The following is a 144,179-nucleotide window of genomic DNA, read 5'->3' on the forward strand; positions in this document are numbered from 1 at the left end:
CTCATGGAAAAACAGTTTATCATAAGGTTAATGGTGAATGTGTGGTGAAAAATCCAGCAAACGTGGTATATAAAGATTTTTTTCGGACATGCCATCCATTAGGGAGGGGGAGTCTTTAGTGAAAGGTATTGACAGCGAGCAGGTAATTCCAGAAAAGGAACCTGAGTTGGGATCTGTTGAGATTCCTGCTTCAGCTTACAATATTAGTGAAGAAGCCGCAACGGCAATGATCCTGCCTGATTACGACTATGCCGTCGACGAAACGGAATCAGATGTGTCGGTCCTCCTTAAGGTTTGGGAAAGGACTTTCCAAGAAAAAGAAGAATTAAAGAAGAAGGAAGAAATAAAACAAGAATTAAAGGAGATCAAAAGAAAAAAAGAAAAGAAAATGAAAATAAAAGAGAATTGGTACAAAATGTTAGATTGAAGGCTGAGGATAAAGAAAACAGGACATTCGCAGAAAAATATTTATGGATTGGCATGGGTGAAACAGGTAGATTCAGATTTCCAAAGAAATTTGGTATTTTGGTCAAAACAAGGGATGATGTGATCGAAAAGGTCTACGAAGAACTTGAAGCTAACGCCAACAGCTATCTATATTTCCAAAAAAAAGAGCCATAAAATATCCTAGAAACGAAGACGTGGATTACATAAATGAGGTGATCTATGAAAGAGTCAAAGGTGGTGAACATATATACAGGGGTGAGGATAAGACGGCCGGAAACGATGAAATTGAAATTCAAACTTCGGTATATAACAGAATGAATTCTCCCTCTATTCCATTACATGAGTTGATGCCAATGAGTACTGTTGGGTGGTAGTGGACCTTTTAATTTTGTTTCTACGATTCCCATTATGTCCGGTTCTTTTTCCTTCAGATAATCATTCAGTTCGTTCAAGCCTGTTATTAATCCATCTATATTTGTGTAAGACACTCTTAATCTTCTGCTACTTCCATTGTATTTACTGTTTCCCTTTTGTTTTTCTCTGTTATGGTCCATTTCCTCACTTACATATTCACTACTTTCCAATAGAATTCCTCTTTTTGTGACTGTTCTTCTCTCATTTTTTCCCTTAGCTTCTTGTCTTTTCTTTTTTTCCTCCTCTCTTTCCTCTTTATTCATTTCTCTTTTTATCCATACCTTTTTATTGTTCACTGTCTGCTAGTTCCCCTGTTTTTGCCAGGATATTCTCTGCTGTCGTTTGTGACCTGAATTTAATCTTAACTGGTCTGGTCTTATCTGTACTATATTTCCAAAGCCTATACATTTCTTCAATTTGTTTTCCTATTTCAGGTTCATCTTCCTGAACTAGTTCTAATATATTGTTTACTTTTTCTTTTTCCTCTTTAGTTCTCATTGTCCTGTTTAAGTTATACTTCTCTTCCATCCCTAATATAATCATACATTTCTTTTTATCTGCTGAGTCTCTTACTATATTCTCCTTCTCCCTCATTACTTTAATAACTGTATTTTCAGTTTGTTCTTTCATCTGCTGTGTCACTATGTCTTTAAATGCAACTTTATTGTTCTCTTGGACTGTCTTCCAACCCTGTGCTTCTTTTGCTATGGACTCTTCTCTTTATTATTCCTCTTTAATTCCTCATTCTCATCTTTTACTTCCTTTAACTGTTTTTTTCTTCTTCAATTCTTCTACTTCTTTAGTTAGTCTTTGGTTTCCATTCTTTAATTGTTCCAATTTATCAACTCGCTGTCTCTGTGAGTTGACCTAGCCTACTATCCCAGTGTTGATACATATTTTCTAGTCTTTCCTCTAGCCTTGCTAATCGGGGGAGGTTGGCATCCCCCTTTCATTAAATTCATTGAAATGATTATCTTCACTTTCTATTTTGTTGTTCTTATTAATATTTCTAAACTTAGTGATTTTATTGGAATTATTTACTTCTCCAGCGTCAGCTGATCTTTTGTTTACTTTTTTTTCGTACGTGGCGCCCTTGTGCCTCCTTCCTCATTTCCTTCAGTAATCCCTCCCCTTCTTCCATTTCATCACCTTCCCACTACACCACGAGCTTTACCCTTCCCTATAAATACAAAAATGTACTTCCTCGTTGTTGAGATCTACGAAAATTTCCCTTCTTCTTCGGAGCTCCAATCTTCACTGTGAATCGGTCTACGTGTGTGTATTTACCTAGTTGTATTATACAGGAAGAGAGCTATGTTCATGGTGACCCGTCTTTGTATCATTCAGCATCAAGTTTTTTCTTAAAATCTTGAACAGTGTTTGCACACACTGTTTCGTTGTATAATTTGTTCCAAGTTCTATCACTCTGTGTGGGAAGCTGTTCCTTTTCAGATCTGTTCTGTAACTATTCATTTTTAGTTTCTTTTCATGTCCTCTTGTTTTACCATTATCCCATATCAACAAGTCCCTTCTTTATTCCAAAGTTGGTAATTCTAGTTTGGATAGTCTTTGCTCATATGTCAGTTCAGAAAGAGTTGGTGCTCGTTTTGTAGTTGCTCTTTGTACTCTTTCTAATCTTTTTATATTCTTTTTGGTACTGGGTGTCCATATTGTTGCAGCTTACTCAAGTTTTGGCCTTATTAGTGCACTCAGATTTTTTTTTTTTTTCATTTCCTCGTCCAAATAAGCAAATGCCACTTTAATTTACCTCAATAAATTGTAAGTTTCTCCGAATTTCTTATCAATATGCTTATCCGGTGTCATGTCCTTGCTGATCATCACTCTGAGATCTTTCTCAGAGTTTACTTTTTCACCTCTTCTTCACCAATTTTGTAATCTTTACTCTTTCCAAATTCCCTTACACTACATTTCTTTATATTGTATTTTACTTCCCACTTTTTAGTCCAATTCCAGATCTTGTCCAAATCTTGTTGCAATGAATTGCAGTCTTCCTCCAATTTTACCTTCATTAGTATGCACGTGTGTATGTGTGTGTCTGTGTGTGTATTTACCTAGTTGTATTTTCCGAGAAGAGAGCTATGCTTGTAGTGACCCATTTCCATATCTCTCTGCATCCAGTTTGTTCTTAAAATCTTGTATAGTTTTGGCACTCACTGTTTCTCCATTAAGTTTGTTTCAGATGTCAATCTCTCTATGTGGGAAGCTATTCTTTTTCAAATCTCTTCTGTAACTGTCCTTTTTCAGCTTCTCATTTCCTTTTGTTTCTCTTCGGTCCCATTTTAATGAGTCATCTTTATCAAGAACTTCCCTTTCATAATTCTGTAAAGGGTCAACAAATCATCTCTTTCTCTTTTCTGTTCCAGTGTTGATATATGTAATTTATCCAATCATTGTTCGTATATCAAATTTTATAGTGTATGTGTGTATTTACTTAGCTGTATTTTACAGAACGAGAGCTATGCTTAAAGTGACCCATTTTCATATCTCACCGCATCCAGTTTATTCTTAAAATAGTGTATAGTTTTGGCACTCACTGTTTGTCCATTTACTTTGTTCCAGACATCAATCACTTTATGCGGAAAGCTATTCTTTGTCAGGTCTCTTCTTTAACTGTCCTTCTTTAGCTTCTTTTTGCGTCCTCTTCTTTCTCTTCTGTCCCATTTTGATAAGTCGATTCTATCGAGTATTTCCATCCCTTTCAGAATTCTGTAAATGGTCAACAAATCACCTCTTTCTCTTCTCTGTTCCAGTGTTGATAGATGTAATTTTTTGATAGTATATGTGCCATTTTTATCAATGCTCTTTGGATTCTAATTTTCTTCTGTTCTTTTTTGTGCTAGGTGCCCATAGTGTTGCAGCATACTCTAGTTTAGGTCTTATTAGTGTGACCACTATTTTCTTTACCATTTCTTTATCGATGTAGTTGAAAGCCAAAGTCTCTCCAAATAATTTATTGACATGTTTATCAGGTGTCAAGTCACTTGAGATGATCACTCCCAGGTCCCTTTCTGAATCAACTTTTTTGACTTCCTTGTTTCCAATTTTATATTAACCCAATACTCTATTTTTCCTTTTTCCAAATTCCATTATGCTACATTTATTAATGTTGAAGTTCATCTCACATTTCTGACTCCGTTCACATATTTTGTCTAGGTTTTCCTGTCGATCTGCAATTTGCTTCCATTTTTATTCTCTTGAGTAATTTGGCATCGTCAGCAAAGAAGTTCATGTAAGAATCTACATGGTCCTTGGATCATGTTTTGGACTAGTATTTACCTACTTGTATTATGTGGGAAGGGAGCTATGCTCATGGTGTCCCGTCATTTTATCTTTCAGCATCAAGTTTTTTCTTAAAATCTTGAATCGTGTTTGTACACACTGTTTCTGTCTAGTTTGTTTCAAGTATCTATCACTCTGTGTAGGAAGCTATTCTTTTTTTTCAGATCTCTTCTGCAATTATCTTTTTTTTTTGTGTCCTCTTGTTTTTTCCATTGTCCCATTTCAGTAAATCATTCTTATCTAAGACTTCCATTCCTTTCATAATTCTATAGATAGTTAGTAGGTCTCCCCTTTCTCTTCTTTGTTCCAGAGCTGGTAATTCTAATTTGGACAGTCTTTGTTCATCTGTCATTTTGGAAAGAGTTGGTGCCAGTTTTGTTGTTGCTCTTTGTATTCTTTGTCATTTTTTTATATTCTTTTTGGTACTGGGTGTCCAAAGTGTTGCTGCGTACTCGAGTTTTGGCTTTAATAGTTTATTTATTTATTTATTTTTTTTCCTCATCCAAATAGACAAATGCCACTTTCATTCCCCTCAATAAATTGTAGGTTTCTCCGACTATTTTATTAATAAGATTGTCCCTCCAGTGTCACGTCTTTGCTGATCATCACTCCAAGGCCTATTTTATTAATATGTTTGTCCAGTGTCACGTCTTTGCTGATCATCACTATAAGGGCTTTTTCTGAGTTTACTTTTTTGACCTCTTTTTCATCAATTTTATGATCTCTCAATATTCTGTTTTACTTTTTCCAAATTCCATTATACTATCATTTCTTGATATTGAATTTAACTTCCCACTTTTGAGTCTATTTCCAGATCTTGTCCAAGTCTTGTTGTAATGAGTTGCAATCCTCCTCCATTCTTTCTTTAGTATTTTTGCGTCGTCCGCAAAGAAATTCATATAACACCCTACTCCTTCATCCATGTGGTTGTGTGTTTAGGATTGTAATGATTTGAGGCATATTCTTGTCTCTAAATAAACTGTACGTGATTAATATATACCATTGCCTAGGTTTGGTAAACTTTTAGAAATGCACACCTACATGATATAGCATTAGAAAATTATTAATTTTGTAAATTATAATAGATCAACATAATACGTTTTTCTTGGCAGAAATTAATAACAAAAAGTTGCTAAAACTGATTTACTAACAAAGAAAGTTGCAGCGGGTGAATGATACATCATGTTTGTTTTGATGGATGCCAAGGTTGAAGAAATTAAAGGATAATGAATATATCTATTCTAACCTAACCTACCTTAACCTACGCTACCTAACATATGTCATCTAAGCTGTATTTAGTAATGTGGTATCTATAACTCTAAAGATCCATCGGGTCGTCGTCATGAATGCTGACGGCCTGATTGAGTATTTGTTTGGACTGCGTGGAGTAGAGTTGTTGCATAGCTTGAAGGAAGCCCTTTGTAAAAGCATTTATTAATGTCAACTGGCTTTGGAGAACACCCGGTTCACAACGTGAAAGTCATCGCCTAACTTACATAGCATCTTGCAGCTTCATTTAGTAGTATATTTGCTTTTATCAAGGTTTCTTGTTATTGATTTCCGCCAAGGAAAACTGATATGTTGAAGTTTTAAAATTCACAAATTATTAATTTTCTATTGCTATATCACATAGGTGCGCACTTGTAAACATTTACTGAATAACAGCACATACCATTGCCTAGGTTTTGAATAACCTATGCATTGACAATTCTTTCCCCAATTTTTTTTGTAAAATACCTCTGCGTCATTGCAGGGGTCGCTGCCTCATCATCTCATCCCTTGGAATATTTCTTTAGTATTTGCTCTAAGTCGAAAGACATAATGAAGTTGAAAATGTTGGCAGCACCATATAAAATTGAATGAATCCATTAAGGAACCTTTCACCTCTTTCCCCAATACGGGAGAAAGGGAGAAATGCGAATGTAATATTTTGTAACAGTGACAAAGTATTGAAGATCAAACTCGGAAACATGCGAGGTTCCACATCGATGAACGTACACCAATTTGAGCCCAAGTACGATAAATTGGTGAGTAGGAGACGGGACCCAATGAGCATTACTCCTTTCCTGTATACTGCAATTAATCAAATACATACGAATGCAAACATTACCTTCTTTCTTTGGAAGAGAGAGGACTATATGACACTGGGCTGCGGCATGTAAACAAAGATGGCGGAGAGTCTAGGAAAACGAGACCCGCATATTATTTGTTTATATACAGTGTGTAAAATTACGAGGAAGTTACAACAAACATTTAACCACAACAAAACATAAGTGTCAAATGCTTTTTGAACCATCTTCGCAATTTTACAATTGACAAAGAAACTGAAAAAAGTATTGTTAAATTAGACAGGCTTATAAGAAACACAAGTGCTCGGGTGCATCTAATGACTATCACAGTTATATATTAATACAGAAAAAAAAAAAAAAAAACAATAAAGAACAAAAACGACAATACGAAATCAATATGGCTGATAAATCCAAAGAGGATCCCAAAGAATTCTATAGTTACAATAGAGATAAAAAGGTTAATAGGAATCACATTGGTCCACTATTATCTGCTGACAACTTGAATATTCAAATGAAGGAATATGTGATATTTCAAACAATTATTTTAGCTCAGTATTCGTAATTGAAACACCTCAAAGTGAACTCCTAACTGAACTCGTGAAAAGTCTGGGGAAAAATTAATAAAACACCAGGGCCTGGCGGTTGGCATCCAAGAATCTTAAAGGAAATGAAAAATGAGATTCTGGTTTCATTAGAAATTATTTTCAAGAAATCCATCATATCCGGAGATGTCAGAAGAAAATGGAAGCTAGCTAACGTTACTCCCATATTAAAAAAAGGTGACAAAAAGGAACCAAATAACTACAGACCTATAATTTTGACTTGAATCATAGGAAAAATGATGGAAACTATCATCAGAGATACTATCGAACATCATTTAGAAAGTAACTGTTTGATAAATGATAGCCAGCATGGGTTCAGACGGAAACGTTCTTGCGTGACTAACTCTAATTCTACACCACAATCATCTCGAATTATGACAAAAGAAACAATATAGATTTAATATATCTAGACTTTGCAAAAGTTTTTGATACCGTCCCCCACAAAAGACAACTTACTAAATTAGCTTCGCACGGAATAAGTGGTAGCCTATTAAGTTAGACTAGCAATTGGTTGATTGATCGAAAACAGAGAGTTGTTTTAAATGGAAAAAAAAAACTTTTGGATGGAAAAATGTTACGAGTGGAGTTCTTCGGGGTTCCGTTCTTGGGCCACTTGTATTCATAGTATATATAAATGATACAGACCACGGACTAAAATCTACTGTTTCCAAATTTGCTGATGATACAAAACTGTGGGGAATGGCAAATGATCACTTAAACCAATTAGATATTCAAGAAGATTTAGATAAATTACAGCAATGGTCTGAAAAGTAGCTAATGAAATTTAACACAAGTAAATGCAAGGTAATACACATAGATAAAAATAACAGTAAGTACGATTACAAGTTATTTGGATCTCGTCGTAATTATCAGTAACGATCTCAAATCATCAAAGCTGTGTATTTCAGCCTCTGAGGAAGCAAATAAGATTCTAGGACTGATTGCGCAATCTTTTGACTTCAAATGTCCACCAGTCATTAACAAGCTATATGAATTGTTAGTTTGTCCACATTTGAAAAACATTGATAGATTGGAAAAAGTACAACGGCGAAAATAAATCATACGAAAATCGACTAAAACATATGAATCTGGTTTCCTAAAAATAAGAATAAAAAACGTAGACTCAGAGGTGACTTGATACATGTATTTAAGATTCTAAAGGGATTTGACATCAAAAGTGATACATTTTTCACACTAAATGAGAATCAGATAAGAAACAATGGTCTCAAACTGTCTGGAATTAGATCTAATTTGGAAGTAGGTAGAAACAACTTCGCCGATCGTGTAGTTAATGAATGGAATAAACTTCCTGCAGAGGCAGTACAATGTAGTTCAGTTCTAAGCTTTAAGAATCATTTGGATAAACACCAAAGATGCTCTAATGATTATAATTAATTTTATATTATTAATTTTTGTTATCATTTGTCTGTTTATCATTATTTGTTTTATTTCTCATTTATCATTAGTTATATGTCAATTTATCATTATTTACTATTTGCCGGTTTATTATCTAACTATACCTATGCATTTATTTGTGTATTCAATTTATTATTGACATTATTATATCTGTTTTACTCATTCATTTATTTATTCACTTTGATTTTTTTCGTATCTGACCTAGATATGGACCAAAAGGTCTCCTGTTGGCATGCTCCGCCTTTGTGAATATATATATATATATATATATATATATATATATATATATATACGTGCGTTAATAAAGTCGACAGCATTTAGGAGGCTGTTCATCTTCTTATGGGTACTCTCAAGCTTTCTAACAAGTACTCTGCCATTTGGAGGGTGGGCATAAACCCTTATAAACATAGCTTCTAAAAGCTTAAGTTTATGTGCAGCCCTATTGCTTGCTATAATCCTGGTGTTCTTAACTAGGCATTCACGGGTGGCTGTTTGGTTATGATATTTCTTCAGATGATGTTTAATAGCCCCGTTTTGCAAGTGCATTGATATTCTCCTACTGAGACTACATCTAGTATAACCAATATAAGATGAATCGCGGGTTACACAGTCCCCGGTAGGACATCTAAATTCGTACACTGTGTTGGTTTTAGACATGGTCTCAGTATTACTATTCAGGTTGTTTTTTATTACCAATGAGCTAGTTTTTGGGTTGAAGTAGAATACAACCACGCGTATTTCCTTCTTCGAGTACATATCCGTCTTCTTTCACGTCACAGGAAAGTCATTCCACCTCCCGAGCGGGAGACTCTGGTGGCGCAACCTCCGCCTAGTGTCCCCTTGCCCTCCTGACGCCGTCGGCCCGTCGCGCCCCATCCCTCAGTGGAGGAGCCGCGGTTTTTGTGCGTGGATTCCCTGATTCCCCGTCAGTCGTCTCGGCTCGCGAATAGATGTACCCCTCGCGATGGTTCTACGAGCGTGATCACAGTGCCGCATAGACACGAATGACTGACTACTTATGCAGGCACCTAATAGGAGTAAGAAGGAACGTAGGCGTGTAGACATTCGGAAGCATGCCGATGCCACATGCACGTAACCGCGCCTAGAGCTGCCAGGCAAAGTTCTGAACATATCTAGATGGATCGTCGGCAGTCTTAGGCCTGTGGAAGGACGCGCCCCTTCGGGGCCCAGGCCGACAGATACCCGTTTGTCTTCCTGCGTGCACCACGCGCCCTCCTGTACACATAACCCAATGATTAATAAACGCGTAAATCGCCTTGGGTGCGTTTCTCCCTCGCCCCCTTTGCAACTACACTTGAGAGAACAAGCACGTCCAATAATACTACTAGACACCACGAACAAGCTCCTCTTGGCATAATTTATTACAAACCGTTCGGCAATTTCATTGTTCATCAACAATGAACAATTCATCATCCGATATTACTCTTGCAAAGACTTCATTGAAATACGAGTTGTCTCAAAGGATACAATAAACACGGCTAAATATTTTACCGTAGATATATTTACAGTAACACAGATTTCAAGTAACAATGTCGTATACACCAAAGAAGTTTACACAACACTAAGATAAACAGAACTTTATCCGTCATGACGTACATATATATCCACCAGTTGCACCATTTCCTAATATTCTTGATTTTTCGTAATTACAAAACGATCCGTGCACTTCATGGAACACTTAGAGGTCAGAATGCAAAACGGAAGACAATTTTCAAAACCCCAAGGAGAGTAAATAAAGAAACATTGCCGACCATTCCCACGATATAGTTTTGTCAATTAGAATTTAGGCACACAAACGCTATTTTTCAAACCTCAATCGTTTGCAATTCGAAAATAGAGCCACTTTCGGCTATCGTCAAGAATCTCTGGAAGAATGATGTATTAGTAGCCAAACATCGCTATTCACACGTCACTGTTCAACATTGAATGTGAGAAAATCTAATAAATTATAATCTATTGTGTACCTGCCAAATGTAACAACGGGCAAAGTAGTGGTCGGAGCTTCTTTCAATTCCCGAGTGATACAGATCGAAGGGCTATATGGATGCGGAAGGTGGACAGAACAAGGAGAAAGGGATCGTTGTGGGTACCAAGTGAACATTCTAAATTTTGCTTGGATCACTTTGAGCCCGTCTTGTGAAGGATCTGGCTTATTCTACTGAATATTCAGGAGTTGTGCGGCCTGGTATAAAGGCAGATATGATCCCAACGACCTTCGCATCCAATCCAGCCCTAGGATCGACCCCTAAATTGACCAAGGGTCGAAGAAGTCAGACCTTCAACAAATGCCGCAGGCTAGAGGCGAGGAATGGCTAATTGCAATGCAGCGTTTGGCACTAAGCCAACAAACACAGGTCATAGCCTAGACTATAGGCCTAGGTAGCATATGTTACATTGTGAATCTCCACAGATTAATATTCATGAAATGTGCAACACCAATAATGAGTTCATAATTGGACACACGGATAATAAATCCATTTAGCATGAACACATTATGAAGATTCATGAAAGGGTTAGGTAAGATTCATATATGCATGTCTAATGTATTGATCTGTGCGCCCATCAGCGTAGGTCATCACCCAATATATGATATCAATCTTTCGTGAGGACGTGTGAATCACTACGTGAAATTTGAAACGAATCCTTGGTGAGAAGGCTGAAAGGTTTTCTTTCCTGTATGGGCCACCACGTGAGGTCTTTTTTTTCTGAGAAAGCTGCATCAAACAGTTCACACGTAAAAGGCTTCTCTACAGCGTGCGTCATCACGCGATATTTGAGAGCACTCTTTCTTCAGAAAGCTGCATCTCACAGGTCACACTGGAAAGGTTCCTCTCCAGTGTGGGTCATCATGTGATGTTTGAGGACAGTCTTTTCTGAGAGAGCTCCATCGCACAGGTCAAAACCGAAAGACTTCTCTCCAGTGTGGGTCATCACGTGATATTTCAGAGCAGTCGTTCCCGAGATAGCTTTCCTAAGAAAGCTGCATCACACATGTCGCATTGAAAAGGCTGCTATCCAGTGTGGGTCACCAAGTGTCGTTTGAGATTACCCTTTCGTGAGAAAGCTGCATCACACAGGTCACACTTGAAAGGCTTCTCTCCAGTGTGGGTCATCATGTGTTGTTTGAGATGACTCTTTCCTGAGAAAGCTGCATCACACAGGTCACACTTGAAAGGCTTCTCTCCAGTGTGGGTCATCATGTGTAGTTTGAGATTACTCTTTCCTGAGAAAGCTGCATCACACAGGTCACACTTGAAAGGCTTCTCTCCAGTGTGGGTCACCAAGTGTCGTTTAAAACTACCCTTTTGTGAGAAAGCTGCATCACACAGGTCACACTTGAAAGGCTTCTCTCCAGTGTGGTTCATCATGTGATTTTTGAGAGAACTCTTCAGTGAGAAAGCTGCATCACACAGGTCACACTTGAAAGGCTTCTCTCCAGTGTGGGTCATCACATGGTATCTGAGACCACGATTCCTTGAGAAAGCTGCATCACACATGTCACACTTGAAAGTCTTTTCTCCAGTGTGGATCACCATATGTAGTTTGAGATAGCTCTTCAATGAGAATGTTGCATCACACAGGTCACATTTGAAAGGCTTCTCTCCAATGTGGGTCACTGCATGTTGTTTGAGACGACTTTTTTTGTGAGAAAGCTGCATCACACATGTCACATTTGAAATGCTTCTCTCCAGTGTGGCTCTTCACATGTTGCTTGAGAGAGATCTTCCATGAGAAAGCTGCATCACACAGGTCACATTGGAAAGGCTTCTCTCCAGTGTGGGTCACTGCATGTTGTTTGAGATCGCTCTTTTGTGAGAAATCTGCATTACACTGGTCACATTTGAAAGGCTTCTCTCCAATGTGGGTCATCACATGACGTTTGAGTTTACTCTTTGCTGAGAAAGCTGCATCACACAGGTCACATTTGAAAGGCTTGTCTCCAGTGTGGATCATCATGTGTTTTTTTAGATTATCCTTTTGTGGGAAAGCTGCATCACACAGGTCACATTGGAAAGGTTTATCTCCAGTGTGGCTCACCATGTGTCGATTGAGAGAACCCTTCCGTGAGAAAGCTGCATCACACAGGTCACATTTGAAAGGCTTCTCTCCAGTGTGGATAATCACATGATATTTGAGTGCATTATTCTCTGGGAAAGCTGCATCACACAGGTCACACTTGAAAGGCTTCTCTCCAGTGTGGGTCACCATATGTAGTTTGAGAGAACTTTTCCATGAGAAAGCTGCATCGCACAGGTCACACTTGAAAGGCTTCTCTCCAGTGTGGGTCATCACATGATATTTGAGACCATTATTCCCTGAGAAAGCTGCATCACACAGGTCACACTGGAAAGGTTTCTCTCCAATGTGGGCCATCATGTGATATTTAAAATGACTTATGAGATAGGTATTCCACATGAGTTTCTCTTTGTTCCATGATGAATATACAGAATTTTTAGATACCTTTTCCAAGATGTTGATATTTACCCTCAACCTGTAAGAAAAAAATACGTTCGACATTAACTTTTTGAGAGCTTGTAAAAGGTGTAACACGAGCATAAACAAATACAGTGGAGCATTTAATGAAAATGCAGTAGGGAAAGGGAACAAAAAAAAAGCCTAATATAAATCTTATATAAACACTCGGAAGGATTTTTTTAAGAATAACACTAAGAATCGTGTATTCTTAAAAAATTCTTTACTAATATAAATCTTTCACTTCCAAGGATTTATATAAGATTTATTTAATGAAAGAATTATTTTTATAGAATACCACCATTTACCTCTTTGTTATGATGATGCTTACCAGGCGTCATGGAGTGCGAGTGGGTATACGTGGATGAGGGTGTTGGCATCTAAATTATATTTATTTTGTGGTTGTAGCTGAGTGACTCCTGAATTCTGTGAACTAGTTTGATATTTTCTGTGTTTATCATTACTCAGTGAAAGAAAACAAGTAATAGATCAGATTTCATATTTAATAAGGCAAGTAGCGTGATGTCGTCCATTAGGCATTTGATGTTGCACACAAGAATTTGGCTCGTATTTAAGAGGTTAAAGGAAGAAGATATGGAAGGATGAACAAATACTAAAAATGATGGGGTTGCACAGAACAAACATAGATTGGGACAGTATATAATCAGGAAATAATAAGGCAAAAGACTGGCTGAATAAATGTTATAGAGGTAGAGGACATACGAAAAAAGAGAAGTCTACAGTAGCATCATTGGATACAAAATATCTTTGTCAAATTTTCAGAGAGGAGTAGACACACACACCAATCAAGGATGTCATAAATCAACTTTGGAGAGATTCACTAGAATCTGATATTGATTTCTACAGCAAATCTCTTGTTTTCCATTTTTTGGGGAAAAACAAGAGAAATTCCATACATATATCACTACAAGACTATAACAAAATAAAAATCTTATTTGTGACATCCTTGAGTGAGAAGTCAATTACTTCTAGTCTAGGTGCAAAGTGGGAAAGGTTTATTGAATTATAGTTATTCAGTGGAAACGGCCACTTCAAATGAGTTACAAGTAATTTGTGCCCTGTAGCAATCTTACTCATAAATCAACATGTGATTGAATTTTTTAGGTGACTGGTAATATGAAAATTAATAGGAAAATAATAAGATGCAGCAATGGATGAATAAATATTACAAAGAGAAAGAAATCAGAAAAAAAAGTGTGATGAAGGATATACAAGCACAGTCAACTGGAAATAAGAAATATTGGTAAAAACTTCACAGAGGCTTACATCCACCCACCAAGGATATCAGAAATGAGTCATTTTTGTGAATTGTTTATTGGTTTCTACAGCACATCACTTGGTTTCCATTTATCAGGGAACACCCCCCCCCCAGGATGAGTAAACATGAGAATTTTGGCAGAAATAGTACCACAAGCCCATAAATAAATCTACAATAGGTTTATGTCTGCTATCTTAGAGTGAGAAAAACTAATCTAGTCAACCGAGCTTTACCTATTTAAAAATATGGCTAAAGTCTATTCCAATAAGAAGTTACACTTGATTTCTGCCATGCAGCTTAGTACAGTTGGTAATCCATTAGACTCCTGCTCCACACAGGCACCAGCAAGATGCAGATTCCTCACCCCCTTCAGAAAATATTATATTTCTCCATTTTGTTCATAAGATAGGAAATTTTGGCTTCAATCATTGGAAACAGCAAACACTCTACCACTAAAACAAAAATTTCAAAACTCTATAGGATAAAAACCTGAGTAATTATGTGGAATTGAAGTCAAGGAAAAGATAGTATAGTTTCATATACATCATTATTTACAATTGATGTTTACAGCAATTATGATATCATATTTAGAATATGTGTCCAAACCATCCCAATACTGTTTCATCAACCCTATCTCCCAACTCCCTTTCCACCCATTCTCCTCCTCACCTCCTCATTTCTCACTCTATCCAGCCTAGTAACCCCTATCATACTTCTCAGGCACCTCAACTCAAACACATTCAAACTCCTCCTCTCTTATGTTCCATGTTTCTGCTCCATACAATGAACAAAATGTAGAAATATATTTTCTCAAGGTGAGGAATTTGCATCTTGCTGGTGCCTGTCTGGGGCAGGAGTCTGAAGGACTACCAGCTGTACCAAGTTGCATGGCAGAAATCAAATATAATTTCTTACTGGAATGGAGTGGTTAGGTTACACTCAACCCCCACCCCCTATTCTATCACTACTAAAACAGTATAATGATTGTAGCCTGTTGAGTTAAGATTGTCTAGAAACAACCACTTCAAATGAATTGCAAATACTTTTGTGTGTAAATCTATCTATGACCATGGCAATCTTAATCACGAAGACAACATTATTGGAGCCAGCACTGATCTTTGTGCAACTCCAAGTCACCTCTTTCTCTCCTCTGTTCCAGAGTTGGTAACTCCAATTTTAACAGTCCTTCTTCATATCAAAGTTTTGATAGTTCTGGGCCATCCTTTTAGCTGCTCTTTGGATTCTCTCAATCTTCTTTATATTCTTTTTTGTATTGGGTGACCCCAGTGTTACTGCATACTTCAATTTAGGTCTTATCATTGTGACTAGTATTTTCTTTATCATATCTTCATACAAGTAGGTAAAAGCCACTTTTATTGCTCTTAGTAAATTGTAGGTTTCAACAACAATCTTGTTTATATGTTTGTCAGGGGACATATCTTTTGTGGTAATCACTCCCAGGTCTTTTTCAGATCCTTCTTTCTTAACTTCTTTTTCATCAATTTTGTGTGTGTATTTACCTAGTTGTATTTTATGGGAAGAGAGCTATGCTCGTAGTGTCCTGCTTTTGTATCTCTCCGCATCCAGTTTATTCTTAAAATCTTGTATAGTTTTGGCACTCACTGTTTCCTCCTTCAGTTTGTTTCAGATATCTATCACTCTATGTGGGAAGCTATTCCTTTTCAAATCCCTTGTGTAACTGTCCTTCTTTTGTTTCTTCTCATGTCCTCTTGTTTTTCTTCTGCCCATTTTAATAAGTCGTCTCTATCAAGACTTTCCATCCCTTTCATAATTCTGTATATATTCAGCAAGTCACCTCTTTCTCTTCTCTGTTCCAGTGTTGGTAGATTTAATTTTTCCAATCTTTGTATGTTAAGTTGCAGAGTGTTGGTGCCATTTTTGTTGTTGCTCTTTGAATCCTTTCTGATTTCTTTGTTTTTTTGTACAATGTGCCCATAGTGTCGTAGCATACTCCAATTTTGGTCTTATCAGTGTAATTAATATTTTCTTTCTTCATTCATGTAGTTGAAGGTCACTTTCATTGATCTTAGGTTAAAAGTTTCTCCAACTAGTTTGCTGACATGTTTATCAGGTGTCAAGTAACTTCAGATGATTACTCCAAGGTCCCTTTCTAAATTGATTTTTTTTACTTCTTTAGTACCAATTTTATATTGACCCGATATTCTATTTTTGATTTTTCCAAATTCCATTATACTACATTTCTTAATGTTGAAGTTCACTTCACACTTCTGACTCCATTTCCATATTTTGTCCAGGTCTTCTTGTAGTGATTTGCAGTCTTCCTCTGTGCTTACTCGCTTTAGTAGTTTCATATCATTTATATATATGGCAAACATTACTGGAGCCAATACAGAGCCTTGTGGGACGCCACTTTTCATATCTTCCCAATTCGAGTTTTTGCCTTTAAGTACCACTCTCATTTTTCTCCCACTCAAGAAATCTTTCATCCATTCCAGTAACTTAACTTGTATTCCACCTATTATTTCAATGTTTCTTATCAGCTATTTATGTGGTACTTTGTCAAAAGCCTTCTGCAAGTCTAGGAAGGCGCAATCTGCCCAGCCTTCTCTTTCTTTTATTATTTCTATTAATCTTCAGTAAAAGCATATTAAGTTTGGGGTACATGATCTTCCACTTCTAAAACCAAATTGTTTAGGGTTTAGTATTTTATTCTCTTCCAAGTGTTTGATCCATTTGTTTCTGATAACTTTTTCACATTTTTTGCTACTGTGCTTGTAAGGGATACCGGTCTGTTGTTTGTAGGATTTTCTTTGTCTCTTCCTTTATATATTGGTATGATATTTGCATTTTCCCAATCTTGTGGTACTTTTCCTACTTTGAGTGAGAAGTCAATTATCTTGTGTAATTTGTCTGTTAGTTCATCTATACACTCTTTCAATATCCAATTTGCAATTCCATCTGGTCCATGTGATTTCCTAACATCCAGGTTTTTTATTTGATCTATTATTTCTTTCAGTGTTACCTTTATTTCTTTCATTTCAAGGGATCTTTCTCATAGTCCATCCTCCCAAATTTGTGAGCTTTCAATTGTAAAAACAGACCTGAAGTGTCTGATCATAACTTTAGCCATTTCTATATCCATATATTCTTTATTTCCTTCATGCAGTTTCTCTATTTCATGTTTATCTTTTAGTTTATCATTTACTTACCTGTAAAAGAGTTTGGGTTGATCTTTGCATTTGTCTATTATATCTTTTTCATAGTTTCTTTTTATTTTCCTGCGTATAATCACATATTCATTCCTAAGTTTTGTATATGTTTGCCATTTGGATGGTTTTTTGCATTTTTTCTATCTTTTCCAGGCTTTGATTCATCTATCTTTAGCCTCACTCTCATTTTGTTATACCAACACTTTATATACACCTCTTTTTGTTTCTTCTTTGGTACATATTTTTTTTGTCCCTTCTTATACTTTTCTTTTAGTATTTTCCATTTCTCTTCCCTGTTTGTTTCTTCTTTTGAAAATTTTTCCCAGTTATCATTTTGAAAAGACTTTCTAAGTTTTACTAAGTCCGTTTTGTTGTACATTAATCATCCTTCTCTAAGTTTTTCATTTCTTCTCATGTCATTTTGTTCTTTTAGTTCAAACTCTATTAGTATGTGGTCACTCTTCCCAATTGGTGTCTTATAATCCATTTTATTCACGATATCAGATTCAGATGTGAATATTAAGTCTAGTTTCGATGGTTCTTCATTGTTTCTATATCTAGTATTTTCCTTTACCCATTGAGTTCCTCTCCACCTTTTACTGTCATATCTTCCCAGATCATTTTCTTTGCATTAAAGTCACCCATAATTACTATGTTTCCACCCTCTTTCAGTAACTCAATGCACTCTTTGTGTCTTCCAGTAATTTGGAATGATCACTGTCAGACCAGCCCTGTGTTTTTGGGGGCACATATACTACTATAAATTTTCTACTTTTCATATTACTATTTACAACTTTAATCATAGTCATTTCCACATTATATTTACCTTCTTTTATCTTTGTCACATTTAAGCCTTTTTAAGTCAATACCATGACTCCTCCCCTCTGTCTATCCATTCTATTTTTCGCCCAATGGTTGTATAGACCTCGTCCCACCATACTTGTTGATAGAGGATCTTTCAGCTTTGTTTCCACAACTCCCATTATGTGTGTGTGTGTGTATTTACCTAGTTGGCGAACTCTTTAAATGAAAAGGAAAAGGAGAAGGAGTACAAGAAGAAGCTGAGAGAGGAGTGGGAGGAAGTGAAGGATAGAGTAGAGCTAGGAGTGGAGGAGAGAAGGAATGGGGGATGTTTCAAGGAGGGAGTCACAAAGTGTGCAAAGATGGTGTGTGGAACAAGAAGAACAGGAGGAAATTGAAGGAAGGGTAGTGAGTGGTGGGATGAGGAAACAAAGAGGGTTGTAGAAGAGATGAAGCAAGCTTTCACAGATTGGTTACAAAATAGGACGAGGGAGTCATATGAGAGGTACAAAGAAAAGAAAAGTAAAGCACAAGGTAAAGGAGGCAAAGAGGAGAGCAGATGTGAAATGGGGAAAGGGTATGACAAAAATTTTTGAAAGTAATAAAAAGATGTTTTGGAAAGAAATTAAGAGAGGAAGAGGAGACGAATCAAGTAGAGGAGAAAAGGTAAAAGGTGCAGATGGTCAGATGATAATGGAAGAGAAGGCAGTTAGGGGAAGATGGGCAGAATATTTTAGGGAGTTGCTAAATGTGAAGGAGGATAGGGAGGAAAAGATAGTTGCAGTGGGAAGTGCTAAGAAAATGAGAGTGATGAGTGAGGAAAATAAGGAAGGATGAAGTGAAGGCAGCTGTAGATGATGAAAGCAGGTAAGGCACCTGGTCTGGATGGATGCCATGTAGAATGTCTCAAAAAAGGAGGTACAGTGATAGTGGACTGGCTGGTGAAGTTATTTAATGTTTGTGGGAGAGAGGGTAGAGTGCCGGAGGACTGGAGGAGTGCCTGTATAGTTCCACTTCACAAGGGAAAAGGGGACAAGTGTGAGTGTAGTAGTTTCAGAGGGATTAGCTTAAGTGTAGTTGGGAAGACTTATGGGAGGATCTTGATTGAGAGGATTAGGAGAGGAACAGAGGGCATAATTGGTGAGGAACAGTGTGGATTTAGCACAGGTAGAGGTTGTGAAGATCAGATTTTTGTGGTAAGACAGATATGTGAGATAGCTATAGAAAAGGGAAAGGATGTTTTTGGGCTTTTATGGATCTGGAAAGGGCTTATGACAGGGTATACAAGAAAGCACTGTGGGAGGTTTTGCAGATATACGGGACAGGAGGAAAGCTTCTAGGATGACCCATCATCCAGGAGGTGCTAAGATAACAGGGAGGGTGGAGGGGTGTAGAGTGTATTCAGGGATGGAATGGGTGGGAAGGTTTTTATGCCTTTTCCTTTTTGGCTACCTCCCTTGTAAGGGGGAAAAAGCCTTGGTATGTGTATAAATGTATTACACAAGAAGGGAGCTATACTCATGGTGACCCATCTTTGTACCTTTCAGCATCAATTTTTTTCTTAAAATCTTGAATAGTGTTTGCACACACTGTTTCTTTGTCTAATTTGTTCCAGGTATCACTCTGTGTGGGAAGCTATTTTTTTCAGATCTCTTCTGTAATTATCTTTTTTGAGTTTCTTCTCATGTCCTCTTATTTTTCCATTGTCCCATTACAATAATTCATTCTTATGTAAGATTTCCATTCCTTTCATAATTCTATAGATAGTAAGTCTCCTCTTTCTCTTCTTTGTTCCAGAGTTGGTCATTCTAATTTGAACAGTCTTTGTTCATATGTCATTTTGGAAAGAGTTGGTGCCAGTTTTGTTGTTGCTCTCTTGTATTCTTTCTAATTTTTTTTATATTCTTTTTTGGTACTGGGTGTCCAAAGTGTTGCAGCATACTCGAGTTTTGGTCTTATTAGTGTAGTTAAAATTTATTTTTATCATTTCCTCGTCCAAATAGACAAATGCCACTTTTATTGACCTCAATGGATTGTAGGTTTCTCCAACTACTTTATCAATAAGTTTATCCAGTGTCACGTCTTTCCTGATCATCAATCCAAGGCCTTTTTCTGAGTTTACTTTTTTGACCTTTTTTTCACCAATTTTATGATCTCTCAATATTCTGTTTTTACTTTTTCCAAATTCCATTATACTATCATTTCTTGATATTGAATTTCACTTCCCACTTTTTAGTCTATTTCCAGATCTTGTCCAAGTCTTGTTGTAATGAGTTGCAATCCTCCTCCATTCTTTCTTTAGTATTTTTGAGTCATCCACAAAGAAATTCATATAACACACTACTCCTTTATCCAAGTCATTGTGTGTTTAGGATTGTAATGATTTGAGGCATAATCTTGTCTCTAAATAAACTGTACTTGATTAGCATATACCATTGCCTAGGTTTGGTCAATTTTTAGAAGTGCACACCTACATGATATAGCATTAGAAAATTATTTATTTTGTTAATTATAATACATCAACATAATATACATTTTTCTTGGCAGAAATTAATAACAAAAAGTTGCTAAAACTGATTTACTAACAAAGAAAGTTGCAGCGGGTCAATGATACATCATGTTTGTTTTGATGGATGCCAAGGTTGAAGAAATTAAAGGATAGTAAATTCATTTATTCTAACCTAACCTAACTTCACCTATGCTACCTAACATATGTCACCTAAGCTGTATTTAGTAATGTGGTACCTATAACTCTATAGATCCATCGGGTCGTCGTCATGGATGCTGATGGCCTGATTAAGCACTTGTTTGGACTGCGTGGAGTAGAGCTGTTGCATAGCTTGAAGGAAGCCCTACTATCTTTGTAACAGCATTTATTAATGTCAACTGGATTTGGAGACCACCCGGTTCACAACATGAAAGTCATTGTCTAACTTACATGGCATCTATATGCTATGCTCGCAGCTTCATTTGATAGTATATTTGCTTTTAGTAAGGTTTTGTTGTTGTTTTTCGCCAAGAAAAACTGATACCATGGTATAGGTACCCCGGAATCCGCGCGCGGCGCCACTGTCGACCATGTAATGTTTACGTCGCCATTTCTTGCGGACCACCAGCTTCTGTTTAGTTAATTTGAATGCTTCCCGCGTTCAGCGGATGCGCAATATAATTAAAATTACCTTGTTGTTTTGCAAGTATATGCCCAATTCTTTAAATAGAAAATGTCTTCAGCGATTCGAACGGAAATTTGGTTATCAAACTCGGTAACATAGTTTTCCGAGTAAAAATATTAAGGTAAGGTATCACTAAATATTATTTAAATGTACATAAACGTGTTTATCAACCTATTTTCTCCCGGATATGAGAAGCTTAAGAGCGTTGATCACTTAATGTTTGAGCTTAGGGTCAGCACATATAGGCATATCACCCATGAATCTTAAGCGTCCAGTTCGTATTTGATTTTGTTTACACCACCATTGACGACCAAAACCACACAATGACGGTTTTTGCTTAAATGCATTATTTATATAGAAAAAATAGCACATGGTCGCATTATTTGACATATTTTCTTCAAAATGTGTGATTTCCATGTAAAATGATTGAAGAGAAGTTACGTTTTTATCCTCTGCAAAATTACTAACCGGCAACCAAGGCCGACCAAACCAAAACGCTGGCTTTTGCTCAAATGTATAATTTTAAATAAAAATTAGCATATGGTTGTATTGTCTGACCTATTTTCTTTAAAATGTGTGACTTCCATGTAAAATCATCAAAGAGAAGTTACGTTTTTATCCTCTACAAAATTACCAACCGCCAACTGCCGACCAACGTCGACCAAAGCCAAAACCACGCAATGACGGTTTTTGCCCAAATGCATAATTTATATATAGAAAATAGCATATGATTGCATTATTTGACATATTTGCTTTAAAATGTGTGAATCCCATGTAAAATCATCAAAGAGAAGTTACGTTTTTGTCATGCAAAAGCCGTCATTGGTTGGGTTTGGTCGGCGTTGGTTGCCGGTTGGTAATTTTACAGAGGATAAAAGCGTAACTTCTCTTCGATCATTTTACATGGAAATCACACATTTTAAAGAAAATAGGTCAAATAATGCAACCATATGCTATTTTTTATATATATATTATGCATTTGAGCAAAAACCGTTATTGTGTCGTTTTGGTCAGCGTTGGTTGACTTCGGTCGGCGCTTAGCGAGACCCACCATTGACAGCTTCATGATTGCCATGAAAAGGCAAATATGGTATGATGGAGATGTCTCACATTGTTTTTGACATGCTCATGTGATTTGTTAACCCTTAAAACCCAAGTATACCGAATTTTAATGAAATTGGACCAGTGGTTTAGAGTTAATGTGTATTTCTTTACCGAAATCTTTACAGAATACCACCCTTAATTCTAACACTTTGTTATGGTAAAGTCTAGCCAAAAATGCGGGCTAAAAAAATGATTTAAAAAATTGTATCTCCCTTATTTTTCAAGCTATTTCAAAAATTTAAAAAGCGTTTTGTTTCTAATAAAGTTGTCTTTCATACGCAACAATAATTCAAGGGTTATTTGTTTTTTGAAAATTTTGTGGGGGTACCTACATGGTAATGTAAATGTTTTAGAATTCACAAAATTATTAATTTTCTATTGCTATATCACAGGTGCGCACTTCTAAACATTTACTGATTAACCATTGCCTAGGTTTTGAATAACCTACGCATTGACAATTCTTTCCCCAATATTTTTTGTAAAATACCCCTGCGTCATTCCAGTCGTTGCCTCATCATCTCATCCCTTGGAATATTTCTCTAGTATTTGCTCCAAGTCGAAAGACATAATGAAGTTGAAGATGTTGGCAGCACCAAATAAAATTGAGTGAATCCATTAAGGAACCTTTCACCCCTTTCCCCAATACGGGAGAAAGGGAGAAATGCGAATGTAATATTTTGTAACAGTAACAAAGTATTGAAGATCAAACTCGGAAACATGCGCGGTTCTACATCGATGAACGTATACCAATTTGAGCCTAAGTACGATCAATTGGTGAGTAGGAGACGGGACCCCATGAGCATTACTCCTTTCCTGTATACTGCAATTAATTAAATACATACGAATGCAAACATTACCTTCTTTGTTTGGAAGAGTGAGGACTATATGACGCTGGGCTCCGGTATGTAAACAAAGATGGCGGAGAGTCTAGGAAAACGAGACCCGCATATTATTTAAATACAGTGTGTAAAATTACAAGGAAGGTACAACAAGCATTTAACCACAATGGAACATAAGTGTTAAATGCTTTTTGAACCATCTTCGCAATTTTACAACTGACAAAGAAAATGAAAAAAGTATTGTTAAAAAGAGACAGGCTTATAAGAAATACAAGTGCTCCGGTGCATCTAATGACTATCAAAGTTATGTATTAATACAGAAAGATTTAAAAAAGACAGAAAAAACGACAATACGAAATGAATATAGCTGATAAATCCAAAGGGTATCCCAAAGAATTCTATAGTTACATTAGAGATAAAAAGGTTATTAGGAATCACATTGGTCCACTATTATATGCTGACAGTCAACTTGAATATTCAAATGAAGGAATATGTGATATTTTAAAAAATAATGTTAGTTCAGTATTCGTAATTGAAACACCTCAAAGTGAGCTCCAAACTGAAACCTGTGAATATTTTGGTGTAAAGTTTCTCACTATGGTAAATATAACAAAAGAAAAAAATAAAAGGTGTATAGTGAAACTCAAAGTTAATAAAACACCAGGGCCTGGCGGTTGGCATCCAAGAATCTTAAAGGAAATGAAAAATGAGATTGTTGTTCCATTAGAAATTATTTTCAAGAAATCCATCATATCCGGAGATGTCCCAAGAAAATGGAAGCTAGCTAACGTTACTCCCATATTCAAAAAAAGGCGACAAAAAGAAACCAAATAACTACAGGCCTTTAAGTTTGACTTCAATCGTAGGAAAAAAAAGATGGAAACTACCATCAGAGATACTATCGAACATCATTTAGAAAGTAACTGTTTGATAAATGATAGGCAGCATGGGTTCAGACGGAAACGTTCTTGCGTGACTAACTTACTCGAATTCTACAACACGGTCATCTCGAATTATGACAAAAGAAACAATATAAATATAATATATCTAGACTTTGCAAAAGCTTTTGATACCGCACCCCATGAAAGACTACTTACTAAATTAGGTTCACACGGAGTAAGTGGTAGCCTATTAAATTATACTAGTAATTGGTTGAATGATCGAAAACAGAGAGTTGTTTTAAATGGAAAAACTTCTGGACGGAAAAATGTTACGAGTGGAGTTTCTCAGGGTTCCATTCTTGGTCCACTTGTATTCATAGTATATATGAATTATATAGACCACGGACTAAAATCTACTGTTTCTAAATTTTCTGATGATACAAAACTGTATGGAATGGCAAATGATCACTTAATTAGATTTTCAAGAAGATTTACACAAATTACAGCAATGGTCTAAAAAGTACGTACATACATATACCAAGGGTTTTTCCCCCTTACAAGGGGGGTAGCCAAAAAGAAAAAGGCATAAAATCATTCCCACCCATTCCATCCCTGAATATACTCCACACCCCTCCACCCTCCCTCTTATCTTAGCACCTCCTGAATGACGGGTCATCCCTGCACCTTGTCCACTGCCCTGGGTCAGAAGCAGTGTCGCAAGACACAGCACATCCACAGCAAGGCCGCTTCATTAAATCGGTGACCTCCTCCTCTCCGTCCTACCATTGCATAAAATGAGAAGACGGGGAGAAATCCCTTCGGCCTGCATCAAATTTTGCTCACACATACTACCTCACTCCCCATCCCCCCGCCCATTCCACCTCATGCAATCACAACATCATCCATATACAATCATTCTCCATTCACCCCTGTCTTCTGTCCTCTCCCGTCCTTCCTCAACAGACATTCCCCTGTTCCCCAAAGCCCCGTTCACCCCATCCATCCACCTCATCCGAGGACGTCCCCTCATGTTCACTCCCTCCACATCTGCCTTCCACACCTCATTTACTAGTCTTTCTTCACTCATTCTTTCCATGTGTCCAAACCATCCTAATATTCTTTCATCAACCCTATCTCCCAGCTCCTTTTCCACCCCTGTTCTCCTCCTCACCTCCTCATTTCTCACTCTATCTAGCCTAGTAACCCCCATCATACTTCTCAGACACCTCATCTCAAACACATTCAAACTCCTCTCTTCTTCTCTTATGTTTCATGTTTCTGCCCCATACAATGCTGTTGGCACAATCACTCCTTCATACAGTCTCCTCTTAGCATCCATTCCCAAATGTCTATTCCTCATTACACTCTTTAATCCACCAAGGCATTTACTCGCTTCTCTCAATCTACATTCTACCTCCACCTTCACTCCACCTTTTCCTGCCACATTTGCACCCAAGTATCTAAAACTATCCACTTCCTCTAGTCGCTCTCCCTTAATGCTCACTTCCAGTCTACTGCCACTTTCACCCCTTGTACATCTCATCACCTTACTTGTACCTACATTTATCTTTAACTTTCTTCTATCACACGCTCTCCCAAACTCTGTCACCAACTTCCTCAATCCCTCCTCCGATCCTGCCACAAGCGCAGTGTCGTCAGCAAACAACAGCTGGCTCACCTCCCACTTTTCTCCATTTTCTTTAACCATATCCAATCCCTGACCCACTACCCTTGCAATTACCTCTCGCACTACCCCATCCATGTATAAGTTGAACAGCCAGGGCGACATAACGCATCCTTGATGAAGTCCCACCTTTACCTCGAACCACTCACTCTCTCCATTTCCAATCCTGACACAACCTCTACTACTCTCATAAAAACTCTTGACAGCTCCCAGAAGCTTTCCTCCTATCCCGTATATCTGCATAACCTCCCACAGTGCCTTCCTGTCTACCCTGTCTGAAGGTGACCTTTTTAATGGTGGAGTCAAGTTTGCAGATAATTCAAGTGGAGCCGATGGTGAAGGGATTGAAGCTGTTGATACAGATCCTGAAATGGAAACAGAAAATTTTATCATATTGCATAATTTATAAATGAATAAATGAATGAATACAGTGTGATTTACGCTACTTTTGAGTACAGTAGTTATTATTTAGATAATGATTATATTCACACAAGCCACTAGATTATTTGGAAATAATTAACAGGATATGAAATAGGTGGGCTTGGAATTCAGTCCACACAGGATTCAGTCCACTTTTAAATTCACTAAAAATAATGGGTTAGTTGGGTTAAGTTAAGCTAAATCCCTTTGGGCTGAATCCCATGTGGGCTGAATTCCAATGAAACCTTTGAAATATATTACACAATGTTGAATCAAATGAATAACAATCATCTAGGCCCCAAAAATGAGTGGATACAGTATATTATAGTGATATAGTCATTATCCAAATTTAGAAGTAATGAAGTTGAAGTATCATCTCTTAAGGCCTTCACATTTTTATTACACTTGCTCTCCATTGTCCACCAAATTTATATAGTTGGGTATGAAAAGGGAGAAACTCACACAATATAAGTAAATTGATTTACCTGGGTCATCAATTTCTTCTTCTGTATGCTGTGGATGACCTTGGCATTTATCTATGTGAGATTTTAATCTTGACACAATGCCCTGTAGTTCCTGGCTGCAGTCTTTGCATTTAGCTGGGTACCCTCTGCCTGAAGTTGTTGGTAGTTTTTCAAAATAATTCCTGACAGGATCATTTTTTTTTTCTGCCTGAAGGAACCACTCTGCCAGGTCCAGAAGATATCCTTCCTGGTTGATTCCAAAGCAGCAACTGACTCAGTGAGAAGCTGCTTACCTAGAACAAGTTTCAACTAGAATCTTGTTGAAACTTGTTGTGGGCTGCTTATACCGTTCCTTGTATACTGCTCCTTATATTGATATGCTAAAAATGTCCTTTAGCAATGATATCGCATATCAGATAGCAACCCCACAATATTTGAAATCTATAAAGAAAATCTATTTAAATCAAATAAATGTGATTTAAATAAAAAAAAAGATTTTTTAATTTTCAAAAATAAAAAAATAAATATATGTATATATATATATACAAAAAATCGCCAACCCTGGTGCCCACTAACCTCATACAATAATACCTGTTAAGTCCGGCTAAAATTGACATTTCAAAGCATAACAGTGCCTTAAAAATAGTTTCTTATTTCACTATAAAAGTTTATATTAGCTTATACTGCATTCAGTAAGTCAATAGTTGATATATTTGTCCTATACACAATGTTAGGTTTCTAGTTTTGATATATTTGTCCAATATAAAATGTTAGGTTACAAAGAAAGCAATGGCCTCCGCTAGCGGACCAAGGGATCTAGGTGCGCACGTCCTGTGTAATAGTAGTCCTTGATATATATATATATATATATATATATATATATATATATATATATATATATATATATATATATATATATATATTATATACATTATATGTGTTTATGTGTCTGTGTGTGTGTATGTGTGTGTGTGTGTGTGTGTGTGTCTGTGTGTGTGTCTGTCTGTCTGTGTGTGTGTGTATGTGTACGTTTGTGTGTGTGTGTACGTTTGTGTGTGTGTGTGTGTGTGTGTGTGTGTGTGTGTGTGTGTGTGTGTGTGTGTGTGTGTGTGCATGTGTGTGTGTGTGTGCTCGCGCGCGTGTATGTATAAACTGCTACCATCCAAAACAAAATTATCTTGAAAAATTCACGAAAACAACAAATTCAACAGAACAAGAGAAGATATCACAACTCGACCTAGCAAGTGTAGCATAGTGTATTGTAACATGGTATGCTGTACAGCACAGAGCAAAGCTCGGTTTAGCGCGACACAGTTATGCCCTTACCAACCTCAACGCCTCTCGAACTAAAGCCATTTCATACGACCAACAAGGGCCCTTTTCATACTACTGCTACGCGTGATAGTCACGCAGGGCCACGCATACCAAGCGACAGATATTCGTTAGCCTTCCTACACGCACCACGCGCTTTCCTGTAAGCATAACCCATCAATTAATGAATGCATAAATAGCGTTACGTGCGTTTCACTGTCACCCCTCATGCAACAGATTTTGCAACATGGCGCAGTGAGTAAGATACCCTTGCAACAGTGACACAAAACCGACGATAAGCTAATAAATGGCGCGTGCATGAACGAAGAGTGACAGTAACATGATACGCAATTCGGCGGAGCGTACATGAACGAAGTGTTGACGGAAGTGTCGAAGGGACTAGGCGGCAGTATGCATGTTGGACCGTAGGTACAGTTTGACGCTAGACAATGGACGCCACTTTACGTGGAGTTTGGCTTTCGTAGGCATGTAGTGATGCTGACATAAGGGCCTTTCCTCCCACTCACCATGATAATGAACCTCTCGGCAGAGCTTTTTCCCGCCGCGACCGTGACCTATATACAGTACAGAGCGAACATGGCATCACACGACGCACCAGCCTACCCATGCAGACCACACCTACCCAGCCAGGCAACATGAAACAAAGGCGCGATTCACCTGCTTCACATTCTGTATATACTACCGAACCCTGTAAGAGGCCGGTAGATAGAGGGAGACATGAAAGTAGAGGGGTAGGTGAAAATATATGAACATTTTATTGGATGCTTTGAAACAATGGCCGATAGGAAGTGCAGAGTTGCATATTCTCGCTTACCGTCTTGCGTTTTGTAAACATAGGTTAGGATATCGAGAGAGTGCTGATGTGACGAAATGTATACATCAAGTCATGTTCCGCTTGCGACATAAGTGCTTACGTAAACAGTATTGCTTGAGACAGTATAACAATCTTTCTGATTGGAGAAAAGGGTGGAGGAGAGAAATTATTGGTGCATGGAGGTAAAGTCACGCCCTTAAATGGCAGCACTTATTTGTAACGTTCAAAGTTATTGGATGAATTAAATTGTGACGTCGGAGCAGACTTGAGTGGTGGGGTGTACAAGGATCACAAGAGTCCCTTGGTGCAGATTGAACCAAGTGTATTTACTAAGAAGAATATACGAAATAATGTCTCATTTTAATTTACCCCATCAAGAAATTTTAATAACTCGTGACCGAAGCTTTGATAGAAACATACTTAAGAGAAGGAAGAGGCATGGGGCCTACAGATGAATAACACAAGTGACTAATTGTTAGTGGCAGTGGAGCTAACACAGACAAGCTCTCAGGTTGACCCGTCATCGCACCCTGCGACCAGGACATGACGTCTACCAGTCATCCGGAAATTCTGCTGCTACTTAAGGTAGGCGCCCCCCTCTCCTTTCTCACCGAAGGTGGCCTCCCTTTTACTAGCACTGAATTCAACCGTTTCACGGAATACTGTGGTGTCCACCATATGGTCACCTCACCGAACTATCCCCAGTCCAATGGGCACGCCGAAGCCGCAGTTAAGGCCGCTAAGCACCTCATCCTAAAGACAGCGCCCACCGGATGTATCGACCACGAGTTCGACCGAGGCCTACTAGAATTACGCAACACCCCGTCTCCTACCGGCCGCTCCCCCGCCCAGAGCATGTACGGCCACCCTCTCCGCACTTGCGTCCCGACCCACCCGGACTCCTTTTCGGAGGAGGATTGTGTTTGCCGCGCCGCCTCTCAAGCTGACCAGGTGCAATCCCAGTGCAACGAGCAAGCTCGGCCCCTCCTCCAATTGAGTGTCGGCCAACCCACCCAGATTCAGGACCGGTTGTCCCTCCGTTGGGACAAGGTCGGGGTGCTTATGGGCCGCGATAGGTCCAAAGACAAGGAAATCTACCTCCCGAGCGGGAAACTCTGGTGGCGCAGCCTCCGCCTAGTGTTCCCTTGCCCTTCCGACGCTGTCGGCCCCGTCGCGTCCCATCCTTCGGTGGAGGGCACGCGGTCCTCGTGCGTGGATTTCCTATGATTCCCCGTCGGTCGTCTCGGCTCGAGAATAGATGTACCCCTCGCGATGGTTCTACGAGCGTGACCACAGTGCCACATAGACACGAATGACTACTTATACAGGCACCTAATAAGAGTAAGAAGGAACGTAGGCGTGTAGACATTCGGAAGCATGATGTCACATGCACGTAACCGCGCCTAGAGCTGCTAGGCAGAGTTCCGAACATATCTAGATGGATCGTCGGCAGAGTCTTCGGCCTGAGGTGGGACGCGCCCCTTCGGGGCCCAGGCCGACAGATACCCGTTTGTCTTCCTGCGTGCACCACGCGCCCTCCTGTACACATAACCCAATGATTAATAAACGCGTAAGTCGCCTTAGGTGCATTTCACTCTCGCCCCTTTGCAACTACACTTGCAACAACATGGTTCTGCCTCAGGAGTTACGAGAGAACAAGCACATGCAATAATACTACTAGACACCACGAACAAGCTCTTCTTGGCATAATTAATTACAAACCGTTCGGCAATTTCATTATTCGTCAACAATGAACAATTCATCATATGACATCTGATATTACTCTTGGAAAGACTTCATTGAAATACGAGAGTTGTCGCAAAGGATACAATAAACACTGCTAAATATATTACCGTAGATATATTTACAGTAACAGATTTAAAGTAACAATGTCGTATACACCAAATAAATTTCCACAACACTAAGATAAACAGAACTTTATCCGTCATGACGTACATAAATCTATATCCACCAGTTGCACTATTTCCTAATATTCTTGAATTTTCGTAATTACAAAACGATCCGTGCACTTCCTGGAACACTTGGAGGTCAGAATGGAAAACGGAAGACAATCTTTAAAACCCCAAGGAGAGTAAATAAAGAAACATTGCCGACCATCCCCATGATATAGGTTTGCCAATTAGAATTTAGGCACACAATCGCTATTTTTCATACCTCAATCGTTTGCAATTCGAAAATAGAGCCACTTTCGGCTGTCGTCAAGAATCTTCGGAGGAGTGATGTATTAGTAGTCAAACATCGCTATTCACACGTCACTGTTCAACACTAAATGTAGGAAAATTTAATAAATTATGGTCTATTGTGTACCTACCAAATGTAACAACGGACAAAGTAGTGGTCGGAGCTTCTTTCAATTCCCAAGTGATACAGATCGAAGGGCTATATGGATGCGGAAGGTGGATAGAACAAGGAGAAAGGGATCGTTGTGGGTACCAAGTGAACATATTAAATTTTGCTTGGATCACTTTGAGCCCGTCTTGTGAAGGATCTGGCTTATTCTACTTGAAAGGTGTGGGTCATCATGTGTCGTTCGAGGGCCCTTTTGTTGGAAAACTGCATCGCACGGGTTAGATTGGAAATGCTTCACTCTAGTGTGGTTAACTATGTGTAGTTTGAGATGACTCTTTCCTGAGAAAGCTGCATCTCACATGTCGCATTTAAAAGGCTTCTATCTAGTGTGGGTCACCAAGTGTCGTTTGAGATTAGTCTTTCGTGAGAAAGCTGCATCACACAAGTCACACTTGAAAGGCTTCTCTCCAGTGTGGGTCATCATGTGATTTTTTAGAACATTATTTGCTGAGAAAGCTGCATCACACAGGTCACACTTGAAAGACTTCTCTCCAGTGTGAGTCATCACATGATATCTGAGACCACTATTCCCTGAGAAAGCTGCATTACACAAGTCACACTTGAAAGGCTTCTCTCCAGTGTGGGTTACCATATGTTGTTTGAGAGAACTCTTCAATGAGAAAGCCGCATCACACAGGTCACATTTGAAAGGCTTCTCTCCAGTGTGGGTCATCATATGTTTTTTTAAAGTACCCTTTTGTGAGAAAGCTGCATTACACAAGTCACATTGGAAAGGCTTCTCTCTAGTGTGGGTCATCACGTGACGTTTGAGTTTACCCTTTGCTGAGAAAGCTGCATCGCACAGGTCACACTTGAAAGGCTTCTCTTCAGTGTGGGTCACCAAGTGTAGTTTGAGACTACTCTTTACTCTGAAAGATACATCACATAGGTCACACTTGAAAGGTTTCTCTCCAGTGTGAGCCATCACATGATATTTGAGAGCACTCTTTTGTGAGAAAGCTGCATCACACAGGTCACACTTGAAAGGCTTCTCTCCAGTGTGGGTCATCACATGACATTTGAGAACACCCTTTCTAGAGAAAGTTGCATCACACAGGTCACACTTGAAAGGCTTCTCTCCAGTGTGGGTCATCATGTGATTTTTGAGACTAGTCTTTCCTGAGAAAGCTGCATCACACAGGTCACACTGGAAAGGTTTCTCTCCAATGTGGGCCATCATGTGATATTTAAGATGACTTATGAGATAGGTGTGCCACATGAGTTTCTCTTTGTTCCATGATGAATATGTAGAATTTATAGATACCTTTTCCAAGATGTTGATATTTACCCTCAACCTGTAAGAAAAAAATAAGTTCGACATTAACTTTTTGAGAGCTTGTAAAAGGTGTAACACGAGCATAAACAAATACAGTGGGGCATTAAATGAAAATGTAGTAGGGAAAGGAAACAAATGACTCATAATACTGATATTACGGTGGTATTCTTAAAGGAAAAGAAAAAAAATATATACATATATACATATATATATATATATATATATATATATATACAGTATTTACTCATATATGTATATATATATATACAGTATATATATATATATATATATATATAAAAAAATATATATATATATGTATATATATATATATATAAATATATTGAAGGATTTTTTTTTAGGAATAACACTGAGAATCTTGTATTCTTAGAAAAATTTCTTTAACTATATAAATCTTTTACTTCCAAGGATTTATATAAGATTTATACAAGGAAAGACATTTTTCTTTAAAGAATACCACCATTAACCTTTTTGTTATGATGATGCCAACCAGGCATCATGAAGTGCAAGTGGGTATACATGGATGAGGGTGTTGGCATCCAAATTATATTCATTTTGCGGTTGTAGCTGAGTGACTCCTGAATTCTGTGAACTGGTTTTGGTAATATTTTATGTTTTTCATCACTAAAAGTGAAAGAAAACAAGTAATACAGCAGTGACTTCATATTTCATAATGCAAGTAGTGTGATGCATCGTACATTAGGCATTTGATGCTGCACACAAGAATTGGGCTCGCATCTAAGAGGTTAAAGGAAGATATGGAAGGTTGAACAAATACTAAAAATGATGGGGTTGCACAGAACATAGATTGGGACAGTATATAATCAGGAAATAATAAGGAAAAAGAGTGGCTGAATGAATATTATAGACGTAGAGGACATAAGAATAGACAGAAGTATACAGTAGCATCATTGGATATAAAATATCTTTGTAAAATTTTCAGAGAGAACCACTACACACACACCAATCAAGGTTGTCATATATCAACACTGTAGAGATTCACAAGACTCTGATATTGATTTCTACAGCAAATCTCTTGGTTTTTTTTTTGGAAAAACAAGTGAAATTCCACACATATACCACCACAAGCCCACAACAAAACCAAATGTTGATTTCTGACATCCTTGACTGAGAAGTAAATTACTTATAGTCAATCTATCCTGCTTTGTCCCAACCTACAACTAAGTTAGGTTAGATTCACTCCTGACTTCCATCAATCACTAAAACAAGGTGCACAGTGGGAAAACTTTATTAAGCTATAGTTATTCAGTGGAACGGCCACTTCAAATGAGTTATAAATAATTTGCATGGATATTTGTTCCCTGTAGCAATCTTACTCATAAATAAATTTTTAGGTGACTGGTAATATGAACATTAATAGGAAAATAATAAGATGCAGGAATGGATGAATAAATATTACAAAGAGAAAGAAGTCATAAAAAAAGTGTGATGAAGGATATACAAGCACAGTCAACTGGAAATAAGAAATATTGGTAAAAATTTCACAGAGGTTTACATCCACCCACCAAGGATGTCAGAAATAAATGAGTAATTTTTGTGAATTGTTTATTGGTTTCGACAGCAAATCACTTGGCTTCCATTTATCAGGGAACCCCCCCGGATGAGTAAGCTTGAGAATTTTGGCAGAAATAGTACCACAAGCCCATAAATAAATCTATAATAGGTTTATATCTATTATCTTTGAATGAAAAAAAAAAACTAATCTAGTCAACCAAGCCTTATCCATCTCTACATATGGCTAAAGTCTATTCCAATAGAAGTTACACTTGATTTCTGCCATGCAGCTTTGTTGTTGTTGTTGTCGTTCCCTAGACTGTCTGTCCGAGCAGTCCCGTCTCCCCAAGGAAGGCCACAGCCGAAACTGGGTTTTCCCACAAATCCTTTATAGAGTGTATGTTGTGTTGTTTGCGTGCATGATTGTGTATAATGCAGTCTTCCATTATGTGTTGTATGGTATGGGGTGAAGTGTTACATCCTGGGCAGCTGCTCACAACACGGTCGTCCAGCCTCTTCTGGTAGCTTAGAAGTGCTGGGTGGTGACCGCATCGCAGTCTGGCCAAGTGGACTCTGTCTTTACGTGGGAGAGAGGATTCAGAAGGGTGGATATCAGGGGGTCTGGCATGCAGCAGTGTGTTGTCTTTCAGTGTGTTAATGGAGCGGTGAGTGATATGATTATGAATATGTTTCCGGAGGCTGGTATTTGGTGGTTGTGGAGGAAGAGAAGAGAGTATCTGTGTGTAATAAAGGTCTTTGGGTGTAGTTTTAATGTTTCTTGGTGTGTGTGGGTGTTCTGCTATGTAGTGTAGCGGGTGTGATGTGTTTGTGGTGGCTGCAGCAAGTGTTTGTGTGCCTCTCATGTCGAGGTGGTCTTTGACTTTGAGGACTTTTGTTTCATGGTGTAAATGGTCTGTAGGTGATGTATTTGTGCAGCCTGTAATTGTTTTTAGGGCTTTGTTTTGTATGATTTGAAGGGTGTTGTGGTGTGTCTCACTGAGATTAGGAGCCCATGCAGGACTCGCATAATTCATCACTGAGCGTATGCATTGTTTGTATATTGTTATATTAGTTTCTTTGTTTTGTCCAAATGGTGTTCCAGTGATTGACTTAAGTGCGTTAAGTCTAGGTGTGCATTTGTTTTTTATGTTTGTGAGGTGTTGTTTGAAAGACATGGATGTATCGTATGTTACACCAAGAATTTTCGGTGTGTTTGTGTGTGGTATTAGAGTGTTGTTGATGTAGAGATGAGGTATGTATTTGTGTTCTTTTGTCCAGTTGGTGAGAAGTGTTGCTGTAGATTTGGTTGGAGCTATTTTGAGTCTGTTTGTGATGAACCATGTGTTGAGTGTGTCAAGGTAAGGCTGGATTATTTCTGCAGCTTTGTCTGTGTTACGATGTGTGCATGTGATTGTTATGTCGTCTGCGTAGGAAGAGATTTGTATTTCTGAGGTGTCTGGCGTGGGTAAGTCATGCATGTATAGATTAAATAATGTGGGGGATAGAACTGAGCCCTGTGGTACTCCGTTCTTAATGTTTCTGATGTGCGATGATTGGCCATTATATGACACATGAGCATTCCTGCCTGCCAGATAATTGGCCAGCCATCTTTTGGTGATATTGTGCATGTCTGTGTTATATATTTTATTTGTTAGGTTGTGGCGGGGGATAGCATCAAAAGCTTTACTAATGTCCAATGTTATAAGAAGTGTTCTGTGGTGGGGCCTATCTGAATTGATGCCATCTAAAATTCTTTGTGAGAGGTTTGTCAGAAGAGTGTTTGTGGAGTGTAGTGGCCTAAAACCGTGTTGTGAGTCAGCAAGGGGAATATATGGTGTGACAAGTTTAAGTATTAGGCGTTCAATGACTTTAGAGGGGGTGCAGAGAAGTGTGATTGGGCGGTGCGATGTTGGGATTGTTGGGTCTTTGTTCGGTTTTGGAATGGTGATTATTTTACCATGCTTCCAGATGTCGGGTATAGTGTTGTGTGAATAGCTGTAGTTTGCAATGTTTGTGAGTGCGTGTATACCTTGTGGTCCAATGTGTTTTAGGTGGATGTTGCTTATGTTATCAGGGCCACAGGCAGATGAGTGCTTGAGACTATGCAACGTCTACGTCGTGGGACCACCCCCCAACCCCAAGAGTTGGGGGCCAAACAGCAGCAACTACCCCTGGCCATCAGCTCTACGCAGATGCCATGTAGCTTGGTGCAGTTGGTAGTCCTTCCGAACCTGGCTCCACACAAGCACCAGCAACATGCAAATTTCTCACCTCCGTCAGAAAACATTATATCTCTCCACTTTGTTCACAAGATAGGAAATTTTCGTTTCAATTATTAGAAAAGCAGTCACTACAACTAAAATAACATTTTCAAAACTCTATAGGATAAAAAAACTGAGTAATTGTGTGGAATTGAAGTCAAGGAAAAGATAGTATAGGTTTATATACATCTTTATTTACAATTGATGTTTAGAGCAATTATGATATCAAATGTAGAATAAAATATATGCTCTACATACAATATACAGCTCCGGAACACAGTGGCGGATCCAGATTTCAAATATTAAGCCATAAACAATGAAAATTAAGGATTATTATCAATATTTTGCGTCATGATGCTCGCAGTGCAAGGGAGGTTGGGAGGGATGGTAGTTGCTGGCTCCTTTTGTCCTCCTCCTATTCCACTCACCCCTATCTTCTGTCCTCTCCTGTCCTTCCTCAGCAGACATTCCCCTCTTTCCCAATGCCCCGTTAACCCCATTCATCCATCTCATCCTTGGTTGACCCCTCATGTTCACTCCTTCCACCTCTGCCTTCCACATCTCTTTTACTAGTCTTTCTTCACTCATTCCTTCCATGTCCAAACCATCCCAATACTGTTTCATCAACCCTATCTCCCAACTCCCTTTCCACCCCTGTTCTCCTCCTCACCCCCACATTTCTCACTCTATCCAGCCTAGTAACCCCTATCATACATCTCAGGCACCTCAACTCAAACACATTCAAACTTCTCCTCTCTTATGTTCCATGTTTCTGCTCTGTACAGTGAACAAAATGTAGAAATATAATATTTTCTCAAGGTGAGGAATTTGCATCTTGCTGGTGCCTGTGTGGAGCAGGAGTCTGAAGGACTACAAGCTGTGCCAAGTTGCATGGCAGAAATCAAATATAATTTCTTACTGGAATGGAGTGGTTAGGTTACACTCAACCCCCCACCCCCTATTCTATCAACTACTACAACAGAATAATGATACTAGCTTGTTGAGTTAAGATTGTCCAGAAACAACCACTTCAAATGAAATACAAATAATTTTTTGTGTAAATCAATTTATGACCATGACAATCTGAATTGCGAAGATAACATTATTGGAGTAAGTCACCTCTTTCCCTCCTCTGTTCCAGAGTCGGCAACTCCAATTTTAACAGTCCTTCTTCATATCAAGTTTTGATAGTTTGATTACCTTTAGTAATCTTTGTCACATTTGAACCTTTTTTGGTCAATATCCTGAAACCTCCTCCTTACTTTTCAGTTCTGTTTTTCGCCCAGTGGTTATATATATACCATATCCCAATATGCTTGATGATATTGGTCCTTTCAATTTTGTCTCTACTATGCCCATCATATCAAGTTTTTCTATTTCTAGATAGTCATTAGTTCGTTGATTCCAGAGATCATACCATTGATGTTTGTGTATGCCACTTTTATTCTTGTACTTTCTTTACTTTTTTGGTTTAGGTTTCCATTTCTTTTTTTTTTGTACCATTTTTTCAGTCTCAAGTCCAGTACTCTCCAAAAAAAAATCATTTTTTTCAGTCTCTGTTTTCTTTTCATTCCTATCATTTGCTTCAATTCTGAGCACTTTATCTTCCTCTTTTTCCTCATTCATTTCCTTTTGTATTCTTATATTTTTGAATTTCTCACTATTTGCCAGTTTGACTGCCTTTGATAATACTTCCTCGACCATCATTTGGGTTCTTAGTTTTCTTTTTAGAGGTCTACGGTGTTTTTCCTTTGAGTATTTGCCTAACTGTATTACATCAATTTCTTTATAGAGATTCTGATCTTCATCCTGTATTTCTTTCAGAATTTCTTTGACTAGTTCTTTCTCCTCTTTTTCTTTTTGGTATCTATACATATCATGTTCTTCTTGTATTCCATGGACCACAATGCACTTGCCTTTGTCAACTGTGTCTCTCACCAAATTTTCCTTTTCTTTAATTACTTACCTGTCAACTTATTTAACTACTTAACTGTTAATTACTTGTTAACTGTAACTTAACTGTTTCTTTTGTATTTTCTTCCATCTGCTCTTTTAATATTTTTCTAAATTATATTCCTTGATTTTCTTGTTCTATTTTCCATTGATTCTTTATTTCAATGAGGTCTGTTTCTTTGAGTGATTCTGCTACTTTACTGGTCATAACTTGTAACTGTTCACTGACCTCCCTTTTCAGTTCATCGTTATTATTTTTATCCTCATTTTTCAATCTCTCATTTTCTCTCTTTAGACTTTCTATTTTGCTTTTTAGGTCACTCAATTCTTTGATAGTTTGCTCATTGTTTTTTTTGTAATGTAATCAGTTCTTTATGAACGGCTCAATAATCGAGTTTCAAGTCTATAATTTCTTCCATTAGTTCGTTAATTTCACAATTTCTTAGTGCGATGCTAAACCTACTTTCTCTGTCTATATCAAAGTTTTTACCTATTTCGCTTGAATTCCTTTGGAAACCTGAAAAAACATTGTTTTCCCACCTTGGATTTTTTCTTGGGGTATCAAATATACAATGGCATGTGTGTGTGTGTGTGTATTTACCTAGTTGTATTTTACGGGAAGGGGAGCTATGCTCGTGGGGTCCCGTCTTCATGTCTCATTTTATCTAAACTATTTTCAAATTCATGTATTGTTTTTGCACACACCACTTTCTCATCTAACTTGTTCCAACTGTCTATTACTCTGTGAGGAAAGCTGTTCTTTTTCAAATCTCTTCTATAGCTGTCTTTTTTTATTTTCTTTCCGTGTCCTCTTGTATTTCTGTCATCCCATTTTATCAGCTTCTCTCTATCAGTAATTTCCATGCCTTTCATGATTCTGTAAATAGTTATCAAATCTCCTCCTCTCTTCTTTTCTCTAGTGTCTGTAGTTCAAGTTTTTGTAGTCTCTCTTCATATGATAGTTTTGAGAGTGTAGGTGCCAGTTTTGTAATTGCTCTTTGTATTCTTTCAAGTTTTTTATACATTTTTTTGTACTTGGTGACCATATCGTTGCTGCATATTCCAATCTTGGTCTTATCAGGGTGATTAGGATTTTCTTCACCATTTCTTCATCCAGGTATGTAAATGCAACTTTGATTGTTCTTATCAAATTATAAGTTTCTCCAAAAATCTTATTTATATGTTTCTCAGGTGACATATTATTCATAACAATGACTCCCAGGTCCTTCTCATTTTCTACTTTTTTTATTCCTTCCTCTCCCAAATTATACGATCCTGTTACTCTGCTTTTGCTTTTTCCAAATTCCATTATACTACACTTTTTTGTATTGAACTCCATCTCCCACTTCCTACTCCATTCCTGTACTTTATATAGATCTCTCTGTAGTGATTCACAATCTTCTGTTTTCACTCTTTTTAGTAGTTTTGCATCATCTGCAAAGAAGCTCATATAGCTTTCAATTCCTTCATCCATATCATTAATATATATAGCAAACATTATTGGGGCCAGTACTGTTCCCTGCGGAACACCGCTTATTACTTCATCCCATTCTGAGTGCTGGTCTCTTATCACTACTCTCATTCTTCTTTCTTGCAAAAAGTCTTCCATCCAATTTAGTAGTTTTCCTTGTATTCCTCCTTCAGTTTCTAATTTCTTAAGCAACTTCTTATGTGGTACTTTGTCAAACGCTTTCTTTAGGTCTAGAAATGCACAGTCCGCCCATCCATCTCTTTCTTGACGCATGATCGTCCTTGTCTGAATCCAAATTGCCTTGGGTTTAACACTTTATTTTTTTCTAAATATTTTACCCATCTACTTTTGATAATTCTTTCACAAATTTTTGCTATTGTACTTGTTAGAGAGACTGGTCTATAGTTGGTAGGTTCTTCTTTATTTCCTCCTTTATATATAGGTACTATATTTGCTTTTTTCCAATCTTCTGGAACTTTTCCTTCTTTCAAGGAACTGTTTAGTATGCTGTGTATTTTGTCTGCCAGTTCATTCTTGCATTCTTTCAGAATCCAGTTTGCTATTTCATCTGGCCCATGCGATTTTCTGACATCAAGATTACCCAAGTGTGTCAATATTTCATTCTTTGTTACTTCTATTTCTTCCATAGGGGGGACTTTCTCTTTCAACTCAATCTCTTCAGGTTGTATATTTTCCCTTGTAAACACTGATTTCAAATGTTTGTTCATAATTTCTGCCATTTCCATTTCCTCAGTGTATTCAACTCCCCCTTGTCTTAATTTCTCCAATTTTTTTTTGTTTTTCAGTTTATTGTTTAGAAATCTGTAAAATAATTTTGGTTGATGTTTACACTTTTCTATAACATCTTTTTCATATTTTCTCTTTTCCTCTCTGCACTTTTGTACATATTCATTTCTATAACCGGGATATATTTTCCATTTTTCAGGTCTTCTGTCTTTTTTCCATCTGGTCCAGGCTTTGTCTCTTTTGTCTTTTAACTCCCTACAGCTTTTGTTGTACCAGCATTTTACATATTCTTTTTCTTGTTTTTGTCTTGGGACATACTTTTCCACTCCTTTTTTGTAAATTTTTGTCAAAATATTCCATTTCTCTTCCACTGATGTTTCTTCTTTGTATATTTCTTCCCAGTTTTCTTGTTGGAAGAATTCTCTTATTTTATCAAAGTTTGTTTTTTCATACATCATTCTTCTTTTTCTATATTGTTCATTTCTTTTCATATATTTTTCTTCATTAAGTTCCAGTTCAATCAATATGTGGTCACTTTTACCTATTGGTGTTTTATATTCGATCTTGTCCACTATTCTAGGTTCAGATGTAATTATTAAGTCTAGTCTCGATGGTTCTTCTTCATTTCTATACCTAGTGTTCTCCTGTATCCATTGTGTCATTGAATGGTCAGTAATCATCTCAAGTAGAGCATTTCCCCATGAGTCATCACCACTCTTTACTGTCATTTCTTCCCAGCAGATTTCTTTGCAATTAAAGTCGCCCATCATAACTATTCTTCCTCCATCTTCCATTATTTTATTTAATGCTATCTTTGTGTCCTCTAACATACTTTTATGTTCACTCTCCTCCCATGAGGCTGTTTTCGGAGGCACATAATTGATCACAAATTTTCTGCTCTTCTTATCTCTGTCTTCCACTTCTATCATAATCATCTCTACTGTATTCTTTCCATATATGACACCTTTCACGTTTATATCCTTCTTAGTCAGGAACATAACTCCACCCCCTTGTTTTTTCTCTCTGTTTCTAATCCAATAATTGTATGCATCATGTCCTACACTGTTGGGTGGTAGTGGGCCTTTTAATTTTGTTTCTACAATTCCCATTATGTCCGGTTCTTTTTCCTTCAAATAATCATTCAGTTCATTCAATCCTGTTATTAATCCATCTATATTTGTGTAAGACGCTCTTAGTTTTCTGCCACTTCCATTGTGTTCTCTGTTTCCCTTATGTTTTTCTTTTGTATGTCGAACTGCTTTATTCTCATGTTCACTACTCTCCAATAGAATCTCTTTCTCTGACTCCGTTCTTTCCTCGTTTTTTGCCTTAGCTTCAAGTCTTTTCTGCCTCTCTTTCCTCCTTATTCATTTCTCTTTTTATCCATACCTTTTTATATTGATCACTTGTTGCTAGTTTCCCTGTTTTGGATAGAATTTTCTCTGCCGTTGTTTGTGACCTGAATTTAATCTTAATTGGTCTGGTCTTATCTGTACTATATTTTCCGAGTCTGAATTTTTCCTCAATTAACTTCATAATTTCTGGTTCATCTTCCTGGACTAATTTTAATAAACTGCTTACTCTTTCATTTTCCTCACTGATTCTTGAGGTTCTATCTGGGTTATGTTTCTCTTCCATTCCTAATATAATTATACATTTCTTTTTGTCAGCTAATTCTCTTACTATATTCTCCTTCTGTCTCATCACTTTAATAACTGAGTCTTCATTATGTTCTTTCAATTGCTGTTGACTATGTCAGTGAATGAAACCTTATTCCCTTCTTGGGTTGTTCTCCAATTTTTAGCTTCTTTAGCTATTGTCTCTCTGTTTTCATTACTATTCTTCAATTTCTCATTCTCCTCCTTTACATTTCTTAACTGTCTTTTTAGGCCCTCTATTTCATCAGTTAAGTTTCTGTTTGCCTTCTCTAGTTCTTCCAATCTTTCAACTCTCTGGAAAATGGAGTCAACATTACCTAACCTACGTTCCAAGTCCTCGATCACCTTATCAACTCTCTCCTCTAGTCTTATCAGTCGGGGGGGGGGGGTTGTGTCCCCCCCACCCTCTTTAAATCCCTGGAACATATTCTCGTCACTTTCTACTGTATTGCTCCTCTCTGTACTTCTAATCTTTACATTTTTATTAGCCATTTCGTCGTCACTGAGTTGGTCCGGTGGTCGTTTCATGTTGACCTTACGCTTGTCTGCTTGGGCCAAGTCCTCCACTTCCTCATTTCCTTCCATTTCCCCAGCAATCCCTCCCCTTCTCCTCTTTTCCTACTTACCCACTGCCCCACGAGCAATTTCCCCCCCACCCTGTTAATACAAAAAGGCACTTCTCTTTGCGTTGGGATCCACAATCGGCACTTTTCTTCAGAACGTTCTTCAAGCCGTCCGTTCGTTGAAAGTGTGTGTGTGTGTGTGTGTGTATTTACCTAATTGTAGTATACAGGAGAGGAGCAATGCTTATTGGGTCCCATCTTCTTTTCTCTACTTTTTCATCATACCTATCCTCAAATTCGTGTGCAGTTCCAACTTAATCCATATCCAGAAATTGCATTTCCACACAAAATAACTTATGACCTCCAGAAATATGTTTTCCTGTTGATTTCTATGTGTTTTAAACAATTCTAGCTCATTTTTGATGTAGCTATTACCTTTTCAAACATAAAAAAGTAATTTCAAACAACTATGCATGTCACAATTATTGAAAACATAAAATCAACAAGAAAAAATATTTATTGAGGCCATTAACTTGTTTTATCTACCCGTTGAGCACTGAAGATGCCACCTAGCAAAAAACAGCTATTTTTTGATAGTCTAACCTGACCCACATAACAAAACCAAGCATGACCAACTTAACCTAACCAAGTCTAACCAAACTTAACCTAATCCACCTAACTTAACCATACCAACCTAATCCTATTCTATCCTAGCCTAACCAAATCTAACCTAACCTAACCTGGACCCCCCTTGCATGGGTGTTTGCTAGCCAGGAAGCTTAAACCTAGTGATTTCTCAGCTGTTTTCTACCAGTACTTTATGGTTAGCTGGTGGATGGTTGGGGGGTATCAGGGAATGAGCTATTCCCTCTTGTTGGTGAGTCTGGATTGTCATCCAAGGTATTGACATGGTACTCTGCATTATCTTCGTGTCAATTCATGCGAGGCTTGTAGAGATTACCAGCAGCAACCATAAATGAACATCAGTTTGGGCAATCCATAGCAGATGGGAGAACTCCATATGATTTCAGATATTCTAGTGTGTCTTCATTATTGGAATGGAAATTGTACACAAATCTCCAATAATTGTATAGGCAGCCAGGACACAAAGTTGAAACAACTGCCACAGCCACTCAGATTCAAACTGAGCACAAATTCTCACTTTACAAACTGCCTCATTGGATGTTTGAAATAATTATCACTAACTGGCTACAGATAATGCATGTCTCAACACTGATTGTGTGTGTATTTACCTAGTTGTATTTTGCGGGAAGGGGAGCTATGCTCGTGTTGTCCCGCCTTTGTATCTTGCAGTGTCTAGTTTGTTTTTAAACTCATGAATGGTTTTTGCGCATACTATTTCATTGTCCAGTTTGTTCCAAGTGTCCAAAACTCTATGAGGAAAACTGTTTTTCTTCAGTTCTCTTCTATAGCTATGTTTTTTTATTTTCTTTCCATGTCCTCTTGTGTTTCTTTTGTCCCAGTTAAGTAAGTTCTCACTATCGAGTACCTCTGTGCCTTTCATGATTCTGTAGATGGTCAATAGGTCACCTCTCTCTCTTCTTTGCTCCAGTGTCGGTAACTCCAGTTTAGCCAATCTCTCTTCGTATGATAGGTTTGCAAGTGCAGGTGCCATTTTTGTAGCTGCTCTTTGGATTCTTTCTATTTTCTTTATATTCTTTTTGGTACTGGGGGACCACAATGTCGCTGCATACTCTAATCTAGGCCTTATCAATGTAACCAATATTTTTTTCATCATGTCTTCGTCCAAGTATGTAAACGCCACTTTTATTGATCTTAGCAAGTTGTAAGTCTCCCCGACAATTTTGTTAATCTGTATATCATAGGACAAGTCGTTCGTGATAATTACTCCCAAATCTTTTTCGGATCCTACTTTCTTTACTTCTTTGTGTGTGTGTGTGTATGTGATTCACCATGGTCCTTGAATCATGTGTTGGATTAGTGTGTGTGTGTGTGTCTGTGTATGTTTAGGATTATAATGATTTGAGGCATAATCTTGTCTCTAAATAAATTGTACTTGATTAGTCTATACCACTGCCTGGGTTTGGTAAACTTTTAGAAGTGCACACCTATATGATATAGCATTAGAAAATTATTTATTTTGTAAATCATAGTACATCAACATAATATACATTTTTCTTGGCAGAAAGTAATAACAAAAAGTTGCTAAAACTGATTTACTAACAAAGAAAAACTCACGGAGGGTGAATGATATATCATGTTTGTTTTGATAGATGCCAAGGTTGAAGAAATGAAAGGATGATAAATTCATTTATTCTAACCTAACTTAACCTACGCTACCTAACATACGTCATCTAAGCTGTATTTAGTAATGTGGTACCTATAATTCTAAAGATCCATCGGGTCGTCGTCATGGATGCAGACGGCCTGATTAAGTAATTATTTGGACTGCTGGGAGTAGAGTTGTTGCATAGCTTGAGGGAAGCCCTAAATCATCTTTGTAACAGCATTTAATACTAATGTCAACTGGATTTGGAGAACACCCAGTTCACAATGTGAAAATCATTGTCTAACTTGCATGGCATCTCGATGCTAAGCTCGCAGCTTCATTCAGTAGTATATTTGCTTTTAGCAAGGTTTTGTTATTGATTTCCTCCAAGAAAAATTGATACATTATGTTAATGTTTTATAATTCACAAAATTATTAATTTTCTATTGTTATGTCACATAGGTGCACACTTCTAAAAATTTACTGATTAACATTAGCATATACCCTTACCTAGGTTTTGAATAACCTATGCATTGACATTTTTTTTTTTTTTTACCCCCGTGAGTCATTCCAAATTTGTTGCCTGACCATCTCATCCCTTGGAATATTTCTCTAGTATCTGCTCCAAGTCGAATGACATAATGAAGTTGAAGATGTTGACAGCACCAAATAAAATTTTGTGAATCCATTACGGAACTTGTCACCCCTTTCCCCTGTACGGGAGAAATGCAACTGTAATATTTTGAAACAGTAACAAAATATTGAAGATCGAACTCTGAAACATACGCGGTTCCACATCGATGAACGTACACGAATTTGAGCCAAGTACGATAAATTGATGAGTAGGAGACGGGACCCAATGAGCATTACTCCTTTCCTGTATACTACAACCAATTAACTACATACAAATGCAAACATTACCTTCTTTCTTTGGAAGAGAGAGGACTATATGACACTGGGCTCCGGCATGTAAACAAAGATGGCGGAGAGTCTCGGAAAACGAGACCCGTATATCATTTGTTTGAATTAAAAAGCATATTCATTATTTATCTGTAGCTATATTGTACTGAGGAGGAATTACATCGTTAGGATAATTACTTAAAGCGTACACAAAAAAGATCGCGTATTATTGGTACAGAAGCGAAAAATAACCTTTACAAACAACGAATACATGTAGTGGTTAGTTAAAATACAGTGTGTAAAATTACGAAGTCACAAGCATTTGACCACAACAATGGGAAATAAGTGTCAGAGCTTTTTTAACCATCTCCACAATTTTACACTTGACAAAGAAACTGAAAAAAGTATTGTTAAAATTAGACAGGCTTATAAGAGATACAAGTTCTCTGATGCATCTAATGACTATCAAAGTTTTATGTCAATACAAAGATATTTAAAAAGGCAATAAAAAACGAAAACGATAGTACGAAATTGATATAGTTGACAAATGCAAAGAGAATCCTAAAGAATTCTATAGTTGCATTAGAGATAAAAAGGTTATTAGGAATCACATTGGTCAACTTTTATCTGCTGACAGTCAACTTGAATATTCAAATGAAGGAATGTGTGATATTTTAAACAATTACTTTACACAAATTTTGTTGAATGTGGTGCTGTTTTCTGCATTGATAATTTTCTTGGAGATACTTTCTAAAGATCTCACTAATCGCCGTGTAGCAGGGTCTAAACTCTGTAGAACTCGTGCGTAGGTGGACATATTCTCCGATCCGGATTTCGGCCCAACTGAGCCTTCTTCAGGGAGTGTGTCAAATGTCAACAAAGTGTGACATTTGACCACACGAAATTATTAGACTAGGGGAGATCACATGATAGTTGGAAAAATGTGCATAAATTATCTCCTCATGCTTATGGCCTACCCTGTGTTTTCATAATGGGTACATACATACATACATACATATACCAAAGGCTTTTTCTCCATTACACGGGGGTAGCCAAAAGGAAAAAGGCAGAGAAATCACTCCCACTCATTTCATTTCCCATATATTCCACTCCCCTCCACCCTCCTCCCTCCCTCCCATCTCGGCACCTTCTGGGTGACGGGTCATCCCTGCATCCTGTCCACTACCCCGGGTCAGAGGCAGTGTCGTAAGACACAGCACATCCACAGCAAGGCTGCTTCATAAATTCGGCGACCCACCCCTCTCCGTCCCCTCATGCAACAAAAGAAGACGGGGCAGCGCTAATAAATCGAGTGCCTGTATGTTCAAATTGGGTTTTTTATCCTTAATATAAAGGGCCTCGATTATCTTTCACTTCTCGGGTCCATGCAGGTTTCCAAGATTTTCGTGTTCTGTTCTAATCCTTCTCGTGTAATGTGGTATCCGTGTGATGCCAAATCATGGTTCTTTGGGGCGCCTGTGTATTTGTGTCCAATCAGTCTGGATTCCAGCTCCATGGTCGTCATGCCTATGTACGAGGAAGGAAGGGCTTCGCAGTTCCCTTTGGTGCATCTATATTCGTATATGACATGAGACTTTTTCAGCTAATTCCTCTCTTGGCGGGTGTTGTTTTGGAGAAGCAGATTGGAGGTTTTCTTGCTTTTATAAAAGATGATAAGTTTGATTGAAGTGTTGTCATTCATAGGCTTTATGTTTCTTTTGACGATGTCTTTGATGGCCTTTTCATCTTCTTTGTAAGCTGTAGGAAAGCGTGACTTGTAAAAAAGTTTTATTGTTTCTTGGTTTGGAATATTGCTGGAGTTGGTGTACCATTTGTTTAAGATATTTTCGGTAACCTTATTAATTTCTTTGTTGCTGAAGCCGTTATTTACTAGTACCTGGGTAGTACGTTCGAGTTCTTGGTGGACTTTTGACCAGGTATCGCAGTGCGTAAGTGCTCGGTGGACATAAACTCCAATGGTAGATTGCTTATATCGATTGGGGCACTTACTGCTTCCGTTGAGGCATTGGCCTTCATTGGAAGGCTTGGTGTAGACATTGGTGGTGAAACTATTTTAGCTCAGTATTCGTAAACGAAACACCTCAAAGTGAACTCCAAACTGAAACCTGTGAAAGGTCTGGGGTAAACTTACTACGGTAAATGTAACAAAAAAAAATAATAATAAAAGGTGTATAGAGAAACTCAAAGTTAATAAAATACCAGGGCCTGGCGGTTGGCATCCAATAATCTTAAAAGAAATGAAAAATGAGGTTCTTGTTCCATTAGAAATTATTTTCAAGAAATCCATCATATCCGGAGATGTCCCAAGAGAATGGAAACTAGCTAACGTTGCTCCCATATTCAAAAAGGGTGACAAAAAGACACCAAATAACTACAGGCCTATAAGTTTGACCTCAATCGTAGCAAAAATGATGGAAACTATCATCAGAGATGCTATCGAACATCATTTAGAAAGTAACTGTTTGATAAATGATAGCCAGCATGGTTTCAGACGGAAATGTTCTTGCGTGACTAACTTACTCGAATTCTACAACACAGTTATCTCGAATTATGTAAAAAAAAATATATATATAGATTTAGTATATACTTTGCAAAAGCCTTTGATACCGTCCCACACGAAAGACTGCTTACTGAATTAGCTTCACACGGAATAAGTGGGAGCCTATTAAGTTGGACTAGTAATTGGTTAAATGATCGAAAACAGAGAGTTGTTTTAAATGGAAAACTTCTAGATGGAAAAATGCTACGAGTGGAGTTCCTCAGGGTTCCGTTCTTGGGCCACTTCTATTCATAGTATATATGATATAGACCAAGGACTAAAATCTACTGTTTCCAAATTTGCTGATGATACAATAACTGTGAGGAATGGCAAATGCTGTAATGATTATAATTTGTTTGATATTATTTGTTTGTTTTGTTATCACTTGTCTGTTTATCATTATTTGCTTGATTTTCTTTTATTATTAGTTATATGTCAATTTATTATTATTTACTATTTACCATTTTGTTTATTATTTAACTATACATATTCATTTATTTATGTATCTTATTTATTAATTACATGATTTTATTTCTATTTATTCATTTATATATTATTATTATTATTATTATTATTATTATTATTATTATTATTATCATTATTATTATTATTATCATCATTATTATCATTATCATTATTATCATTATTATTATTATTATTATCATTATTATTATTATTATTATTACTATTACTATTATTATTATTATTATTATTATTATTATCATTATTATTATTATCATTATTAATTATTATTATTATTATTATTATTATTATTATTATTATTATTATTATTATTATTATTATTATTATTTTTTTTTTTTTTTTTTTTTCGCATCCGACCTAGATATGGATGAACCGATCTTCTGTCGGCATGCTCCGCCTTTGTAATATATATATATATATATATATATATACATATATATATATATATATACATATATATATATATATATTATACATATATATATATATATATATATTATACATATATATACATATATATACATATACATACATATACATATACACATATATATGTTATACATATATTATATATATATATATATATATATATATATATATATATATGTGTGTGTGTGTGTGTGTATATATAAGTATACGAACGCGGGAAAGTATTTGAACAACACTTAATGGGTCTCAGTGAATAGATACATTTTTATCAACCACAATGTACTTTAATTCTATGCCATCAACATTGGGAAATCCGTGGAGGCCAACACGCAGAAATTGAAACTTGGTACGGACAAGGACTCCACGGGTCTCCAGATGTTGATGGTTTAGAATTAAAGTGCATTGTGATTGATATATATATATATATATATATATATATATATATATATATATATATATATATACATATATATATATGTATATATATATATATATGTATATACATATATATGTATATATATATATTTATATACATATATGCAGAAAGATCACTATTAACAACACGTGATCCACAAATTTTGCTGGTAACCACTAAGGAAATCGGAAGAAAACAGTATTCTCCAAGCGCTTTCGTGTAATTCACATCTTCAGGGGAATACAGAAAAAGTTGTATTACAAAGAGGTTTAAAAATAACAAGATTATACACTAGGAAAGGAACAGGCAAGGTGTGAGATGTCACAAAATTAAACACTAGGAAAGGAACTGGCATAGCACAAGATGACACGAAATATTACACTAGGAAAGGAACCGGTGAAGGACAAAAAGTCACACATGAAAAAAGAATAAGTCTTGGTACACAAAGTCATCAAAAAAGAAAAAAAAAAAGAAATCTAGAGAACAGCACAATTCACCAAATTAATTTTGGTCACATACAACCTGATTACAAATTTTGTTAATGATGAATTTATCTAATTTATAAATGCCATTACTGATATTAAGAGTAGAACCTTCAGAATTTTTTATAATACTACTTTCTATTATGTTTCTATTGACAAATGAATTACAAGAAATGATAGAGGAAGCATTAGTCCAATTAATACAATGATTGAAGTCTTTCATGTGAACAAATAGAGCATTGCATTCTTGTGCTGTTCTAACACTATATTTATGTTGTTTAATTCTAGTTGATAGTTCTTTGCCCGTTTGTCCAATGTAATACTTTTCACAATCTCTGCAAGGGATTTTGTATATGCAACCATCAGAATCAGCGGGAGAATTTTTTATTATTAATTTCTTAAAAGTGCATGGGTTATTAAACACTACTTTAACATTCCATGTTTTAAGTAGATGAGGAACTTGAGAAAGATTGTTATTGTAAGGTAATACTAAAAGATTCTTAATGTCAAAAAGGGGAGGGGGTTGATTCCTATGAAAAGTTTTTTTCGCCAAAGAGAGAGCGTTATCTAAAAATGTGTATTCACCTCGGATCTGCTGCAGCCTCTTTTCGAGACAGCCAGACACCACCCTACGGCAGTGAGCTCAGAGCTCATTATTAGCAGATCTCTGGGTAGGTCTGAGACCACTCACACTCCACACACCGGGAATGCAAGGTGTGTGTGTGTGTGTGTGTGTGTGTGTGTGTGTGTGTGTGTGTGTGTGTGTGTGTGTGTGTGTGTGTGTGTGTGTGTGTGTGTGTATTTACCTAGTTGTACCTAGTTGTATTTTACGGGAAGGGGAGCTATGCTCATGGGGTCCCGTCTTCATATCTCATTTTATCTAAACTATTTTTAAATTCATGTCTTGTTTTTGCACACACCTCTTTCTCATCTAACTTGTTCCAACTGTCTATTACTCTGTGAGGAAAGCTGTTCTTTTTCAAATCTCTTCTATAGCTGTCTTTTTTTATTTTCTTTCCATGTCCTCTTGTATTTCTGTCATCCCATTTTATCAGATTCTCTCTATCAGTAATTTCTATGCCTTTCATGATTCTGTAAATAGCTATCAAATCTCCTCTCTCTCTTCTTTGCTCTAGTGTCTGTAGTTCAAGTTTTTCTAGTCTCTTCATATGATAGTTTTGAGAGTGTTGGTGCCAGTTTTGTAATTGCTCTTTGTATTCTTTCAAGTTTTTTTTATACATTTTTTTGTACTTGGTGACCATATCGTTGCTGCATATTCCAATCTTGGTCTTATCAGGGTGATTAGGATTTTCTTCACCATTTCTTCATCCAGGTATGTGAATGCAACTTTGATTGTTCTTATTAAATTATAAGTTTCTCCAAAAATCTTATTTATATGTTTCTCAGGTGACATATTATTCATAACAATGACTCCCAGGTCCTTCTCATTTTCTACTTTTTTTTATTCCTTCTTCTCCCAATTTATATGCTCCTGTTATTGTTTTTGCTTTTTCCAAATTCCATTATACTACACTTTTTTGTATTGAACTCCATCTCCCACTTCCTACTCCATTCCTGTACTTTATTTAGATCTCTCTGTAGTGATTCACAATCTTCTTCAGTTTTCACTCTTTTCCGTAGTTTTGCATCATCTGCAAAGAAGCTCATATAGCTTTCAATTCCTTCATCTATATCATTAATATATATAGCAAACATTATTGGGGCCAGAACTGTTCCCAATAATGTTTGCTATACATATTAATGATATGGATGAAGGAATTGAAAGTGTGTGTGTGTGTGTGTGTGTGTGTGTGTGTGTGTGTGTGTGTGTGTGTGTGTGTGTGTGTGTGTGTGTGTGTGTGTGTGTGTGTGTGTGTGCGCGTGTATGTATAAACTGCTACCATCCAAAACAAAATTATCTTGAAAAATTCACGAAAAGAACAAATGCAACAGAACAAAAGAAGATATCACAACTCGACCTAGCAAGTGTGGCAGAGTATAGGATGGTATGCTGTACAGCACAGAGCACAGCTCGGTGTAGCGCGACACGGTGATGCCCTAACCAGCTGCAACGCCTGTCGAACTATAGTCATTTCATACGACCAACAAGGTAGGAGTGCAGACATTCGGAAGCATGCCGATGTCATACGCATGTAATCGCGCCCAGGGTGCGGAGCTGCTAGGTAGAGCTCCAAACATATCTAGATAGAACGTCGGCAGCATCTTCACCCAGTGGACCGAAGGACGCGGCCCTCTCGGGGCTCACGCCGACAGATATCCGTTAGCCTTCCTACACGCACCACGCGCTCTCATGTAAGCATAACCCATCGATTAATGAATGCATAAATAGCCCTACGTGCGTTTCACTGTCACCCCTCTTGCAACAGAGCTTGCAACATGGCGCAGTGAGTGGAATGACCTCGCTACAGTGACATAAAACCGACGATACCTTAATAAATGGCGCACGCATTAACGAAGAGTGACAGTAACATGATACGCAATTCAGTGGAGCGTACGTGAACGAAGTGTTGACGGAAGTGTCGAAGGGACTCGGCGGCAGTGTGCATGTTGGACCGTGAGTACAGTTTGACACTAGACAGTGGACGCCACGTTACGTGGAGTTAATGACGCGCTTTCGTAAGCATGTAGTGGTGCTGACATAGAGGCCTTTCATCCCACTCACCATGATATTGAACCTCTCGGCAGAGCTTTTCCCACCGCGACCGTGACCTACATACCCTACAGAGCGAACGTGACATCACGCGGCCTACCAGCCTACCCATGTAGGTCACACCCACCCAGCCAGGGAACATGGAACAAAGGCGCCACTCACCTGCTTCACATTCTGAGGCGAGCGAGGTCGACTTATCTGCCCCGTCTACGCTTACACCAAATGTGACGTATTCGCGGGATAGTGGTGGTAACATCGGACAGCTCGTAGCTGTGATGCAAGAGGAACGGAGAGAGGACAGCAAGAAAATCGACAAAACAGCGGACACCCTGCAATCCCTCGTAGCCTTTGTCACCTGCACAACGTCCCCTTCACCGAGCCTCTCGTCGACCTCCCCGTCCCCTTCCTCCGCTTTCCGCCCCGATCCCGCCTGTCACAGGAGTGACACCAGCTCTTCCGCCACCGGGCAACCTCTCGTTCCAACGTCCCCTGGCACTGCAAACCGGTGAACACTTCCGGTCGTTCCATTCGTGGCGCCATGACTGAACCGACTATGCCGTCATAGCCGGTGTTAATAGGATGCCACGTGACATACAGCTCCGGTCGTGCTTGTCCCTCGACGTTCAGGGTATACTACGGGACTCCCTGGACATCCCGCATGACACCTCGCTCTCGGCCGATGAGATGCTCGTCCGACTGCAAGCCCAATTCCGGGACGCTCGAGTCGAGGTCCTCCGCCGCCGCCGCGACCTGCTCCCATGCACAAAGGCGCAAAGCGAGTCCTCCGATTTATACGACCGCACAAGGGATAAAGCTGAGGATGCCCTTCACGGTCATTGGCAGATGGACCTCATGTAACCCTCACTAACCATCACCAACCATGCACGTGATCCACTCGTATACGAGATGGTTCTCGTCATTAGCATGACCCCCAATCTTGCAGACATCACAAATTCCTCAATCACAAAACAGCTTGACTCAATAATGCAAAATAAGACAAACATAACGCCCCTGCAGTATCACCAACACGAGATGCCTAATGTCACCAGAGAGAATTAATGACCCCCTTTCTCATACCTAACCAAATTACTTTACCACAAGTTCAATATATACTCCATATCTAGCCACGTCCACCAACCACATAACCCCCATACAAAGGAATTAACACCCATATATATGTAAAATTACTAACACATTTCCCACAAGGGAACTTATACCAACTTGACTGGCCTGCGCTCCTTCATGGGCCTCGTGACACAACTGGCGGGCTTCACCCCGGCCACAGCAGCGACAACTCAACCCTTACGACCTCTAATGAATCCTAAGCGTTCATTCACCTGGACTCCGGGTCACGACAATGGTTTCGCCAAAGTCAAGCGAGCTCTGTCTTCATCAAGCGTACTGGCGCCCTTCGACCCTGCCCTGCCAATGGCACTGCAGACGGTGTACGCCCTACACCAGGACCACGGTCAGGGGCGCTTGCGTCTTGTTCAGTGTGGCTCGCGGTTCCTGACGGGCGCCGAAACCTGCTACGCCACCATCAAACTGGAGATGCATGCTGTCACCTGGGCCGCTTCCAAATGCAAAATATATGTCTGGTTTGCTCCACTTGATGACAGACCATCTTTGCATCCTAGACGCCCTCTCGCAAGCCCTGCTCTCCCACTCCACGTTGGAGGACGAGACCGACTGTGAATTCCGGGCCAGGGCACGAATGGACCGCGCCTACGGAAACCTGCTTACATGCGTGTCCTCCGGGGTCCCGTCCAACTGCCTCGCCCTACCCAGCTCCGCCCTCCCGTATTGGAAGCTTTGGGGCGTCCTCTCCGCTGACGGGGAACTGCTGTGCGGGCAGCGCATCGTCGTCCCCGCCGCCCTACGGAAGCGTACACTGGCCCGCCTGCACGATAGCCACCGCAGCGCAAGGGACACCAAGCGACGGACTAGGCAAACTGTCTTCTGGCCTGGTATCGATTCTGACATCAAGAAGACGTTGGAGGCCTGCGAGCTGTGTCAAGTGCTGCTCCCTAGACAGCAGCAGGAGCCTCTCCTGTGCGACGACCGCCTCATCCGAATCCATATCTGTCGTCGAGTTCTTTCACATCGCAGGAAAGCCGTTACTGGTTATGGCGGACAAGCTCTCAGGCTGGCCCTTCATCGTGCTCTGCCACCAGGACACGTCTACCAGAGTCATCCGGAAATTCTGCTGCTACCTCCGGGAGGTAGCGTCCCCCTCCGACCCACCCGGACTCCTTTTCGGAGGAGGAGTGCGTTTGCCGCGCCGCCGCTCAAGCTGACCAGGTGCAACCCCGGTACAACGAGCACACCCGGCCCTCTCCTCGAATTGAGTGTCGGCCAAAGCGCGCGGGTTCAGGACCGGTTGTCCCTCCGTTGGGACAAGGTGGTCGGGTGGTTATGGGCAGTGGTAGGTGCAAGGACTACAAAATCAGCCTCCAGAGCGGCAAACTCTGGTGGTGCAATCTCCTTCCAGTGTCCCCCGTGCCCTCCCGACGCCGCCGACCCCGTCGCGTCCCATCCCTCGATTGAGGACCTGTGGTCCTCGTGCGTGGATCTCCTCATGGTCCCCCGTCACTCGTTCCGGCTTGCGAATAGACGTACCCCTCACGAAGGTCCTACGATCTTGACCACAGTGCCACATGGACACGTACCATCTCACCTAATAGTAGTGAGATGGTACGTAGGTAGGAGTGTAGATATTCGAAAGCATGCCGATGTCACGCGCACGTAACCGCGCCCAGAGTGCGGAACCGTTAGGTAGATTTCCGAACATATCTATATGGATCGTCGGAAGAGTCTTCGTCCTGTAGAAGGACGCGCCCCTTTGGGGCCCACGCCGACAGATACCAATTTGCCTTCCAGCGTGCCCTTTTGTGCATATAACCCATTGATTACTAAACGCATAAATCGCCTTACGTGCCTTTCACTCTAACCCCCCTTTGCAACAAGGCTTGCAACATAACTTCTGACAAGAAGGTTCTGTCTCAGGAGTTATGGGAGAACAAGCACATGCAATACTACTACTAGAAATCACGAACAAGCTCTTGGCACAATAACAAAAACACTTCAGCAATTTTGATATTTTTATTATTATTCGACAATGAACAATGCATCATAGGGCATCTGATAGCACTTTTGGAAAGACTTCATTGAAATATAAGATTTGTGTCTCAAAGGATACAATAAACATTGCTAAATATCTTACCGTAGATATATTTACAGTAACACAGATTTCAAGTAACAATGTCGTAGACTCCAAAGAAATTTACACAACACTTAAGATAAAAGAACTGTATCCGTCATGACGTACAGATATCTACATCCACCAGTTGCACCATTCTTGACAATTTTTCACAATTACATCCGTGCACTTAATGGAATACTTAGAGGTCAGAATGCAAAACGGGAGACAATTTTTCAAAACTCCAAGCTGAGGAAATAAAAAGCATTGCCGACCATTCCCACGATATATTTTTGCCAATTAGAATTTAGGCAAATAAAAAACGCTATTTTTCAAATCTGAATAAATCGTTTGCAATTCGAAAACAGCGCCACCTTCGGCTATCGTCAAGATTCTTCGGAAGAGTGACGTATTAGTAGCCAAACATCGCTATTCCTACGCCATTGTTCAACATTAAATAATTGTAGGAAAAATGAGTAAATTATAGTCTACTGTGTACCTCCCAAGTGTAACACCGGGTAAAGTAGCGGTCGTAGCTTCTTTCAATTCCCCTGTGATGCAGATCGAAGGGCTATATGGATGCGGAAGACGAACATAACTGGGAGAAGGGGATCGTTGTAGGTATCGAGTGCACACTCTAAATTGTTTGATTGGATCACTTTGAGCCTGTCTTGTGAAGGATCTGGCTCATTCTATTGAATATTAGGGAGTTGTGCGGCCTCGTCTAAAAGCAGATGTGATCCCAAAGACTTTCGTACCCAATCCAGCCCTTGGATTGACCCCCAAAGTGACCAAAGGTCGAAGAAGTCAGGCCTTCAACAAACGCCGCAGACTAGAGGTGAGACATTGCTAATTGCAATGCTGCATTTGGCACTAAGCCAACAGCACAGGACACAGCCTGTGCTATAGGCCTAGATAGCATATGTAATCCACATTTTGTGAATCTGCACAGATTATCAATATTCATAAAATGTGCAACATCGATAATGAATTCATAATTGGGTGTACATATAATAAATCCATTTGACATGTGCACCTTATGAAGATGTATGTAAAGGCTAGGTTAGGTTTTATAATATATGCATGTCTAATCAGTTTATCTGTGCCCAATTATGAATTCATTATTGGTACTGCACAGTTTAACAAATATTCATTATCTGTAGATTCACAAAATGTCCAAAAGAGCCTACTCAAATGACATGCCACACTATGATAAACCATGGAGCTGAATACAACTTTCCCAACACTTCCAAGTTATGTCCTGTGTCCTTGACCTATGCCTATATGACATGAAAGTGAGACTATTAAGGCTTGCACTAGGCCTCAGCCTATGGCTTTCCCACATATGGGAATGGAACAACTGACTGCGGGAAACTGGGAGGTTTAGGATTAGGTTTGGTTTAGGGCTTTTAGAACTGGTTGGGTTAGGTTAGGGTTGGGTAAGTTAGGGGTGGTTGGGTTAGGTTAGGCCAGTTGTCCTAGACCAGTGTGACACGCGCCCCCCTCCAACCCCCCGGCCTTAGTCTTGCTGCCACAGCATTAATTCATTCATTATGTTCTTGTAAGTTCAAGATGATCTAGATTCGCCTTAGGCCTAGCCTATCCCTAAACATACCAGTTAGTATTTACTATTCTTTTGGCCCTCTATCCTGGTTTTCCTCTTCCTGATCCTGTTCCTTCCTACTTTCTCCATTATTATGGTCGAACTACCCGTTTTCATTATCGTCAAAAAGGTCAACTTTGGCACAATCACTCATTTCCTGATCATCTTTTGATGTTTGGGACCATATTGTGGGCTCAAACATATAAGGCTGGATGGATAATAAATGAAATCCACTGTCAAACTGCCCTTCTGCAAAACTTTTCAATAGACACCTCGAGTGGGTACGCAATAATCAATTCTAAGACGTGTTATCTACAATGTTTGGCTACTATGACGTCACTCCGATGTCATCTGGGTGGGCGAAAATATAAATGAATGGATGGCTGCAGCGTCTCAAGAACTTCGGAAGTTTCATAGGATTCACTCTTATAAACATGTATTTTGTATATAAAGAAATATATATGGTGGAATCAACTGGGATATTTTACAAAACCATTTCTAAAAGGGAGTCATTGACTTAGAGCAGTCTATTGCATTCTGACCCTTAAGAATAGTTAGTTACAAACAAGCAAATATGCAATTATGCAATAGGCCAATCAAAGTTCACTCAAATAACTGCACAATTGAGAGTAAATCAACTAATATTTACAGCCGACAGTATGTGTGTGTGACAACTTATCAACCAAACAGGTAACAATGGATCAACTTAATAGCTGAAAGTACCTTCATACAGAAAAGTTAAATGATTCAGGTCACACTGAGAGGCCTCTCACCAGCACGCAATACATGAGATCAACCTTTCCTGATAAAGTGTCAGTCACTACGTGACAATTCAAACGAGTCCTTCGTGAGAAAGCTGAAAGGCTTCTTTCATGTATGGGATACCATGTCACGTCTTTTTTTTTCTGAGAAAGCTGCATCACACAGGTCACATGTGAAAGGCTTCTTTACAGTGTGCGTCATCACGCAATATTTGAGAACACTCTTTCTTGAAAAAGTTGCATCTCACAAGTCACACTGGAAAGGTTAATCTCCAGTGTGGGTCATTATGTGCCACTTCAGGACTCTTTTGTGAGAAAGCTCCATCTCACAGGTCACACTTAAAAGGTTTCTTTCTAGTGTGGGTCATCAGGTGTCGTTTGAGTATACCCCTTGTTCTGAAAGCCTCATCACACAGGTCACACTTGAAAGGCTTCTCTCCAGTGTGGGTCATCACATGATATTTGAGAGCACTCTTCCCCGAGAAAGCTGCATCGCACAGGTTACACTTGAAAGGCTTCTCTCCTTTGTGGGTCATCATGTGTTGTTTGAGACCACCCTTTGATCTGAAAGCTTCATCACACAGGTCACACTTGAAAGGCTTCTCTCCACTGTGAGTCATCACATGATATTTGAGAACACTAATCCTTGAGAAAGCTGCATCGCACAGGTCACACTTGAAAGGCTTCTCTCCAGTGTGGGTCAACATGTGTCGTTTGAGACTACCCTTTGATCTGAAAGCTTCATTACACAGGTCACACTTGAAAGGCTTCTCTCCGGTGTGAGACATAACATGATATTTGAGAGCACTATTCCCTAAGAAAGCTGCATTGCACAAGTCACACTTGAAGGGTTTTTCTCCAGTGTGGGTCACCACATGTTGTTTAAGATAAATCTTGAGTGAGAAAGTTGCATCACACAGGTCACACTGGAAAGGCTTCTCTCCAGTGTGGGTCACCATGTGTTGTTTGAGACTACCCTTTGCTCTGAAAGCTGCCTCACACAGGTCACACTTGAAAGGCTGCTCTCCAGTGTGAGTCATCACATGATATTTGAGAACACTAATCCTGGAGAAAGCTGCATCGCACAGGTCACACTTGAAAGGCTTCTCTCCAGTGTGAGTCATCATGTGTCCTTTGAGATCACTCTTTGCTCTGAAAGGTGCATCACACAGCTCACACTTGAAAGGGTTCTCTCCTGAATGGGCCATCACGTGATATCTAAGAGCAGTCTTTCCTAAGAAAGCTGCATCGCACAGGTCACATTGGAAAGGCTTCTCTCCTGTGTGGGTCATCATGTGTAGTTTGAGATGACTCTTTCTTGAGAAAGCTGCATCACACAGGTTACATTGGAAAGGCTTCTCGCCAGTGTGGGTCATCATGTGACATTTGAAATTACACTTCTGTGAGAAAGCTGCATCACACATGTTACATTTGAAAGGCTTCTCTCCAGTGTGGGTCACCATGTGTTGTTTGAGATGACTCTTTTCTAAGAAAGTTGCATCACATAGGTCACAATGGAAAGACTTCTCTCCAGTATGAGTCATCATGTGTCTTTTGACTTTATCCTTTCTTGAGAAAGCTGCATTGCACAGGTGACACTTGAAGGGCTGCTCTCCAGTGTGGGTCATCATGTGTTGTTTGAGACTACCCCTTTGTGGGAAAACTGCACCACACAAGTCACACTTGAAGGGCTTCTCTCCAGTGTGGGTCATCATGTGATACTTAAGAGCAGTCTTTCCTGAGTAAGCTGCATTGCACAGGTCACACTTGAAGGGTTTTTCTCCAGTGTGGGCCATCACGTGATGTTTGAGAGCAGTCATTCCTGAGAAAGCTGCATCACACAGGTCGCACTGGAAAGGCTTCTCTCCAGTGTGGGTCACCATGTGCCGTTTGAGACTAGCCTTTCGTGGGAAAAATACACCACACAAGTCACACTGGAAAGGCTTCTCTCCAGTGTGGGTCATCATGTGATATTTAAGAGCAGTCTTTCCTGAGAAAGCTGCATCACACAGGTCACATATTAATTTTTTTTCTCTCCAGTACGGGCCATTATGTGATATCTTAGATGACTCGTGAGATAGGAGTCCTGCATTTGCCACACAAGATTCTCTCTATTACATGATGAATATAAGAATCTTTGGATACTTCTTCTAAGGAAATGTTGATATTTATCCTTGACCTGTAAGAAAATAAACAAGTTTAGAGTATAACTTTTCGAGGTGTTTGTAATAGACATAACACCAGCATATACAAATACAGTGGAGCATTAACCAAAATGCAGTAAGGGTAGGGAACAAATGAAGATGCTTAACCTCCTTGATATGATGATGCCTACACAGGTGTCATGAGGTGTGAGTATACAAAGATGCCGGACTCAGCGTTTTTATTACATTTTGTAGTTGTAGCCGAGTGACTCCCAAATTCTGTGAACTCGTTTGATCATGGTTTCTGTTTATTACTCAGAGTGAAAGCTGCATCACACAGGCCATATTGAAAAGGATTCTTTCCAGTGTGATATTTGAGATCACTCTTTGCTGAGAAAGCTGCATCACACAGGTCACATTGAACAGGTTTCTATCTAATATATGGGTTATTGTGTGATATCTAAGATGACTTGTGAGATAGGTGTGCTGCAGATGCCACCCCAGGTTCTCTTTGTTATATGACTAATGTATAGACTTTTCAAATACCTTTTCCAAGGAACTGTTAATACACTTGTCCTGAAAAAAAAAAAAATATATATATATGTTCAACAGCTAACTTGTTGACAGTTTGTAATAAGAGTAACAGGAACATATACTAATATAGTGGAGCATTAACTAAAATGCAATAGGGGAAGTGAACAAAACAATTTCATATTGCCCCGATACTCTATTTTTGCTTTTTCCAAATTCCATTATACTACATTTCTTGATGTTGAAATTAATTTCACACTTCTGACACCATTCCCAGACATTACCCAGGTCTTTTTGTAGTGATTTACAATCTTCCTCTGTATTTACTCTCTTTAGTAGTTTTGCATCATCTGCAAAGAGGTTCATATAACATTACACACCTTCATCCATGTCATATATAAGGCAAACTGAGCGTGTGTGTGTTTGTATTTACCTAGTTGTACCTCATGGGAAGGGGAGCTACGCTCATGGTGTCCTGTCTCTGCGTCTCGCCATATCTAATTTGATCTTAAATTCTTGTATTGTTTATTGTGTATGTGTGTATGTTTAGGATTGTAATGTTTGAAGCATAACCTTCTAGATAAACTGTACTTGATTAACATATACCATTGCCTAGGTTTGGTAAATTTTTAGAAGTGCACACCTACATGATATAGCAATATAAAATTAATAATTTGATAAATTATAATATATCAATGTAATACATTTTTCTTGGCAGAAATTAATAACAAAAAGTTGCAAAAACAGATTTACTAACAAAGTTGCAGTGGGTGAAAATGCTGTTTGTTTTCATGGATGTAGAGGTCAAAGAAATGAAAGGATGATAAATTTGTCTATTCTAACCTACCCAACCCACCCAACTCAATCTACTCATCCCAACCTATGTAACCTAAGCTGTATTTAGTAATGTGATACCTATAATTTTAAAGACCATCCAGGTCATCATTGTTGTCATGGATGCTGATGGCCTGATTTAGTACTTCATCAGACTGTGGGGAATAGAGCTGTTGCATAGCTTCAAGGACCTATTGTCTTTGTAACAGCACTTATTAAAATCACCTGAAGTTGGTGAACACCCAGTGCATAATGTGAAAGCCATCATCTAACTGACATTGGACTGGACAGCCAAAAACATGGCATCTTGATGCTAGGCTCACAGCTTTGTTCAGGAGTATATTCGCTTTTAGCATTTTTTTTTTATCGATTTCCACTAAGAAAAATATGTATTGCATTGATATATTATAATTTACAAAATTAACAATGGACTTAACAATTAATTTTCTAATTCTATATCGTGGAAATATGCACTTCTAAAAATATGCCCTGGGTTTTGGATACCCAATGCATTAACAATTCTTTGCCTAACTTTTTTAAAATACTCCTGCATCTTCCCAGGAGTCGCTGCCTCATCATCTTATCCCTTGGAATATTTCCCTTGTACTTGCTCAAAGTCGAAAGACACTTTGAAGTTAAAGATGTTGGCAGCACTAGGTAAAATTTAGTGAATCCATTACGGAACTATTCATCCCTTTCCCCTATACGGAGAAAATAAGAAGTAAGAAAATATGTTTATTTCCATCCCTGTGTTCCTCTTCATTGAAGTCGCCCCAATCCAACATGCAAAGGTAGAAATGCGTATGTAATATTTTGAAAAAAGTAACAAAATATTGAAGATCGTACTCGAAAACATACGCAGTTCCACATCGATGGACGTACACGAATTTACACCTAAGCACGATAAATTGGTGAGTAGGAGACGGGACCTCATGAGTATTACTCCTTTCCTGTATACTACAATTAGGTAAATACATACGAACGTACACATTACCTTCTTTCTTTGGAAGAGAGAGGACGATATGACACTGTGCTGGAGAATGTAAACAAAGATGGCGGAGAGACCAGAAAAACGAGACCAGTGCTGCCACTCTTAAAATATCACATATCCCAAGACTTGCCTCCAAGATCCCAAGGTTTACAAATATTGTAAATCAATGCTACTGAAACGTTCCTTCTGGTATATTACCTACTTGAATATTGAACTTATGAAGAACTATTGGAAAAATACAGGAAATGGCTCGCTATCACTGAGAGCCTCAGCATCATCGGAATGTAGAGTTGCCACTTCTCTCTGCTTCCTGACAGCTTCTCTGCTGATGCAGCGCTGGTGGCACTGCCCACTAATTACATCTTTTATTAGTGATGTCGATGGCTCCCACTGGTTGCAAGTTGTCTCCTGTCGTGCAATCGTTTGCTTGGTTAGAAATCGGTTTGCAACAGTTGATATATGAAAGCTGTTTGTTCGTTAATTTTGATCATGTTGAGAAAATATTCTCAACGCATGCAGACGACTGGGGTAGAATCACTAGAAAGCACATGAAGTTAGAGAGGAGGCAGAATTTCTGGCGGTTATGGCCATCTGTCAGTCTGCAGTTCATGCCAGAAATTAGTTGCCGAGTCACTCATATTTTTCAGTGATTCCTTGAAATGCAACAAATGTTTACATTCATCCTGTAGGTCGTCTAAGTCCTCTTCTTTAATCAGTGTAGGAAATTTGACCGCCAATTTCACAATAGAGTGTAAGCTTCTCTCATCGGAGAGTGCTTCTTTGGGGTCAACAACTCGCAGGATGGCCAGAATACTGTCTTCCTCAAAAGCAAATCTCTTTCGCATTTGGGCACAAAGTTCCACCAAAAACTTGTGGCAGTCAAGACGAAATATTTTTCAGCTTCTCGTAGAAGCTCATTAATAAGCATGGACTCGCATCTGCCACCAAGTTCAATATCATCAATTTTCTTGTGTATTGCATGATCACAGGTATCAATGCTGCTAAGCCCTTGTGACTGAAGTACTTCTTTTTTCACACTACTAAGATGCTTCTATATTTATCAAATATTGTAGAATGCAGAGTTGAAGGTTGAATGTACTGTGACTGGAATTCAATGTTCATTTTGTCTACTTTCCGAAGAATATAGTTGAGGAAGAGCAACATGTGCTTGTTTCTGGAGTTGCCATAGTTTTGTGTATCTTAGCTGCTCCATCTACTTTATCTGTGTTGGATTCTCCCTGACAAGACAACTGTAGGGCATCCCATTGTTCTAATATTCTAAAGACAACGGAGACTCTAGACCAGCCCTGTGCAACCTCCAGCCCTCAAGAGCTTTCATTGCGGCCCTCCCTTTCTCCTGAAAATAAATAAGCTATAGTGCGGCCCTCATAGAGAGATGGAGAGTGTTACCAACTAGAGCCCACCGAAAGTTTGGCATCCAAGAACCTCAAAGAAAATATAAAATGAGATTGTTGTGCCATTAGAAATTATTTTCAAGAAATCCATCATATCCGGAGATGTCCCAAGAGAATGGACGCTAGCTAAAGTTACTCCCGTATTTAAAAAAAAAATGACAAAAAGAAACCAAATAACTACAGGCCTATAAGATTGGCTTCAATCATAGGAAAAGTGATGGAAACTATCATCAGAGATGCTATCGAACATCATATAGAAAGTAACTGATAAATGATAGCCAGCGTGGATTCCGACGTTTCAAATTATGACAAAAGAAACAATATGAATTTAAAATACCTAGAATTTGTAAAAGCTTTTGATACCATCCCCACGAAAGACTGCTTACTGAATTAGCTTCATACGGAATAGGTGGTAGCCTACTAAGTTGGACTAGAAATTGGTTGAATGATCGAAAACAGAGTTGTTTTAAATGGCAAAACTTCTAGATGGAAAATTGTTACGAGTGGAGTTCCTCGGGGTTCTGTTCTTGGGCCACTTCAACTCGTAGTATATATGGTATAGACCATGGACTAAAATATATTGTCTCCAAATTTGCTGATAATACAAAACTGTGCAGAATGGCAAATATTAGATAGAGAAAAGGATATTGGCGTAATTATCAGTAATTATCTCAAATCATATAAGCAGTGTATTTCAGCCTCTGAGAAAGCAAATAAGATTCTAGGACTGATTGCACGATCTTCTGACTTCAAAAGTCCATCTCTCATTAACAAGTTATATAAGTCGTTAGTTCGTCCACATTTGGAATATGCTGTTTCTGTATGGTCACCGAATCTCATTAAAAACATCGACAGATTGGAAAAAGTACAATGGCAAGCCACAAAACTGATTCCAAATATAAAAAATAAATCATACGAAGATCGACTAAAACATATGAATCCGTTTTCCCTGAAAAAAAAAAACTTAGACTCAGAGATGACTTGAGACAGGTCTTTAAGATTTTAAGGGGAATTGAAATCAAAAGTGACAAAATTTTCACACTGAATGAGAATCCAACAAGGAATAATGGTCCCAAACTGTCAGGAAATAGATCTAAATTGGAACTGAGTACGAACAACTTTGCCGTGTAGTTAATGGAATATATTTCCTGCAAATGCAGTGCAATGTAGTTTAGTTTGAAGCTTTGAAATTCATTTAGATAAACACCTATGCAAGATGCTGTAATGACTGCCATTTATTTGATATTATTTGTTTTGTTGTTTATTATTTGCTTAACTTTTATTTATTATTAGTTACCTGTCAATTTACTATTATTTACTATTTGTCTGTTTATTATTTAACTATACCTATGTATTCATTTTATATATTATTATTTACAATATAAATGTTATTTTTCTTTAATTTATCTATCATTATTAAATTTTTCCGCATCCGACCTAGTTATGGACCAAAAGGTCTCCTGTCAGCATGCTCCACCTTTGTGGTGGGAAAGGGAGGAGTGTAGGTGGAGGTAGAATGTAGATTGAGAGAAGCAAGTAAATGCCTTGGGGGATTAAAAAGCGTAATGAGAAATAGACATTTGGGAATGGATGCTAATAGGAGGTTGTAGGAAGGTGTGGTTGTGCAGACAGCACTGTATGGGGCAGAAACATGGGACATAGAGAGGAAGAGTATAAATGTGTTTGAGATGAAATGCCTGAGAAGTATGATGGGGGCTACTAGGCTAAAGTGAGAAATGAGGAGGTGAGGAGGAAAGTGGGGGTGGAAAGGGAGTTGGGAGATAAGGTTGATGAAAGAGTACTGGGATGGCTTGGACACATGAAAAGAAGGATTGAAGAAAGATTAGTAAAAGTGTTGGAGGCAGAGGTAGAAGAGGTGAACATCAGGGGGGAACCAATGATGAGACAGATGGATGGCGTAAATGGGGCATTGGGAAAGAGGGTAATGTCTGTTGAGGAAGGAAGACAGAAGTTAGGGGCGAGTGGAGAATGGTTGTGTATGGATGATGATGTGATGCATGGAAGGATGTGGGTGGTGAAGAGGGGGGAGTATGTGTGAATTATATTTTGATGCAGTCCAAAGGGATTTCTCCCTGTCCTCCTTTTCTGCACGATGGGATGGAGAGGTGGGATCGCCGATTAAATGAAGCGGCAACGGGCGAGATGTAGGGACGACGTGTCACCCAGGAGGAGCCAAGAAAAGAGGGAGGTGTGGTGAATGGAAGTGGAGTATGTGGGGATGAAATGGACAGGAGTGGACTTGTGCCTTAACTTTGGCTACCTCCTTTGTAAGGGGGAAAAGGCCTTTGGCATATGTATGTAGTTGTCTGTTGTCATTAATACTACTTTTGTTATTTAGGACATGGCATTTAGTGATCAGATGGGTCTTCAAGTTTCTTTGGTATAGGGAGTACAAATCTGGCAAATTCTAACAAAATGATCAACATCAACCAATACCTTCGGATGATGACTAGGTCCAGTCACGAGACTCATAAGCTCCAAAACAGGCTAGTAAGCACTCATCCCTAAGTTACTACACACCCAGAGCTTAGTATTGCAGAAGCTCCAATGTATATTGCCCTGAGACTTTCTTGAAGAAAGATGTTAGATGCAGAATCATCAATCCACAAATACATTTAATACAGGACAGAGACACTTGGGGTCATGGAGGTGTCATGATACATGTCAGAAATGATCTAACACAAAAGTTCTTGTGACTTGCTCACATAATTAGATGGAAATTATTACCTTCCAAGAAATGCCTGTATATAGATCAATTGTAAACTATCATCTGTCACAATGTGATCTCGTAAACTTCACGAAAGCAAATTCAACAGAATAAGTGAAGACATTACAATTTGACCTAGCAAGAAGGTTCTGTCTCAGGAGTTACGAGACAACAAGCACATGCAAAACTACCACTAGCCACCATGAATAAGCTCTTCTTGGCACAATAACAAAACAAAAATGTTCAGCAAACAAATTGGCTTTATTCTTTGTCAACAAAGAACAATTCATCATATGACATCTGATATGACTCTTGTAATGACTTCACTGAAATATGAGACTACTGTCTGAAAGGATACAATAAACACTACTGAATATGTATTACCATAGATATATTTACAGTAACACAAGTTACAAGTAACAATGGTGTATACTCCAAACAACTTTTCACAATGTTAAGATACATGGAACTTTATCTGTCATTGTGTGCAGTTATATTCACCAGTTACACTATCCTCTAATATTCTTAACAGTTTTTGGTAATTACAAAAACATTTGTGCACTTAACACTTAGAGGTCAGAATGCAAGATGGGAGTTTTTTTTTTCTTCAAAATTCCATGCCTAGTAAATAAAAAAGAATTGCCAACCATTCCTACAAAATATTTTTGCTAGTTAACTTGAATTTTGGCAACAAAACATTATTTTTCCAATCTGAATAAATCATCTGCACTTTGAAAGCAGCACCTTCAAACCTTTGGCTATTGTCGAGAATCTTCGGAAGTGTGATGTATTAGTAGCCAAACATTGCTATATGCACACTATTGTTAAACATTGAATTAATAGCAATGAGAAAATTTAATAAATTATGGTCTATCATGTAGCTGCCCTGTGTAAAAATTGGCAAGGTAGCAGTTGAAAATTATTTTGATTTCCCAGTCATGCAGATCGACAGGGTGTAAAGGTATGGAAGGTGAAAAGAACTGGGAGAAAGGTTTTGTGGTTCCTAAGAGCACATTCTAAATTTTGCTTAGATCACTTTGAGCCCAACTATATTGTGAAGGATCTGGCTCATTCTTATGGGTATTTTGGAGATGTACAGCCTCATCTAAAGGCAGACATGATCCCAATGATCTTTGCACCAAAGCCAGTCCTTGGATCGACCCCCAAAGTGAACAAAAGTCGAAGAACTCAGGCCTTCATCATATAATGCAGCTCAAGGTAAGGCACTCCTGATGGCACTACAGCATTTGGCACTAAGCCAACAACACAGGCCATAGCCTATGCTATAGGCCTAGGTAGCTTATATAATGCACAATTTGTGAATCTGCACATATTATGAATATTCATAAAATGTGTAGTACCAATAATGAATTCATGATTGAATGCACATATAGCTAATCCATTTGACATGCACACGTGAAGATTCATGAAAAGGTTAGATTAGGTAAGGTTAGGTTCATAATATGTGCGTGTCTAATGGATTTATCTGTGTACCCAATTATGAATTCATTATTGGTGTTACATATTTAAACAAATATTCATAACTTGAGCAGATTCACAAAATGTGCATAATAGCCTAAAGAGATGACATGCTACATGTATATGTAGGCCTAGGCACTATGATAAGCCACAGAGCTGAATATGACTGTTCCAACACTCCCAAGTTATGGCCTGTGTTCTTGGAGATTGTCGCGGCTGGCACTAGGCCTAGGCCTACGGCTTTCTCCCAGACCCCCCCCCCCAACTACCCCCATGGCCTGTCCTATGGCCACAGCACCAATTCATTGATTAGGTTAACACTAAGAATAAGATGATGATCTAGTTTTGCCTTAGGCCTAGCCTATCCCTAGACATACCAGTCAGTATTTCCTATTCTTTCTGCCCTGTATCCCTGGTTTTCCTCTTCCTGATCCTGTTCCTCCCCACTTTCTTCACTACTATGGTCGGACTTCCCATTTTCATCACCATCCTCAAGAAGGTCAACTTTGGCATGTTCAGTCATTTTCTGATCATCATTTGATGTTTGGTGCCATATTATGGGCTTAAAAATGTAGGGCTGGACAGATAATGAACTCCACTAACTCTTCAGATTCAATTAAATTCAGCGACATTTTTCAATAGAAGCCACCGGTGTGTATGCAATGATCAAATCTAATACTTCACACTGATGCCATCTAGTGAGCAAAAATATAACAGTGAATGGCTGCACATGTCTTAGAATCTTAAAAAGTCTCATAGATTCTGCTATTATAAACATGTATTTTAATAAAAACATGATATGATGGTGGATTCTACTGAGTTTACAAAATCATTTCAAAAAGGGAGTGGGTGGCTTAGAAAATTATTTTGTCTATATTATTCTGACCTTTAAGGATCTTTAGTTACAAATAAGCAAAAATGCTATAATGCAATAGGCCAATCAAAAGTCATTCAAATAACTGCACAACTGAGAGTAAACTAACATTTACAGCTGACAGTATATGTGTGTGATGCCTTATCAACCAAACAGGTCCATAACAGTGGATCAATACTTAATGAAATTACATTCACACAGAAATACTAAACCACTCATGTCATACTGGAGAGGACTTTCACCAGCGTGGGTCATCACGCAATACACGAGATCAACCTTTTGGGAGGAAGTGTGCATGATATTTGAAACAAGTCCTTCATGACAGAGATGCAAAGGCTTCTCTCATGTATGGGTTACCACGTGACATCTAAGTCTACTTTTTTCTGAGAAAGCGACATTGCAGAGGTCACACTTGAAGGGTTTCTCTCAAGCATGTATTTTCAACTGTCATTTGAGATGACTTTCCCGAGATAGCTGCATCACAGGTCACATCGGAAAGGCTTCTCTCTAGTGTGGGTCACCACTTGTCATTTGAGGACTTTTGTGTGAGAAAGCTGCATCACACAGGTCACACTTGAAAGGCCTATCTCCAGTGTGGTTATGTGTCATTTGAAATCACACTTTGCTAAGAAAGCTGCATTTCACAGGTCAGACTTGAGGGGCTTCTCTCCAGTGTGGGTCATCATGTGGCATTCAAGATAAATCTTTTGTATGAAAGCCGCATCACAATGGTCACACTGGAAAGATGTCTCTCCAGATTGGGTCATCACATGTTATTTGATAGAAAGATACATCACACAGGTTACACTTGAAGGGCTTCTCTTCCGTGTGGGTCACCATGTGATATTTGAGAAAGCTGCATCACACATATCACATTGGAAAGGCTTCTCCCCAGTGTGGGTCATCATACGATATTGGAGATATCTCTTTTGCAAGAAAGTTGCATCGAACAGGTTACACTGGAAAGGCTTCTCTCCAGTGTGGGTCATCATGTGATATTTGAAAACACTCTTTGCTGAGAAAGCTGCATTACACAGGTCACACATGATTTTTGAGAGCACTCTTTCCTTTGAAAGCAGTATCTCACACATCATACTGGTAAGGTTTCTCTTCAGTATGGGTCATCACATGATATTTTAGAGCACTCTTTTGTGAGAAAGCTGCATCAGATGGGCCACACTTGAAAGGTTTCTCTCCAGTGTGGGTCATCATGTGTCGCTTGAGATGACCCTTTTGAGAGTAAGCTGTATCGCACAGGTCACACTGGAAAGGCTTCTCTCCAGTGTGGGTCATCATGTGTTGTTTGAGATAATGCTTTCGTGAGAAAGTCGCATCACACAGGTCACATTGGAAAGGCTTCTCTCCAGTGTGAGATATCATGTGTTGTTTGAGATAATTTTTTAGTGAAAAAGCTGCTTCACACAGGTCACACTGGAAAGGCTTCTCTCCAGTATGAGTCATCATGTGTCGTTTGAGATAATGCTTTTGTGAGAAAGCTACATCACACAGTTCACACCTGAAAGACTTCTCTGTAGTGTGGGTAGCCATGTGTCGTCTGAGATCACCCTTTGCTACAAAAGCTGCATTGCACTGGTCACACGTGAAGGGCTTTTCTCCAGTGTGGGTCTTTACATGATATTTGAGATTACTTTTTCGTGAGAAAGCCGCATCACACAGTTCACATTCGAAAGGTTTCTTTCCGGTGTGGGCCATCATGTGATATTTGAGAGCACTCTTTGCTGAGAAAGCTGCATCGCACAGGTCACACTGGAAAGGTTTCTCTCCAGTGTGGGTCATCATGTGATATTTTATAGCAGTCGGTCGTGAGAAATCTGCATCACACAGGTCACACTTGAAAGGCTTCTCTCCAGTGTGGGTCATCATGTGATATTTGAGACGACTCTTTCGTATGAAAGCTGCATCACACAGATCACACTTGAAAGGCTTCTCTCCAGTGTGGGTCACCACATGTTGTTTGAGATCACTATTTTGTGAGAAAGCTGCATCACACAGGTCACATTGGAATGGCTTCTCTCCAGTGTGGGTCATCATGTGTCGTTTGAGATAACTCTTTTGTGAAAAAACAGCATCACAGAGGTCACACTGGGAAGACTTCTCTCCAGTGTGGGTAACTATGTGTCGGTTGAGATTACCCTTTGCTCTGAAAGCTGCATCACACAGGTCACACTTGAAAGGCTTCTCTCCAGTGTGGATCATCATGTGATATTTGAGACTACGTTTTTCTGAGAAAGACACATCACACAAGTCACACTGGTATTTCTCTCCAGTGTGGGTTACCATGTGTCGTTTGAGATCACCCTTTGCTGTGAAAGCTGCATTGTACTGGTCACAATTAAAGGGCTTCTCTCCACTATGGGTCATTATGTGATATTTGAGATAAGCTTTTTGTATGAAAGTTGCATCACAGTTCACACTGGAAAAGTTTCTCTCCAGTATGGGTCACCAAGTGTCATCTGAGAGTAACTTTTCCTGAGAAAGCTGCATCACACTGGCCGTATTGAAAAGGTTTCTTTCCAGTGTGGGTCATCATGTGATGTTTGAGATCACTCTTTGCTGAGAAAGCTACATCACACAGCACAGGTTTCTAATATATGGGTTACTGTGTGATTTTTAAGATGACTTGTGAGATTGGTGTGCTGCAGATGCCACGCCAGGTTCTCTTTGTTATATTACAAATGTATGGAATTTTCAAATATCTTTTCCAAGGAATTGTTAATACTTACACTTGTCCTGAAAAAAAAATATAAATATATATATAAGTTCAACATCTAACTTGTAGAGCATTAACTAAAATGCAATAGGAGAAGGGAACAAAACAACTTGTATGAAAGAAGCTTCAAGGAAGAACAAAGAAATGGAAGGCTGAACAAATACTAAAATTTATGGATTTGCACAGAAAATGGGGGAAAAACACTAGAATAGTAAAAATTGATCAGGAAATGAAAGGGCAAAAGAGTGTCTGAATAAATATTGCAAAGAGATAGGGGCCACAAGAAAGAGATCAGTGTATAATGTAGGATAAATTGAACAGTTGGAAATAAGAAATCTTTGTCAAGTCTTTGCAGAGGACCACTACACACTCACGCCAATCAAGGATGTCAAAAATCAACATTGGAGAGATTAATGAGAATCTGATCTTTGTTTTTACAGCAAATCACTTGTTTTCCAATTTTTGGTGAGGCCTTCCCCTCCATCCCCTAAACTCTGGGTTGGAGGGAAAGTAACATTCTGCAGAAATACCACCAGAAGCCTATAAAACAATATAATGTTTATTTTTGACATCCTCATGCGAGAAGTAAATTACTTCTAGTCAATCTATCCTAATCTATCTCTACCTACAGCTTGGCTAGGTTAGATTCACCCCTCATTTCCATTAGGTACTAAAACAAAATGCACAGCGGGAGTAGCTTGTTGAGTCATAGTTGTTCAGTGAAAACAACCAGTTCAAATGAGTTGCAAGTCAATTGCATGAATATCTGTGCCCTCATAGCAATCTTATTTATAAATCAACTTGAAATTAATTTGTTTAGGTTATGGTGACTGATGCTACTTCTAGAACATTCCAATATAAGATATATTACTTGCTAATATTCTAGGAGTATTACACAAATATACAAATTCATTGAGGAATTAACTAAAAGTGTAGCAAGATAAGAGAACAAACAACTCGTACCTAAGAAGATTAGAGAGAATAAATAAATAAATGAATAAAATAATAATAATGATAATGATAATACATACATACATATACCAAGGCTTTTTCCCCCTTCCAAGGGAGGTAGCCAAAAAGGGAAAGGCATAAAAACACTCCCACCCATTTCATCCCTAATGATAATGATAATAATAAAATGAAATATAAAAAACAATGAAGGAGCACAGAAACTGGAAAAAACAGAGACAGGGAAAGTGAAAATCAATAGATACATAAGAAGCCAAAGGAAAAGAAGAAAAAAAAAAATCAGAGTAAGATGAAGGATACAATAGCAATTAAATGAAAATAAGAAATCTTGACAAATGTTTTGCAGAGGCCATTCACCCAACAATCAAAGATGTTAGAAATCAATGTGTGATTCTTGTAAATCCTTTACTGGTTTTTGTCAGGGAATATCTCCACCTCTGCCCCTACACACATAGGATTGGCGAGTAAATGAGTGAATTTTGGCAAATTTAGCACCTGCACATAAATAGAACTATAAAATGTTTATGTTTGTCATTGGACCTTATCTATCCCTACCTATAGCTAGGTTAGGTTATACACCCCTCCCCCTCAATCAACTACCTAAACAAGGCTCATTGGTTATTCAGTCAAATCAAAGTGAATTACCATGAATTTTTTGTGAAAATCTATTTATGCATGTGGCAATCTTACTCAGAAATATGAAGAGAACATAAGACTATTTCTTTAACTAGGTTATGGAGAATAATTCTATCTATCTTGAGTAAAAGCATATTAAGTTTGTGGTACATGATCTTCCAGTTCAATAACCAAATTGTGTGTATTTACCTAGTTGTATTTTACAGGAAGGGGAGCTATGCTCGTGGTGTCCCGTCTTTATATCTCATTTTATCTAAACTATTTTTAAATTCATACATTGTTTTTGCACACACTACTTTCTCATCTAACTTGTTCCAAATGTCTATTACTCTGTGAGGAAAGCTATTCTTTTTCAGATCTCTTCTATAGCTGTCTTTCTTGATTTTCTTTCCATGTCCTCTTGCATTTCTTTCATCCCATTTTATTAGATCCTCTCTATCAATAATTTCTATGCCTTTCATGATTCTGTAAATAGTTATCAAATCTCCTCTCTCTCTTCTTTGCTCTAGTGTCTGTAGCTCAAGTTTTGCTAGTCTCTCTTCATATGATAGTTTTGAGAGTGTTGGTGCCAATTTTGTAATTGCTCTTTGTATTCTTTCAAGTTTTGTTATACATTTTTTTGTATTTGGTGACCACATAGTTGCTGCATATTCCAATCTTGGTCTTATCAAAGTGATTAATATTTTCTTCACCATTTCTTCATCCAGTTATGTAAATGCCACTTTGATTGTTCTTATTAAATTATAAGTTTCTCCAAAAACCTTGTTTATATGTTTCTCAGTTGATATATTCATAATAATGACTCCCAGGTCCTTCTCATTTTCTACTTTTTTTTATTCCTTCTTCTCCCATTTTTATTCCTTCTTCTCCCAATGTGTGTGTGTGTGTGTGTGTGTGTGTGTGTGTGTGTGTGTGTGTGTGTGTGTGTGTGTGTGTGTGTATTTACCTAGTTGTATTTTACGGGAAGGGGAGCTATGCTCGTGGTGTACCGTCTTCATATCTCATTTTATCTAAACTATTTTTAAATTCATGTATTGTTTTTGCACACACCACTTTCTCATCTAACTTGTTCCAACTGTCTATTACTCTGTTAGGAAAGCTGTTCTTTTTCAGATCTCTTCTATAGCTGTCTTTTTTTTATTTTCTTTCCATGTCTTCTTGTATTTCTATCATCCCATTTTATCAGATTCTATCAGTAATTTCTAAACCTTTCATGTGTGTGTGTGTGTGTGTGTGTGTGTGTGTGTGTGTGTGTATTTACCTAGTTGTATTTTACAGGAAGGGGAGCTAAGCTCGTGATGTCCCATTTTCGTATCTCGTTTTATCCAAACTATTTTTAAATTCATGTATTGTTGTTGCACACACCACTTTCTCATCTAACTTGTTCCAACTGTCTATTACTCTGTGAGGAAAGCTGTTCTTTTTCAGATCTCTTCTATAGCTGTCTTTTTTTATTTTCTTTCCGTGTCCTCTTGTATTTCTATCATCCCATTTTATCAGATTCTCTCTATCAGTAATTTCTATGCCTTTCATGTGTGTGTGTGTGTGTGTGTGTGTGTGTCTGTGTGTGTGTATTTACCTAGTTGTAATTACCTAGTTGTATTTTGCGGGAAGGGGAGCTATGCTCGTGTTGTCCCGCCATTGTATCTCGCAGTGTCTAGTTTGTTTTTAAACTCATGAATGGTTTTTGCGCATACTATTTCATTATCCAGTTTGTTCCAAGTGTCCAAAACTCTATGTGGAAAACTGTTTTTCTTCAGTTCTCTTCTATAGCTATGTTTTTTTATTTTCTTACCATGTCCTCTTGTGTTTCTTTTGTCCCAGTTAAGTAAGTTCTCTCTATCAAGTATCTCTGTGCCTTTCATGATTCTGTAGATGGTCAATAGGTCACCTCTCTCTCTTCTTTGCTCCAGTGTCGGTAATTCCAGTTTAGCCAATCTCTCCTCGTATGATAGGTTTGCAAGTGCAGGTGCCATTTTTGTAGCTGCTCTTTGGATTCTTTCTATTTTCTTTATATTCTTTTTGGTACTGGGGGACCACAATGTCGCCACATACTCTAATCTAGGCCTTATCAATGTAACCAATATTTTTTTTATCATGTCTTCATCCAAGTATGTAAATGCCACTTTTATTGATCTTAGCAAGTTGTAAGTCTCCCCGACAATTTTTTTAATCTGTATATCATAGGACAAGTCGTTCGTGATAATTACACCCAAATCTTTTTCGGATCCTACTTTCTTTACCTCCTTGGTTCCATGTGCATGTGTGTGTATGTGTGCTTCGGATTGTATTGATTTGAAACATGACTCGCTCTAAATAAACTATAATTGATTAGCATATACCATTGCCTAGGTTTTGAATACCATATGCATTAACAGTAAGATCACTGTATTCTTCTCAATCTTTCCCATTTGAATTCGCCTTATCTTAACCCATTAAACTCCGATGACAAGATGTCTTGTCATTTGGTCAAATAAAACAAAAAATCATAATAAAACAACAAAATGTTTGATGATCAAACAGCACCAGAAAAATATGACGTCGTCAGTCCTCCTCGAGGAGGAGGAGGACTGACGACGTCATATTTTTCTGGTGCTGTTTGATCATCAAACATTTTGTTGTTTTATTATGATTTTTTGTTTTATTTGACCAAATGACAAGACATCTTGTCATCGGAGTTTAATGGGTTAACATGCAAAGAGAGAAATAAGAACACAACATTTTGAAAAAATAGATAAAGCTACAATATACTGAAGCCCGAAATGGGAAACATACGCTGTTCCTAATCAAAGAAGGTATACGAATACGAGTCCAAGTATGATAAATTGGTGAGTAGGAGACGGAACCCTGAGCTATACTCCTTTCCTGTAAACTACAATTAGGTAAATACATACGAACGTCCACATTACCTTATTAATTTGGAAGAGAAAGGATGGTATTAGACTAGGTTGGAGAATGTAAACAAAGATGGCGGAGAGATCAGGAGTTAGTTATTAGAGGGCAGGATAGATAAGATGAGGGAGAGGGAGGGAGGGGGAGTTGGGGTAAGTGGAAGGAAAGTACGAAATGGAAGGAAGATAGAGATATGATAGATGTGGGGCAGACCCACTTGCTCGGCTATTTCTATAGTCTCGTGACCAGGATGTTGTATTGAGAAGGAATTACAGTTGTAATAATAAAAGAATAATAAAAAGAATATCGTGATTAACTGGGACAGAACCGAAAAAATCTTCCAAACAATGAATAATGTATTAAGTTAGTTTTATTTGCAATTGTTTTCACTCACATAAAAATACATTGTGTAAAATTGCGAAGATGTCACAAAAAAGCATTTAGCCACAATGGAAATAAGTGTCAAATGCTTTTTGTGCCATCCTCGCAATCTTATATTTTATATTTTTATATGTGTATACGATTACAAAACAAAAAACCAAACAAATTCGACGCTACTATTTTACCAGCACAGATGATTCTCTTTAATTATATTTTTCACAAGTCAAGTAAACTGCAATGGAATCAATCAATAAAGAAATAGGCTAGTTAACTTAGGCGTCTCCGTGCATTATTCTCATGCTGGATGTTCTTCATTTTTCCTTTTCAATTTCTGACACGACCAACTGGGCAAATTCTCATCAGGTGCTATGAGTTTGTTCTAGTAAAAATATTTGAGGCTACAACCTGTAGTTTTTTTTCAAATCTCCAAATATTATTTCCTGTGATGTGAATGTAGTGAATATGGCACAGACGGGGACGTGCGCACATCAGCCACGGAGGGAGGCGGGGCGAAAGGCGCGCGGAGTTGAAGACCTCGAGAGGGTGGTCGGTGCGGGTGGGCAGTGTATAGCAAGGGCCACGGGTGTGTGTATGTGTGTGGAATGAGGGGGGGGGGCAGTGGAGCTGTGTAAGAAGTTAGACGGTAGGAAAAAGAGCGTAAGGACTACAAAGGCGGAGCATGCCGACAGGAGACCTTTTGGTCCATATCTAGGTCGGATGCGAAAAAATCATAATAATAAATAAATAAAAACTATAATAATGTAATTAACAAATAAAATACATAAATAAATGCATAGGTATAGTTAAATGATAAACAAACAGGTAAATAGTAAATAATAATGAATTGACATATAACTAATGACAAATGAAAATCAAAACAGACAAATGATAACAAAACAAAACAAATAATATGAAATGAATTATAATTATTACATCTTGCTTAGGTGTTTATCTAAATGATTTTTAAAGCTTCGAACTGAACTACATTGCACTACCTGTGCAGGAAGTTTATTCCATTCATTAACTACACGGTTGGCGAAGTTGTTTCTACCCACTTCCAAATTGAATCTATTTCCGGACAGTTTGAGACCATTGTTTCTTGTCTGATTCTCATTCAGTGTGAAAATTTTGTCACTTTTGATGTTGTCAATTCCCTTTAGAATTCTAAAGACCTGTATCAAGTCACTTTTAAGTCTACTTTTTTTTTTTTTTTTTAGGGAAAACAGATTTATATGTTTTAGTCGATTTTCGTATGATTTATTTTTGATATTTGGAATCAGTTTTGTGGCTTGCCGTTGTACTTTTTCCAGTCTGTCAATGTCTTTAATGAGATTCGGTGACCATACGGAAACAGCATATTCCAAATGTGGACGAACTAACAATCTACATAGCTTGATAACGAGTAATGGACTTTTGAAATATAAAGATCACGCAATCAGCCCTAGAATCTTATTTGCTTTCTTAGAGGCTGAAATACACTGTTTGGATGGTTTGAGATCGTTACTAATAATTACGCCGAGATCTTTTTCACTATCCACTTTTGTTAACGAATTTCCAAATAACTTGTAATCGTACTTACTGTTATTCTTACCTATGTGCATTACCTTGCATTTACTTGTGTTAAATTTCATTAGCCACTTTTCAGACCATTGCTGTAATATATCTAAATCTACTTGAATACCAAATTGATTTAAGTGATCATTTGCCATTCCGCACAGTTTTGTATCATCAGCAAATTTGGAAACAGTAGATTTTAGTCCATGGTCTATATCATTTATATATACTATGAATAGAAGTGGCCCAAGAACGGAACCCTGAGGAACTCCACTTGTAACATTTTTTCATCTGGAAGTTTTTCCATTTAACACAACTCTCTGTTTTCGATCACTTAACCAATTCCTAGTCCAACTTAAAAGGCTACCACTTATTCCGTGTGAAGCTAATTTAGTAAGTAGTCTTTCGTGTGGGACGGTATCAAAAGCTTTTGCAAAGTCTAGATATTGTCGCAAATCTCTGGACAGTGAAAAGGAGAGGATGGGGGTTGGAACGGGCGAGGGTAGATAGCTACAGTGGGAGCCAAAGTCCAGAAAATTTGCATCACCGAGCGGGACCACACACGCTTCCCTCTGAGCGGTGTGTATAAATTTCAGTACTTGAAAAGGGGATACAGAATTATTCAACTCATTTAGCTAATCACAACCCTGGGCTAATTAAATAAACTAGAAGAAATCGATTTAATAGAATAATTTCCACAGTGAATACACTTAGAAAACATGAGATAGCGCTTTAGCACAGTGAATACACATAGAAAACATGAGATAGCACTTTAGCACAGTGAATACACATAGAAAACATGAGATAGCGCTTTAGCACAGTGAACACACTTAGAAAACATGAGAGCGCTTGAGCACAGTGAACACACTTAGAAAACATGAGATAGCGCTTTAGCACAGTGAATACACATAGAAAACATGAGAACGCTTGAGTTAGTCACATAGCCTCCAATCTTCACGGATGTGTTCGATAAAACAGGATGCATGAGAACACCTCATCATGGTGGGTATGATTGATGGGGCCGGATTCACAGTTCGCTGGATGACGCCACCACAGTCAACTCACTCAAAGAGACCGATCAAGTCTGATTCACACGCCATAAGCTCATCCCCTCCCACAGTTCAATAGTACAACTCTCACGTGAGTCAGAAGTATAAAGGAATATTCCTACAACCACTACATGTGGTCAATGCAAGTTTCTTTGCGGAAGCACTACCCACCTCTCCCTAGCTTCTTGTCGAACTAAACTCGTCGGTGATGGACACGGCGGGAAAATCGCTCAATGTTGCCAATTTTTATAGTTTCAAATCATTGCCTCCGAAGGATACGGTGTATAATGAGTCTGTAGGAGTCGATTCATCTCTAGCAATACCTTTAAGACAATCACTAGAGACGAGAGAAGATTATAAATCCTAACTAACCTAAGTAGCTAACCTAATTACATAACTTGTATGAGAGGTGGCAAGTGCGCAGGGGTTGAAATTTCAAACCGTTGAAACAGATTCACAAGGTGATGCTTAGGTGAAATGTTAATTTGTACACAAGACACCAATTTATGATTACATGGTGGAACAATAAATTCACAAGGGTGACATACTCCAGGTTCAACCCTTAAACATTCGTGATATAGCCGTATTTCGTCATCAATGGGTATCGTGTACAAAGGGCGGGACCTTCCTATGAATAGACAATTCTTTAAACTCGTTAATGATTCACAACCAATGGCCAAATTGGAGACACAGATAATAAGAATAATGGCGAGTAAAATAACAAGTAGCTGTTAAAGATTCTAAGAATTCTGGTCATTTCACAGAATAGAGGAAATGACAACTTATAGGAATGAAAGTACAACTATAAAGCCTACTGTAACGGCTAGGTCCTTGAACGAAAGTATTTGTAAATTATGGTTTGAAAACAGACGTGGAATTTGGGAATGGATGGTGTGTCACAACCCCGAAAGTTGTGACAGAAACAATAAAGATTTAGTATATCTAGACTTTGCAAAAGCTTTTGATACCGTCACACACGAAAGACAACTTACTAAATTAGCTTTACACGGAATAAGTGGTAGCCTATTAAGTTGGACTAGGAATTGCTTGAATGATCGAAAACAGAGAGTTGTTTTAAATGGAAAAACTTCTAGATGGAAAAATGTTACGAGTGGAGTACCTCAGGGTTCCGTTCTTGAGCCGCTTCTATCCATAGTATATATAAATGATACAGACCACGGACTAAAATCTACTGTTTCCAAATTTGCTGATGATGCAAAACTGTGCGGAATGGCAAATGGGCACTTAAACCAGTTAGGTATTCAAGAAGATTTAGATAAATTACAGCAATAGTCTGAAAAGTGGCTAATGAAATTTAACACAAGTAAATGCAAGGTAATACAAAAGGGTAAAAATAACAGTAAGTACGATTGCAAGTTATTTGGAAATTCGTTAACAAAAGAGGATAGTGAAAAGGATGAAGGAGTGATTATCAGTAACGATCTTAAATCCTCAAAACAGTAAATTAATTGCGCGATTTTTTTTTTACTTCAAAAGTCCATCACTCATTGACAAGCTATATATATCGTTAGTTCGTCCACATTTGGAATATGATGTTTCCGTATGGTCGCCGAATCTCATTAAAGATATTGACAGATTGGAAAGAGTACAACGGCGAGTCACAAAACTGATTCCAAATATAGAAAATAAATCATACGAAAATCGACTGAAACACATAAATCTGTTTTCCCTAAAAAAGCGTATACTCAGAGGTGACTTGATACAGGTCTTTGAGATTCTAAGGGGAATTGACAACATCAAAAGTGATAAAAATTTCACACTGAGAATCAGACAAGAAACAATGGTCTCAAACTGACTGAAAATAGATCTAATTTGGAAGTAGGTAGAAACAATTACATCAACCGTGTAGTTATTGAATGGAATAAACTTCCTGCAGAGGCAGTGCAATGTAGTTCAATTCGAAGCTTTAAGAATCATTTAGATAAACACCTATGCAAGATGCTGTAATGATTATAATTTATTTTATATTATTTATTTGTTTTGTTATAATTTGTCTGCTTGTTTATCATTATTTGCTTGACTCTCATTTATTACTAGTTATATGTCAATCATTATTATTTACTATTTACCAGTTCATCATTTAACTATAGCTATGCATTTATTTATTTTATTTAATATTTGCATTATTATATCTGTTTTATTTATTCATTCATTTATTATAATTTTTTCGCATCCGACCTAGATATGGACCAATAGATCTTTGTCGGCACGCTCCGCCTTTGTAATGTATGTACACACACACACACACACACAAACACACACACACACACACATATATATATATATATATATATATATATATATATATATATATATATATATATATATACATATATAGTTAGGTATACGAACGCGGGAAAGTATTTGTGTGGTGCCGTCGATTGATTTAGGATGTGTTTAACCAAGAGCACCTCCAATGGGAGTGATCAGAGATACCCACATAAGAACGATTTGGGAAATAAAAAAAATCAAAGTATACGCTGCCACCACCCAATCGTCTATATGGATATATCTGACCATAAATGGAAACTGCTCCTTGTTATTCACGTCTGACTCCGTCCCCTTTCCTCAGGTCGTTCGGGGTTGGTTCTGGGTAGCGAAAAGGCCTATGCCCAAGTGGGGGTAGTAAAAGAATATAAGTGAAGGTCTGCTATGTGTTAATTATTACACTGAAGCACAAATATAGTAAGGAAATACAAAAGTATATTGTGGTTTTCTCCAACTAATCTATTGATCCTTACAATATGAAAAATATATGGGTATGCGAGACATTTAATAACAAAGTTTTTTCTTTCTTATGGACATCATAAGTAAGGTCACAGGCACGTGGAAAAACGTAGTTATTTACGCTCCAACCTTCCGGTCACTGTATAAGTCTACTTACAATATTGTGTCTACCTTCAAGCACTGTGTCTACCTTCAACCCCGTATTCTTATTAGAGAACGATCACAGATAGAATTGTACTCTAAGGATTACACCCTCATAGCTAATGTATATACGCAAAGTGTTTGTGAAGTACACTCCCTTAAACCCCTTTTTCCATATCTGTTATCGGAATCATTTTTGGCATCAGATCCAAAACTTAATAATAATAATAACTATCTACCTACTATATCTGCACTATATCATTTAACTCACATATTGACATTTGTTTTCATTAATCTTACAGAACGTGTTCATACCTGTTATCGGAATCATTTTTGGCATCAGATTAAAATTTTAGCTGCGCACAAAAAGAACGAGACGGCTATGTGTTCGTATCTATGGGTAAACTACTAACCTCCCTGTTGTATTATTTCGTAAAACTTCATTTCGCTTCTCAACAGAGCCCCTAGCTGCTACAATCTCTCCCTAAACTATTTCTCTAGTGGAATCCTGAACTGAAAGTTGGGAATTTTTCCTATTACTCTTAAAATTAATGGCCTTAGTTTACGCCTCTGTCCGAACGTGTTTAGTGACGTCACGGGTGGGCGGAGCTACGGTGCGCCCGCTATGTTCGAGAACATTCTAATGTCGTCTCGAAGCTTTAGTTGAACCCAAATCAGCTGAAATATATTTGTAGCTATCTCCTATTGTATGTTTTTCCTCAATGATTATAGTAAGGTTCTTTGCCAACACATCTTGATAGGCAGACATAGAATAGAATAAATTCATGGTCTATTAAGGCTCTATTTTCTACTTTGCTTCTTGGTTGAGTAAAACCGTCACGACGTCCATAATACCCAGTCTCTCAAATAAATAAATAGATAAATAAAACGAAATTCCAAAAATAATATCCCTTCAAAATTCCTGCCCTTACATTTGTACAACACTGAATGGGCTCCAGTGAATGAATACATTTTTATCAACCACAATGCACTTTAATTCTAAGCCATCAGCATCGGGAGATCCTTAGAGCCCAACATTCAGAAATTGAAACGTGGCACGGCCAAGGACTCCACGGGTCTCCCGATGTTGATGGCTTAGAATTAAAGTGGATTGTGGTTTATATATATATATATATATATATGTATATATATATATGTATATATATATATGTATATATATATATATATATATATATGTATATGTGTGTGTGTGTGTGTGTGTGTGTGTGTGTGTGTGTGTGTGTGTGTGTGTGTGTGTGCGCGTGTATGTATAAACTGCTACCACCCGAAACAAAATTATCTTAAAAAAAAAAACACGAAAACAACAAATTCGACAGAACAAGAGAAGATATCACAACTCGACCTAGCAAGTGTGGCATAGTGTATTGTATAATGGTATGCTGTACAGCACAGAACACAGCTCGATGTAGCGTGACACAGTGATACCCTAACCAGCTGCAACGTCTGTCGAGCTAGAGCCATTTCATACGACCAACAAGGCCCTTTTCATACTGCTGCTACGCGTCAAAGTCACGCAGGGCCACGCATACCAAGCGTGACCACGTTGCCACATAGAAACGAATGACTACTTAAACAGCTACCTAAGAGGAATAAGATTGAACGTAGGTAGGAGTGCAGGCATTCGGAAACATGCCGATGTCATACGCATGTAATCGCGCACAGAGTGCGGAGCTGCTAGGTAGAGTTCCGAACATATCTAGATGTAACGTCGGCAGCATCTTCACCCAATGGACCAAAGGACGCGCCCCTTAGGGGCCCACGCCGACAGATATCCGTTAGCCTTCCTACACACCACCCGCTTTCCTATAAGCATAACCAATCGATTAATGAATGCATGAATAGCCCTACGTGCGTTTCACTGTCACCCCTCGTGCAATAGAGCTTGCAACATGGCGCAGTCAGTAGGATACCCTTGCAACAGTGACACAAAACCGACGATACGTTAATAAATGGCGCGCGCATTAACGAATAGTGACAGCAACATGATACGCGATTCAGTGGAGCGTACGTGAACGAAGTGTTGACAGAAGTGTCGAAGGGGCTCGGCGGCAGTGTGCATGTTGGACTGTGAGTACAGTTTGACGCTAGACAGTGGACGCCACGTTACGTGGAGTTAGTGACGCGCTTTCGCAGACATGTAGTAGTGGTGCTGACATAGGGGCCTTTCATCCCACTCACCATGATATTGAACCTCTCGGCAGAGCTTTTCCCACCGCGACCGTGACCTACATACCGTACAGAGCGAACCTGACATCACGCGACCCACCAGCCTACCCATGCAGGCCACGCCCACCCAGCCAGGGAACATGGAACAAAGGCGCGACTCACCTGCTTCACATTCTGAGGCGAGCGAAGTCGACTTACCTGCCCCTCCAATGAGCTCAAAGCGTTCATTCACCTGGACCCCGGATCACGACAATTGTTTCGCCGACATCAAGCGAGCTTTGTTGTCACCATTCGTACTGGCGCCCTTAGTCCCTGCCCTGTCAATAGTACTGCAGACGGATGCATCACGCCTCTACGGCGTCGGGTACGCCAAAATTCAAGACCACGGTCAGGGGCGCTTGCTTCTTGTTCAGTGTAGCTCGCGGTTCCTGATGGACGCCGAAACCCGCTACGCCACCATCGAATTGGAGATGCTCGCTGTCACCTGGGCCGCGTCCAAATGCAAAATATATCTGTTTGGCTTGTCCCGCTTCACGTTGATGACGGACCATCGTCAGCTCATCCCCATCCTTAACTCCTACTTTTTGGACGCCGTCGAGAAGTCCCGCGTCCAGCAGCTTGAGGAGAGGCTCTCGCCCTTCGTCTTCACTGCGAAGTGGTGCGCCGGGAAGCAGCATTGCATCCCAGACGCCCTCTTGCGAGCCCTAGTCTCTCGCCCCACGCCGGAGGACGAGACAGAATGTGACAAGGACACCGCGCACGTCAAGAGCATCGTCACCAAAAACGCCGGCGCTCACAGGGACCACTCGTCACCCGCCACTGACGCCAAGAGGACCCTCCAGCAACTCCGGGCACGAATGGACCCTACCTACGACCACCTGCGTGTCTTCCGTGTTCCCGTCCAACAGCTTTGCCCTACCCAGCTCCCTCCAGTATTGGAAGCTCCGGGACGTCCTCTCTTCGCTGACAGGGAACTAGAGATGTACGGCCAGCGCATTGTCGGCTCCGCTGATCAACGAAAGAGCACACAGGCCCTCCTCCACGATTGCCACCACGGTGCGGAGGAAACCTAGCGACAGGTTAGGCAAACCTTCTGTCCCAGCATCGATTCTGACATCAAGAACACGGTGGGGGTCCGCGAGCCGTACCAAGTGCTGAGCCCTAGCCAGCAGCAGGAGCCCCTCCTGTGCGACGACCGCCCCACCCGGCACTTCGAGTACATATCCGTCGACTTCTTTCACCTCGCAGGAAAGTCATTACTGGTTATAGCAGACAAGCTCTCAGGTTAACCCGTCATCGCACCCTGCGACCAGGATATGACGTCTATCAGTCATCCGGAAATTCTGCTGCTACTTAGGCGTCCCCCACTGCCTTCTCTCTGCCTCCCTTTTACCAGCACTGAATTCAACCGTTTCTCGGCTTGCGAATATATGTACCCCTCGCGATGGTTCTACGAGTGTGATCACAGTGCCGCATAGACAAGAATGACTGACTACTTATGCAGGAACCTAATAGGAGTAAGAGGGAACGTAGGCGTGTAGACATTCGGAAGCATGCCGATGCCACTTGCACGTAACCGCGCCTAGAGCTGCTAGGCAAAGTTCCGAACATATCTAGATGGATCGTCGGCAGAGTCTTAGGCCTGTGGAAGGACGCGCCCCTACGGGGCTCACACCGGCAGATACCCGTTTGTCTTCTTGTGTGCACCACGCGCCCTCCTGTACACATAACCCAATGATTAATAAACGCGTAAATCGCCTCAAGTGAGTTTCACTCTCGCCCCCCTTTGCAACGAGACTTACAACAGCAAGATGGTGTCTCAGGAGTTACGAGAGAACAAGCACATGCAATAATACTACTAGACAGCACGAACAAGCTCTTCTTGGCACATTTGATAACAAAACCGTTCAGCAATTTTTGTATACGCCACCATATACATGAGTAATATCACTCATTCACCCCACTCACTCACTGGTCCACCCGACTGTCCGTCACCAAGCGCATCCTCTCAATCTTGCTGACTGGGCGGTTGCCGACTCAGCACTTCGTGCCCGTGCGACCAGCACTGCCAAGAAGCAACCAACACACACACACACACGAACATACTCATAAGTGCAGTCAACCTCTAACTCACAAAACACACGACAATCAAATAATAATAAACCCTCCCCCTGGAAATATTATATACTGTAAATAACATATAGCTAGTAATTAAGAACATGATAGTTTATTTGCGGGAAACCAAACATTCCTATTAAAAAATCTTGTTGAAACATCTACCAGCACCTCCTATTTTGCTGTGTCAGCACTTCCGACGAACAAAAAGTCGATGCTCTAGCCCCGGAGCGGTCGGTCCGATGATACGTACAGAGACATTAAAATAGTGCACTGTGGTTTACAGAGTGATATTCAGATAGCTTGGAACTAATATCTCGACAGATAGACACAAACAAAATGATAGTGTTTAAGTTATTAAGTATTTACCCATAATTGTAGAAGTGATTGACATTGTGTAAAATATAGAAGAAATTGTGAAGGAATTTGTTTAATAAATGAAAAAGGTGTTGCATTGATTTTGGTGTTCCCGCCTTAAGTTCTGTCTAATGTAATCACTCAACACCGATTGGTGATACATTTTATCATTATTCGTCAACAAGGAACAATTCATCATATGACATCTGATATTACTCTTGGAAAGACTTCATTGAAATGCTAGAGTTGTCTCAAAGGATAAAATAAACACGGCTAAATATATTACCGTAGATATATTTACAGTAACACAGATTTCAAGTAACAATGTCGTATATTCCAAAGAACTTTACACAACAGTAAGATAAACAGAACTTTATCCATTATGATGCACAGATATATCCACCAGTTGCACCATTTCCTAATATTCTTGATTGTTCGTAATTACAAAACGATCCGTGCACTTCATGACACTTATTTCAGAATGCAAAACGGGAGACGATTTTTCAAAACTCCGAGCAGTGTAAATAAAGAAGCATTGCCGACCATTCCCACGATACAGTTTTGCCCATTAGAATTTAGGCACACAAACGCTATTTTTCAAAACTAAATAAATCGTTTGCAATTCGAAAACAGAGCCACCTTCGGCTATCGTCAAGAATCTTTGGAGTGACGTATTAGTAGCCAAACATCGCTATTCACACGTCATTGTTCAACACTGAATAACTGTGGGAAAATTGAATAAATTATAGTCTATTGTGTATCTGCCAATTGTAACAACAGGCAAAGTAGCGGTCGGAGCTTCTTTCGATTCCCCTGTGATGCAGATCGAAGGGCTACATGGATGCGGAAGATGAACATAACTGGGAGAAGGGGATCGTTGTGGGTACCAACCAAGTGAACATTCTAAATTTTGCTTGGATCACTATGAGCCCGTCTTATGAAAGATCTGGCTTATTCTATTGGATATTCGGGAGTTGTGCGGCCTCGTCTAAAGGCAGATGGGATCCCAACTACCTTCGCACTTAATCCAGCCCTTGGATCGACCCCTAAAATGACCAAAGGGTCGAAGAAGTCAGGCCTTCAACAAACGCCGCAGACTAGAAGCGAGGCGTTGCTAATTGCAATGTAGCGTGTTGCAGTATACCAACAACACAGGATAAACCTAGGCTATAGGCCTTGGTAGCGTATGTAATGCACATTGTGAATCTGCACAAATCAATATTCATAAAATGTGCTACACCAATAATGAGTTCATATTTGGCCACACGGATAACAAATCCATTTGGCATGCACACATTATGAAGATTCATGAACGGGTTAGGTAAGATTAATAATGTATGCATGTCTAATGAATTTATCTGTGCGCCCGCCCACCAGCGTGGGTCATCACCCAATATGTGATATCAACCTTTCGTGAGGAAGTGTGAGTCACTACGTGACATTTGAAACGAGTCCTTCGTGAGAAGGTTGAAAGGTTTTCTTTCCTGTACGGGCCACCACGTGAGGTCTCTTTTTTCTGAGAAATGTGTATCAAACAGTTCACACGTAAAAGGCTTCTCTACAGTGTGCGTCATCACGCGATGTTTGAGAGCACTCTTTCTTCAGAAAGCTGCATCTCACAGGTCACACTGGAAAGGTTTCTCTCCAGTGTGGGTCATCATGTGATGTTTGAGAACAGTCTTTCCTGAGAAAGTTCCATCACACAGCCCAAACTTGAAAGACTTCTCTCCAGTGTGGGTCATCAAGTGATATTTTATAGCAGTCGTTCCTGAGATAGCTGCATCACACAAGTCACACTTCAAAGGCTTCTCTCCGGTGTGGATCATCATGTGTCGTTCGGGGGCCCTTTTGTTGGAAAACTGAATCACACGAGTTACACTGGAAAGGCTCCTCTCTAGTGTGATTAACCATGTGTAGTTTGAGATGACTCTTTCCTGAGAAAGCTGCATCACACATGTCGCATTTAAAAGGCTTCTATCTAGTGTGGGTCACCAAGTGTCGTTTGAGACTACCCTTTGCTCTGAAAGCTGTATCACACAGGTCACACTTGAAAGGCTTCTCACCACTATGAGTCATCACATGATATTTGAGAGCACTATTCCATGAGAAAGCTGCATCACACAGGTCACACTTGAAAGGCTTCTCTCCAGTGTGGGTCACCATATGTAGTTTGAGAGAACTCTTCAGTGAGAAAGCTGCATCACACAAGTCACATTGGAAAGGCTTCTCTCCAGTGTGGGTCATCACATGATATTTGAGACTAGTCTTTCCTGAGAAAGCTGCATCACACAGGTCACACTTGAAAGGCTTCTCTCCAGTGTGGGTCATCACATGATATTTGAGAACACCCTTTCTAGAGAAAGTTGCATCACACAGGTCACACTTGAAAGGCTTCTCTCCAGTGTGGGTCATCATGTGATTTTTGAGACCAGTCTTTCCTGAGAAAGCTGCATCACACAAGTCACATTGGAAAGGCTTCTCTCCAGTGTGGGTCATCACATGATATTTGAGACCAGTCTTTCCTGAGAAAGCTGCATCACACAGGTCACACTTGAAAGGCTTCTCTCCAGTGTGGGTCATCACATGATATTTGAGAACGCCCTTTCTAGAGAAAGTTGCATCACACAGGTCACACTTGAAAGGCTTCTCTCCAGAGTGGGTCATCATGTGATTTTTGAGACTAGTCTTTTCTGAGAAAGCTGCATCACACAAGTCACATTGGAAAGGCTTCTCTCCAGTGTGGGTCATCACATGATATTTGAGAACACCCTTTCTAGAGAAAGTTGCATCACACAGGTCACACTTGAAAGGTTTCTCTCCCGTGTGGGTCAGCATGTGTCGTGTGAGACTAGTCTTTCCTGAGAAAGCTGCATCACACAAGTCACATTGGAAAGGCTTTTCAACAATGTGGGTCATCATGTGATTTTTGAGACCAGTCTTTCCAGAGAAAGCTACATCACATAGGTCACACTTGAAAGGCTTCTCTCCAGTATGGGTCATAATATGATCTCTGAGATGACCCTTTCCAGAGAAAGCTGCATCACACAAGTCACACTTGAAAGGCTTCTCTCCAGTGTGGGTCATCACGTGTCGTTTGAGACTACTCCTTTGTGAGAAAGCTGCTTCACACAAGTCACATTTGAAAGGCTTCTCTCCAGTGTGGGTCATCACGTGATTTTTGAGATTGTTCTTTACTGAGAAAGCTGCATCACACAGGTCACATTGGAAAGGTTTCTCTCCAGTGTGGGCCATCATGTGATATTTTAGATGACTTATGAGACTGGTGTGCCGCATATGCCACACATGATTCTCTTTATTTACATGATGAATATACAGAATTTCTGGATACCTTTTCCAAGGAAATGTTGATATTGACCCTCAACCTGTAAGAAAAAAATAAGTTCGATGTTTAACTTTTTGAGAGTTTGTAAAAGTTGTGACAAGTGCATATACAAATACAGTGGGGCATCAACCAAAATAGAGTAGGGGAAGGGAACAAATGACTTGTATCAATGATACTAATGTTGGTATAAAAAATAAAATAAAAGTAAATAAATAAATAAATTAATAAAATAGAAAATAAAACAAAACTTATATAAATCCTTGGAAGGGAATGATTTTTATAAAGATTTTTTCTTAAGAATACCACTGTAAGAATCTTGTGGTATTCTAAAAAAAAAATAAAATAAAAAAAAAATAAAATAAAAATAAATAAATAAATAATAATAATAATGATAATAATAATAATAACAATAGTAATAAAACAACTAAAAGTAAAAAATCTTCCCCTACATAAACCTTTCCCTTCCAAGAATTTATATAAGAATTATATAATAAAAAAAATTTAATACCACCGTTAACCTCTTTGGTTAAATGATGCCAGTGTTGGCATCTTAATTATATTTATTTTGTAGTTGTAGATGAGTGACTCCTGAATTCTGTGAACTGCTTTGATAAATTTCTTTGTGTTTATTACTCAGTGAAAGAATATGAGTAATACAACAGACTTCATATTCTATAATGCGAGTCGTGTGCATTGTACATTAGGCATTTGATGCTGTGCACAAGAATTTGATTCGTATTGAAGAGGTTAAAGGAAGAAGAAAGGTATAGAAGGTTGAACATACACTAAAAATAATGGAATTGCACAGAACAAACACAGATTAGGACAATATATAATCAGAAAATAATAAGACAAAAGAGTGGCTGAATAAATATTATGATGAGATAGAGGACACAAGAAAAAGAGTAGTATACAATGGCATCATTGGATATATGATATCTTTGTCAAATTTTCAGAGACAACCACTACACACACACTAATCAAGGATGTCACAAATCAACATTGCAGAGATTCATGAGAATCTGATATTAATTTCTACAGCAAATCACTTGTTTTCCATTTTTTGGGGGAAAACAAGTGAAACTCCACACAAATACCACCACAAGCCTATAAATAACATAATAAAATGTTGATGTTTGACAGTCTTGTGTGAGAAGTAAATTACTTTTAGTCAATATCCTAACTTGTCCCTACCTACAAATAGGTTAGGTTAGATTCAGCCCTCACATCCGTCAATCACTAAAACAAAGTGCACGGTGGAAAAAGTTTATTGAGCTATAGTTATTCAGTGGAAACAGCCACTTCAAATGAGTTTAATATGCATGGATATTTGTGCCCTGTAGCAATCTTGTAAATCAACATAAGATTTAATTTCTTAGATGACTGGTAATACGACAATTAATAGGGAAATAAAATAATGCAGGAATGGATGAATAAACATTACAAAGATAAAAAAGCCATACAAAAGTGTGATGAGGAATATAAAGTACAGTTAACTGTAAATAAGAAATATTGGTAAAAATTTCACAGAAGTTTATACCCACCCACCAAGAATGTCGTAAATGAATGAGTAATTCTTGTTCATTGGTTTCTAAGCAAATCACTTGGTTTCCATTTATCAGGGAACACCTTTGCCCCCCCTCCCAGGATTAATGAGTAAACAAGTGAATTTTGGCAGAAATAGTACCACAAGCCCGTAAATAAATCTATAATAGGTTTAAACCTATCATTTTTGAGTGAGAAAAACTTTTCTAGTCAACCAAGCTTTACCTAATGTCTATTCCAATAAGAAGTTACATTCAACATCTGCCATGCAGCTTCGTACGGTTGGTAGTGCTTTAGACTCCTGCTCCACACAGGCACCAACAATATGCAAATTCCTCAACTCCTTCAAAAAGTATTATAGTTCTCCATATTGTTTACAAGATAAGAAATTTTGGTTTCAATCATTAGAAACGGCAGTCATTCTATAACTAAATTTTTTTTGTCAAAACTCTATAGAATAAAAAACTGAGTAATTATGTTTAGTTGAAGTCAAGGAAAAGATAGTATAGGTTTATACACATCTTCACTTACAATTGATGTTTACATCAATTATGATATCAAATGTAGTATAAAACATGCTCTGCATATACAACTCCTGAACACAGTGGTGCATCCAGATTTCACATATTAAGCCATAGAAAATAAAAATTGAGGCTTTTTATCAACATTTTGCGTCATGACACTCTCACTGCAAGGGAGATTGGGAGGGATAGTAGTTGCTGATTCCTTTTGTCCTCCTCCTCCTTCCCACTAATTCATCATTTAATCTATTATGAGAAAGTATTTATTTTCCATCATTCTTACCAAAGACTATTTTTATGTCATATGAATTTATCAATAATGTGAGGAGTGTAGGTAGATTATTTGAGTGTACTAAGAAAGATAAGAAAAATAGAGATACATTATAAATAGGCTATACAGAATAGTATAGAGAAAAATGCTTATTAAATCAATGAGCTGAGTAACTACATATCAGCTGATATGTAGTTACTTTGCTGATTTAATAAGTATTTTTGTTCTATGCCTGATAGTGTAGATGATACATTGGAAGGAGAAGGAAGAAGAAGAGGAGGAGGAGGAAAGGAGTCAGCAACTACCATCCCTCCCTCCCTTGTGCCATGAGAGTCATGATGCAAAATATTGATTAAAATCCTTAATTTTCATTTGTTATGGTTTTCTATGTGAAATCTGAATGCACCATCATGTTCAGAAGTTTAGTAGAGCAAGTGTTTTATTCTACACTTATCATAATTGCTGTAAACATCAATTATAAAATGTGTATAACCCAACAATTTCTTTTTCTTGACTTAAACTCCACATAATTACTCAGTTTCTTACTCTATTATGTTTTGAATTTTCTTTTTGTAGTTGTAGAATGATTGCTTTTCCTAATGAAACCAAAATTCATATCTTGTGATCAAAATGTAGAAATATAATATTCTCTAAAGGAGGTGAGGAATTTGCCTGTCGCTGGTGCCTGTGTGGAGCAGGAGTGTGAAGGACTACCAATTCTACCAAGCTGTATGACAGAAATCAAATGTAATTTCTTATTGGAATGGAGTGGCTAGGTTACAGTCAAACCCCCCCCCCCCATTCTATCAATTACTAAAACAGCATAGCGGAAGGAGCTTGTTGAGTTATAATTGTCCAGAAACGGCCACTTCAAATGAATTGCAAATAATTTTTTGTGTAAATTTATTTATGACCATAGTAATTCTACTCACTCATGAAGACAACATTATTGGAACCAGCACTGATCCTTGTGGGACTCCACTAATCAGCTCTTCCCGAGTAGAAGTTTTATCTCTGAGCACCACTCTTATCATTGAGCACTTTGGTTCCTTTGCATTTTCTCACGATAGATACATTCAACACTGCACAGAGATCATTTGGGGCATTCAAAAGTGCTCCCCTCTCCCACTCAATACAATCCAGGCACCTTGCTTTCCTTACACTAGTGTGTGTGTTTACATAATTGTAGTATAAAGGAAAGAAGCAATGCTCATTAGGTCCCGTCTCCTATTCTCTAATTTTTAATCATATTTAGCCTAAAATGTGTATTAACCTAGTTGTATTATATGGACAGATATGCTCATAGTGACCCGTATTTGTTCTTAAATTCTTGTGTGGTTTTTGCACATACTATTGTTTTGTCCAATTTGTTCCAGACATCCACTGCTCCGTGTGAAAAAGTATATATATAGATTTTTTAGATCTCTTCTATAACTGTCCTTTTTGAGTTTCTTTTCATGTCCTCTTATTTTTCTTTTATCCCACTTTAATTAATCTTCTCTCTCAAGGACTTCCGTGCCTTTCATGATTCTGTAAACAGCCAGTAGATTTCCTCTTTGTTCCAGGGTTGGTAGTTAATTTTGGACAATCATTGTTCATATCTTAATTTTGCAAGTGTTGGTGCCATCTTTGTCGTTGGTCTTTGGATTCTTTCTAATTTCTTTATATATATACTTTTTTTGTGTGCTGGGTGTCCATAGTGTTGTAGGATACTCTAATCTTGGTCTTATCAGCGTGACTAATATTTTCTTTACCATTACTTCATTCGAGTAATTCCAAGTAATTAAAAGCCACCTTTATTGACCTTAGTAAATTGTAGGTTTCTCCAACTATTTTGTCAATATGCTTGTCTGGTGACTTGTCTTTGTTAATAATTACTCCTAGGTCCTTTTCCAAGCTAACTTTTTTACTTTCTTTGTACCAATTTTATACTGCCCTGATCTTCTTTTTTACTTTTTTCAAACTCCATTATACTACATTTCTTGATGGTGAAGTTCACTTCCCGCTTTTGGCTTCATTCCCAGACTGTCCATGTCTCTCTGTACCAATTCAGTCATTTTCTGTACTTTCTTTAGTAATTTTGTGACATCTGAGAAGAAATTCATATAACATTCTACACCTTCATCCATGTCATTTATATATATATATCAAACATTATCGGAGTTAATACAGAACCTTGTGGGACTCCACTTATCATTTCTTCTCAGGAAGAGTTGTCATCTCTAAGTACTACCCTCATTTTTCTCCCATTCAAGTAATCTTCCATCCATTTCAATAACTTCCTTTGTACACCTATTGTTTCAAGGTCTCATAGTAGCTTTTTGTGTGGTATTTTATCAAATGCCTTTTGCAAATCTAGGAAAGCACAATATGCCCATCTGTCCCTTTCTTGCATTATGTCTATTAGCCTTGAATAAAAACAAATCAAGTTTGTGGCATTTGATCTTCCTTGTCTAAAGCCAAATTGTTCTGGATTCAGTATATTTCTTCCAGATATTTAATCCATCTACTTTTGATAACTTTTTCACATATTTGAGCTATTGTGCTTGTAAGGGAGACCAGTCTATAGTTTGTTGGGTCTTCCTTACCTCCCCCTTTATATATTGGTACAATAATTACATTTTTCCAATCTTGTGATACCTTTCCTTCTCTGAGTGAGCAATCTATTATCTTATGTATTTTGTCCATTAGTTCATCTATACATTCTTTTAGTATCCAATTTGCAATTCCACCCAGACCATGTGATTTTCTGACATCAAGGTTTAATATTTGATCTCTTATTTCTTTCTGTCACAATATTTCTTTCATTGGGGGGATCTTTCTCCCTTTCCTTCATCCCAATTATGTGCATTTTAATTTGTAAATACAGGTTTAAAATGTTTGTTCATGATTTCAGCCATTTCCATATCTTCTATATATTCATCATTCCCTTTTCTTGAAAGTACCCTTGCTGTCTGACTGCTTAATGGATATAGGTAGTGAGTTCCATAGTTGAACACTTGTGAAGTGAAAGCTGTTTTTGGTGAAGGAACCAACACGAGTTACAATAAAAGACCCTTGATTGGTCCGGGTTCGGTTCTCAGCAGATAACTTAAAATTACAGCTCACATATGAAGGAGCAGAATTATGAATGACATTGTAAACATGATTTGGTTTCAGCTGCTGGACACGATATTTTACAGGTAACATTCCTACTTTGCTAAATTTTTCTATACCAATATGACTGCATCGAGGTAAATTTAGCATGAATCTAATGATCTTATTTTGTGCAACCTGTAGCCTGCCTGTATAGTTCCACTTTACAAGTGAAAGGGGGACAAGTGTGAATGTAGTAGTTTCAGAGGGATTAGCTTGTTAAGTGTGGTTGGGAAGGCTTATAGGACGATCTTGATTGAGAGGATTAGGAGAGGAACAGAGGGAGTAATTGGTGAGGAACAGTGTGGATTTAGGACAGGTAGAGGTTGTGTAGATCAGATCTTTGTGGTAAGACAGATATGTGAGAAAGCTATAGGAAAAGGGAAGGATTTTTTTGGGTTTTTATGGATCTGGAAAAGGCTTACAATAGGGTAGACAGAAAGGCACTGTTGGAGGTTATGCAGATATACGGGATAGGAGGAAAGCTTCTAGGAGCTGTCAAGAGTCAGAGTAGTAGAGCTTGTGTCAGGATTAGAAATGGATGGGGTAGTGCGAGAGGTAAATGCAAGGGTAGTGGGTCAGGGATTGGAGATGGTTAAAGAATATGGAGAAAAGTGGGAGGTGAGCCAGCTGTTGTTTGCAGACAACACTGCACTTGTGGCAGGATCGGAGGAGGGATTGAGGAAGTTGGTGACAGAGTTTGGGAGAGTGTGTGATAGAAGAAAGTTGAAGATAAATGTGGGTAAAAGTAAGGTGATGAGATGTACAAGGGGGGAAAGTGGCAGTAGGCTGGAAGTGAGCATTAAGGGAGAGCGACTGGAGGATGTGGATAGTTTTAGATACTTGGGTGCAAATGTGGCAGGAAAAGGTGGAGTGAAGGTGGAGGTAGAATGTAGATTGAGAGAAGCAAATAAATTCCTTGGTGGATTAAAAAGTGTAATGACGAATAGAAATTTGGGAATGGATGCTAAGAGGAGACTGTATGAAGGAGTGATTGTGCCAACAGCACTGTATGGGGCAGAAACATGGAACATAAGATAGGAAGAGAGAAGGAGTTTGAATGTGTTTGAGATAAGGTGTCTGAGAAGTATTATGGGGGTTACTAGGCTGGATAGAGTGAGAAATGAGTAGGTGAGGAGGAGAACAGGGGTGGAAAGGGAGTTAGGAGATAGGGCTGATGAAAGAATATTAGGATGGTTTGGACACATGGAAAGAATGAGTGAAGAAAGACTAGTAAAAGAGGTATGAAAGGCAGATGTGGAGGGAGTGAACATGAGGGGACGTCCTAGGATGAGGTAGATGGATGGGGTGAAGGGCGCTTTGGGGAAGAGGGGAATGTCTGTTGAGGAAGGACGGGAGGGGACAGAAGACAGGGGTGAATGGAGAATGGCTGTATATGGATGATGATGTGATGCATGAGGAGGAATGGGTGGGGGGATGGGGGGTGAGGTAGTATGTGTGAGCAAAATTTGATGCAGCCTGAAGGGATTTCTCTCCGTCTTCTCCTTTTCTGCATGGGGGGACGGAGAATGGGGGGTTGCCGATTTAATGAAGCGGCCTTGCTGTGCATGTGCTGTGTCTTGCAACACTGCTTCTGACCCAGGGCAGTGGACAAGGTGCAGGGATGACCTGTCATCCAGGAGGTGCTAAGATGAGAGGGAAGAGGGAGGATGGAGGGGTGTGGAGTGTATTCAGGGATGGAATAGGTGGGAATGATTTTATGCCTTTTCCTTTTTGGCTACCTCCCTTGTATGTAGCCGAGACTGTTTTTTTCTGCTCACACTACTGTACCAACAGCTACAAGCATAATCAAAGTGATGCTGTATCAAGGCTGAGACCAGAAACTTGTTTCCATATCAAAATTTCTGGCTTTTCTGTACAAAATTTTTACTTTATGTGAACACTTGGGTTACAATCTTATCTGTTAAGGCATTCCCTGAGAGGGACTAATCTAAGGGTATTCCAAGATGAGTTACCTCTTGTTTTGACTCCAAGACATTATCCCCACATCTGACCTATACATCGCTGTGTTTCCTGAGGTTGGGTTTTGATGTGAAGACAATATTTTTCATTTTACTAAGGTGTACAGACAGCTTGTTATCTATAAGCCAGTCCTGGACTGATGACAGTTCAACATTCAGGGCCTCCTCTACCTCAAAGGCACTTCAAAGTGGTAGGATCCCCAAATTTTCTTAATTAAGTTCATTAACTCATTTATTATAGGTTTGCACTATAAGATGTAATGGTTCAAATTGATTGTTGTGATGGGCTCTATCAGCTGATATAGTTAAAAAATATGTTATTACATATTGTACAGAAATGCAATTATATTTGATTTCCAATGTTCATATTTGGATTTGAACTGTGTGTGTGTGTGTGTGTATTTACCTAGTTGTATTTTACGGGAAGGAGAGCTATGCTCGTGGTGTCCCGTCTTTCTATCTCATTTTATCTAAACTATTTTTAAATTCATGTATTGTTTTTGCACACACTACTTTCTCATCTAACTTGTTCCAAATGACTATTACTCTGTGAGGGAAGCTATTCTTTTTCAGATCTCTTCTATAGCTGTCTTTCTTGATTTTCTTTCCGTGTCCTCTTGTATTTCTTTCATCCCATTTAAATAGATCCTATCAATAATTTCTATGCCTTTCATGATTCTGTAAATAGTGTGTGTGTGTGTGTTATCCTAGTTGTATTTTACGGGAAGGGGAGCTATGCTCATGGTGTCCCATTTTTGTATCTCGCAAGATCAAGTTTGTTCTTAAATTCTTGTATTGTGTTTGCACACACTATTTTTTCATCCAATTTGTTCCATATATCTATCACTCTGTGTGGGAAGCTGTTCTTTTTCAGGTCTCTTCTGTAGTTGTCCTTTTTGAGTTTCATTGCATGTTCTCTTGTTTTTCTTCTGTCCCTCTTTAATAAGTCCTCTCTATCAAGACATTATTTTTCTTTCATAATTCTGTAGATGGTTAATAGGTCCCCTCATTCTCTTCTTTGTTCCAGGGTTGGCAATTCCAGTTTGGCCAGTCTTTGTTCATATGTCAGATTTGAAAGTGTTGGGGCCATCTTTGTTGTTGCTCTTTGTATTCTTTCTAATTTTCTTATATTCTTTTTTGTACTAGGTGGCCATATCAGCGCTGCATATTCCAGTTTTGGCCTTATTAGTGTTTACAATATTTTCTTATCATTTCCTTATCCAGGTATTTAAAGGCCCCTTTATTGATCTCAACAAATTGTGTGTGTGCGGTGAATTGTCTTTGTACTTTCAGCATAAAGTTTTTTCTTAAAATCTTGAATAGTATTTGCACACACTGTTTCTTTAAGTTATTCCAGATATCCAGCACTCTGTGTGGGAAGCTATTTTTTTCAGATATCTTCTATAGTTATCCTTTTTGAGTCTCTTTACATGACCTCTTGTTTTTCCATTGTAATTCTTTAATAAATCATTCCTATCAAGGATTTCCATTCCTTTCATGATTCCATAGTTAGAAGATCACCTCTTTCTCTTCTCTGCTCCAGTGCTGGTAGTTCCAATTTGGATAATCTTTGTTTATATTTTTATTTGGAAAGAGCTGGTGCTTGGTCATTGCTCTCTGTATTTTTTCTAATTTCCTTATATTCTTTTTAGTACTCTGTGTCCAGTGTCGCTGCATATTCCAGTTTTGGTCTAATCAATGTAACTAATATTTTTTAATAATTTCTTCATCCAAATAGTCAAATGTCACTTTCATTGACCTTAATAGGTTGAACATTTCTCTGACTATTTTGTTTATATGTTTATCTGGTGTCATGTCTTTGCTGATTATTACTCCAAGGTCCCTTTCCGAGTGCACTTTTTTTATTTCTTCTTCAATAATTTTATAATTTTTTAAAATTCTGTTTTTACTTTCTCCAAACTCCATTATGCTACATTTCTTTATATTGAAGTTCACTTTTGAGTCCATTTCTAGATTTTTTCCAGGTCTGATTGTAATGAATCATAATCCTCTTCTGTTCTTACTTTAATATTTTTGCGTCATCTGCGAAGAAATTCATATAACATTCAACTCCTTCATCCATGTCATTTACATATATATGGCAAACATGATTGGAACCAGCACCAACCCCTGTGGAACACCACTTATCATTTCTTCCCACTTCAAGAATTTGTCTCTAATTACTACACTCATTTTTCTCCTAGTCTGATAATTTACCTCTGATGCCACCTATTGATTCTAATTTTATTTATTTTTTGTGTGGTACTTTGGCAAATGCTTATTTGTAGGTCTAGATAGGCACAGTCTGCCCATCCATCCCTCTCTTGTATAATATCTATTAGTCTCAAATAGAAGCAGATCAGGTTTGTTGTACATGATCTTCCTTTTCTAAATCCAAATTGATTTGGGTTCTGTATAGATTTTTCTTCCAGGTGTTTAATCCATCCACTTTTGATCACTTTTTCACATATTTTTGCTTATGTGCTTGTGAGGGAGACTGGTCTGTAGTTAGCTGAATTTTCCTTGTTTCCTCCTTTATATATTGGTACAACATTTGCATTTTTCCAGTCTTGTGGTGTCTCTCTTTCTTTGAGCGCGCATTTGATTATAGTGTATATTTTATCTGTTAACTCTTCTACGCATTCTTTCAGTATCCAATTTGCAATTCCATACAGACCATGCAATTTTCTGACAAGGTTTTTTTATTTGGTCGCTGATTTCCTTCTTTGTTACAGTCATTTCCTTCATTGGGGAGGATTTCTGTCTCTCTATTCCCTCACAGTTAGATGTGAATACCGATTTGAAATGGTTGCCCATAATTTCTGCCATTTCTTGTTCTTCTGTATATTCATGACTTTCTTGGCACAGCTTTTCTATTTCTTGTTTATTTTAGTTTACCATTCACACATCAGTAAAATAGTTTAGGTTGTTCCTTGCATTTTCTATTATTTCTTTTTCATAATTTCTCTTTTCTTCTCTGTGCATTTTTACATAATCGTGTGTGTGTATGTATTTACCCAGTTGTATTTTGCTGGAAGGGGAGCTACGCTCGTGGTGTCCCGTCTTCATATCTTGTGTGTGTGTGAGTGTGTGTGTGTGAATGTGTGTGTGTGTGTGTATTTACCTAGCTATATTTTGCAGGAAGGGGAGCTACGCTCGTGGCGTCCCGCCTTTGTATCTCGCAGTGTCTAGTTTGCTTTTAACCCCTTCCATACGGTGCCGCACACGTAGGCGTCATGGACTTAGATCTCGGTGGCAGCAGCCAATGCCAGCCGTACGACGTGTCGTAATAATACTCGCATCATAAAATATAGTCACCGCTTATATCGATCGTTCTCTCTTCACCCGTGAATTTTGATAACCATAGAAAATGCGATTACAAAAGAATTAGAAAGAATGTCATTATGGAGGGGCGACTACAATAAATATAATCAAGACGCCGATATGGCAGCCTCGCGAATACACTCGCTCCCCATGACGCCTACGTGTGCGGCACCGTATGGAAGGGGTTAAACTCATGAATGGATTTTGCGCACACTACTTCGTTGTCCAGTTTGTTCCAAGTGTCCACCACTCTATGTGGAAAACTGTTTTTCTTAAGGTCTCTTCTGTAGCTATGTTTTTTTTTTTTCTTTCATGCCCTCTTGTGCTTCTCTAGTGTGTGTGTGTGTGTGTGTTTGGGATTGTAATGATTTGAGGCATAATCTTCTCTCTAAATAAACTGTACTTGATTAGCATATACCATTACCTAGGTCAAGTAAATTTTTAGAAATGCACACCAACATGATATAGCATTAGAAAATTATCAATTTTGTAAATCATAATACATCAACATAAAATATGTCTTTCTTGGCAGAAATTAATAACAAAAAGCTACTAAAACTAATTTACTAACAAACAAAGTTGCATTGGGTGAATGATCCATATTTGTTTTGAAAAATTCCAAGGTTGAAGAAATGAAAGGATGATAAATTCATCTATTCTAACCTAACCTATGCTATCCATGTCACCTAAGCTGTATTTAGTAATGCAGTACCTATAATTCTAAAAATCATCCGGGTCATCATGGGAGGAATTACATAGTTAACCCATTCAACTCCGATGACAAGATGTCTTGTCATTTGGTCAAATAAAACAAAAAATCATAAAACACCAAAATGTTTGACCAAACACCAGAAAAATATGACGTCAGTCCTCGCTTCGCTGCGAGCGAAGCGAGGATTGACGTCATATTTTTCTGGTGTTTGATCAAACATTTTGGTGTTTTATTTGACCAAATGACAAGACATCGTGTCATCGGAGTTGAATGGATTAAAACAACTACTTGAAACAAACATAAAAAACATCGCGTATTATTGGGACAGAAGCGAAAAACAATCTCTACCAAACAACGAATACGTGTAGTGGGATACAGTGTGTAAAATTACGAGAAAGGCACAACAAACATTTGACCACAATGGAAAATGTGTCAAATGCTTTTTGAATTATTTTTGCAATTTAGCACACATTTTTTTTTTTTTTTTTTTTTATCTATGTAGACTACAATTACAAATTGAAAAACAAATTTGATGTTTCTATTTTTTTACTAACATAGCTGATGCTCCTTAATGATATTATTTCACTAGTGAGGTAAACTGTCAAACAATAAAGAAATAGGCTAGTTAACTAGTCTTCTCTCCGGAGACAACTCAAGGAGCCTTGAAAATCTCATTACTCAAAACGACAAAGACAAAAATCGCCACAATATGATCATGACAACCCATCTCGTCTCCATCTCCTGGTTGGAATTTATATCAAACACCACTGACCACATTAGACTGCGCCAACTTGATTTATTTCCATCGACATCATCGCCATTCCAGACGAAGAAGTGACCGTAGTCCAACATTATTCAGTGATATAGTAAATACCATTATTGGATGAACCCCTGGTAGAGCCCCCTCTCACCCTAATGTAGATTAGAAAAATATTCAGGAGCAGGATCCTTGGAGCGAGCAAAATGCAAGATTATACACTCTCTCACCTCTCACCCTGTCAGACCGGATAGGTCTGTCAGTTGCCACGTCTCGTTAGCTGTCTCCATTGTTGACATTCCTGGTCCTAGTCGTTTCCGTTTGGTCTACCTGATTCCGAGGCGTAGCGTGTTTCTCTGCAAGATTATACAAAATAATAATATTAATTAATAATAATAATAATAATAAATGATAATAATAATGATAATAATAATAATAATAATAATAATAATAATAATAATAATAATAATAATAATAATAATAATAATAATAATAATAATAATAATAATGATAATAATAATAATAATAATAATAATGATAATAATAATAATAATAATGATAATAATAATAATGATAATAATAATAATAATAATAATAATAATAATAATAATAATGATAATGATAATAATAATAATAATAATAATAATAATAATAATAATTAATAATAATAATAATAATAATAATAATAATAATAATAATAATAATAATAATAATGATAATAATAATAATAATAATAATAATAATAATAACACATACATACATACATCCTGTGGTGTGAGCGTGAGTGTGTATGGCGCGGATGGGGACGGACGGTTGGCACCCCCTCCCCCTCTCTGGGAGGGGGGGAGAAGGGGTCAAAGGGCATGAGCGCTGGTATCCCCTTCCCACCCGAATGCGGGGGGGGGGGCCTCGCGTTGGCTTGGGTGGCACAGTGCCGAACAAGGACCGCGCGTGGGTGGTGGTGAATGCGAGTGTGAGTGGAGTGTACAGTACCCGGAAAGGGGGATACGATAAGCTAGCATTAATGGTTAGGAGGTAGGGAATTAGGCTAGAGAAGTGGAGAGTTAAGTGCCGCAAAGGAATGTAAGGGCCCACCCAGGAGCGACTGAAACCGAAGACGTCATCGACGCACAAGTAAGTACTTTGAATCACAAGCTATCTAGGCACCGCAAAAATGACTACGGCCGCAAGTGGAAACGGGCCGTCAATGTCCGGGCCTGAGAGTGAAAAAGAACCGTTCAAGGTGAATAGTGTCACCTTAAGGCCGTTTGACGGGACAGGAGATGTCTCCGTGTGGCTAACAAAGGCAGCCTTGGTCGCGCGGCTAACGGGAGTGAGGGATGTGGCGAGTTACATCGCGCTAAATTTAGAGGGCGCGGCTTTATCCGTCTACATGGAGATGACAACCGAAGATCAAAAGGAAGTGGAAAAGGTGAAGGAGAGGTTACAGGGAGTTTTTGGCGAGAGTCCCTTCGAAGCATACTGCAAACTACGGCGAATGCGGTGGACGGGAGAACAGGTTGACGTGTTCGCAAATGACATTAGGCGATTGGCAGGCCTAATTAATCTCGAAGGCAACTCCCTGGAGATGGTAGTGAGGATGGCTTTCGTGAATGGGTTTCCGGATTACATATCGACTGGGCTGCAGGCGATGGAAAATGCAGCAAAGGCAAACATGAGCGAACTTATAGCCCGCGCCAGGCTCCTGACTAAGGCTAAGGATGAAGGGCCGATGGTGGCCGTGGCCAACGAACAGACACAAAGAGAAGGCGCGCGGGTGAGAGAGGCCACGAACCGAGAAGGGAGAACGGGTGAGCTCGGGGGTGACTACAACAGATGGCGCGGGCTGTCGAGGGTCCGTTGTTACGAGTGCCGGAGACTGGGTCACCTGGCAAGGGACTGTAAGGAGGTAGAGCTTATCTGTTACTCGTGCAATCAGCCAGGGCACATGGCCCGAAATTGCAGTCAGGGAAACGGGACATCGGCGGCCACTATGCGAGGGGCCGCCGAGGAAGTGTAAGGACACCGTTCAGTCGTATGCCGATCGTGGATATTTGGGTGCGAGGGAGACGCGCGAGGGCACTGATAGACTCCGGCTGTTCAACCACGATTGTGAGGACCGATATAGTTCAAGAGTTCAGACGGGGAGATGTGGCCCTGACAACAGTCGACGGGAGAGAGACGATATGCGATGGCGACCAGGAAATTGAAATGATAGTGGAGGGTATCCCGATACGACTAAGAGTGCTCGTCATTAGAACGATTCTGGAGGGAATTGATGTGGTGCTGGGAATGGACGGAATTACCCAGCTTGGAGAAGTCACGTTCATCGGTGGGCTCGTACGGATTGGAATGAGGCAGGACTCGGAAGAGAGGAAGAAGAACCGACCGAGGCCGGGTGAGGACGTAGGAATGGCAATGGGAGCCGCGGAGGGCGGTGCTGGCCCGAAGCTCGACCCTGAGGAGAGGGCGACGCCGTGCACGATTGAGGACGAGGACTTCCGGGCGGAATTTGACGGCCGGAAGTGGGAAGTAGAGTGGTATCCGAAGGAAAGCTCGCCCGTCTTGAAGAATAAAGTCGACTGCTACACACGGACCCTCAGAGAGGGGGTGAGGGAGGACTTTGACCTCGAAGTGGAGCGATGGATCGAGGAAGGAATCTTGAGTCCCTGGGAGGAACCGGTGGAGGGCGGAATCCTGCCCTTGATGGCGGTAGTGCAGCCAACCAAGAGAAAGGTACGACCGGTGCTGGACTTCCGAGAGCTGAACCAGTTCGTGAAGTGTCATACTGGCGACGATTTTGTAGATGTATGTAGTGAGACCCTACGCAGGTGGCGCCGAAGGAGGGGGGCGTCCGCCGTTGTAGACTTGCGGGCGGCTTACTTGCAAATTCACGTGACTAAGAAGTTATGGAAGTACCAGCTAGTAAAATACAAAGGGAGAATTTACTGCTTGACCAGACTTGGTTTTGGGCTCAGCTCGGCCCCGAGGATCATGACGAGAATCCTGAAGACGGTACTGGGGAAGACTGAAGCGATGAAGAAGGGCACTGACTCGTACCTAGACGACATACTCGTGGACGATGGCATAGTATCGACGTCGAACGTGGTGGAACATCTGGCTCGATACGGATTGACAGCTAAGGAACCGGAGCCGTTGGAGGGAGGAGCGGTGTTGGGACTGCGACTGGAAAGGAACGCGGCAGGAACGCTGATGTTCAAGCGAGGGAACGAGATCCCAAAGGTGACGGACGAAATGTGTAAACGAGAACTTTTCTCCCTGTGTGGCAAATTAGTGGGCCACTACCCGATCGCCGGATGGCTTCGTAAGGCATGTAGCTACATTAAGAGGAGGGCGGGATCGAAAGATTGGGGAGAGAAGGTTGATGAGGACACGCTAACCATGATGCACGACGTTGTCCAGAGGACGATGCACGATGATCCTGTGAGAGGACAATGGAACGCGCCCCAGCAGAACCATGGCGTAGTATGGTGCGACGCGAGTAGTATCGCAACCGGCGCCGTCTTGGAGATAGGGAACGTAATAGTCGAAGATGGAGCGTGGCAGCGGAAGAAGGACGACTACCACCATATTAACGTGTCAGAGTTGGACGCGGTCATAAAAGGAACAAATTTGGCGCTGAAATGGGGGCTGCGTGAGATCGAGATCAGGACGGACTCAGCCACGGTAGCGGGGTGGATGAACTCGGTGCTGACGGCTGAAAAGAGAGTACGCACGAAAGGAGCTGCAGAGATCCTGGTGAAGCGCCGCCTCGGGATCCTGAGAGAGTTAATCGACGAGTTCGGCATGAAGATAAGGGTGAGGAAGGTATCCTCGGAGGCGAACAAAGCGGACGCGCTTACCAGAGTAAAGAGGAGCTGGCTGAAAGCGAAGGAAGAACAGGAAGAGAAGCTCGAGATGTGCGCCGCTGGGTCCTTTCGTGCGAAAGAGTTGCACGAAACGCATCATCTAGGGGTCGATAGGTCATTGTTCCTGGCAAGGAAGGTTAACCCGAACATATCAAGGGAAGAGGTGCGGCATGCGGTGAGGGCGTGTGCCCGCTGTCAGTCCATAAACCCCGCCCCCAAACCGCATACACCGGGCCAGAGCTGCGGGGAAGAGAATTGGAGGCGGCTGGCAATTGACGTAACCCACTATCAAGGCACCAGATACTTATCGATGGTCGACTGCGGCCCAGGGCGGTTCGGCATTTGGCGAGAACTGAAGGCGGAGACTGGAGAAGAGATTGCGCGGGTGATGGACGAGGCATTTTTGGAGCGGGGCCCAGTGGATGAAGTCCTGATGGACAACGGCACGGCGTTTCGGTCGGAGGCACTGAAAGGTACATTGGACAAGTGGAACACAAGACGCTTCTTCCGGGCAGCGTACCGGCCGAGCGGAAATGGGATAGTAGAACGACACCATCGTACAATTAAGGCCATAGCTGAGAGGGCGCGAATACCGCCGACGGAGGCAGTTTTCTGGAATAATATCTCCCCCAGGTCAGGCCAAGACGACCGCTCGGTTCCGCAAAAGGCTGTGTTCAAATATGATTGGCGCCATCCGCTGCAGGGACCGAAACTGCCGGCCAACGCTGAAGAAGGCCCCGCCTCAGTGCAGGTGGGGGACGAGGTATGGGTGAGACCAAAGGACAGGAAGTGCACGTCACAGTGGACGAGAGGGACAGTGACGGAGGTGAACTCCCGGAACAATGTTTCTGTTGAGGGAGTGCCGCGACATATCTTGGATATACGGCGGGTAGTGAGTGAAGGAGAAGATGAGGAGGAAGGCCACGGGGCGACAACAGAAGAGGATGGGGTGTCTCAGAGACCCCAGCGCGAAAGACGCCCGCCAAGGTGGCTACAGGACTACGATGTAGAGGAAGGAGAAGACGAGGAGTAGGGTGATCTCTAGATCAAGGGGGGGTGTGGTGTGAGCGTGAGTGTGTATGGCGCGGATGGGGACGGACGGTTGGCACCCCCTCCCCCTCTCTGGGAGGGGGGGGAGAAGGGGTCAAAGGGCATGAGCGCTGGTATCCCCCTTCCCACCCGAATGCGGGGGGGGGGGGGGGGGGCTCGCGTTGGCTTGGGTGGGGTAGTGCCGAACAAGGACCGCGCGTGGGTGGTGGTGAATGCGAGTGTGAGTGGAGTGTACAGTACCCGGAAAGGGGGATACGATAAGCTAGCATTAATGGTTAGGAGGTAGGGAATTAGGCTAGAGAAGTGGAGAGTTAAGTGCCGCAAAGGAATGTAAGGGCCCACCCAGGAGCGACTGAAACCGAAGACGTCATCGACGCACAAGTAAGTACTTTGAATCACACATACATACATACATACATACATACATACATACATACATACATACAGAGCCCTTATATGCCTAAGTGCCGCCCCTGGGCAGACCTCTCAGTTACCCTCTCCCCTCACTCTCCCCTCACACCTTCCCACCTCCATCATCCCCAACTGCCTATTTTAGCTATTGGCTTGCGAAACAAACAGATAAAATAATGTACTTATTGCAGATAGGATAAGGGAAATATATACCATATTTTGTTGATTCTAACGCAAAATTCGTCGATTACGGTAAAATATTCAGGGCTTCTTCTGACCTCTTTCTTATTACAATTATTTTGTAACCCCTGTGGAGGGCAATTCCATATTAAAAAGGCTTTTCACTCCATTCCCACATAATCTACTCCCATTCACCCCCTCCCTCCCTCCCTCCCTCCCTCTCATCTTGGCTCCTCCTGGATTACGGGCCATCCCTGTATCTCACCCACTGCCCTAAATCAGAAGCAGTTTCGCAAGACACAGCATATTCACAGCATAGCCGCTTCATTAAATCGGTGACCCTTTCTCTGTCCCATCACGCAGAAAAAGAGAAGACGGGGAGAATTCCCTTCGGGTTTCGTCAATTTGTTTTTCACATAGGCTCCCCCACCCCCATCCCCCCACCCACTCTCTTCTATGCATCACAGTATCATCTATATACAAGCAATCTCAATTCACCCCAATCTTTTGCCCTCTCCCATCCTTTCTAAACAGACATTCCCCTCTTTCCAAATGCCCCTTTTAGCCCATCCATCTCATCCCTCATGTTCACTCCTGCCACCTATGCCTCCCACACCTCTTTTACTACTATGTTTTCACCCATTCTTCCCATGTGTCCAAACCATCCCAATACTGTTTCATCAACCCTATCTCCCAGCTCCCTTTCCACCCCCGCTCTCATCACTTCGTTTCTCACTCTATACAGCCTAGTAATCCCTATCATACTTCTCAGACATTTCATCTCAAACACATTTATACTCTTCCTCTCTTATGTTTAATGTTTCAGCCCCATAAAGTGCTGTCGGCACAATCATCCTTTCATACAATCTTCTTTTAGCATCCATTCCCAAATGTCTATTTCTCATTACACTTTTTAATCCACCAAGGCATTTACTTGCTTCTCTTAATTTATATTCTACCTCCACCTCCACTCCTCCCTTTCCTGCCACATTCACATCCAAGTATCTAAGCCTATCCACTTTCTCCAGTCTTTCTCCCTTAATACTCATTCCCAGTCTGCTGCCACATTCTCTCCCTTGTACATCTCATCACCTTCTACCCACACTTATCTTCAATTTCCTTCTTTCACACGCCTTCCCAAACTCTGTCACTAACTTCCTCAATCCCTCCCCCACTACCCTTGAATTTACTTCTCACAGCACCCCATCCATGTATAAATTGAACAGCCAAGGCGACATAACACATCCCTGATGAAGTCCCACCTTTACCTGAAATCACTCACTCTCTCCATTTCTAATCCTAACACAGGCTCTACTACTCGCGTAAAAGATCTTGGCTGCTCTTAACAGCTTTCCTCCTATCCCATATATCTGCAATACCTCCCACAGTGTCTTACTGTCTACTCTGTCATAAGCCTTTTCTAAATCCATAAAAGCCCCCCCAAAGCATCCTTAGCTTTCCCTAAAGCTGTCTCACATATCTGCCTTACCACAAAAATCTGATCCACGCAACACCTACCTGTTCTAAACCTACACCGTTCTTCACCAATTACGCCCTTCTGTCCCTCTCATATTTCTCTCAATCAAAACCCTCCCATAAGCCTTCCCAACTACAATCAACAAACTGATCCCTCTGAAACTACTACACTTACACTTGTCCCCTTTTCTCTTGTAAAGAGGTACTATACAGGCACTCCTGGAGTCCTCCGGAACTCTACTCACTTTTAAACAAACATTAAACAACTTCACCAGCCGGTCCACCATTACTGTACTTCCCTTTTTATAGACACTCCGCATGACACCCATCTAACCCAGGTGCTTCACCTGTTCACATCATTTCAATAACTGTTTCACCTCATTTTTCCTTATTTCTCCTCCATTTTCATAATTCATTACTTACATTTCTTCTGCGCTTCCCACTGCAACTACCTTTCCCTCCATATCCTCCTTCACATTTAGCAACTCCCTAAAATACTCTGTCCATCTTCCTCTTACTCCTGTCTCTTCCATTCTCATCTCTCCATCTGCACCTTTTACTTTATCTTCTTTACTTCATTCGATCGCCCCCTCTTCCTATCTTAATTTCCTTCCAAAGCATCTTTTTACTACTTTATTGTTTTTTTTTCTCACATTCTTACCCCATTTCACATCTGCTCTCTTCTTTGCCTCCTTTATCTTCTGCTTTACTTCTCTTTGTACCCCTCTTATGATTCTCTCTTCCTATTTTGTAATAAAGCTGAGAATGCTTGTTTATTCTCTTCTACAAGATTTTTTGCTTCATCATCTCACCATTTGCTACCCTTCCTTCTATTTCCTCCCATTGTCCTTGTTCCACACACCATCTTTACACACCTTGTGACTTCCTCCTTAAACCATCCCCTATCTCCTCTCTCAGTCACTTCTTGTACTCCTTCTCCTTTTCTTTTTCATTTAAAGCAGTTTACTCTAAGCAACTCCCTACCCTCTATCATTTTCATTCTTCTCCGTCTACCCTCCATTCTCAATTGACCTTCCATCAGAAAATCATCTGATATTCTCCCTCTGTCAGCCTTTAGAACATGCACATCCAAAACTTCCTACTCTTCTCCTAGTTACCACTATATAGACCATTAAAGCCCTATCTACCACCCTTCCAGCCACCACCTTCTCCCATGTGTGCTTATGTTTGATTTTTCCCAAACACTGTATTTGCTATCATCAACTCTCTTTCGAGACACACCTCCACCATCATCTCTCCACTACGTTTTTTTTTTTTTTTTTTTTTTTCTGGAACTCCACACTTCCAAACCACTCCGTCTATTGGTTCATCTCCAAAAGGTAAAATGGAAATATTATGCATTTGTATCAGCACTATGGTGAATACATATGCTTCTGAAGTTAATAAAGGATAAACAAGTGTGAAGACATTCTTCTTGGCGGGCTGCCACTTCATCTCTCTCGGCATGAAAATCAAATTAAAGAAATTCATTGCCTAATTTCTCAATGGGACCCTTCGCAGTGAGCGATTTAATACCAGACACCGCCAGATTTTTGTAATTCTTGCCGGAAAATAAATATTTTTTGGGCAAGTTTTATAAGCTTACAGAGGTGTCGTTCTACATTATTGTGTCTGAAATTTAAGTCAATTAATTTCATGATTGCAAACGGCATATAGCATTGTTTGAGCCTCTATTTATAATTACAGATGATATTCGTAAAACAGCCTATAATTGTATTAAGCCAAGCAATTTGTCATTTTCTATCGACTTCAATGGACGTATACTGATATATACTTTCATTTGAATGCACCAAGCAATAGGCAAATCCATGTAATGTATAGAAAATATAGTTTTTCATCGAAGACTCAATTTTTCCGGTACGATTAATATTTGTCTTTCTCTTACTTTTTCTTGAATCTGACGTGCAGTCTGCCACGGCACACGTAAAATTAGTCATAATTGTTTGAAAATAGCTCCCAGCAGATCTAAGAGGCTATTCTTTACGCAAACGTCGCTCACTTCGTACGTCCGCCACCACTGTTGTTATCTTTTATCTCACTGATTATCTTCATATACAGGACGTGACTGTGATATCCATTATTTTTCAACACTCTCAGATAAAATGCACAAACCGAAATCAATATCCTCTTATTTTTACTGCTCATACTTACTTCAGTAAAAATAATTACCTATTTATAGTTTTACCTTATAATTAAATTAACAAAGCCTTATCACACACCAGTAAGTTAAAATTATAACATTAAGAGTCATGTTTTTAATTTTAAATACATTTATGCAGCAATTTATGTCGTATATTTTTTTAAGTATTGGTTTCCAAATTAGCTAAGTCACCCCTTTGCCTAGTGAAATCCGAGACAATTGAAAATTCTAGCGCTAATAGGAATCTACGAGCCTGACTACGAAAGGTCCCTTTCACTGTGTGCTGATTATAATATTGTTACAAATAAAATGTTCTTTATATTCACGAAACAAGTCAACCTTGCATTGTGCGAATACTAATAAGTGCTTTATTTATAGTACGAGTAGTTACAATGTACATGTTTGAAATGATATTGGAGATGCCTGTTCCTGGGACATTTGTAAGATCTAGAAGTGGCACAGAATTTAGAAACAAAATAGTAATGCAGGTAATAAGCAAGTGTTAATATGGGCACTAGTCAATCGTGTATATATATATATATTTGTGTGTGTGTTGTGTATATATATATATATATATATATATATATATATATATATATATATATATATATAATGTGTGGTAAAGGTTATTTTCCTTGTTTGTTCATAACTTATGTTGACTGGTTTGATGTTAGTTCCGATAGCATATGAGCATTGCCAATTTAGTTGTGTCAGAGAGAAAAGCTATCCTAAAATTTTGGATGTACTTAGAAATTGATTCATCATCCAGCTCTAATAACTTTAAATTACTATTGTAATCATTAACATTAACTATAATGAAATCCATAAAAAAGGACTGTATTCGTCAACAAACACATGAAAAAAACGTTACTATGTCAAATTATATTCCTACTCACTATCGGAAAAAAGGGATCAAAAACGTTTTCGATGTTTTGCTCACGCTCGCGTGGTCAGGTATATAGATGCCACATAGACTGCCAGACGGCCTAACAAAGCTATTAAGGTCATCTTCAAATTATCCCTTTTAAAAGGTAAGAGTCAGAACCAGTTTTAACATTTAACTAAAGATCCCACGTCCGATATAGAGAAAGGAAATGAGACGTAAAAGGGGAATGCAAGTTACACGGATGCTGGCAATAACCCCATGCCTTGTATTGTTGCTACGTGTTTGGATAACCCTTTACGTTCTCATAACTATGTTACTCTGTTTTATGAAAAGTAAAATGTGCAAAATTTCTCATTATAGATATATTTTTTCTTGTTAGGCATTAGGGTGTCACGAAATAGCTGCCGTATAGGGGGCTAGCCTACTCCTCATCTAACCTATTATAGCCTAACCTAAAATCATTTGTAAACCTTAAGTAGGGTAATTTAAAGATTTCTGAAGAGGCCTATCCTATGTTATATTACAGGAAGAGGCATATTAACCTCATGTTACCTCGCTTTAATCTTATAAGGATTTCTTCTGCCTCACGAATCGTTCAGATATCCTACTCCTATTTCACATTGATGCGATATATTTTTTTCTGAGGAAATTGTACACTTACAGGGAACCGGTCTGGAAGACCGAATGGGACGCAAGTTCTTAATTCCCTCCCTCCCCCGGTTTGGGAAGCAGTTGGATTGATGTTGGAAGAATAAAAGCACCAATGACGGTTGAGTTTCCTTTCAACCACGAATGGAAAGTAATACGAGTACTCACCTACCCACAGGTCCCAGGTCCTACCATACGACTAACCTGCAGCACAGTGCAACCCCTCATCCTTCGGTTTGTGTCATTCGAAGTCAAGGAGTAGCGGAATAAGGCTCGCTTACTCCAGAATATTGGTGGCAATCTGTAGCATCTGAATTGTTGATATATATACGACAATTTTTTTTTTTTCTCTTTTTTTTTCTGTCACGGTTCGCCGTGACAGTTGTGAGAATGAAGTCTGTCAAAACGCTTATTCATTATTTACATTCTCGTAAGCAATGGCCATAGATACAAAGCCACATATTAGGGAATACGTTTCTTAGGTTACTATATTCTCGGGAAGTTTTTGATTTGAAGGATGTGGGTTACAGGAGTATCATACATTATTTGAGACTGAAATACTCAAATTCACGTGAAAACCCTGTCTCACAAGAGGAGCCATTGCCTCACAAACCATAAGTAATTTACTTTATATCGGAAGGTTCTATAAGCAGTGTCATTCACAATTACCTAAAAAGGGGGGCTATATGTTGCCTTCATGATGTACGAGTAAGATTACCATGGGCATAAATCAATTATCACGAAAAATTAATAATAATTCATTAGAAGAGACTATCTGGACAATCATAACAGTTCGTAAGAATCACACATTTATTTCAGACATCCGTGATTATTGTGTGTATGTAGACCCATGTGAAAAGTTTACCATTATTTCATATAACAGATAAAGTGTGTTTTTGTATCCTTCATCATACTTTGTTTTTATGGTTTCTTTCTCTTTGCAATGTCATCAACTCCTGTGGCTTCTTATTTCCCTATTGATTTTCACATTACCAGTAGCATAAAAGATGAAATCTTACGTCGATTTACGAGTAAGATTGTCATAATTTATATTCACGCAGATTACTTGTAACGCATTTGAAGGGAATGTTTTCACTGAACAACTATAAATTAAGAAACTATTTCCACCGTGCGCCTTGTTTTAGTAATCGATAAAAGTGAAGGGGTGAATCTAGCCTAACCTAATTGTAGGTATTGGGTAAGGACAGTTTAGGATATATTAACTAGACGTAATTTATTTCAAACACAAGGATGTCAGAAATCAACATTTTATATTGTTTCTATATAGGCTTCAGGTATTTTTTTTGTGATTTTTTTTACTCGCCCCACCCTCAAAAAAAAAAAAAAAAAAAAAAAAAAAAAAAAATTGAAACAAATACTTGGAATCAATATCGGATTTTTATGAATCTCTCAAACGTTGATTTATGACATCCCTGATTTATTGTGTGTAGTATTCCTCTGAAAAAATGACACATTTTTTTTCAACCATGCTATTGTATCGTACATTAAACACCTATCTCTTTTTCTTGTGTCCTCTATTATTTCCAATACTTCTGTAGCCACTCTTTTGTCTTATTATTTCTTGATTGTTTCTTGTTCTTCGTTACTTTTTTCTTGCAATGCCATCATCATTTTAAGTATTTCTTAAATCTCTTCCTTTAAGCTTCTTTGATATGAGTTCTTTGTTGCCCTCCCCTTTTGCATTTTGGTTAATGCCCCATTGAATTTGTATATGCTCGTGTTACTCATATCACATGCCCTCGTAAAGTTATATGTCAATCTTACATATATTCTTTCAGGTCGAGGGTAAATATCAAAATTTCCTTGGAAAAGGCATCCGAAGATTCCGTATATTCGTTACATAATAACGATAATCTGCTGTGGCGTTAGTGGCACACCTATCTCACAAGTTATCTTGAATATTGTGCAGTGACCCACACTGGAGAGAAGCCTTTCAAGTGTGACCTGTGTGATGCAGCTTTCTTAGGAAAGTAATCTCAAACGACACCTGGTGACCCACACTGGAGAGAAGCCTTTCCAATGTGACCTGTGTGATGCAACTTTCTCACTAAAGAGTCATCTCAAATATTACATGATGACACACACTGGAAAGACGCCTGTCCAATGTGACTTGTGCGATGCAGCCTTCTCATCAAAGAATGGTCTCAAGTATCACATGATGAGCCACACTGGAGAGAAGCCTTTCAAGTGTGACTTGTGTGATGCCGCTTTTTCAAGAAAGAGTGCCCTCAAATATCACATCATGAACCACACTGGAGAGAAGCCTTTCAAGTGTGACCTGTGTGACGCAGCTTACTCAAGAAATACTGCTCTCGAATATCACGTGATGACCCACACTGGAGAGAAGCCTTTCAAGTGCGGCCTGTGTGATGCAAGTTTTTCACAAACACATGCTCTCAACTATCACGTGATGACCCACACTGGAGAGAAGCCTTTCAAGTGTGACCTGTGTGGTGTAGCTTTCTCACAAAAGAGTAATCTCAAACGACACATGATGACCCACACTGGCGAGAAGCCTTTTAAGTGCGACCTGTGTGATGCAGCTTTCTCACAAAAGAGTTCTCTCAAGCGACACCTGGTGAGCCACACTGGAGAGAAGCCTTTCCAATGTGACATGTGTGATGCAACTTTCTCACGAAAAAGTCATCTCAAACGGCACGTCATGACCCACACTTGAAAGACACCCTTCAAGTGTGACCAGTGCGATGGAGCTTTCTTAGCAAAGGGTGGTATCAAAACCCACATAGTTAGCAACACTATAGAGAAGTCCTTCCATTATGGCCTGTGTGATCCGACTTTCTCACGAATAAATGATCTTGACACACGATGACCCACACTGGAGAAAAGCCCTTCATATGATCTCTGCTGTGCAGCTTTCTTAGCAAAGGGTGATCTCAAACGACACTCAATGGTTCATACTAGAGAGAAGCCTTTCAAATATGACCTGTGCGATGTAGATTTCTAAAGATAAATAAATAAAAATAAAATAAAAATAGACGTCACATGGTGACCCATACAGGAAAAAAAACTTTTCAGCTTTCTCACAAAGAACTTATTACAAATGCCACGTAGTGACTCACACTTCCTCACGAAAGGTTGATCTTATGTATTGCGTGATGACCCACACTGGTGTGAGGCCCTCCAACCTGTTTGGCTGATGAGTCGTCACATGCGCATATTGTCAGTTGTTAAAGTTGGTTCTCAGGTGTGCAGTTGAGTGACTGGCCTATTGCGTAATTGTATTTTTTTTTTCTTGTGCGTAATTAAAAATTCTTAAGTGGTTCATTTATTGCACGAATGTTGTTTGTAAATACGAAAAACTGTCGAGAATATTAGAGAATGGTATAACTGGTGGATATAGATATCTGGATGTTATTACTGATATATTTCTGTTTAGCGTTGTGTAAAGTTGTCTGGAGTATACACCACTGTTATTTGTAATCTATGTTACTGTAAATATATCTACGGTAGTATATTCAGCACTTAATTTCATCCTTTGAGACACTGCTCTCATATTTCAACGAAGTCTGTCCAAGAGTGATGTCAGATGTCATGTGATGAATTTTTCATTGATGATAAAGAATAGATGAAATTTGTTTACTGAAAGATTTGATTTTGATATCAATCGTGCCAAGAAGAACTTGTCCGTGGCGTCGAGCAGTAGTTTTGCATATGCTTGTTCTTCTCTCGTAACTCGTGAAACAGAACCTCTTTGGTTAGTAGATTTGTGATGTCTTCTCTTGTTCTGTTGAATTTGTTTTCATGAAGTTTACAGAATCATTTTGTGACGGATGATAGCAGTTTACAATCGATTTATATTGAGGCATTTGGTGGAGGGCAATCATTTCCACCTGATTATCTGAGTCAGGAGAACTTGTGTGTCAGATCATTTCTGACATGTATCACGACATCTCCGTGACTTCCTGTCTCTGTCTGTCCTGTACTAAACTAATTGTTGACCGATACTTCTGCATCTTAAGCAAGGTTTACACGCTACGATAAATTGTAGCGATTTATTGTAATGAAAAGGTTGTTACAATTTGTCATCACGTGTAAACAGGAGATCGTAGCGATTTACCAAGCGCTTTCGTCTATTCAGACATCCTCGGAGAGGATGTCTGAATAGACGAAAGCGCTTGGTAAATCGCTACGATCTCCTGTTTACACGTAATGACAAATTGTAACAACCTTTTCATTACAATAAATCGCTACAATTTATCGTAGCGTGTAAACCTTGCTTAACTTATCTTTCTTCAAGAAAGTCTCGGGGCTTCCTCGACAGTTAGCTCTGGGTGTGAAGTAACTTGGGTGGGTGGGTGCTTACAGGCCTGTTTTAGGAGCTTACGTGTCTGGAGGTATTGGTTGTTGTTCATCCTTTTGTCAGAAATTGCCGAGAGGAAAATATATAGTAATAGTAATAGTACCAATAGAACTACTAATAATAATAGTAGTAGTAATACTAACAATCACAAACGTAGATATTTTAAAATTAGCTTGTGTCTGACACTTTGAATTTATAATTGTGTGAGTACCCAGTAAAAGGTCATTGTTGCGAAAAATGATATATGGATTCAAGTATTCCAGATGCTCAGCCAGTTCACTCGACATAAAAAAGTGAACAATAATGAAACAGCTCTTTGTGTGACGTTTCCCCATCCAGTGGCTAACTGAAAAGCTACTAACAATGCCACTTGTTCATGGTAGTACACAAAGAAGAAGTGCAGGCTATCTGAGTTGTGGCAACAATTGACCCTTCTTAAGTAAACGTACGAAAGAAGAATCTTCAGCAGATCGCTCAATCGTTACGATCCATTTTAATTCTATCCTCTTCTCTGGACATCTTCTGGAAATAATCCACAAAGAGAAAAATAAACGAAAAAGCAAAAACGAACAACTCTTCCTGTGGTTAGTAAATTAAAGGTCATCCCTTAATAAACAGTGAATCTAAGTTTTCTGTATCAAGTTCTACATTAAAATTTGTCTGGCCAGGAGGAAACACCGTGAACCCGTGTTTGAAAGACTAAGGATTTGCATGAATCTTTGTGGTTCTTGGAACATAAATGGGATATAAAAGTAGCATCGAATTTGGAAGCACAACAAAGTTATACAGATTATAAGCAATCTGGCCAGGAGGAAACACCGTGAACCCGTGTTTGAAAGACTGTAAGGATTTGCATGAATCTTTGTGGTTCTTGGAACATAAATGGGATATAAAAGTAGCATCGAATTTGGAAGCACAACAAAGTTATACAGATTATAAGCAATCGTTATTATAACAATTGGTCAACAATTTTCCAAAATCAATTATAACCGTTGTGTTGAAATACTATTACATATTTATACCATTTTTATACATTTTGTTTTGTATACACGTTTAGCCCGGGGCTCTAACTATTGATCAATGTTTAGTTGTACTTCATATTGCTTGCGCCTAACAAGGAACTGGAAATATTAAAATATCTCCTTCGATAATTGTATTACCCCGTCTGGGTTATTGGCTGCATGTTATCCCCGTCTGGCTGCATGCTATTGTGGCAAAGTAGCATGCAGCTGATACTTTAGGGTCAATATGGGGCGCCCCTACGGACCAGAGCCACACATCATTTTGTTTGTAATAGAGGAACTCTGTCCATAAAAATTTATAACACTTTTATCATACTGCAACTGTCCCTCTGTTATACTGCTCCCCCGCCCTTTGTTACTGTCCTGTACCATTTCTCTGAATATTCATTTCCTTTTTTCGCCTAACCTTGTGGTGGGGGGAAAGAATTCTGCCACCAAATCTTCCCACTTGAGTCGTGCGAGGCGAAAAAGAAAGAAAGAAAGAAAAAACACGGGACAGGAGTAGAACTACGAATCCTTCTCCCTGTAGCCCCAAAGGGGACATTCCTAAAAAAAAAAGAAGTAAAGGCATAAGAGGGTCTAGGAGTTTTCCAACCAGTACTCTAAGGTTAGGGTCTTTTAATGTATGTGGATGTGGTACAGATGAGAGAAAAAGGGAAGAGATAGGCAGTATGCTTGTAAGAGGAAAGATGGGTGTGTTGGCATTGAGTGAAACTAAGTTGAAAGGGAGGGGCGAGTGTAAGTTTGGAAGTGTAGTTGGGAGGTTCTCAAGAGTGAAGAGAAGACAAGGGAGAGAAGGGGTGGTTCAACTATTAAGTATTTTAGGGAGTTGCTGAATGTGAAGGAGGATAGGGAAGGAAAGGTAGTTGCAGTGGGAAGCGCTAAGAAAATGACCGTGATGAGTGAGGAAAATGGAGGAGAAATAAGGAAAGATGAAGTGAAGGCAGCTGTTAAGATGATGAGAGCAGGTAAGGCACATGAATTGGATAAATGCCATGCAGAATGTCTGAAAAAGAAAGGACGTAGAGTGATGGTGGGCTGGCTGGTGAGACTATTCAATGTTTTTTAAAGAGAGGATAGAGTGCCGGAGGACTGGAGGAGTGCCTGTATAGTTCCACTTTACAAAGGAAAAGGGGACAGGTGTGAGTGTAGTAGTTCAGAGGGATCAGCTTGTTGAGTGTAGTTGGGAAGGCTTATGGGAAGGTCTTGATTGAGAGGATTAGGAGAGGAACAGAGGGAGTAACTGGAGAGGAACAGTGTGTGTTTAGGACAGGTAGGGGTTGTGTAAATCAGATTTTTATGGTAAGACAGATATGTGAGAAAGCTATAGGAAAATGAAATGATGTATTTTGGGCTTTTATGGATCTGGAAAAGGCTTATGACAGGGTAGACAAGAGGGCACTGTGGGAGGTACTGCAGATATATGGAATAGGAGGAAAGCTGTTAAGAGCAGTCAAGAATTTTTACGAGAGTAGTAGAGCTTCTTTTAGGATTAGTAATTGAGAGAGTGAGTGGTTTGAGGTAAAGGTTTCGTCAGGGATGTGTTATGTCGCCCTAGCTGTTCAATCTATACATGGATGGGGTGGTGCGAGAGATTAATGCTAGGGTAGTGGGTCAGGGGTTGGAGATGGTTAAAGAAAATGGGGAAAAGTGGAAGATAAACCAGTTGTTGTTTGCTGACGACACTGCGCTTTTAGCAAGATCATAGGAGGGATTGAGAAAGTTAGTGACAGAGTTTGGAAAGGTGTGTGAAAGAAGAAAGTTGAAGATAAATGTGGGTAAAAGTAAGGTGACAAGATGTACAAGGGGAGGAAGTGACAGGAAATTGGAAGCGAGTATTAAGGGAGAGAGACTGTGTGAGTTTGATAACTGGTCTGTACGTGATAATTTTCTAATTTTATATGCATGTTGCTCAGTAGCGGTCGAACCATACATGTTCCATTCGCTCTCAGTAATCATCTCACTATGTCTATTGACAAATTTTCTTACTTTTTGTATGGCGATACAATTGCAGCTTCAGCTATGATTCTTCCCGCTATTACCCTATTGCACCAGGGCCCCTCCGTTGTAAAATTCCTGGATAAGTATCCTAAATATTCAGCAACTGCATTTAATCAGCAATGTGAGGATAGTATTATCAACACTAACGTCATTACAGGGTCTGATTTTTTTTTTTTTTTTTTATCCAGTCTCAACTTGTTCCCAATTCACTAGCCTCTGAGATGATGTCAGCTTCACGCGTCGACCCTAGAACTTTAAACTATGATTACACCACCTTCGGGGCAAAATTTCTTAAAATGTTTGATGCAAACCTGGTAGGTGATAATTTTCTCTGGTGCTTCAGGTTGGCTGACGTACTCTATATGCACTGCAAATTTTATGCGTGCCCAGGCTTGGGCCAGTGTGGCGGCCTCTGAAGCATTAGATTTATTTATACATTCACAGTGGGTAGACACCGAGTTGTTTTGGAGTACCTATTCTACATTTTGTTCCTCGCTCCATATGAATGAAGGTTTAGTTATCAGGCAGACGAGTCTTTACTCACATTTGCAACGAAGCTTTCTAGGAAGTTAAAAGAATGATCTCATCTTGCTCCTGTACTACCTAGTCATTCACAGCAGACTACGGAGGTTCATACTCCTACACCACCTCCTCTGTCTTCAGCATCTACACAGAGCACTCCTCCACCACCTCTGTCTTCGACACCTACACAGAGCACTCCTTCATCTTAACTGTATCTAATGTACTAACCTGCACGTATTGTAACAAAGTAGGTAATTCTAGTGTTTTCTGTTTCCTTTATAAGTGTCATGAACGAAAGTCTAAGCAGACTTCTGTACGTAGACGTTTCACTAATTCCTCTCCTAGCATCAAACATGACTTTTCAAGAATGTTATTTCAGCCTCAATCTAACCACTGTCGTGTCCATGGACATTGTAGCCATTCTTCTTATCAGTTTTCCAATATTTTGAAACTTAGAGCAGAAAATAGTTCAATCCCTAGGCATAATCAGTCCCATTTTCACAAGCGCCCGTATCAAAATCCCAAAGACTGACTCAGTCCAAGATCGTCCTTTCAGTTGCTGCTCTTTCCAACTCCTTACCTTTCAGTGTTATGTGGACCAGTTACCTATCTCTGTAGCGGTAGACACTAGGGGCAGAATGTAGTCTTATGGGCAACCAGGCATATTCTGCTCTCAAGGAATTAACGTTCCATTATCACCTTGTAGTGCTTTGCAAGCTGTACAAGGCTCTCCCTTGTCTATTCTTGGATCTATTTATATTCCCTTAAGGTTTTCTTCCCATGCTAAAGTGTTTCATCTTAACTTTATGGTAATTTCTGATTTCATACTTCAGTGTGGTTGTCTCCTAGACTTTGATACTTTAGCAATTCATGCCATAGATATATCTCTTCGGCACCGTGTGGTTACAATGTAATTTCTGCAATGGACAGGCCAGTTTCTATACATAGCTCACCTTTTGTGCATGGTCTGATCAGGTAGTCGTCCTCCAAGGGCTCAAAACTTTTAGGCCCTCCTGTACTTTCTTGTGCTGCTGTTGTCGTTGTAGGCGAGCACTATATTAGTCCTTCTAGTGCAGCTCGAGTCCCGGTGCGCATTTCAGATGCTCCAATTGGTTCTGACGTCGTATCTCAACCTGACTCTGTTCGTGTTAGACATCTTGCATTGGAGGGTACTCTTTCCACTGTTCGCGAGAACCATGTTACCACAGCCCTGATAACCTATATCACTGGTGTTCCCATCACACTCTTTTCTGGTATTAATTTGGGTTCTTTTGATGTCGACACTATCCAGGATTCACATTCTATCATAGCAGTTTCTATTCATCAGTCTACACGTGCAAATGACACAGCTCATTTAGCCTCTCAGTATGCAACATATGTAGGTGCCATTGATTTTCCTGAAGAGACCATCTCATTGAATTATTAGTGAAACATTAAGCTCTGGCTTTACCTGGGGATTGTCTGTGAATTATGGTTCGTGTAGTCCATAGTATTGATCTCAAACCAGGGGTACATCTAGTCTACGTACCTTCTTACAGGCTGCCTCATTCTCGTAGACTTGTAGCTCAGTCTCTAGTTCATGAGCTATTGAGTGAGGGTGTTAATGAAGAGTCTCATTCCAAGGGGAACTCCCCAATCCTTCTTGTGCCCAAGAAAGAAGAATGGATCATTCCGCCTTGGTGTGGATTATAGGCATGTCAACGATGTCACAGTTCCAGATCATTACCCTTTGCCTGTGTTGAGTGATCTTCTTCAGTCCATAGGATCAGGTAACACAGTGTTCACCACCTTAGACCTAAAAGCTGACTTTTGGCGGATTCCTTTGGAAGAAAAATATCGTAAGACAGTTGATCAAGTATGCTCTTTCCTGGGATTGGCAGGATACTATCGTACTTTTGTAAAAGACTTTGCTACCATTGCATCGCCCCTTACTCTTCTCCCCAGAAAAGATGCTCCTTCCTGTGGCATGATGCTCATCAGAAGAGAGAAATTTATATCTCTGAATAGTGTTAAGTGATTGTGTTGTGTTTTTTGTAATTGTATACATATAGCGCTATACAGTTACAGATATAAGATAAAGTGTAGTGTTCTATTTAGATTCAAAACAGTTCTCTGTTACTGTACTCCAAAGGTAGGAGAAATAGTATAAGGTAAGCAGAGTAAGGTTCGTGTATTTAGTTTATTAGAAACCGCTATGTTTTTTTGTTGTTGATTTGTATTTTCTCTTTGCCGTTTTTATTGCTAAGGGAGGAGCGAAATGGCTTGTGAAGGTTCCGTTTCGACTCCTTGAAGCATGCACTTACTCAGGTGCCTGTGTTGACATTCCCAGATTATAATCTTCCTTTTACCATCTGCACTGATGCTTCTGGTTTAGGTGTTGATGTCCTAATGCAGGAAGTAGATGGTTATCATCCACGTCATTGTATATGCTAGTTGCATACACAGTCATGCTGAGTCTCACTACTTTGTTACACATCTGGAACCTTTAGCAGTGATGTGGGCTTTAAAACATTTTCGTGACATCATCTTTGGTTATCCTATCACAGTTTACACAGACCACATTGCCATCACACAACTTTTCAAGGGCAAAAATCTTTCAGGCCACCAAGCCAGATAGTTTCTTACTATTGAGGAGTTTAATCCAGTCCTTACGCATATCTCAGACATGCAAACATTGTTCTTGATGCAATTTCATGAAATGTACCTATAGCTGCTGGTGCAGTAATTCACAAATTCTCCCTGCAAGATTTAGCCAAAGCTCAACGAGAGGACCCTGTTTGGTCTACTGTCATTTACGCCTTAGCGTCTGGCGATGATGCTGCCTTGCCAAACTTGCCTGTACCTGTCTCAATTCTCCTTGCAAGACAGTGTTTTCACTCATAATGTGAAAGTGTTTGAGCATGATGTAGCACAGTCAGTGATCCCTGAGTCCCTGTTGTTCAATCTCTTGCTCATGATTCCCCTCAAGATGGTCGCCCAGGTCGTGAAAACTCTTCCTATGGCTCACAAGAAATATTATTGGCCTAGAATGTGTTTAGATATTGCCACTCATGGAGCCCAGTGTAAGTCTTGTGCTCAGAACATAGGTTCTAATTACACTGCTCCTATGCAAGAATATCCTACTCCTTCTTGCCCCTTCCACACTGTCACCACTGATCTCTTGCAATTGCCCCATAGCATTCAAAGTTCAGTGTATGTTCTTGTATGCTTTGATCACTTTAGCCATTTTGTAATAGTGGCTTCCTTGTGCAATAAACCTGCTCCAGTTGTTGCTCACACTCTACTTTCCCATGTTTCTTTCCTTGCACAACTCCTTCAGTGTTGCTTGGCAACAATGGGACCAAGTTTAAGAATGAGGTTATGGCCAACATTTGGAAACAATACATCACCCAGACTTTTGTAACTGCTCGTCATCCCTCCTCTGACGGTCTGGTGGAGTGGACAAATAGTTAAATACTTGACATCCTAAGGCACATTGCTATTGATATGCAGGAAACTTGGGAAGACCTGCTACTCTATGGCTGTTTCTGCATTAATAGCACTATCAATGTAGCAATGGGAAAGACAACTCATTAAGTCATTTATGGTTCTGAGGTTTCCATATGATCTTTTGGACAGTCCTATTCCTCTCTACAATTCTGAAAATGACAATCAACTTTAGTGTCATATATTGCATACAATTTATGATTCCGTCAAGTGGGTGATCATGTATTTAAGCAAATGCCTGAAAGCCAGTGTAAGCTAAAAAACAAACTTACTGCTTCTTTTCTGGTAATGCATAGACTTCATCCCAATAAGTTCATGATTTTTTTTACTCATCTCAGGGACTTGGTGTGATTTTGCATTCTGATAGACTTAAGAAGACACAGGTGCCCATACCTGCATTTACCCCCAGGGTCCAATGTTCCCACTGTGTCACCCCTGTTCATCACTCATATCATTTACATTTAATGCCTTGAAGGTCAAGTGAGACTATTGTGTACATGTGTTGCTGTGCACCCTTTTTGTCATTGTAACTGCTATCTGTTAAGATTGTAGATTATGTAAATAACTATGTGCAGCCTCAGTTATGCTTGGCATAAACAATGGGAATGTGATCTTGTTTTTCAATAGATATTTTGTACTCCACCAAATGTATAATCAATGAGGGCACCAAGAGATAATGGCCGAGCTATGTAGTATTGTGATTATATTATATAATGTATTGTATTTGTAACCCTATGTAAATCATCTAGAGCAGGGGTTCTCAAACTTTTCAGCTCATCGACACTCTAGTAAAGTTTAAAATTTTCTATAGAACCCCAAACTATTAATTGACGAATTATGTCAGTCTATTATTATTATTGGTGTTGTTATTGTTAGTAAAATTATTATTGTTATTATCATCATAGTTGTTATATCACTATCCTCATTATTATTATTATCATTTTTATAATTATTATTATTATAATTTTAGCTATCAATAGTGTTATCATCATTTTGATCCATTAAAAAAGGGCTAAATGGCAACATTCATCATGGCAACGGCATTCCAATAAGGATACAGACACTTTCACATATAAACATAAGTGTTTTAGAATAAATATCTATAATTTACCAATAGCTTTAAGTGATATTATATATTCTTTATTATATTACTACAAGCAATATTCAAGCCAATAATATTACACAAACTCGTCATATTGATGTTCATTCATGATGTGGTTGTATGCGAGATTCTCCCTACATACACAGAATGGGGAGGATTTTTTACTCTAAATTTAGATATTGGTTGGTTTATTCTCACTCTTTAAGGACGGGAAGAGAACAGGATCATTTCATGCTAACCATTTAATTTTAAAGACTGCATTTTGACCCCATAGTAATTTACTGACTCCTTTCGACCCCTTAGCAATCTACTGACCTCCTTTCGGCCCCTTGGATGGTTTTATTGAACCCTGGGGTTCAATATCGATTCCCTAGCAATCTACTGACCCCATTTCGACCCATTGGCTATTTGTTGACCCCTTGGATGGTCTCATCAACCCCTGTGGGTCAATATCGACCACTCTGGGAACCCCTAATCTAGATGTTTTATGCTAATGGAATTGTATTCCTGTCAATTATACATGCCAAGGCCAATGTAAGCATCAGTATCTTATCAACACTGGTTGAGAGCACACATTGCTCTGTATCGTGCCATACGTTTTTGCATTAATAATAGTGTCAAGGATTTCTTTATTAGTTTTATTTATTCCACCATAAAATGGTCAAGGAGGCATCACGATACATGTCAGAAATTATCTGACATACAAGTTCTCATGACTCAGATAATCACATGGAAATGATTGCCCTCTACCAAATGCCTGTGTAAATCAATTGTAAATTGCAATCATCCATCACAAAATTATCTCATAAACTTCAATAAAACTTCAAATTCAACAGAACAAGAGAAGACATCACAACTCATCTTAGCAAAAAGATTCTGTCTCAGGAATTATGAGACAACAATTAAATGCAAAACTACTGCTTGATACAATGAACAAGTTATTCTTGGCATAATTAATATCAAAATAAAACAGTTTAACAAACTATTTTGATTTATTCTTTATCAACAATGAAAAATTCATCATGACAGAGATATTACCCTTGAACAAACTTCATTGAAATATGAGATTCGGGTCTCCATGAATAAAATACTGCTGAATACATTATTGCAGACATACAGTAGCAAAAATTACAAATAACAGTGGCGTATACTAGAAAACTTTACGCAACTCTATAATAATTAGAACTGTATCCGTCATGAGGAATATCTATATCAACCAATTACACTATTCTTTAATATTCTCAATGGTTTTTCATAAATACAAAAACCATTCATGCATTTAATGGAACACTTAAGAATCTTTAATTTCAAACAAAAATATAACTATGCAATTGGCCAATCAAATAACTGCACAACTGTGAGTAAACAAATATTTACAACTGACAGTATGTGTATGTGACGATTCTTCAGTCAAAAGGTCTACAACAATGGATCAATACACTGGAGAGGCCCCTCATAAGTGTGGGTAATCATGCAATACATGAGATCAACTTTTCGTGAGGAAGTGCGAGTCACTACGTGACATTTGAAACATGTCCTTCGTGAAAAAGCTGAAAAGGCTTCTTTCCTGTGTGGGCCACCATGTGATGTCTATTTGTTTTTTATTTTGTTATTTATTTAATCATTTATATTATTATTTTTCTAATAAGCTGCATTGCACAGGACACACTTCAAAGGCTTCTCTCCAGTGTGGCTCATCACATGTCATTTGAGGTCACTCTTTGCTAAGAAAGCTGCATTGCAGAGGTCACACTTGAGGAGCTTCTCTCCAGTGTGTGCCATCATGTGTCATTTGAGATTTGTGAGAAAGTCGGACCACACAGGCCACAATGGAAAGACTTCTCTCCAGTGTGGGTATCTATGTGTAATTTGAGACCACCCTTTGCTAAGAAAGCTGCATTGCACGGGTCGTACTTGAAGAACTTCTATCAAGTGTGGGTCATGATGTGTTGTCTGAGATGACTCTTTCCTGAAAATGCTGCATCACACAGGTCACATTGGAAAGGTGTGGCTCCAGTGTGGCTCACCATATGCCGTTTGAGGGAATCCTTCAGTGAAAAAGCTGCATCACACAGGTCACACTTGAACGGCTTCTCTCCAGTGTGGGTCACTATGTGTCGATTGAGATTACTCTTTAGTTTGAAAGCTGCATCACACAGGTTACACTTGAAAGGCTTCTCTGCAGTGTGAGTCATTACATGATTCTTGAGAGTACTATTCCCTGAGAAAGCTGCATCACACAGGTCACACTTGAAAGGCTTCTCTCCAGTGTGAGTACTCAGATGATACTTGAGAGCACTATTCCCTGAGAAAGATGCATCACACAGGTCACAATTGAAAGGTTTCTCTCCCGTGTGGGACACCAAGTGTCGTTTGAGAGTACTCTTCTTTGGAAAAGTTGCATCACACAGGTCACATTTGAAAGGCTTCTCTCCAGAGTGGGTCATCATGTGATATTTGAGACTACTCTTTCGTGAGAAAGCTGCATCACACAGGTCACATTTGAAAGGCTTCTCTCCAGTGTGGGTCATTACGTGATATCTAAGAACACTCTTTCCTGAGAAAGTTGCATCACACAGGTCACACTTGAAAGGCTTCTCTCCAGAGTGGGTCATCATGTGATTTTTGAGATGACTCTTTTGTGAGAAAGTTGCATCACACAGGTTACATTGGAAAGGCTTCTCTCCAGTGTGTTTCATCATGTGATATTTGAGATGACTCTTTTGTGAGAAAGCTGCATCACACAGGTCACACTGGAAAGACTTCTCTCCAGTGTGGGTCATCATGTGTCGTTTGAGACTGCCCTTTGTTATGAAAGCTGTATTGCACAGGTCACACTTGAAGAGCTTCTCTCCAGTATGGGTCAACATGTGATATTTGAGAGTCGTCGTGACTGAGAAAGCTGCATCACATAGGTCACACTGGAAAGGCTTCTCTCCAGTGTGGGTCCTCATGTGATATTTGAGGACTGACGTTCCTGAGAAAGCTGCATCACACAGCTCACATTTGAAAGGTCTCTCTGTAGTGTGGTTCACCATGTGTCGCTTGAGACTTCCCTTTCGTGAGAAAGTTGTATCACACAGGTCACATTGGAAAGGCTTCTCTTGAGTGTGGGTCATCATGTGATTTTTGAGAATAGCCTTTCTGGAGAAAGCTGCATCACACAGGTCACACTGGAAAGGTTTCTCTCTAGTGTGGGCCATCATGTGATATTTATGATGACTCATAATATAGGGGTGCCGCATATGCCACACAACATTCTCTTTATTACATGACGAATATACAGAATCTTCGGATACCTCTTCCAAGGAAGTGTTGATGTTTACACTTGACCTGTAAGAGAATATATGTTTGAAACCTATCTTTTTGAGAGCTTGTAGCAGGTGTAACATGAGCATATACAAATACAGTGGGACATTAACTAAATTGCAGTTTGGAAAGGGAATAAATGACTTGTATTAATGAAGAAGCTTAACCTCTTTGATATGATGATGCCTATCCTGGTGTCTTGAGTTGCAATTGGATATGCAAGGATGCTGGCCTCAGCATCTTGATTATATTTATTTTGTAGTTGTACCTGAGTGGCTTCTGAATTCTGTAAACTAATATGATCATGTTTTCTGTGTTCATTATTACTTAAAGTAAAAGAAAACGATACATCATACATTAGGAATTTGATACTGTGCAAAAGAATTTGACTCGTATTGAAGAGGTGAAAGGGGGGGAAGAAAGATATGGAAGGTTGAACAAATACTAAAAATGATGGAGTTGTGCAGAACAAACACAGATTGGGACAGTATATAATTAGGAAATAATAAAGCAAAAGAGTGGCTCAATAAATATTATGAAGAGATAAAGGACGCAAGAAAAATATTATATAATAGCATCATTGGGCTTAAGATATCTTCGTCAATTTTTCAAAGAGGACCACTACAGACACCAATCAAGGATGTCATAAATCAACATTGGAGAGATTCATGAGAATCTGATATTGATTTCTACGGCAAATCACTTGTTTTCCATTTTTGGGGAAAACGAGTGAAATTCCACAAAAAATACCACCACAAGCCTATAACAAATTAAGATATTGATTTTTGACATCCTTTTTGTGAGAAGTCAATTACTTCTAGTCAATCTATCCTAATTTGTCCCTATCTACAACTAGGTTAGGTTAGATTCACCTCTCTCTTCCGTCAATCACTAAAATAAGGTGCACAGTGGGAAAAGATTGTTGAGCTATAGTTATTCAGTGGAAACAACCACTTTAAAGAGTGTTGCATTGCTTTATAGAGTAGGTGAAATCAAATTTTCAAATATGTATTTAATCAACTTAGGTATAATTACCCCTATACATTAGTGTATAATTCCTCAGGGTATTGTGTTCCTCCCATGTATATACAAGGTATAGTGAATATTCAATGAAGATAAAGTGAGCTCTAGTGAAGCTCTAATTACTTAGTGGAAAATCCTTCTACATCATTCAGCTTGGTATGAAATGAAAGCTTAGAGTCTGGGAAACAAAATCTATCAAATATATTTTATCAAACTAATACCTCTGATTCTTTATTAATCTGTTTCTCTGAATAATTCAGAAATGCTGCAAAATTCAAAAAATAAAGAGCATGATGTTTTCTTTCAAATTAAAGACAAATGACAAAAATTCGTCAAGAACAAGCAAAGGTATTACAACAGAAAGAACAAAAACATAAACTTTACAGGACGGGAGATTTAAATTTTTGCGACCTTTTGTTTGGTGGTTGCTATGTACAGCAATCTCCAATTTCCTTTTCTTTGCTGATGAGGTGTGAGGTGAGGGTGAGTGGTGTGGTTTAAGGTGGAAGAGGTGTAAGGTGGGCGTGGCTAGAAGATGCTTGTGGAGTGCTGGGTACAGCTGTGCTTTTTTTTTTTTTTTTTTTTCCTTCTTGTTTCTATTTCAGGCACTCACGAGCCCTCTCTACATTCTACCACTTCACTCTCTTGTTTCTTGTTAATTTTTCTATGATCACAGCAACTGTCACAACTTTGGGGTTATGACACACCAACTATATATTCCCAATTTTCCAACTGTTTTCAAACCGTAGTTACCAAACACTTTCATTCAAGGGCCTAGCTGATATAGTAGGCTTCACATTTTCGTCTCTTCCTCTCCTATCAGTTGTCGTTTCCTCTACTCTGTGGAATTACCAGAATTCTTAAAGCCTTTAGCAGCTGCTTCTTGTTATTTTTCTCACCATTATCCTTATTGATTGCACCAATTTGGCCATCAGTTGTGGAGCCTTAACGAATTTAAAGAATTTCCTATTCATAGGAAGTTTCCTGCCCCTTTCGTTCACAGTGCCATTCTTTGTTGAGACCCAGAGATATCACGATTGTTTCAATGATTGAGCTTGGAATATAACAACCTTGCAATTTTACTATTTCGCCATGTAGTTGTAATTTGTTACCTTATGTTTAAGATTAGTATTTCAACCAAGCGTTACCTTGCAAATTTGTATGAATGGTTCAAACTCCCCCATCCCTGTGCTCTTGCCATTTCTCATATAGGTTAAGTAATTAGGCTAGTTGATTAGGCTAGTTCGGATTTATAATCCTCTTTCATCTCTAGTGATTATCTCAAAGGGACTATTAGAGACGATTCAACTCCTGCATACACATTACACTCCATACCCTTCAGAAGCAATGATTCAAAATTAAGAAACTTAACAACATTGTACAACATCAAGCCCGTGCCTCACGCTGGGCATCAGCAGTTAATCACGAGTCCTCAAAGGGTGAAGTGCACATTTCGCACATTAGGAAGAGAAACGTGTTCCAACCGCATGGGCAGTTATCAAGACTTTCCACCTTGTGTGATCATTGACTTTACATTACTTGAAGCCATTTTCGTAATCAAAGTGACTTTCCAGACCCACATGGAACGACTCATTTGGTGTTAAAACCTCCCCTCAGCTCAAAGGTTTCACAAAGGAAGGCAGCCATGATGCCGTCCTTCCACAAACTATAAATGCATCTATCTTCAGCAGGCGCATCCTCCTAGATTAGAAGCCCATCGTTTGTTGGAACCAAAATTAAGGAGTGCAGTATGTATGGAGAGAGACTCTCGGAAACCCAGAGGTATTTGTGTGAATTTTAGTTAGGATTCAAAGTGCGCAGGGCTAGCTAGGTAGAAGTGATTATTCATGACTTTGGCCATTTCTAGATCTGTGTATTCTATATTTCCTTGGCATAGTTTATTTTTAAGTTTACCATTCACATATCGATAGTTTGGGTTGCTCCTCGCATTTTTCTATAATGTCTTTTTCATAGTTCCTTTTTTCCTCTCTTTGCACTTTTACATACTCATGTCTGTAGTTTATATATATTTGCTATTTTCCAGGTTTTTATCTTTTCTCCATCTTTTCCAAGCTCTGTCTCTTCTATCTTTTGCCTCATTGCATCTTCTGTTGAACCAGCATTTAATGTACACTATCTCTTGCTTCTGTCTTGGTATGTGCCTATTCACTCATTCATCATAATTTCCACTTCTGTCTCTTCCTTGTAAAATTTTTCCCAATTTGCTTTCTGAAAGAAGCGAGTAAATTCCTTGGTGGATTGAAAAATGTAATGAGAAATAGACATATGGGAATGGATGCTAAGAGGAGGTTATATGAAGGAGTGATTGTGCCAACAGCATTGTATGGGGCAGAATTATGGAACATGAGAGAGGAAGAGAGAAGGAGTTTGAATGTGTTTGAGATGAAATATCTGAGAAGTATGATAGCGGTTACTAAGCTGGATAGAGTGAGAAATGAGAAGATGAGGAGGAGAACAGGGGTCGAAAGGGAACTGGGAGATGGGGTTGATGAAAGAGTATTGGGATGGTTTGGACACATGGAAAGAATGAATGAAGAAAGATTAGTAAAAGAAGTGTGGAAGGCAGAGGTGGAAGGAGTGAATATGAGGGGGCATCCTAGGATGAGATGGATAGATGGGGTGAAAGGGGCTTTACAAAAGAGAGAAATGTCTGTGGAGGAAGGACGGGAAAGGACAGAAGATAGGGGTGAATGGAGAGGGGTTGTGTATAGATGATGCTGTGATGCATGAGGGGGGAGTGGGTGAGGGATGGGGGGTGAGGAAGTATGTATGAGAAAAAATATGATGCAGCCCAAAGGGATTTCTCCCCATCTTCTCCTTTTCTGCATGGGGGGACAGAGAGGGGAGTTGCCAAATTTATGAAGCGGCCTTGCTGTGGATGTGCTGACACTGCTTCTGACCCAGGGCAGTGGACAGGATGCAGGGAGGTGCAAAGATAAGAGGGGGGAGGAGGGTGGAGGGGAGTGGAATATATAAGAAATGGAATGGGTGGGAGTGGTTTCTAAGCCTTTTTCTTTTTGGCTATCCCCCATGTAGGGGGAAAAAGCCTTTGGTATATGTATGTATGCATTCTGAAAGAATTTCTTTAATTTTCCAAAGTCTGTTTTGTTGTACATCAATATTCCTTTCCTATGCTTTTCATTTCTCTCCATATTTCTTCCTTTAGTTCAGTCTCAATAAGTATACTGTCACTCTTTCCAAGTGGTGTCTTGTATTCAATTTTATCCACAATTTCAGGTTCCGTTGTAAATATTAAATCCAGACTTGACGGCTCCTCATCATTTTTGTGTCTGGTGCTTTCACTGACCCACTGTGTCATTGTTTATTCCATGGTCATGTCCACAAGTCTTCTCCACCTTTCACTGTCATGTCGTCCTAACAAATTTCTCTGCAGTGTGTGTGTGTGTGTGTGTATTCACCTCGGATCTGCTGCAGCCTCTTTTCGAGACAGCCAGACACCACCCTACGGCAGTGAGCTCAGAGCTCATTATTAGCAGATCTCTGGGTAGGTCTGAGACCACTCACACTCCACACACCGGGAATGCAAGGTCACAACTCCTTGACTAACGTCCCGTACCTACTCGCTGCTAGGTGAACAGGGGCTACACGTGAAAGGAGACAAACCCAACTTTTCTCCGCCCGGCCGGGGAATCGAACCCCGGTTCTCCGGCTTGTGAGGCCAGTGCCTTACCAATCCGCCACCGGGCCGTGTGTGTGTGTGTGTGTGTGTGTGTGTGTGTGTGTGTGTGTGTGTGTATTTACCTAGTTGTATTTACCTAGTTGTATTTTACGGGAAGGGGAGCTATGCTCGTGGGGTCCCGTCTTCATATCTCATTTTATCTAAACTATTTTTAAATTCGTGTATTGTTTTTGCACACACCACTTTCTCATCTAACTTGTTCCAACTGTCTATTGCTCTGTGAGGAAAGCTGTTCTTTTTCAAATCTCTTCTATAGCTGTCTTTTTTTATTTTCTTTCCGTGTCCTCTTGTATTTCTGTCATCCCATTTTATCAGATTCTCTCTATCAGTAATTTCTATGCCTTTCATGATTCTGTAAATAGTTATCAAATCTCCTCTCTCTCTTCTTTGCTCTAGTGTCTGTAGTTTAAGTTTTTGTAGTCTCTCTTCATATGATAGTTTTGAGAGTGTTGGTGCCAATTTTGTAATTGCTCTTTGTATTCTTTCAAGTTTTTTTATACATTTTTTTGTACTTGGTGACCATATCGTTGCTGCATATTCCAATCTTGGTCTTATCAGGGTGATTAGGATTTTCCTCACCATTTCTTCATCCAGGTATGTAAATGCCACTTTGATTGTTCTTATTAAATTATAGGTTTCTCCAAAAATCTTATTTATATGTTTCTCAGGTGACATATTATTCATAACAATGACTCCCAGGTCCTTCTCATTTTCTACTCTTTTTATTCCTTCTTCTCCCAAATTATATGATCCTGTTATTCTGTTTTTGCTTTTTCCAAATTCCATTATACTACACTTTTTTGTATTGAACTCCATCTCCCACTTCCTACTCCATTCCTGTACTTTATTTAGATCTCTCTGTAGTGATTCACAATCTTCTTCAGTTTTCATTCTTTTCAGTAGTTTTGCATCATCTGCAAAGAAGCTCATATAGCTTTCAATTCCTTCATCCATATCATTAATATATATAGCAAACATTATTGGGGCCAGAACTGTTCCCTGCGGGACACCGCTTATTACTTCATTCCATTTTGAGTGCTGATCTCTTATCACTACTCTCATTTTTCTGTCTTGCAAAAAGTCTTCCATCCAATTTAGCAATTTACCTTGTATTCCTCCTTCATATTCTAATTTCTTAAGCAGCTTCTTATGTGGTACTTTGTCAAAAGCTTTTTTTAGGTCTAGAAATGCACAATCAGCCCATCCATCTCTTTCTTGTATTATATCTATTAGCCTTGAATAGAAACATATTAAATTGGTGACGCATGATCGCCCTTGTCTGAATCCAAATTGCCTTGGATTTAGTACGTTGTTTTTTTCCAAGTATTTTACCCATCTACTTTTGATAATTCTTTCACATATTTTTGCTATTGTACTTGTTAGAGAGACTGGTCTATAGTTGGTAGGTTCTTCTTTATTTCCTCCTTTATATATAGGTACTATATTTGCTTTTTTCCAATCTTCTGGAACTTTTCCTTCTTTTAAGGAACTGCTTATTATGCTATGTATTTTGTCTGCCAGTTCATTCCTGCATTCTTTCAGAATCCAGTTTGCTATTTCATCTGGCCCATGCGATTTTCTGACATCAAAATTACCCAAGTGTGTCAATATTTCATTCTTTGTTACTTCTATTTCTTCCATAGGGGGACTTTTTCCTTCCACTCAATCTCTTCAGGTTGTATATTTTCCCTTGTAAACACTGATTTAAAATGTTTGTTCATAATTTCTGCCATTTCCATTTCCTCAGTGTATTCAACTCCTCCTTGTCTTAATTTCTCCAAGTCTTGTTTGTTTTTCAGTTTATTGTTTACAAATCTGTAGAATAGTTTTGGTTGATCTTTACACTTTTCTATAATATCTTTTTCATATTTTCTTTTTTCCTCTCTGCACTTTTGTACATATTCATTTCTATAACCAGTATATATTTTCCATTTTTCAGGTCTTCTGTCTTTTTTCCATCTGGTCCAGGCTTTGTCTCTTTTGTCTTTTAACTCCCTACAACTTTTGTTGTACCAGCATTTTACATATTCTTTTTCTTGTTTTTGTCTTGGGACATACTTTTCCACTCCTTTTTTGTAAATTTTTGTCAAGATATTCCATTTCTCTTCCACTGATGTTTCTTCTTTGTATATTTCTTCCCAGTTTTCTTGTTGGAAGAATTCTCTTATTTTATCAAAGTTTGTTTTTTCATACATCATTCTTCCTTTTCTATATTGTTCATTTCTTTTGATATATTTTTCTTCATTAACCCCTTCCATACGTTGCCGCACACGTAGGCGTCATGGGGAGCGAGTGTATTCGCGAGGCTGCCATATCGGCGTCTTGATTATATATATTGTAGTCGCCCCTCCATAATGACATTCTTTCTAATTCTTTTGTAATCGCATTTTCTATGGTTATCGATATAAGCGGTGACTATATTTTATGATGCGAGTATTATTACAACACGTCGTATGGCTGGCATTGGCTGCTGCCACCGAGATCTAAGTCCATGACGCCTACGTGTGCGGCACCGTATGGAAGGGGTTAAGTTCCAGTTCAATCAATATGTGGTCACTTTTACTTATTGGTGTTTTATATTCAATTTTGTCCACTATTCTAGGTTCAGATGTAATTATTAAGTCTAGCCTCGATGGTTCTTCTTCATTTCTATACCTAGTGTTCTCTTGTATCCATTGTGTCATTGAATGGTCAGTAATCATCTCAAGTAGAGCATTTCCCCATGAATCATCACCACTCTTTACTGTCATTTCTTCCCAGCAGATTTCTTTGCAATTAAAGTCGCCCATCATAACTATTCTTCCTCCGTCTTCCATTATTTTAGTTAATGCTATCTTTGTGTCCTCTAACATACTTTTATGTTCACTCTCTTCCCATGAGGCTGTTTTCGGAGGCACATAATTGATCACAAATTTTCTGCTCTTCTTATCTCGGTCTTCCACTTCTATCATAATCATCTCTACTGTATTCTTTCCATATATGACACCTTTCACGTTTATATCCTTCTTAGTCAGGAACATAACTCCACCCCCTTGTTTTTTCTCTCTGTTTCTAATCCAATAATTGTATGTATCATGTCCTACACTGTTGGGTGGTAGTGAGCCTTTTAATTTTGTTTCTACAATTCCCATTATGTCCGGTTCTTTTTCTTTCAAATAATCATTCAGTTCATTCAATCCTGTTATCAATCCATCTATATTTGTGTAAGACACTCTTAGTTTTCTGCCACTTCCATTGTGTTCTCTGTTTCCCTTATGTTTTTCTTTAGTATGTCGAACTGCTTTATTTTCATGTTCACTACTCTCCAATAGAATCTCTCTTTCTCTGACTCCGTTCTTTCCTCGTTTTTTGCCTTAGCTTCAATTCTTTTCTTCTTTTCTGCCTCTCTTTCCTCCTTATTCATTTCTCTTTTTATCCATACCTTTTTATATTGATCATTTGTTGCTAGTTTCCCCGTCTTGGATAGAATTTTCTCTGCCGTTGTTTGTGACCTGAATTTAATCTTAATTGGTCTGGTCTTATCTGTACTATATTTTCCTAGTCTGAATTTTTCCTCAATTTCCTTTATAATTTCTGGTTCATCTTCCTGGACTAATTTTAATAAACTGCTTACTCTTTCATTTTCCTCCTTGATTCTTGCGGTTCTATCTGGGTTATGTTTCTCTTCCATTCCTAATATAATTATACATTTCTTTTTGTCAGCTAATTCTCTTACTATATTCTCCTTCTGTCTCATCACTTTAATAACTGAGTCTTCATTATGTTCTTTCAATTGCTGTTTGACTATGTCAGTGAATGAAACCTTATTCCCTTCTTGAGTTATTCTCCAATTTTTAACTTCTGTAGCTATTTTCTCTCTATTTTCATTACTATTCTTCTTCAATTTCTCATTCTCCTCCTTTACATTTCCTAACTGTCTTTTTAGGTCCTCTATTTCTTCAGTTAAGTTTCTGTTAGCCTTCTCTAGTTGTTCCAACCTTTCAATTCTCTGGAAAATTGAGTCTACATTACTTAACTTACGTTCCAAGTCCTCGATCACCTTATCAACTCTCTCCTCTAGTCTTATCAGTCGGGGGGGGGGGTTGTGTCCCCCCCACCCTCTTTAAATCCCTGGAACATATTCTCGTCACTTTCTTCTGTATTGCTCCTCTCTATACTTCTAATCTTTACATTTTTATTAGACATTTGATCCTCGCTAAGTCTTTTGTTTACCTTCCGCTTGTCTGGCTGGGCAAAGTCTACTCCCTCCTCATTTCCTTCCATTTCCCTCAGTAATCCCTCCCCTTTTCCTCTTTCCCTACGTTCCCACTACTCCACGAGCAATTTCCCCCCCACCCTGCAAAAACACTAGGCACTTCTCTTTGCGTTGGGATCCACAGACTTCAATTTTCTTCAGAACGTCTTCTAAGCCGTCCATTCGTTGAAGTGTGTGTGTGTGTGTGTGTGTGTGTGTGTGTGTGTGTGTGTGTGTGTGTGTGTGCATGCGTGTGTGTGTGTGTGTATGTGTGTTTACCTAAGTGTAGTATACAGGAAAGAGCACCACTTTTTGGATCCCGTCACCTCTACTTTTTCATCATACCTATTGTCAAATTCATGTACAGTTCAATTTGATCTATATCCAGAAATTGTGTTTCCATACAATATAACTTACGACCTCCAGAAATATTTTTTCCTGTTCATTTTGAGGTGTTTTCAATTATTCTAGCATTAGTTATAAGCAGTAATGACATATTTCTGATGTATATATTATCTTTTTAGAGATAGTAAAAAATAAACACAAAAACAAATAATTTCCAACAATTACATGTCAGAAATACTGAAAACACATAAAATCAACATGAAAAATATTCCTGGAGGCCATTTACCAACAACCACACATATCTGAATTGTTGAAAACACACAAAATCATCAAGAATATTTATTTTTTTAGGCCATTTACACTCGCATTTACCAACCCATTGATCATTTAACCCATTCAACTCCGATGACAAGATGTCTTGTCATTTGGTCAAATAAAACAAAAAATCATAAAACACCAAAATGTTTGATGAAACACCAGAAAAATATGACGTCAATCCTCGCTTCGCTCGCAGCGAAGCGAGGACTGACGTCATATTTTTCTGGTGTTTCATCAAACATTTTGGTGTTTTATGATTTTTTGTTTTATTTGACCAAATGACAAGACATCTTGTCATCGGAGTTGAATGGGTTAAGATGCTACCTAGTGAAAAACTAGCCTAACCTAACCTAACCTAACCAACCTGACCAACTTAACCAAGCCTGACCAACCTAACCAAGCCTGACCAACCTAACCAAGCCTCATCAACCTAACCTAACCAAACTTAACCTAAATTAACCATACCTAACCCTAGCCTAATCTAACCTGGACTCACCTTGCATGGGTGTTCCTTACCCAGGACCTCTAAACCTAATGAATTCTCAGCTGTCTTCTACCAGTACCTGTTTATTGCTAGCTGGTGGATGGTCAGGTGGTATCAGTTGATGAGCTATCCCCTCTTGATGGTGAGTCTGGATTGTCATCCAAGGTATTGATATGGTACTCTGGATGACCTTTCTGTTGTTTCATGCGAGGCTTGTAGAGATTACCAGCAGCAACCATAAATGAACAGTTTGGTCAATCCACAGCAGATGGAAGAACTCCATGTGATTTCAGATATTCCAGTGCGTCTTCAATATTGGAACGGAAATTGTACATAAATCTCCAATAATTGTATGAATAACCAGGACACAAAATTGAAACAACTGCCATAGCCACTCTGAGATTCAAATTGAGCATGAATACTCACTGTAAAAACCATCTCATGGGATGTCTAAAATAATTATCACTAACTGGCTACAGCAAAAAATTGCAGGTAAACTTAGAAGCAGCAGAAATGTGGATATGGAGACGAGTATTAAGAGTACCATGTACAGCGAAGAAAACAAATGAAGAAGTATTGAGAGAAATGGAGACAGATAGGGAATGGGAGCTTTCGCAGTCAGGCTCATAGATTCCTATTAGCGCTAGAATTTTTAATTGTCTCAGAACTCATGAGGCAGAGGGGTGACTTAGCTAATTTGGAAACCGATATTTAAAAAAAGATACGGCATAAATTGTTGCATAAATGTATTTAAAATTAAAAAACATGACTCATAATGTTACAATTTTTACTTATTGGTGTGTGATAAGGCTTTGTTAATTTAATTATAAGGTAAAACTAAAAATAGGTAATTATTTTTTAATTATTTTTACTGAAGTAACTATGAGCACTAAAAATAAGAGGATATCGATTTGGGTTTGTCCATTCTATCTGAGAGTGTTGAAAAATAATGGATATCACTGTCACATCCTGTATATGAAGGTAATCAATGAGATAAAAAATAACAACAGTGGTGGCGGACGTACGAAGTTAATAAAAGTTTTGTAAAGAATAGCCTCTTAGATCTGCTGGGAGCTATTTTCAAACAAATATGACTAATTATACATGTGCCGTGGCAATCTGCACTTCAGATTCAAGAAAAAATAAGAGGGAGACAAAGTTTATTGTATCGAAAAAATTAAGTTTTCGATGTAAAATTATATTTTCGATACATTGCATGGATTTGCCTATTGCTTGGTGCATTCAAATGAAAGTATATATCAGTATACGTCCATTGAAGTCGATAGAAAATGACAAATTGCTTGGCTTGATACAATTATAGGCTGTTTTACGAATATCATCTGTTATTATAAATAGAGACTAAAACAATGCTATATGCCGTTTACAATCATGAAATTAATTGACTTAAATTTCAGACACAATAATGTACAACGATACACCTCTGTAAGCTTATAAAACTTGCCCAAAAAAGTATTTATTTTCCGGCAAGAATTACAAGATCTAGCAGTGTCTGGTATCAACTTGCTCACTGCGAAAGCTCTAATTAATGACAACAATAAGGAAAAGACAGTTGCGATTCTTGGGACATATAATGCGGAGGGAAGGGTTGGAAGAGGTGGTGATGACAGGAATGGTGGAGGGAAGGAGAGCAAGAGGAAAACAGAGGGAGAAGTATATGGACGGGCTGATGAGGGTGACGGGAAAACAACTCAAACCAGCACAGATGTTACAAGTAACTAGAGACCGTGAACGGTGGCGCTCCATTGTTGCCGAAGTCCAAGAGGATATGGCACGACGGTAAGGTAAGGTAAGGCTACAGCTAATGCACGTCTCAACACTGATTGATCATGATGTCATAACCGAGTGGTGTATGCATCTCATAAACAAACACACAGGAGTGATTTGAAGACAGAGATAGGCATTCCAAGGTGGTGGGATCCCCAAATTTTCTTAGTTGAAATAGATTCAGTGACTCATTTATTATTGGTTTGCATTATAAGATGTAATGGTTCAAACTGATTGTTGTAATAGGGACTGATATAGAAAAAAAAATGCTGATGTGTATTTTACAGAAATGCAATTATACTTGATTTCCAATATCATATTTAGATTTGAACTCAGGTGTATTTACTCAGTTGTATCTTTACTTGATTACCATACACCACTGCCTAGGTTTTGAATACCTGGCTATGCATGGATAATTCTTTACCCGATTTTTTTTTTTAAATACTCCTGCATCATCCAAGGAGTTGCTACCTCATCATCCCATCCCTTGAAATATTTCTTTTGTATTTGTTCTTAGTCAAAAGGCACATTAAAGTTGAAGATGATGGCAGCCCTACATAAAATTTTGTGAATCCATCGAACTTTTCACCCCCTTTCCCTACACGGAGAAAAGAAAAGTGGTAAGAAGATATATATATTGCGATCCCTGTATTCCTCTTCATCTTACAAGTGTGTTGGAGCATTTGAAGTCGCCACAAACTAACATGCAAATGAGAAATGCGAATGTAATATTTAGACAAAAGTAACAAAATATTGAAGATCGAACTGAAACATGCGCAGTTTCACATCGATGAACGTACACGAATTTGAGCCTAAGTACGATAAATTGGTGAGTAGGAGATGGTACCTAATGAGCATTACTCCTTCTCTGTATAATGCGATTAGCTAAATACATATGAATGCACACATTACCTTCTTTCTTTGGAAGAGAGAGGACGGTATGACACTGGACTGGAGTATGTAATTTGTAAACAAATATGGCGGAGTAAAAACGAGACCCATATATTATCTTATTTAAAGAACATAGCTATTATCTACCTGCAGCGATATTGTACTGAGGAGAAAATACATAGTTAAAATAATTACTTTAAATGCCCACAAAAAAGATCGCGTGTGACGTAAGAAGTAAAAATAAATCCTAAGAAATTTTGAAAGTGTGTCAAGGCTAAATTAAAGACTATAACTATCATCCCTGATCTCGAAGATGAACACAAGGGAGCAAGAACCTGCACACAAATGATACAGGAAAAGCACAAATATTATCCAAACTTTTTGCATCAGTATGTAGTTTGGAATGTGACACTGGTGATTTGACCTTTGAGCAGCGAGTTCCAGAAATTAACCAGCTCGACCGAATTGAGGTATCACAGGAAGTAGTACAGCAACACCTAGCAAACCTGAAAATTGACAAGTCACCAGGACCTGACTCAATCCATCCAAGAGTGCTTTGGGAGGTAAAACATGAAATAAGTAAGGCTTTATTATCTACAACAACAATAGTCTACTGACTTGCGAAATGCCATTGGACTGGAAGACAGCCAATATTAGTGTAATTTATAAAAAGGAAAATTAAAAGAAGAGCCGAAAACTATAGACCAAAAGGTCTCACATGCATTACTTGTAAAATATTAGAAAAGACAACCAGATCAAATATATTAACAATACGGATTTATTGGAGGGCGATCCACAATTCTACAACTACTCAAGGTATATCTGGACGTCAGCTCTAAAAAGCGGTAACGGTGTGGATGTGATGTATCTGGACTTTATGCAAGCATTTGACACAGTCCCTCATAACAGACTATTGACCAAATTACAAATGTATGGGGTAACTGGACAAATATATAGATGGCTGGAGACATTCTTAATTGGGAGAAAGTACAACGGCGAGCCACAAAACTGATTCCATATATCAAAAATAAACCATGCGAAAATTGACTAAAACATATGAATTTGTTTTCCCTGAAAAGCGTAGACTCAGAGGTGACTTGATTCTAAAGGGAATTGACAACATCAAAAGTTACCAAATATTCACACTGAATGAGAATCAGACAAGAAATAAAGGTCTCAAACTGTCAGGAAATAGATTTAATTTGGAAATGGGTAGAAACAACTTCGCCAACCGTGTAGTTAATGAATAGAATAAACTTCTTGCAGGGGCAGTGCAATGTAGTTCAGTTCGAAGCTTTAAGAATCATTTAGATAAACACCTAAGCAAGATGCTGCAATGATGATAACTTATTTCATATTATTTGTCTTTGTTTTATTATCATTTATCTGATTCTCATTTATCATTAGTTATATGTCATTTTATCATTATTCACTTTTTACCTGTTTGTTTTTATTTAACTATACCTATGCATTTATTCATGTATTTTTTTTTTTTACATTATTATAGTTTTTGTTTATCCATTTACTATTATGATTGTTGTCGCATCCGACCTAGATATGGACCAAAAGGTCTGCTGTCGGCCTGTCCGCCTTTGTAAATGGAAAATAATCTGAACGGCAAGAAGTATTAAGTGGGATACCATAAGGAAGTGTCTTGGGACCAATGCTCTTCATCATCTACATATGACTTGCCTGATGTTATAAAATCTGATGTTTACCTATTGCCACAACTTTGGGTTGTGACACACGGGCTACTATTTCTTCTCATTTTCTTACGTTTGCTCTCAAACCACAGTTATCAAATACTTTCGCTCAAGGGCCTAGCCGACGCAAGCTCCCAAGTTTTTTCGTCTCCTTTCAGCCCTTTTCGACTATCAATTCCCTCTACTGCTTGGAATCACCGGAACTCTTAAGGCTTCTAGCAACTACTTCTTGATATTTTCCCTTCTCCTTATCCTCATTATCTATTGTGCCAATTTGGCAATCAATTACCGTGCCATATCGAATTTGAGAGAGACTTCTAATTGCTCAGGGAAACCCTCCCCCTCCCTTTAGTTCCAGGTGTCTACACATGCCTGCGAGTGTTTAATATTAAGTTTAATATTAAGTGTGGGATTTCACAACCTCTCAAGTTTACTATTCCTTCTTGCAGTTGTAAGTTGCTACTTTATGAATAGAACTAGTGTACTTCATCCAAGGGTTACCGTTCGAATTAGTTCTAACGGTTTCACCCCCCCTCCTGCGCGCTTGCCATTTA

General features: G+C 39.0%; 6 protein-coding genes across 6 annotated transcripts; 2 read left to right on the forward strand and 4 right to left on the reverse strand.

Moving 5' to 3' along the window:
* Nucleotides 1-11,851: 11,851 nt before the first annotated feature.
* Nucleotides 11,852-45,793, reverse strand: LOC143030442 (uncharacterized). The gene is made up of 2 exons (XM_076193591.1): nt 45,729-45,793; nt 11,852-12,761 (listed from the first exon to the last, which is right to left on the reverse strand). Exon 2 carries the CDS (start codon nt 12,683-12,685, stop codon nt 11,852-11,854), a length of 834 nt encoding a protein of 277 aa, XP_076049706.1. The 5' UTR covers nt 12,686-12,761; nt 45,729-45,793.
* Nucleotides 45,794-55,840: 10,047 nt separating this feature from the next.
* On the reverse strand, nt 55,841-62,882 carry LOC143031890 (uncharacterized). Its single transcript, XM_076196253.1, has 2 exons — nt 62,814-62,882; nt 55,841-60,489 (listed from the first exon to the last, which is right to left on the reverse strand). Exon 2 carries the CDS (start codon nt 60,275-60,277, stop codon nt 58,637-58,639), a length of 1,641 nt encoding a protein of 546 aa, XP_076052368.1. The 5' UTR covers nt 60,278-60,489; nt 62,814-62,882; the 3' UTR covers nt 55,841-58,636.
* Nucleotides 62,883-89,040: 26,158 nt separating this feature from the next.
* LOC143030443 (uncharacterized) lies at nt 89,041-102,997 on the reverse strand. The gene is made up of 3 exons (XM_076193592.1): nt 102,887-102,997; nt 90,038-90,449; nt 89,041-89,131 (listed from the first exon to the last, which is right to left on the reverse strand). Exons 2-3 carry the CDS (start codon nt 90,358-90,360, stop codon nt 89,041-89,043), a joined length of 414 nt encoding a protein of 137 aa, XP_076049707.1. The 5' UTR covers nt 90,361-90,449; nt 102,887-102,997.
* A 1,951-nt stretch (nt 102,998-104,948) lies between these two features.
* LOC143030444 (uncharacterized) lies at nt 104,949-107,558 on the forward strand. Its single transcript, XM_076193593.1, has one exon. It carries the CDS (start codon nt 104,949-104,951, stop codon nt 107,556-107,558), a length of 2,610 nt encoding a protein of 869 aa, XP_076049708.1.
* A 7,437-nt stretch (nt 107,559-114,995) lies between these two features.
* Nucleotides 114,996-116,794, forward strand: LOC143030823 (uncharacterized). The gene has a single exon (XM_076194040.1). It carries the CDS (start codon nt 115,430-115,432, stop codon nt 116,033-116,035), a length of 606 nt encoding a protein of 201 aa, XP_076050155.1. The 5' UTR covers nt 114,996-115,429; the 3' UTR covers nt 116,036-116,794.
* Nucleotides 116,795-126,769: 9,975 nt separating this feature from the next.
* On the reverse strand, nt 126,770-141,988 carry LOC143030824 (uncharacterized). Its single transcript, XM_076194041.1, has 3 exons — nt 141,944-141,988; nt 139,326-139,553; nt 126,770-129,145 (listed from the first exon to the last, which is right to left on the reverse strand). The coding sequence occupies exon 3, from the start codon at nt 129,055-129,057 to the stop codon at nt 127,741-127,743; it is 1,317 nt and encodes a 438-aa protein (XP_076050156.1). The 5' UTR covers nt 129,058-129,145; nt 139,326-139,553; nt 141,944-141,988; the 3' UTR covers nt 126,770-127,740.
* Nucleotides 141,989-144,179: the final 2,191 nt, after the last annotated feature.

This window comes from Oratosquilla oratoria, chromosome 12 (assembly GCF_046742065.1).
Source record: "Oratosquilla oratoria isolate Oo_2021 chromosome 12, ASM4674206v1, whole genome shotgun sequence".
In the NCBI taxonomy this organism is placed as follows: domain Eukaryota; kingdom Metazoa; phylum Arthropoda; class Malacostraca; order Stomatopoda; family Squillidae; genus Oratosquilla; species Oratosquilla oratoria.

Bases quoted from the DNA above. Each gene is read 5' to 3' on its own strand.
- LOC143030442 (XM_076193591.1), bottom strand. From the start codon at position 12,685: ATGTGGAATACCTATCTCATAAGTCATTTTAAATATCACATGATGGCC.
- LOC143031890 (XM_076196253.1), bottom strand. From the start codon at position 60,277: ATGATGACCCACACTGGAGAGAAGCCTTTCCAGTGTGACTTGTGTGGT.
- LOC143030443 (XM_076193592.1), bottom strand. From the start codon at position 90,360: ATGCGGCACACCAGTCTCATAAGTCATCTAAAATATCACATGATGGCC. The intron at 89,132-90,037 runs GTGTGACCTATG...GATGACTCATAG, and splicing joins ACTGGAGAGAAGCCTTTCAA to TGGTGAGAAGCCTTTCAAGT.
- LOC143030444 (XM_076193593.1), top strand. From the start codon at position 104,949: ATGGACGGAATTACCCAGCTTGGAGAAGTCACGTTCATCGGTGGGCTC.
- LOC143030823 (XM_076194040.1), top strand. From the start codon at position 115,430: ATGATGACACACACTGGAAAGACGCCTGTCCAATGTGACTTGTGCGAT.
- LOC143030824 (XM_076194041.1), bottom strand. From the start codon at position 129,057: ATGCGGCACCCCTATATTATGAGTCATCATAAATATCACATGATGGCC.